Source organism: Drosophila eugracilis, unplaced genomic scaffold (genome assembly GCF_018153835.1).
Source record: "Drosophila eugracilis isolate 14026-0451.02 unplaced genomic scaffold, ASM1815383v1 contig_1873, whole genome shotgun sequence".
NCBI classification, from domain to species: domain Eukaryota; kingdom Metazoa; phylum Arthropoda; class Insecta; order Diptera; family Drosophilidae; genus Drosophila; species Drosophila eugracilis.
The window spans coordinates 230,447-342,884 of NW_024572725.1; the positions used below are offsets into that span (position 1 = coordinate 230,447).

The 112,438-nt window shown below is 41.6% G+C and overlaps 9 protein-coding genes and 1 long non-coding RNA gene across 13 annotated transcripts; 6 read left to right on the forward strand and 4 right to left on the reverse strand.

Annotated features, from left to right (window-relative positions):
• The first annotated feature begins 5,731 nt into the window (after positions 1-5,731).
• LOC108116113 lies at positions 5,732-6,499 on the forward strand. The gene has a single exon (XM_017227836.2). The coding sequence runs from the start codon at positions 5,732-5,734 to the stop codon at positions 6,497-6,499; it is 768 nt and encodes a 255-aa protein (XP_017083325.2).
• A 620-nt stretch (positions 6,500-7,119) lies between these two features.
• On the reverse strand, positions 7,120-73,973 carry LOC108116140 (hemicentin-2). The gene is made up of 8 exons (XM_017227870.2): positions 73,503-73,973; positions 44,836-45,591; positions 22,837-23,129; positions 19,913-19,983; positions 15,739-15,899; positions 10,891-11,099; positions 10,278-10,383; positions 7,120-9,892 (listed from the first exon to the last, which is right to left on the reverse strand). Exons 2-8 carry the CDS (start codon positions 44,954-44,956, stop codon positions 9,777-9,779), a joined length of 1,077 nt encoding a protein of 358 aa, XP_017083359.1. The 5' UTR covers positions 44,957-45,591; positions 73,503-73,973; the 3' UTR covers positions 7,120-9,776.
• On the forward strand, positions 26,605-27,698 carry LOC121529770. Its single transcript, XR_005993633.1, has 2 exons — positions 26,605-26,719; positions 26,783-27,698. It is a non-coding gene; the product is annotated as an uncharacterized LOC121529770 (long non-coding RNA).
• On the reverse strand, positions 36,958-39,082 carry LOC108116139. Its single transcript, XM_017227869.2, has 4 exons — positions 38,788-39,082; positions 37,708-38,305; positions 37,487-37,636; positions 36,958-37,432 (listed from the first exon to the last, which is right to left on the reverse strand). Exons 1-4 carry the CDS (start codon positions 38,861-38,863, stop codon positions 37,117-37,119), a joined length of 1,140 nt encoding a protein of 379 aa, XP_017083358.1. The 5' UTR covers positions 38,864-39,082; the 3' UTR covers positions 36,958-37,116.
• LOC108116142 lies at positions 60,431-61,877 on the forward strand. Its single transcript, XM_017227871.2, has 3 exons — positions 60,431-60,509; positions 60,569-60,595; positions 60,660-61,877. Exons 1-3 carry the CDS (start codon positions 60,502-60,504, stop codon positions 61,597-61,599), a joined length of 975 nt encoding a protein of 324 aa, XP_017083360.1. The 5' UTR covers positions 60,431-60,501; the 3' UTR covers positions 61,600-61,877.
• Positions 73,974-77,945: 3,972 nt separating the features above from the next.
• Positions 77,946-78,911, reverse strand: LOC108116126. The gene has a single exon (XM_017227850.2). It carries the CDS (start codon positions 78,843-78,845, stop codon positions 77,979-77,981), a length of 867 nt encoding a protein of 288 aa, XP_017083339.1. The 5' UTR covers positions 78,846-78,911; the 3' UTR covers positions 77,946-77,978.
• A 4,350-nt stretch (positions 78,912-83,261) lies between these two features.
• LOC108116133 (Golgi-associated plant pathogenesis-related protein 1-like) lies at positions 83,262-84,126 on the forward strand. 2 transcript variants are annotated; one of them, XM_041817733.1, is made up of 4 exons: positions 83,262-83,353; positions 83,412-83,540; positions 83,594-83,904; positions 83,957-84,126. In XM_041817733.1, the coding sequence occupies exons 1-4, from the start codon at positions 83,312-83,314 to the stop codon at positions 84,093-84,095; spliced, it is 621 nt and encodes a 206-aa protein (XP_041673667.1). In that variant the 5' UTR covers positions 83,262-83,311; the 3' UTR covers positions 84,096-84,126. The 2 variants fall into 2 exon arrangements, with proteins under 2 accessions (XP_041673667.1, XP_041673668.1); XM_041817734.1 differs by having other exon boundaries at positions 83,594-83,899.
• Positions 84,127-85,133: 1,007 nt separating this feature from the next.
• LOC108116131 (Golgi-associated plant pathogenesis-related protein 1-like) lies at positions 85,134-86,141 on the forward strand. Of its 3 annotated transcripts, none has more exons than XM_041817731.1 (4): positions 85,134-85,241; positions 85,297-85,425; positions 85,488-85,798; positions 85,852-86,141. In XM_041817731.1, the coding sequence occupies exons 1-4, from the start codon at positions 85,200-85,202 to the stop codon at positions 86,003-86,005; spliced, it is 636 nt and encodes a 211-aa protein (XP_041673665.1). In that variant the 5' UTR covers positions 85,134-85,199; the 3' UTR covers positions 86,006-86,141. The 3 variants fall into 3 exon arrangements, with proteins under 3 accessions (XP_041673665.1, XP_041673663.1, XP_041673664.1); XM_041817729.1 differs by having other exon boundaries at positions 85,152-85,241; positions 85,301-85,425; XM_041817730.1 differs by having other exon boundaries at positions 85,167-85,241; positions 85,307-85,425.
• Positions 86,142-87,938: 1,797 nt separating this feature from the next.
• LOC108116116 (Golgi-associated plant pathogenesis-related protein 1-like) lies at positions 87,939-88,779 on the forward strand. The gene is made up of 4 exons (XM_041817732.1): positions 87,939-88,010; positions 88,068-88,196; positions 88,250-88,554; positions 88,608-88,779. The coding sequence occupies exons 1-4, from the start codon at positions 87,969-87,971 to the stop codon at positions 88,690-88,692; spliced, it is 561 nt and encodes a 186-aa protein (XP_041673666.1). The 5' UTR covers positions 87,939-87,968; the 3' UTR covers positions 88,693-88,779.
• A 5,492-nt stretch (positions 88,780-94,271) lies between these two features.
• On the reverse strand, positions 94,272-95,228 carry LOC108116128. The gene is given in 4 exon segments (XM_017227853.2): positions 94,272-94,556; positions 94,559-94,610; positions 94,667-94,874; positions 94,930-95,228. Coding segments are annotated over 4 exon segments (618 nt in total). The 5' UTR covers positions 95,160-95,228; the 3' UTR covers positions 94,272-94,428.
• Positions 95,229-112,438: the final 17,210 nt, after the last annotated feature.

Consider the following 112,438-nt stretch of genomic DNA (forward strand, 5'->3'; position numbering starts at 1 on the left):
TCGGAGGCGGTGGCTGATGAGGGCGTGGCAAAGAGCAGGGAGCGGCTCGTGTAATCATGCAGCGACGACGACGACGACGACTACGACGACGGACGACCCCTTGAGTGCATTACAACAATTGAAATTGCCGGGGCTGCGACTCAGACTGCGAATGGGCCGCTGCTAATGTGGGCTTAGGAGGGATCAGTTATGGAAAAAAATCGCAAATAAAAAGGTAGTTAAATGGTTCTGTAAAGAGTGTATGTTATTAAAGATAGGTAAAGAAATTGTCAAATCTCGAAAAATGCATTAAAACGGCAATAGTTTTTGAAAAGTAACTAGAGTTTATCTTATAATGTTAAAAAGTATTAAGAAAACATTAAAAATATATTTAAAAATGATAATTAAGCTCGGTTATTAAGTCATGGTATTGTTTTTCATTTTTTGGTTTTCCTAGTTACTAGCCCATTGTCACCCGTTAACTGCAAACCAGGTTGAGGTTGATGATGGGTGGCTGGTTTAAGGTTGGAGGCCTGAGATGAGTTCTACTCGACCCGCTTGCTGGCGTTTTTGTGCGCATTCATCATTATTGTGGGCTCTTTCCTAAGTTGTGTTACCCGCACATCGCCCATCGCCCTACGCACGCCCATCCATTACATCGCCCTCGACAAGTGTGTCAGGTCCAAATGGCAGTCGGCGGTTGTTTGGCGGCGTACAAGTTCAAAATCAACTATTCTTGGCTGGGTTTTCGGGTCACACCAGGGAGCTGTACATTTTCCCAGGCTCAGAGCTTTAATCAAACTAAATTCCAAAACGAGTTTCAGTTAATTTCTGGCCGAAGTTATCGCTTTGTAAATGCAACAAATGGCTATAAATAAACTAAACCCATGACCCCATTAAAAAATCAGAACAAAACTCGAGTAAATAAACCAAACAACTTTAGCTGGCCAACGAGAAAGTTGAAAATAAACTACGACCGAACTGCACTCAACTTGTAATGAAGTTTCAATATACAAATCAATAAGGACCAACCAGGCTGGCCAGCCTCCTCAAGTCCAGGAGTCTTCTCCTGCAGACTGCTCACCGCCCGGAAAACACGAGCAAAAACAAAACAACTTGAACGTTGAGAGGCGGGCAACAATCTGTGTGAGATGCAGCACAGATAAGGCCCACTGATGCTTCGGTCAGTTGCAAACTTTTTAGACTCCTTACATCCCGTCTACAGGGTGGAAATCAGAAGGATGAGAGGTCTATGTCTATGGTTGGCATCGGCAGGAAAAGTTAATGATGTCACTTCCACTTTTACCCAGAGGCCGAAGACATCAACCTAACCGCCTTCGATGCGAGTTGAGGCAGACCGAAGTGGAACGTGTGAAAAATACGAAACTATTAAACTATCGCTGGGCACAAGGGCAGTGCCACAGAAACCGTTTAGACCACAAGGATGCTGCCACACCATGATTGCAAGGTTCATCCGATTGGGTACACGAAACCAAATTAAATTCCCACAACAATTTATTTATTTATTACTAGAATAGAATGTGTAAGATTGGATATAAAAATGGGAACTAAACAAAGGAAAAGAACTCAAATCACTTCAATTTTAAGTCAACATTTCCTCCATAAATTTAAATAATAAGCTGTTTTGTTATAATCAATGTTTTAATCAATCTTATCTTTACACAAAGTAAGAAATGATAATCTAATACTTAATACCTTAGAACATCTTGCCTGCCATGAAAAACCCAGATCGCCTTTGGTGCATTTCATTTCTCTAACCACAGTTAAGCAAATATTGCTGGTAACTGGCCGACCCTTTTGATGTAATTATAATCCCGCTCGAACATTTGGCTAATTCAAGGAGTTTAAATACGAAAACAATTACATCACTCAAACCGAAATGGGGCATAAGACTGAGAAGAAACACCAATAATCGCGCAACGCACTTAGCCAAATTTCAAGCAATTAAATCTTTAATTCGCGCTTAAAAGCTGTTTTACCCCACTCTTTACCCCCTCTAGCCATTTTCCCTATTTTCCGCGGGGGGTAGCTAACTAATTATAAAACGGATGCGCCGCGTTTTCCACCCTGAAGCCCCTCTTCTCTTTGCTTTCCTTTTTTTGGCTAGCGCTTTGTTTAAGGCCGCAAGTCCCAACCAGAAAAGGGACAGATAAATGCGACGGTCTGCTCCTAAAATAACAGTATTTTGCATAATTGTTGACCCAGAAAGTCCGAAAAGAAAGCAGCAACAAAACATGGGGAACAGCGGAACGATGCTGCAAAGAATGTAATTTCTTTTTCTTATTTTCCCCACCACTTTCCCCGGCATTTTCCCTCGGCGTCGCTGTGGGAACCGCCAGTGATTTGTAATTAGGAAACGGCCGCCAACTGTCGCCTTGGTTTTGGCCTGGCTCGGACGATGCCACGCCCCATTTGCACCGCAACGCAGGCAGTGGCAGAAGCAGCAGCAGCGGTGGCAGCGGCAGCGGCTGGAGGCATTAGCGAACGTTAAATACCCAAGTGCCATCTGCTAAGGGGAAAGCGGCTACAAAAAAAAGGTGACCGGGAAAATTAAATGAATGAAAAGTGCTAGAAGAAAAGTGTAAAGCAATGACGGCGACGCCTGGTGCCACCTTGTGGCTTCGTGGAAAATAAGGGGGGTTGGCGGGAAGCGTAAATGGGGAAAACTGCGGCCAAGATTCCAGCCATTTGTGTGCGTAGTTGGCGAAAGTTTATTAAACATTTAAATTCACTCATTTCGCTTTGGGACTGCTCCTTTCTTTTTCGGCTGGGGAAATGACCAAAAATTGAAATTATTTCATGTCCGGTGTCACCATTTTGGGCTTCCGTTTCGGGTTCCAGTCAGGGATTCGGTCTCCTCGGCTGGCCCTCCTTTAGTCCTTTTGCTTTAAAAATAAATCCATTGATGCAGAACTTTTGAAAGTTCGTTTTCAACGGAAATTTATAATTTTTGGGCCAGCGGCCTTGGCCGGTCCTTGTTTACTCATGTCCTGCATGCTTCCGCTTTTCCACTTTTCCATTTCTCTGCCTTTTGGGCCACCGGAAAAGACCTTTTCTTCTGCATAATTTCGGGAAATATGTTTGCAGCAGTTGGTAATATTTCGGAGAAAGTTTGTGGCCATGATTTACGTTGGGGAATTCCATATAAATCGTCGAGGGGTGGGGATTTCTTTTGAGTATTTTAGCACAAGCCGGAGTTGATTTAATTAGTTTTCCAGGGCTTTGAACAGCTTATAAATCAACCCAAAAAAAAACATATGTTGGTTCTTCTATTGCACTTTAAGTATAATTAAAAACTAGGTATAGAGGTATGAAAAAATCGATACAGTTTAATAAGAAATGTAGTTTATTTATCATTTGCATTCCCATAATCAAAATTTGGTTAACCTTACGATCGTTTTATATAAGTTTGTATTAGCAATTGTCTCGCCGTTTCTAACATCTTTGGATGGAGGACCACCCTTTAAAATTAACATTCCCTTTGTTAAAACAATAAGCTTAAATCAATGTCTATGGTCTAACTTATCTGGAATGCATAAATTAAAGTTTCTTATTTCTCAACCTCTCTAACTAATCGATCGTAAGCCTAAGATCAGCTCAAGATGACTGAAAGCACCTTAACAAATTTTGGCAAATGACCAACAACGCTGCGGAGGTCGAAGGAAACTCTCGATGAGAATACATCCTTGTCGGTAATAAAATCGCTTTTAAACATAATCCTTTGCCAGCGCAAATCCCATTCAAACCGCTTGGCTTTGCTTTGATTCCGAAAGCCCCGAAAACTTTTGCGCTCTCAAATTGAAAGGAGTTTTTGTTGTGCCGAATGTGTGTATGTATGATCGTGTGTGTGTGGGTGCTTGTGGCCAGGTTCTTTGGCATTAGCCAACCACCTTTGCTCCTTGAGCCACCTTTCAATGGCTCACCTTGCGTGGAGAGCACCCACAATGGGCATGCACATACACATACACCATCTCTGCACCATCATCCAGTCGCATTCAGGTGCACACTTATTAGAGGAAAAGCAGGTGAAACCCATCCTTGGGGCGGTGACGTTGCACTCGGAAGTCAGTCTGAGTTTGTGGGCCAGAAAATGGCAATAATGAAATCAAAATGTGAATGCCCTTTGCATTTCCTACTTACAGTTTGACCCTGTTACGAGCTTGGCTAAAAAGCAAAAGCAAAAGCTTCAGCTGAAAACTAAATCTGAGCCTGGTCAGCCTCCAGGCACTTCCTCCACACCCTGCCACGCCCCTCGCCACCCGTTGAATAGGCACTCATTAGTTCCCCTTCCGAGAATTGTGCGGCTTCGCCTGCTTTGGCTGCTGCATAAAATTTGCATTTGAATGCCGCGTTCGAAAGTTGAGACAAATCCTTGGCGGGCATTCCCGTTAAGCTGGCGCTGCTTTTGTGGGGATTCCTTTTGGCCAGTGGGTCAAAAGTTGTTCCAGAGCAGCTTATTCAAATTATCAGATTTTGGATATATGTAACATTACTTTTAAATTTCCCTTGGTAAATTCCCTAGCCTGCTTTGTCTTTAGTGATAAGTTGCAAAAGTTGAAAAGAAAATCGAGATTCGATTGTATTTACAGCATTATGGATGACTTTTTCAAATTAATAGATCAGATTAGTTGATATAAGGTTCAAATCAACGAAATTTTTTAAACAATAATTCGTATTTTTAATCAGACATAAATAGGAATAAAATTTTGTAATAAAAATCCTAATAAATTCCTATAAAATATTTGTATATTATTGATCAGCTTTCAACGCCAAACATATATCTACATATCTACTTGCCGATTTGCAACTTGTTTGTTTTTTTTGTTGAGAGTTTTTTATTAGCTAAATATGAATCTTAATATAGTAAATAGTCATTCCCTTTAGGATTTAAATCATTTAGTTTTCATAAATTAAAGGGCGTCAAATATCGTCTGATTATTTAAAACCTTTGCTTTACCTTTTTTTACATAACCATCATCACCGCTTACGGGTTATTTCCATTTAATTAATACCCTTAGCATCAGAGTCTGGCCCAGATTTCTTTTATTTTCCGATGCTCCCCACTTTGATTTAGTTGCCAGACACAATGAGGCAGTCAACAATTGTCGGGCCTCGGCTGTCCTAATGGAAATTCGCAAATACAGACCCTCAATCCTTTCAATCTCGCTTGTCCTTGATGTTTAGCCTGGAATTAGACAACCAGTCGACCTTGACCCCTTGACCCGCTGACCATTGTTATTCTCTTTGGGCTCTCTTTGGCTGGATTAATTTGATACTTTTGCACCCGCATATATCATTCTTCAATAGGCCAGCGTTGATTACATAGATATGTAGTTTAGAATTAACTTTTTAACAATTTAAAGACTGTTTTCTAAACTATTTATTAAATTTTCCTAATTTTTTCTTGCAAATTTCAATTAAGATCTGTTTGTAGGGTTTTATATTTGTAAATATAAACAATTGAGGGAGATGGTCCCACTAGAACTTATTAAATTGGCGGCAAAAGTTTTACAAACATCGGAAGATCGCCGTTCACATGAGCACGTTTAGTGTTATCGATAGTTGCAGCTTATTGGGTTATTCATCCCTGGCTTCTGCGCGTTTTTAATTGAATTCAATTTGTTACTAAAAGATTTAAAAAATTTCAATGGCTAAGTTATATTCGTATAATTATGATTTATTACAAATTACTGGGGATTCAATAGAATTCATCGATATTAATCAACAAGGAATGAAACTTGACGAGAGACAACTTATTATCGCGGGGGATAACACCGCCGACGACGTCTTTATAATCGAAGACAATATGTGCTCAGCTAAAGATTCCATCGAGAGTAAGCCTGAACAAGATTTCGCCGTCTTGATTGCTGCCATTGATACAATACAAAGTGATATTTCTGTTGATCCTGTGGGTAAGGAGTCCGAACCAATAGAAGTAACAGAAATAAAGTCTTCTGCTGGACAAGAGAACGTGGTGTACACCGAGCATCGTCTGATCCGCTTCCGAAACCAGAACATTGTGTTCCAGGCATACTCACCGCCCTCAATCCCTGGGTTGAATGCCTCTCATCTGCACCAAAACGTGCAGGACTGTTTTGGTTTCGACATGGTCGAAGTGGCCTGCAACCTGCTGAATTTGGCGGCTGCTCACATGGAGCCACCTGTTCATGTGGACGAGTTCACGCTGCGATCCATTGCCGATGGTTTGTCGGTATCCATGAAACACAAGGCCGACCCGGAGACTCCCCTGATCGGACGGGAGAGCATCGGTCGACTAGTGGCCGCTATTATCGTGGACAGGGAATCAGGAATCCTTTTGGCCTACGCCGTTGCCCAACTGGTGCCTCAGGCAATCACTGACGGCAAAACTGGAACTATGATGGGCATGATGCTTTATCAGGTTACTCGTGGCTTCGGCATCGACGACAACTACCGTCGCATCATCACCGAAAACACTGGAGCCGTTCTCTTGTTAGTGAACCAAATTCCAAAAGATTAGTTTCCTGGAAACCTATTTAAGAATATGGATCTTCTTCTATTTAAAGTTGAGCTCACTACAAAGAATCTTATCCAATAAGAAACTACGATTTCAATACTATTTAATTAGTTTATATTAGATTAATTTTAGATTTTAAAGCAATGAGCCTTACGTTTTGTTTTAGGATTTTACAAACAAAAATTACAAATATATTTATTTAAGTTTTAATAATTTCTAATTTGGTGTTTTATCAAATGTAATATCTTTATTTTTACATAACCCTTTCCTCTTATTAGGATAAGAAAAAGTACAACAATGATGTTCCCAGTTTTATAATTACTATGTAAAAAGAGAATCTGAAAAGAAAATTCACACAAAAAGAGATGGCAAACTTTATACATTTTTATATTTTACATTTTACCACAACCTTTTGAAAAGGTAAACTTTATTTTTTATGTTTTTATTACAATTACCTGACAGTTTTGAAAATAAAAGTTGGTGAACACTTTAAGCACCTTTCCTAATTAACCTAATTTTTTGATACACTATTATTGATTTTCTCATTTTATACTTACCATAAAAACAAAACATAAAACCTAAGAACTATCCAGATGCCAAGTCAACGAAAAGATCTCTTTAAGTTATTCAATTTTATTATTTTATTGTATGTAATGCAATAAATTTGTCAGTTAAAGTTTCACATAGTTCTTAGTTTCGTTTACATATGTATGTGTGTAAGTATTTCCATTCGTTATTAGTCGGTACTTAACAATAAACTTTGCTATATCATGAGTACACGTGAGTTCGAGTGTCTGTCTTTAAAAAGTAATGTCCACACCTCGCTTCGAAATCGGGACGTTAGGGGCGTGTAATGCGATTTATTTACAATTATTATTAATTTTATTTCTTAGGGGGAGGGGTGTTGATAATTACACGTATGGCGTCTATACCGTTAATCGAGTTGATGAAAAACACTTAAGAGCTTAGAAATGTATTTTGATTTCGATTTGTATAGTACTTGCTATGGTTCATATATGTACGCCGCTTAATTCTAACAAAGTTTCATTGTTCAACATTCACTTTTATAGGCTGTCCAATGGGGCTGCTTGTTGTTGGTGGCTTTTTGGAGGGAAAATAAAAGTGGAAATGAAAGTTGAGTAGGTGTGAGGGTGTGTAATAGGGTGGCTCAAAGGCGGTTAGCCGCAGACCGCGAGCATTTGATGCATGCAAGCCGGAATGTGTTAATTGTCCACACCCGTGAAAAGAATCCCAGTTAAATTAACCCTCTCCAGCCCCACTTTCCCGGCTGTAATATTGACCGCAGAAATTTATTCCCGTGGCTTTTTTCTCGCCCATCTGCTGAGCGTGTTTGCGTTGGCTCACAGCTGCTTGCGGTTAACTTGGCCCTGGATCAATTTGTTAAACGCTCAAAGGCGAGCGCATCATCAAGTATACGCAGGGTGTGACAAGCGGCGCCTTGGGACAATCGCACACATAATTAATGCCGCTTTGAGGGTATTGTTTGTGCGAGAGTGGGGGCATGTTATGTGTGTGTGTGTGTGTGTGGCCTGCACCTAATTGCAATTAAGTTGACGCTGCAGCCTCGATTTCCACGTAGGAGCTGAGACAACTTTAATTAATTTCAGGCGATTTTTATGGGATTTGCAATGGTTGGGGGAGTGTGTGTTCGGGTGTGTGTGTGTGTAATTAAAAAGGACGTTAAGTGGATAAATAAATACGAGGCGGGCCTGCGGGTTCGCGTTGCAATCGATGTTTACATTTTGTCCGTTTGATTTCGTTTTATTTATTTCTTGGCCGCCTTTGTCTCCTGCCTGCCTGCTATTTATTTATTTATTTTATATATTTATTTGTATCGTTTAAATGCAATTCATTAGTGTTTGGAATACGTCTCTCTGGTTGGATTCTGCCATTTATATTATTTGTATATTCAATTAATTTACATTTTTGTTGAACGATTTCGCAATAGAGTTATATACAGTTCGCGATTCAGTCCGCCCAATTCAATAAATTTACTTTCGTTATCAATTAAATTGTTTTTGTTTGCATTTCTGTTTTCTGTTTTCTGTTTTGTTGGATGTTGGATGTCCGTTGTCCGTAGTCCGTTGTCCGTTGTCCATTTCGATCAATGCACATGTATTTGCTATAATTTTTTGTTCCTTACGCAATTATTTACTTTATGAATTTGGTTTTTTGTCGCATGTTTCGAGCTTGTTCGTGAGATAAGAGCACATAAAATAGAGTTCCATAAATTGGCTATGCAAATGTTTGCGATGTCGCACACACATGTCGGAAAGTTCATATTTGTGGGTGTTCTGCTTACCAAAGATAATGTTAAATAAACTCCTTAAAAATCATACAGAACTTCTCCGACTCTCTGAATTTCCTGGGACGGCCTATTCGAAGGTATAACATTTTAGGTGAGTTTAATGGCAAAGGAAGTTGCATCTCTCGACAAGAAACAAGGTCAACAGAGGACGACACAGTCCGGTATTTGCTAAAAATAATAAATATTCAAAACTAACTGTCAGAGAGAGTGAGAGAGAGAGGGGGAGAAAGTGTGCGAAGAGTGCGGGAGATATGGCTAATTGAAAAGTTCAGCATGTCGCCACATAGGAAGGAGACTGCCAATGTTGTTCCAGACTCAAATTGCCATGCAAATTCGAGTTGAGTTTTTCCAAAAACGCATTCGTTTGATGGCAGGAATTTCCCGGAGTCCATCGCCCCTTCCTGGCTCGCTCATGCGACCCGAATGGATTCAGGATATCGATGCAATTTCACATCGGACTGCATAAATATTTACGGTTATGCGTTTATGCAAACTTACTCGGTATTTTCCACAAAACAGAGGCCCCGCAAGCATAACCAAATACGAAAATAAACCTAAACAAAAACCAAACAACAAATTCAGTTAGGAGACTGCCTAAGACTAGGGGCTTACTAACTAGTTCGCTTAGAGCCGTTAGAACTTACTATTAGCTGGGGTTCGGGATTCTCGAAACTGGCTGCGGTAATCTTGGGGATTACGGACTCATCCTCTATATGTATTGGTTATTAGTTAGTGGATAAAATCAACTAGCTTACAACATGCACTCGATTATTACGTTAAATCTCTCCATTCTCCTCTTTTCTTTCGTCTCGCTCTTTTGCTATTTGGGTCTATCAAATTAATTTGGTTTTATACTTTTTACGTTGGCAGAGTGTTGGGCTTCCCATCTTCTCACTTTCTAGTAGTTGCTGTGCTTCCGGCCATTCAGTTTGGCTTGGCGGCAGTGACTTGTCATGTGCGGTGGCCCACTCCGATGATGATGACGCCGAGTAGGAGGGCCAGGATGCTGAGGGCGTAGGCCCGGGTGGTGGCTGCCGATGAGGTGACCGCCGAGGCCGAAGATTCGCCTACGAAAATTCAAGGAAAATGTCATATATTGCGTTAATTTTTCTGCTCTGTTTGGAAAGATTATATAATAATACAGTTTAGATTGTTTATACATTTTGTTCTTTCATCTCTCATTTAAAGTATATCTTTAAATAATTGATAGTTTGTAATTTATCTTTGCTTAAGATTTGAAAATTAACAAATTGCCAAAAGATTCCACAAATTTTCTAGAACGGCAGATTACTTTTTTTCACCCTTTTTAGAATACAATTTAAATCAAATTTAAATTAATTTAAGTAAATTTCCTTTCCATATTTTCTTTTCTACAGTTAAAGCCAAACTGTTCGACTTAAATTCCTAGAGTATTGGCATTCTAGCGTGGATATTCCCAGCTCTGCAACTCACCATTTATTATGTTCAGCGTTACGGTCGCACTGCGGCTATTCGACGGGCTACATGTGTAATTGCCAGTATCGCGCTTCTTGGCCGACTCGATGATTAATGAGCCAATCTGCAGGAGAAGAAAAAACCAGGCCCATACAGTTGCAGACTCAAGTGCCCGGAGGAAAAGTTGGAAAAAGAAAAAGATAAACACAGGCAGTTTTCATTCGGACATGGACACACGTATTCCAAATATTGGGCATGTGCCGGAACTGACTTCTTGTGCTCGGTGGCAGGGGCAACAAAGTTATGGCCAGGCAATTAGGCCAAATGCGACAAAACCGAAACTTTTGTGAAACAATATTATAATATTTCTTGCTGGAACAGCGGCAGCCAAGAATTCATTGGAAATTGAGAGTAATTAAATTAAAATCAACAAGGGAGTTTTTTGTTCACGGCTAAGTGGAACAGGCCCTGGGTTACAGAGGCCGAAAATTGAAGTCTCTTTGGCATTATTTAATGTTTGAAGTTTTTATAATAAATAAATATATATTACTCCGATCCAAAGTACAGAAAATAACTTTGTTAAAAATCAATAAATTAATAAATGACTGCTAATTTTTCTCAGTGAACTTACCGTGCTCTGGCCATCGCCGGAGGCCTCCGGTAGGTTGGGATCCATTTGCGTGCGGTGGCGGCGGGAGTCGGCCGCCAGTTGCTCTGTGCCGTGGTACCACATGATGAACGTGGGTGGCTCCAAGGCGCCGCGCACGATGCAGCGTAGCACCACGTTGCTGCCCGCCTTCACGTAGCGGTCCGGTTCTCCCAGGATCTCCGTGCGGGGCACTGAAGGAGGCGAAAGAGACGAGAAGAATCAGAGGAGTGTACATAAGTGGAAGTGGCAAATTCGGCGCTCCAAAATTGTGTCATTTCGCTAATCTATAGAATTAACAGCTGCGAGTCACGTCGCACACGTAAATCTGGCTGTGGCAGAGCGGCACTCCGCCTCCGAAGAAAATCCACTTTTCAATTTTTCACTTACTGATTCCCAGCTACCAGCATGAACTACCCACCTCCCGACCCCGCAGTCGGGCTGATTTTTTGGCCAACAGACACGCACATGCATAACAAACTAAGGGTTGTGTCAAACAAAAATGGAAGAAGAAAAGCAGCCAAAGAAAAATCGAGGAAAAAAGGCGGTGAATAAAAAGCACATACAAACGAACAAGTTGGAAATGTTGGCGCATACATTTTCACACGACCTTCCCCGCCCGGGCATCGCCAGGCCCCCGGAAAAGTGGGAAAACTGGTCGTCTTCATTTGCCAGCGCAACGCGTGGAGCGACGTGAGCTTTGAAATTTGACAAAATCACGTATACGCCGAGTTTTCACTGCTGTTACACAAAAATGTGCAAAATGAGTGCGCCGAGAATTTACACAAAATACCCGACTATGCCCCAGAGTATCTGTGTGGGCTTCTAGTTGTAGTGTAGTAGTGCCGTACTAGTACAACACGCGCCACGTTTTGGTTTGACACCAAACTGTGTCAGCTTGTCAAAATCGTCATGTTGTTGCATGTTAGTTTTCCAGCTGCTTGACTGGAGATTCCGCGTCACAGCAGCAGCAGCAAAAAATATGAAAAAAAAGGTGGGGAAAAAGTATATACAACACATATATAGAGCCGCTGAAGCAGCAGCAAGTGCAATGTTATTAGCAACCGTTCTACTTTATCACCCACGCAACTCGACTCTGGGGATATCGCAGCCCGGTGAGAGAATAATTTTCCAGTCGGCGAATTGTGGCACGCATATGGCTCAAATTAAGTCGAGGGGGAGTGGGATTGGTGTAATTAAAAGAGGGACTTTTTAATTCACTTAATTTACTTCATCTACGGTAAATGTAAATGTAAATCCATTCAAGGAATTTGTATTAACTAAGAACTTTAAATAGTTACTATTTGAATAAAGTAATTTGAGAAATATAATAATCTTATTTATCATATGTGTTATACATTTCAAAATTGTTATTAATTTCTATTTAATTTGCACCCTTGGACTGCAAGATAAATGCAAGGATATTTTGTACTTTGATAGAAACCCAGTGCCGACGTCAGATGTAATTTAATTCCAATTAGGAAATTATATTTAAATTGAAATTTCTGATAAACCTCTGTCCCTAGCTATCTTTACCAGAATGACGAAATGAATCCAAATCGCATTGAAAACTTCAATTGAGAAGTAAATGTGGTATTATAAGGAGTCGGTTTCAAATTAGATTCATTAACAACATCGATTCACGAACTATTATGCTGGGTCTTTAGAGATTATTCTGAAAAGAAAAGAAGCTGAATGGAAACCGCAAAAACAGAAACCCCGAAAACTTTGCGAACAAACTAAAGTTGACCACACTTTCGGCTAATTCACCGAGCACACAGAGAGCAGCATCCCGGGGGGAGTGGAATTGGTTGAGAGTGTCAAGCGAATTGCACCAACTTAAATTAATTGAGTTTATGGCAAAATGCTTTTAGGGAAATTAGTTGAGGGGAGGTGAGCGAACATCACAGGGAACATTGTCACTTTTGATGGTGAGATAAAATGCGTTCCAAAATAAAAGAAGACGAGAATATATATATATAATAAAACCCAAAGAAAACCCCAAAATTGGCTTTGGCCATACGAGATTAGCAGCAAATTAAATAAGCAGACCGAGTCATCCAAGAATGAATACGAAATCAGGAATCGGGGAATGGAAAGCTCAGGCCGAGGAGATGAGATGAGCTGGGCAGAAGGCGAAAGCGAATCTCATAAAACCAAATCTAGTTTGTCGTTCAATGATGCAGAAAAAAATATATTCATTCGTTCATTCGGCATTCATGTGTGAGCGTGGCCACCACCACCAAGACACCATGGGTGTGAATGCCTTTTTTTTTGGCGCGAAAAGCTCTCCCATGGATTCTGATAATAATAAATATAAATCTGGCAAGTTACCCGGGCAAAGTTTAAAAGATTATTACACAAGTTTGCAGCTAAGCAGACTTGATGTTTTTCGGGGCATTAACAACGATTTGGCTCCATTGTGCTGCCCATTTCGGTGACCTAGAAACTTGAGTAAATGAACCAAAACCAAAGAAACTGACATTTTAACCAGCAACAAAGCAAACAAGAATCTCCTGCCCCAGAATCCACTCCCCCTGCCGCTGTTAACATAACAAATTGACCGAAAACTACGAGCCTATTACCCCAACTTTGGCTGTGCATCCGAATATGGGCCAGAAATCAAGCAGCAAGCAGCCTGAAAAGGCCAAACCCTCAACATAAAATCCATTGCCAAAGACTCGGAATCGAATTCATTCGAAGGTGGTGGTGGTGGGTCAAGGCGGCTGATTTGGGCAGTCGGCGTTGGGCAATGGGCGATGGGCGATGGGCAGTGGGTGGTGCAAAAATCGACAACATGCAAAGGGAGTTTTAGCCGTTTGCACAGACAAAACGATGCAATAAATACAAATTACATGGCAAAGGCACAAAATCAGCCAAGCAGCGCGACACCAAAAGAAGAGAGGCGATATAGGGTGGGCAAAAACTGGCAGGAAAAAACTGACACGAATAACTGCAAAGGGGTGGTCGAGAGGCGGGGGCGAATAGGTGCTGCCGATAATGGTTATGGCCAACTGAATTGGGAGAAAAGGAGCAAAGGAACCGGAAGGACCATGCACACCCAAATTCAACTTCAAACAAACAAAGGCCGATTGGACCACGGCAGGGAAATGGGGAATGGGAAATGGAAATGGCCATGGATGAAGGCCAAACGACTGCAAATAATGGTTCTGCCGAAAGAGATGGCAAAACGGGGCCAGAAAGAGACGGATCGTCGAATCCCCGCCGGGCATGAATAGAAATCCTTTATGCTTAAACTTGTCGTTAGATTAACGCAAATGTGGCCGCGCATACGAAATTCAGATAGTCGAATATTTTTTGGCTCCAGATGGATACCTGTTGGCTGCCACGCCCTACTTTCATTTCTGATTTTCTCCAAAAAAAAAAACACAAACAGAATTCGATCTTCAAAGATAAAGGATACTGTGGAGTTTGTTTCAAGGTTGAAATCAAAAAAAACTTTTAAAAATAGCAAATCCTAAAAGTGCAAATCCAGTTTTTCTTGAAGATAATAGTAAATTTGATTATTAAGTTTTTCTAGTTAACAAAGATTTTCTTTCAGTGCACACCCACACATGAGGCTTTGGCATATATGCGCAAGTGTTTAGCATACAAATTAGCTGAGCCGGAAATGCGAAAATCACTTTTTGGCAACACCATTATCCAGTCGATTGCCCTTGCCCTCCTTTTCCCAGCTCACCCCACCAGCTGGGCATGATGTGTCCCTTTTTTGCCAGCAGCTCCTTGGGCTGGATCTCCATAAAACCAAAGTGTTAGTTGGATAAAAGAAAATTCAATTTGTTGGCTTCAAATGCAAATTGACTTTTTACTTTCACTGCCTGGCGCTCTCCTTTTCGTTGCTATCTGAGCCGGGCTAAATTGACCTTAAATTGTCAAAGAATTTGAAATGATGGTGTTATTCCCGGCAAGAATTGTCTGTCCGTCCCAAGGGCGGTGTTTTTTCCTTGGCCGTGGCCTGGGATTCGGTGTAAAACAAAACCGCAAAACGGACAGATGGGCTGGCGAAGTTGCAACTGCAATCGTTTCAAATGAATGCATCCGTGTCATAGATAAAATCCGAAATCCAATACCAGTGGCCAAAAAATATTCGCACTGATTTCTGTGTCATAGCCCCAAGCAATGCGGTTGTTATTGTGTCGGCCAGATAAATAATGTGAGCCATAGGGCCAGGCAAATTTCATATCAATTACAGGGCCCAGAACATCCTCCGATGCCCTCGACTGACATTTACATTGTTCATTTGGCCTGCTGCTGCTGCTGCTAGCAGTAGTGGTGCTGCTGTTTCTTCCGGTATGCAAACATGAAATTTAATTAACTTTTTACTCAGTGCTCAGTGTGTGTGTGTGTGGCTGAGTGGCTGTGCATCTGTGAAACCAAAACGAAACCAGAACCCAGCACGTAAAAGTTTTCTCGTTAAAAAACTTGACCGACCGACCAAAGAAATTCTCCGTCCGTTGGTGCGAGTGTGTGCTTTCTGATATTCTTTATTTTATGTTTTTTTTTTTTTTTAGCATTTCAATGGCAATGGTCAGCAGCCGCAATTTGAATGCAATTTAGTGAGTAATTTGAAATGCAGCAGCCGCATGAAACATGCAAAGATCTCGGCCCATGTGTGGCCCTGCCCTTTGTGAGTGGACTGCAAAGTTTTCGCATTTACTGTCGCTTGACCTATGCCCTTTGCCCACAAGCCTCCAGCCGCCCGCCCGCAAATTATACGCTCCAACTCACTTAGGGCCCAGTGTCTGAGTGCGAACTCATATTCATAAGTCCTAGCATTTCATGTTCATGTTCACGGTCTTGGCCCTGACTTACCCACAACTTGCAGCTGGACACGCGCGCTCACTTTCGGCTCCGTGGAGACCTGGCACTCGTAGGACCCTGCATCCCGGGCCTGCACGTACTTGATCTGCAGGGTCCAGTACTTGTCCGGCTGCTTGATGGCCAGGAATCTCTGGTCGGCTATGAAGACGGCCCTGGAAAAAGGGTAACGAAATTTACATTAGTTAGTAAGGTGCTGGGACATATAATAAACTTGTCTGTATTATAAAAACACAGATTGCTTATAGTATTTATAGTATTATAGTATTAGATTCTTGGAGACCAGGTCAATATTTTAATATGGAAAACCATTGATAAATGGTTTATATTCTTCGTTCTTACACAGCAAAACCACGCACGGTAGCTAAAGCGAAGAATCTCTAATAAGATAGCCTTCGCCACTAAGCCACGCGTTTATTACCTGCTTTAAAACTCCAGGTGGCCAGGTGGATACCACAAGCCATTGGGACTGACTTTAAGCGCACATAGTACATACCAAGGGTGCAGCATAAATTCTAAACAAACGAACAATGGCGGCAGACCCACTTAGTCGAGTCCTCGCTAAGTCCGCTACTAATGGCCACTCAAAAGACACTCAAAGTTATTTAGTTGCGGCATTTAAGCGGCAACTAGAGAAAGAGACGGCAGCAGCAAGTGGGAAAGAGTTGACAACAAAGTTGCGTGTTTGGGGCAGGCAGCATGCAAATGTTTTCGTTGGGGCCAGAAAGGGGAGAGGTATATGAAGTCAGTAGTAAAATAAGTTGCGTTTAATGTCATTGTTGCGATATTTTTGTTCCTTCTTGCTAGTTGGGCCTCCGCATCCCTCTCGCCCCTCTGGGCACCCCTAAATTGTCCCCTGCACTTTGCCTAAAGTGCAAAAATGTTTCCGTCATTTGGCTAAAATGCAGCGGAATGCCCACGCCCACTGCACACATGCGTTGACATTGCTTATTATGTGCCCCAAAGCCTGGACCCTGCTCACCCTACCCCACTCTACCCCCCTTAGTAACAAGTTTTGATGCTAAACCCAGATTAGACCCTTGCGTTTTGCACTCGTAAAACTCGACATTTTATGACTTTTGCCATTTCCTCGGTGCCCCGTTTTTCCTCCCCAGCTAAACTGTACACCCCTGCTCTCTCTCTGGATTTCTTATCAAGATTTTGTGGTTACTTTATAATTTTCATTTCATTTTAAAGTTTTCCCAGCGCGCTCTTCTCATCCTTTTCCCTTATTTGCCATATACATTTTTGTACAACTCCTTTTGGCCGGTTCCCATTCTGTGGCTTTCTGCCGGTCTCTGCGCTCGTTTCTCAAGTACTGGGGAGTGACCCGATCCGGCATAAGTTTCCATCTTTCCATCTACAATTTATTGTTGTGGAAGGAAACTCTGTGCCGCTGTGAGCCGGTCCCTTTTGCCCTTCTGTGATATTAGCCACTCGTTTACTCCGCTCGGTTGGGTGCATGCAAAAAATATTCCTCAAGTGGGCTAATCAAATCCTTTCGGACTTTCCTTTTTGCCGACATGAAAAATATGATCTGTATTTTATTACCAACATGAATATTTAAATTTAATTATTTATATGAGTAAAGGGTAGAAAAAACTCCAACAAATATTTACTCTGCGTTGTTCTCATTAACATAAGATCGATTTTTTATGAGGAATTCTTGTAGGTATTAGGTTTGATCCGCGATATAAATAAGAACAGCTGAATGCTGATTTCAAAAGCTAAATAGAAACCAATCATATAATAATCAATTGCACTTATTCATTTTGATAAGCTCTTATAGTTTTCCTAAGCAACCGACACTAAGACTGTTTCCTTATATTCCATATGCGATATTAATAGGGACTCCCTAAATTACTCTCAAGGGAATGAGCTCCCCCAAAGGAGCACAATTTCCGTAGGGACTGTTTGTGAGTGCGGAAGGTGTCCTTTCGCAGGATAGGTGGTGCGGAGTCTTTCACTTTGACCTCAGACGTACGAGTATCTGCCATGATTTTCTCCCCTCGCCGGAGAGTTTCATTTCCTTTGCTTCGTTTATCGCATCAGAGCTTTTGCTGCAGCTTGTTGCGGTTGCCACTCGGAGAATCCCATTAAGAGGAAGCTCATCTCCTGCTGCACATGCAACTCCTGCCATGTGGCACACCGTGTGTGTGTGTATGTGCTCACAGATAAGAGATAACAAAGTAGCTGAGAAACACCTGGCTGGGTAATTACCTCGACCGCCGCCCAAGGACCCCTCATTTCTGGGCAAGTAATCCTTTGTGCGGTTCGAGAATGGGAATTGGGCGGGCGGCTATAAATTGAGGAAAGCATGTGTCCAGCGGCAAACAAAGGACGCCATTGCACGTGACATTTATATGATAGTGTAAACACATCATTTGCGCCATTATACAACACACTAGCAGTGTCGCTGGCTAAAAGTTTTTGAAATCTATTCCCATTATGTTTGATATGCCGGGGAACTGCTGGCGAAGGACAAACAGTTGGGGTTTTCTTTCTGAGCTGGCAAAAAGAAAACTTTCTAGATAAATGTGACAGAAGACACTGGAGCAGGAAAGAACTCGACGCACACAATCAACTGGCAGCGGAAGCATCGAATGCAGGAAGACCAACTTGGCCCGAAATGAGGCGTGGCATCTAGTGGGGGCACTGAGGATCTGAGGACACTCCTCTGGCAGCGGGCACTGCAGGAAGCAATCAGTAAGGACACTATCTCAGCTAAATTTCAATGCTCGCCGCCCAGCAATGTTTGCCTTCAGCCAGTCATTCATTCGTGCCCAGCCATTCATCCTGGCTAACACAGATACTCACATACACACCGTGGGCCATGGGCCATGGGCCATCGGCATTCCCATCTCCCCATACAGACACCAACATATGGGAGCCACTCCGCCAGGAGGACAAACAAGCTGGCTGTCTTATCTAATGTGAAAGGTTCATTGGTTTTACTTTTCTATCAAAGTAATAAGCTGGAAATGTTTGCCTGCCTCCCCCCGCATCTTCCAATGTCCTAAAAGGCAAACGTGGCTGAACCAGAGGAAGGCCAAGATGCACTGAGAAATTTGAGCTTGGTCATTCCATGTAAACCGTGGTTAAGTTATCTCTTCTTCATTACTATTCAGATGAAACATTTTCTTGAATTTTAGGTCCCTGGGACCATTTTTGATTTAATTCTCCGCGGAATAGTTTCAACCGCAAGAACCAAGTTTAAAATGAACCAAATCTATTTTAAAATTGTAATCCAAAGAAAAATACTCTGGATTTTTTGAAAGTGTAAAATGACAGACAGAGGGAAACAACAAGCCGAGTTAAAGACAGTTTGAAGTAAAGTTTGCTGCATTTGAAGAGGAGGGGGATGGAAAAATGCAATGAAATTGCACACTTGCGTTTCCGCTTGGTGTGTCATACAGGAAAAATAAGAAAAACAGGAAAAACTGGAGAAAGAACATATCCACCATCCTCAACTTCGAATCATTGATGACACACCTGCGCTCCTCTGGCTTCGGGACACGCAGATTGGAATTGAAAAGGCTCTTCGGAAGCTTCAAAGTTTGTGCTCCTAATTCATTTTGTTGTAAATTGTTTTCGTCTCAATTGAGTTTACAAAAATATCTGTGGAAATGGAATGGACAATCTCCATGGAGTTGTATCAAAAGGATGGAGAAATAAGTAAAAGTCTTTCAAAGTGGGGGTTAATCATACTCCAGGGCTAAAAGTTATCCTCAAGGCTTAACCAACCGTTCGTCGTCATACATTTTGCAACTCGTAATATTTTAATTGGCAAATATCATTAATGCTGTCTGCCATTCATTACTTTCCTACATATGCCCAAAATGTCTGAGACAGAGCCATCAGTAAATCACTAACATAATTGTATACTTAAATCTGTGCGTGCGTACGATTGCAAGAATAGCAGTTGAAATCGAGACAGATATCTATATATATATATATCAGTAATTACGCAAATATTTATGCTCATCTGTGAATTATTACGTTTATAGCACTTGTGCTGTCAATTACGTAAAATAACAGCCCTGCGTCCCCAAGGCAGCCGAGAATGTCCAGCAGAAGGCAGAAAATTGATTTGTAATTGTCAGCAGATACAGCAGAGGCTCTCTTCGAGCCTCGATTTCAAATGCCTGAAAATGAGTTTGTTAATTACCTGTCAACGGTCAAGATGTGTCCATCTCGCAGGCGAATCCAGGATACCGATTTGTTGCCCAGCTGTTTGACCTGTGAGAAAGATAAACAAATCAATTTAGTCTTGACAGTGAGGTTAAAAATATATTTAACTGTATTTCGATAAATTAAATAAAAATAAGTAAATATAATGAAATAGATAGGTAACTGAAGAATGCCATTAACAGATTTCCTAAATGCTTTTCCCCATCAGACACTGGAGTACCTTCGAGAGGGACCTCAACTGAGAACTGGCCCTGCGCTCCATTAGGAATAAGGAGATCCTCTGGTGATTAGACGATCTACATGGGCATTGCTCAACAAGTGGAAGAGAAATTTCAAAGTGCCGCCACACACACACGCGCTTACATTAAATTACTGCATCGAAATGCAGATGGGGAAGTGGGGGCTAGTGGCTGCCCACAGAAACTACATTGAAATGTAATTAAATACCGAAATGAACATGAAACCTCGGCCAGAGAGACAGATGGACAAACGCAGGGAGCCAACGAGGCTCAGGAGGCAGAGCAGAGGCATCCGCATGTTTCAGATATTATCGAAATGTGTCGTAGTTAGTAAATCTAAAATGCATTTATATTCGCACAAACACGGCAGCAGCAGCATCTCTGTTTGCACTGCAACGATTTTGTCCATTCAACACTTTGGTCCTGGTTTGGTTTAGTCTAGGACTAGGGTTTTGGTGGTAGGTGGGCCATAGTAGGCCTCCGACTCCAGCAGGGGATCCATTAAATGTTTAGGTCCTGTCACCGCCCTGTAATACCGTTGTAATGGTCTCATTAGGAGCTCGTTTCGTGTGTTGCATTTAATTGGGCATTGAGCATCGGCCTGGTCGCAGGTGGATTACTAATTTAGTTTTGTGGAAAATTCCATTTCCAAGATTACTCTTGATTGCAACGACATTAAGAATCAGTCTACAGTCTTCCTCCACCTTATTCTCCTGCAAACCATTTCATTGAAGTGCGCATTCTTTGGCCAGAACAAAAGTTAAGCTTCGACTATTACAAATAAGCTGCTGCTTGGAATATTTCAAATAAGCCAATTGCCCCGAAAGGATGTACTACTAGTCCACCTGCTGTCATCGAATGCCCGGACAAGTGAGGCCAATTTGAAAAGAAGCGGACCGAAGAGCAATCTTTGTCTGACTCCTGTCCCAGTACCCCAGTATCCCCGTATCCTTCGATGTCCCTCCTCTGGCTAAGAGGACTCACTCAACTGTGGCACTTAATGCAGCATTTGAACAGAGAATGGAATGAAAGGCTCCCGGAGAATGGAGAACGGAAAATGGCCAAAGGAGCATCGAGCAAACTGGGCGTGTCATCCTGGACGGGCATAAAGTGTAAAGCCAACGACGAGTAATTGACGAAAATTGAGATGCGAGCCTTATACTTTTCATTCCTGGATCGGGAACTGATGGCTGGTCTCGAGGTTGGATGCTGGGATGCGGAAGGCTGTGGGTGGCTTGAGGAGCTGTCTAGGCTGTCGTTTGCTGAACTCTGCGGAGGAGCACTTAATTGACCATGACAACAAGAAATTAACATTGCTCGGCTGGAAAATTACAGAACACAGGCCTCTCCCTCCCCCTCTCATGTATTAAATATTTCAGCCGCGATTAATGCGAAATTTTCCAATGCCTTGTTCTTTGCCAGGAATTTAAGTTCTGGGAATAAAATTCACTTCAAAGCTTTGGATGGATTGGATGAATTAGGCTTAAAATTTAAGGCTTGAAAATTATGAATCTTTTGTTAGTAGATCTTCCTAGCCTGCAGCTATATTCAGGGGTTTATATTTAACAGCTATTGATAACAATAATGTTAGTTCTGCCGGCAAACTAGGCATCTTCTGTTTATATTTCCAGTTAATCATCAAACAAATGGCCGAGGGATGGTCTAACGCTTTAATCCCTGGCTTAGAGTCTAAATTAAATAAATATTAAATAATTAGCCGGGACTTTCCATTGGCAAAGGAGTCACGTAACGTGTCTGACCTCGACACCAAAAACTTGGCACCGATTGCGATGCCATAAAACTAATTTGTTGAAATTTAATTTTCAGTTTTCGTTTATGCTAAATAAAATATTTACAACTTGTAAGCAAACAATTTGCCCGGCTGCGTGCCTCGGGCATTTTCCATTTCCACATCCTGCTGGCCATGGCTTCCCCCCCAGATCTTCATGTTGGCCTTTAAACACCTGCGCAAACAATGGAAAAGCGTGTGAGAAATCGCCTGAGAGAGTCTTGGCCACGTTTGTTTGGCATTTGTTTTTGAGCCTGGCGTTATATACACAGTCTGCGGTCACACCTCGTCTCCATCCTCATCCTCCACCCCGTCTCCGTCAGGACGTTTCGGCATCCACAAATATTTGCGCAATAAAATTTAATGTGTTTTCTATTAGGACCTCGTTCAGGTCACGCTGATGGGGGCAGACCCAACAACAATAATAGTAATAATTACAAATAAAAACACGCACGCACCTCCACTAAACGCACGCAACTTTGTTTACTAAGGTACAGGCGAAATTCCCTAGCTCGAACATGAACAGGTAAGCCATGAAGTAATGAATTCTAAAGGATGTCTGACACTTTTTTTAATTCTGGTAAATTTGTGAGATTTTGTTAATAAATATTTAAATTCTAAAAGAATTTGCATTTATAAAAGTAAAAACCAAACTTAAAGTTTTTAATGATATAAAATGAATAATTTTTTCAACAACTCTATATATCGTTTTCTTAACCAAGTTTGAGTTAGGGATGTTCGACTGTACTCGCAATCAAATGGGAAATAAAAGCTGGAATTATGAATTTATTTTTTTGCTAGTTTAGCTTGTTTAGCTTGGGAAAATTGAGACTGTTTGGAAGGAGATAGAATGGGAGTTGGAGGAGCACTTACCCGACAGGGCAGATACGCGTGTGTCCCGATCTGAGTGGTCACATTGGAGGTGGCATAGCCATCCAGATAGGGCTCCACGAGTCCCGATGTCGCCAACAGGGCGGATGCCTCCGGCAGAAGCGAGGACACTTGAGCCAAGCTGGAAAATGCGGTCGCCGATGATGGGTCGCTGCTCTCATCGGAACTGATGGCGGTGGAGGCTGCCGATGACGACGATGTCCCTGCCTCTCCTCCGGATCCAGATCCAGATCCATTCCCGCCTGCCGCCTCCGCCGAGGTCTGTGTGTGCGATGCTGAAATTGATTTGGGGGCAGCCCAAGAGAAACGGGAGAAAAAGTAAGAGAAAAGTGGATTTCTTGTTAATCGAAATGACAATTTTGGGCTTCGATTTCACCAGAGCACATGTCACGTACAGGGCGCTACTGATGCTGGTGTTTGTGTTCGGTTGGGTGGGGTTTTTGGGTGGTCTGTGTTAGCTGATTGGACATTAAAGCTGCAGGCAAACATCCAGCTTTAATTTGCATACATGTGTGTCAACATGGAAGCAGGGCCATAACATTTAAGTCGACGGTATAAAACATTTTTAGACTTTAAGTGTTTTAGGGAGTGTTACTGTACAGAAAGGTTTTTATTCTGTATTAGAAAATATTTGGCAATGTAAGCACATTAAGTACAGTCATAATTACTTGCTGATACATATTAACGTATTTGAAAAATCAAAAGCTATGAAAATAAATAAAATTCCCCAAAAAGTGCTTAAAGGAAAACATTCAACATTAATTTAAATGAAAATACCAAACATGTACCATGAAATTTTTATAATACTTTAGAAATTAGAGGTATTAGCTACGCTCCTTGTTTTACCCAGTTAATGGGGTTGAGTACTGCCATTTATGAATACTTCATAAGCCATTCCGCTGGCATACTTGTATATCTAAGATTTCCCCTCAATTTCACTCACTAAATTATTTCTGGCAACCGCTTTCACATGCCCCACAAAAGCGGCAGCAGCAGCAGCAGCAGCAGCGACAAGTTAACAACATTAAACGGGAACGTGGCAAATGAGTGCATGGCGTTTAAGCCAGATCCACACAAAACCGCCAAGTCAGGAGCAGGCAAAGAAGGAGGAGGTCTAACCGCACTGGCTGCCCAAATGGGTGGCGACCACCTCTGCAACTGATGGGCCATCCTGCGGCTTCCCTTCACATCCGAACTTCAGATACACACACACACCCTTGTCTGTTTGCCAAATGCCAGTTTTTCGGTTTCAAATGAATCAATGGCGTTTAAGTGGCTGCCGGGCGAAAGCGTCGCCATCATGATTTTAGCACCGCTGCAAAGTTTTTTAATGAATGCCGTTCATTAAAATTGATTGTTGTTTGGTGGGGCCATCAGACGACAATGCTGCTCCACGCCCTTGCCCCCCTTTGGGTGCAAATATTGTCCAACGTCCAAGGGACGCGGCAATGTTGATGAGTTGGCAGAATGCGGAAGGTCCGCTAAAACGCATGCTATTTGCTGAATTGCCAATTAACTGGCAATTTCGGCCAAAAGCAGACCCTTGCCTTCTCCACCCCGCCAAATCAATTGATTTTATCCGTCTGGGCCTTTATTTCTGCCCCACGACTGAACATCGTTTTCGGTATAATATTAATTTTTGGTGGGAGTTGTTTGGCAGCAAGAAAGTGGCTTTCGAGTTTTGACTTTGACATAATTGTGCCTGTCGCTGACAGTTTGATATTACTCTCGGACTGTAGAATGGAATCTCGAATTTCCCGCAAATCGATGGTTAAATATGATAGATGTGCGGCTGGGAGAAACTCTGAAAGGCAGTCGCATGGATACGTCACTTAAACTGAGGGTAAGTTTAAAATCAAATTCTTAAAAGAGAAGGCTGGAAATCACTGTTTTTTGAATTGTATATGGGAATCGAGCTTAGATTGGTTATGAGTATTTGGAATCTTATCTTATTTATAGAGAAAGTAGTCGAATCTTATAAGGTTTCTACTAGAAATCCCGATGGTGAATAAATTTGAAAAGTTTAGTACATGAAAAAGTGGAAAAATATTAAAAACTTTATTTTTGTATTAAATAATCCTTTCACTAGAAAAGTTAAAGTTAAAGTTTGTTGGTCATTTCCATCAAAGTTTCAAAACAGGAAAAAAGACTCCAATAGTTGACTATCGCTTAATGGAATGATAACCAATATATCAGGCCTGCAAAATGGAGTGACAAGGATACGTAAATCGTGCAAAAAGGTACCACCAGATCCGACATAACCAGGGCTGAATTTGTGCTCCAATTAAAACGACGAATGTAGCGTAAAATGATTTCGATTTTGACAACTTGCACGTCAATTTAATTGGTGCGAGCTCTTGATGGCCAAAAAGGTGCCACTGACAGTGACAGTGGCAGTGAGTTCCTGGCGTATGCATAGCTGAAATCAGCAATCATTTCATCTATGCCTATTTTTTTCCCTTCTGGATGGCATATCTGTCCTCCCCTGAGTTCTCTTTAACCCCCGATCCTCGGGACTGACAGGAGGGGCCAGAACCACGGCAACAGCAGGAAAAAAGGAAAATAGCCAGGGAGTTGGGTGGGAAATGGTGTGGAGCAGGGGAAGGGGCGATAGAGGGCGGTGGCGTAATTGACAAAAGGTTTCATGCATTCAATGCCACTACCAGGCTCTCGTTGTCGTCCTCTGACAAATACAGCGCCCAACTCGGCTCGACACTCCCAGCCAAGTTGTAGGACCCTGCCAGAAGGACATGCCCACCGGCAACCCACACCCAACACTCCCTCGCACTCACACACACAATCAGCGCAATCGACACGCAAAAATTGGATAGAAACGCGCTGAAAAGATCAAAGCCGTTCAATTGTCAGTGACGACAGCCGGAGAGGTTCCTCGGATGTGGATGTGAATGGGGCAGGGGATGGTGATGTGGGAGGAGCCTTTTTCGATGGGTGGTGATTTGTCAAAGCAGCACCCTCAAGGCTTCCGCCGCCCAGTTGCCGCCCAAATGTTTAGCTCAACTTTCACCAAATAAAACAGATGCCAGAAATTTGCTTAGTTTGCATTTCCACACGAAGCTGTTGATTAACGTGTGTGGCTGGAGGAGAGGGCGACTTCCAATCAGCAAAGCTGAGAACAAAAACGAAAACAAGGACAAACGCGAATGAAGTCGTTGGCCAGATTTATTAGTTTTTGTTTAAAGAATCGAAAAAACTGAAGTTATTATGTCGTATAAATTTAAACAACAAAAATGATAAATAAAATATATATATGCAGGCAGTCCTTCATTCGAATTTGTTGGACAATTTAGGTCAGATTTATGAATTAAATCTTATTTTTAATGTGCAGTGAAAAAATGTGACATGATATGGAAATTTGTTACTTTAACTCGTTTTGTTTTCTGGATTTTTGCATATTTAACATTCATATTTATATTCATTATGAAATGTGTTTTTTATACATGTCACTCTTAATGGATGCTTGGCAGTTTGTTTCGTGTTTTAAACTGTCCACAATGGGTATCTCAGTATGAAAGCGCAAGTACTCTTAAAGGCAATTTGTGTGGAAAGAATTAACAGAGATCAGTTTCATCCTAAATTCAGTTCAATAACAAATATTATTTTCAAGATTTCGTGATTAGGTCATTCTATTTCCTTCTTAATACTCCTTTTATCTACTTAAAACAATCAAAAGTTTCAAAACCTCTTTTAAAACATATATAAAATTGTGTTTTATTTAGAAACGGTTTTAAATTTTGCCTTACTACTCAAAAAAATGTCACTGAAACTCATTTTTTAGGGAAATATTCACACGAACATACACGAAACAAAATCCAACGTCGGGCAAGAGATCTCTGACGGGTTCAAGGTAAGTGTCGTGAACTTGGCCATTTTCCCACTGAACCACTTAACCCTCTTAACCCATTAACAGCACGAATCGAAGATGTGCAGCTCCTGCTGTGGATGCTGCTGCGCACCTTGTTGCAGCCCCTGTTGCAGCCCATGTTGCAGTCCTTGCAGCAATGACTGCGGCAGCTCCTGTTGCAGTCCTTGCTGCAGTCCCTGCTGCAGTCCTTGCTGCCCCCCCTGTTGCCAGCCGTGCTGCCAGCCGTGCTGCCAACCGTGTTGCCAACCGTGCTGCACGCCGTGCTGCAAGTGTTGCTGTTGCCAACCTTGCTGCACGCCGTGCTGCCCGCCCTGCTGCCCTCCCTGCTGCCCGCCCTGCTGCCCTCCGTGTTGCCAGCCCTGCTGCCCTCCTTGCTGTCCACCTTGCTGCCCTCCCTGTTGCAACTCATGCTGCTCCCCGTGCGGAGGGTCAAAGTGCAAGTGATCCACGGTAGCTAAATTGGAATCGGAGGCAATCGCAAATGTCACCACAAGTTCGTGGGGCTCGTTGGAGAACCGCCGAAACCCACCTGCCATCACCAGCTAAGGCAACCAAATACACGAAAAGTAAACAGCAGACCAAAGTTTTTAGACCCTCAAGGAATAAGGATATGAGCACGTGAGGGGACACCAAACATCTGCTCCCGGGGCCATGTTAATGAAGACACAGATTAGGCACGGAGGCGGCCCAGGTAAAAGTTGGTCAGCCCAAACTTATGCCAGTTTGTGCTGTGTAAACTTTTTGGCCTCTTCCGAAAATTAATTAAAATCAGTTTCAACTTGTGTGACACGAGCACTCCTCACACAAAAGAAATTACATTACAAGCCAAGATGAGTCAACTACATGGCAACGGAGTCGCTTCGAAAACTTCCAGGGGCAAATGTAATTACTCAGTGGGATTTCTTACGATTTGGGTATCCTTGAAGTTCCAATGAAATACAAGAAAATATGTTTCAGAAAACCTACATGGTTTTGGGATTACTCTTAATGCGGATCCAGTTACCTATTAGACTTTCATCTTTAGATCAAAAAGATAAACAGCTTTCCCTTCTAGAAACGCATCAATTAAAAAAAATATGAATATTTAATATGTTAGCCTCCACATTTTCAGAGCAACAAGTATTCGAGCTGGCAAATACTTTCAAAAACGATTCCTTGCCGGAAGTTATTTACACACAGATAGCGGCAGCTGGCACAACTTTGCATACTTTAATTAAACATTTTCCAGCACATTTGGGCTGGCAAAGTGGATTCTCGTTAAATGTCTCAGGACGTAGCCTGCAGTCCTGGGCGAGGAGTAAAAATAACTTGTGACAGTTGTTTAATCATTTCACTCGAAACGTTTTCAAGCCCTCTGGCCATAGCTTCCCCATCTCAGTAGTTGGTTTTCCTGGCCGATGTGAACTTAATTAGGGTTAATTAATACTAGAAAAACATGCAGAGACATATTGACAAAGGGCAGATTGGTTGGTGCTCAAGAAGTAGCCTGGCATTCGAGTATGTGGGATGAGTTGGGGTAGGTCCTTGGCTCAGAAAGGAGCTGGATCCGTGCGACAGGAAATGAGTTTTCAAAGGCCGGAAGGCAGCAATTATGGCAGTCGCTTTGTGTGGACTGTTAATTGGTCTGGGAATCGACGAGGCCCGGCGACTTTACGATATTTCATAAATTGCAATTTTACGATGCCCCCAAATTGAAACCAAATTGCAGGCTCAACCTTGAGATTTGCATATCCTGGTCGTCCTTTCCGATCTTATCCCAGAGCCATGTACCCAGCCCCGCATGTACTTCGCCTCACCCTTCGACTGTTTGTGTACTTTGTGAGTGTCGACGTCATGTAACGTGGCAAATCCAATTTGGCCACGCCCATGAGGCGGAAGGAGGAGTAAACTTACCCTCAGCCCTTGACTGCTCACTCAATCCCAATAAAGCAAAAGAAAATTTCTCTCAGAAGGAGAGGGAAAAAAGAACTGCCTTAGGCAAATTTGTTATTGGCCTGGTTCATGGAGCATTCTTTGAGGCGCAGCCAAAGAAATTGGATGAGCATGAGGGCGGGGACGAGGCCAGGTGCCAGTAGAGATTCATTCTGTATGCAGGTAAATATTTGCCCATAGATGACTCCGGGCTTAGTGAGGTGGCGTCCTTGCCCACAGCTTATGCGGATTTAATAAGGCTTCGAGGCCTTGAACTGCATTAGACGCTGCACAGATTTAATTAAATTCGATTTCAGATTGCAAACTGCAATCCGGCCAAAAACTGTATCAAAATGCGAAATCAAAGCCAATTTTATGATTGCACACTTAATGAAAGTCGGGAAATCTTGCTCGTATATATTTTATTTTTCCACCTCCCGGTGAACTATCAGTAAATATTTGATATGCGAGCTGGTGCCATTTTTAATTATGATTCAAATAAACATGTCGACCGATATTTGGTCTGCCCGCTGTAATAATATTTAGCCAGTTGTCCTGATTTTGACTGCGACGCACTTGTTTTAATGCATAAATAAATATTTGTGTTAAAATGAAAAACCGCAGGCCCAGCACACGAGCATCATTTGATGCCTGCATCCTGTTCTCTATATATTATATATGCTCTGTACTATATAAACTATTTGTGCTATTTGTACGTCCTGGAAAAAACTGACAGGCATTAGATGTCGCTTAATAAACCCTAATAGTCTGTGGTATCGTGTCGGAGTGTCTATCAAAAACACACTTTTTCGACCGCCCGCTCGCTTTCCGTTGTTCTCTTTTCCTATTTTCCTATATAACCATTTTTCCATCTATCAATTATGCACCGAGGTCTGCGCAGGGGAAGGGCAGGGAGACTCACAAATTCGCTTTTATATTATTATTTGCTTTGAAACGGAAAACTGTCAGAAATGACCGCAAATGTAAGCGGCGCTGGCTGGTGGAAAATACTTTTTGCGGCCGCTTCAGTTGCATTTATCGGTTTGACATTTCCAGCCTGCTAACTCGCCGGCAATAAAATGATATTTTATAAAATAGAATAGTTTGGTTGTTTTTCATCTTTCTAAATCAAATTTAGCTATGGTCTCGGATCCAAACTAATATTTTCTCGCTAAAGGAATACAATTTAATTGTTTCGATTATGCTTTTGACTTTTCAACCGTTCGCTCATTGATTTGTGCTCTTAGCACATCATTTTGAAATGGCTAATAAGTTGTGTGGCCTTTGAAAAATAATCCACGGTTTTAGATAATCTACTGACAGGGCACTTGAAAAAATATTAGTTAGTTTTCCCTGCTGCCTTAACGCCTAGATGAACATTTCTTATTTAGCTTGAAAAAACAATTTGCTTGTAAAGGTTTTAATTTGTCACGCAGTTAATTAATATTCTTTAATAATATTAAATTAGATTTAATAGTTAATGTGATTTAAATTGTAAACTTATCAGATTAGTAAATGGTAACTTTCATTGGACTTCCCCAAACCTTTGATATTTCATAATAAACATAAACACTGCCACTGTATATATAGTTTTCGATTTAGCTCCCAATTAGTCATATTAAAAACCTACACATGTACAAAGCTAACAGCGCTAATTCGCGGGAAAACAGCATTTTCAATTTGTTAAACAAAATCCCGCATAAAATATGGCAACCGAGTGTTCCCGTGACTTCGCTCGGATGGAGTCATTACAGGAGCGCATACCATCTGGCAATCCGGGATGGATTCAGGGGGAGTGGCAGTGGTAGTGGCAGTATGTGGGTCATGAAACAGCTTGATATCTTTACTGCGCTCTCTACCTGTGGCTATGGTTCATCCATCATTAGTTGGACACAAAAAAGAAGGATTTTACGACGTGGTAATGGCAGCATAAAGGACTCCACGGGAGTGAGTGTGTGTGTGCGTGGGAGTATTTTTTATGTTTTATGCCTTTTGAGCAAACAAGTTGGCGTATTTTTGAGCTAAGCTCGCAGACATAAACTGTCGGCTGCCCCTTCGCTTTCCCACAAACTAAGCCACAACTTCCGCAACGTGTCATTCGAGCCACCCACATCATTACGACCTCTACACACACACACACACACACAAACACACTCACACCCTCTGGCATACTCACTAACACACGTCCACGAGAGGACTACTGGCTGTACGTGCTAAGTTGTTATGGCGCTGCTCTACGTAACTCTCTGCTCTGTCGCATAACTTAGTTTTCCACGCTTAATACAGTTTTACGGGCGTACACTTTTCCCCACTTTTCTCGCCTGGCCCATGGAAATACTTTAAAACGCATAAAAATTCCGACACGTCGTAACCTCAGTGCTTTTAACAGCTTCTCCCTTGCTCATCGCGAACCACAGCCAGTGGCAGCGGCAGATCCTGAACCAGATGAGGAACGCAGCCCCAGAACCCCCCATAAGCATACATACATATATAAAACCAAACCCAGAGTCAGCAATCAACTGCACTTCCCAGGGACTCTCGCTTTGTTGCAAGTCATGCACATCAAGTGAAGTTCCTGCCGCTTGTTGTTCTTGCTGTACGCGGTACATCAGTAAAACAAGGGTATACTGGAATCTAGTCTATATAGCATATCTATATCTTACTAAACTGTCTTTTAAACATCGATTGCAATATTTGTGAGGCACATTCACTTCATTCTGCTAATAAATGATTCCTCAATTTAAGTAGAATATCCCTATTTTATATCATAAGTGTATTTAATTCCATGAAAAGAATGGTCCATTTCCAGAAATAACTATCGAATTGAGTAGATTCAAATCTCCTTTGCCTGTGCATTTCAGTGTCACCAAAAAGTGTTTAGTAAACACAACGAAATTAGAGATAATTCTCCCAACACTTTGATGGAAATATTTTCATTAAAAGTGCACTCTCTCTTCTCATATCTGCATGATAAAAACTGACTTCTTTTAAAACCTACCTATTTGCGATGTGAAACTGAAAATACCACACCAAAACCACCTTACAATACCTTTATAACTACTAAAAGTAACATATTTTATTGTGGTCTAGTCATTTAGTACCAAGTATTAACCAGTCGGCAACCCAGATTTCAGATCCCCAACTTGTTGTTTCTAGCGTGAAGTTGTTGTCTAGCGGACGCGGTTGCTCCGTCTGTTCCGCTGCAGTTAACCTGCAAAGTAGCGCAATTTGTTGATAGCAGGTTAAATTTCATTTGCCCGCACACTTTTTTCCATATACTCGTATTTCGTTGCATGTTTTGCTCCTTTTTTGTAAGCCCTAATGATGTTGCCAGTGCAAAAAGGCCGTGGAGGGATGAGGGGGAAAATAAGATGCATGTGAAAAAATGTGGCGCATCCTAAACACGTTTTGCATGAGGAATAAACGTAATTGTTTTTTCTGTGTCGCCGTCATCCGTTTGAAAAAGGTGCGAGCGAAAATGATGCTGAATTAAATTTTAAATTGAATTGCTGCCGAGGGAGTCATAAATATTACAATTTTTTACACGCCGAGAGACATTTTGCAACATGGCCTATGCTTATGATATAAAAATATGTGATATTTTTTGATTTTATTTTATTTAATCGTGTTATTAAAAATAAGTTTTAAACTAAAAATTAATTTAAGTAAAAGCAATTCAAATGATATTTAATGAAGTCATTCAAGTGAACTGCTAAATATTTCAGGTATTTGCTATTAAAATTCAAATTAAAACACTCCCAAGAGGCAGGCAAATATTTTGCGTCCAAGAATTTTAATGGCCAGCAAAATTCATTAGCTTCATGGCAGCTAAACTAACCAGGCAATATAAACTTTTGCGCAATTATATCAATTTGAATACCCTGCCGCCCGAACTCTCTCTTTCTGTGGCCTTAACTGGCGTTGACATTAATATCACTTTGGCCCAATCTGTCCAATTTACCAATAAAACTCTTGAATCTCGGCTCGAAGTGCTTTAAACTGCAATGGGCCAGGTAAAAGTGAGTGAGTATTTGAGTGTGTGTGTTGTTCCTCTGCTGTGATGTGTGTTTGTGTTTGTGCGGTTGTGCTTGTGCCTTTTAACTTTTGCATAAAAACAACGAACGCAGCCGGCAGCAGTTAGTGGATGGATGGATGCAGGATGCAGGATGCAGGCCAGAGACCAGATCCCAGCCAAGGATGCAACTTTCAGCTGCTAAACGAAAATATAAAACACTTAACTCGACTGCAGGGGCGACAGTGCCTCTGCCTCTGGCTCAACTGCACCATGGTGATGGCGACTGGCGACTGGCAACAATTTGATGGCACTATGCAGTGGGGCAGAGGAAGCTTTGGACCCCGTTGGGCTGGGCCAACAAACCCAGACACGGCCATCCCCTGGCTGTAAATTTAGGTCACTTTTTGGCAGCCAACAACAGTGAACCGGAAGTGCAGAAAATTTGGCCTAAAAATAACATTTTTGTGTGTGCAGTTCACTGGCGTAAAGTTTTACGGACTCGATTACGATTACGATTATGGGGGCACTTTAATGAAAAAATTAACCCAATGAGTTTCTTGTCCGTTGCCAAGTATACTCGTAGAGTTGCAAAGGAGAGAATACTAAGTGAAATTTTCAGGAGGTGAAAGGAAAACACCTCGATTTTGAAAGCCATTTGTAAGACACCTAACTTCTGGATTAAATTAGAAATATCTTTGGCTGTTATTGGTTGGAAACAATATAAAAGGTTTGAAATGAAGCCTGTGAGCTCTTAAATAGTATTTGTTTAATAGTTTGGATAGATAACTGAGCTTAGATTCTTTAAAAGGCAAAGGGGAGTAAACTCTTTCTTTTAAGATACTTAAGACAAAATATTTGAAATTTTATTATAAAATGTTTTACATTTGTGGTATGTATATCACATTTACATCAAGACCTTTCTTTTTATTGAGTAGCTACCACAGTTGCCCCACTGTGCCTGCGTCATGGGTTCGGTTTAGTGGGGCATTGAAAGCGCGGCTTACAATGACCGACCACCAACCGGCAGGAAGGGACGAAGTGAGAGGGATTCACGTGGCTTTAATAAATAACAGCTGAAGTTTAAATTGCCGTTAGCATAAATTATGAGCAGTTAGAGACGTTGCCTGCATTCAGTGAGCGACGCCTTTTTGGCTGCGAAACTTCTTTCACCATCTCACTTCCCTTTCCCATCTCCCTCGCTCCCACAGCTTTTTTGGCCGACATCCTGCTGAATGGAGGAACTGGTGCCCCTCTTTATGCATTCGACTATGCATAAAATATATATATATATATATATGTAGATGTATTTTTGGGCCAGCCAAAAAACACAAGATGAAAAGTTAGCGGCGCAAAGTGAGATTTCAATTTGGCTGGCTCGCGTTTTATGGCGGGGAGGAGGAAACATTGCCGGACTCATAAAGCATTTCCGGCACTCATGAATCGGTTGGGGCCCTCGAGGCTTTTGTCCCCAGCTCCTAGAGCCAGCTCCTGACTGCCTCGATATTGTGATGTTTGGAGCTAAAGTTGTTTGCTTTCTTTTCGCCCGAAAGCCGAAAGCCTTAGAAAATGGAACGCCGTCTGGTGGCTTCCTGCTTCCTGCATCCATTACATCCACCTTCAAGAATACACTGAAGAAATTGGCCAAACAATGTTGCTGGCCAAAAAAATGAACATATATTTTATATTACCAAGGAGTAGAAGTCTAAGAGAAGTCAATATCAGTATAATAAAAATATTTGATACCACTTTTTCTCTGCAGCTTGAATTCTTTTGGGATTTTCGTTGATGGCCTTCCGCATAGAAATTGGTTTCCGTGTAAAAGAAAGCCCAGTCTCCAGCTGTGGAGCTCATTCGCTGCATACTTTCCGTTTGCCCGGTTTTGTCTCACTTTCCCAGCAGCGAGTACACATTACATTTCCCTCGCAATTGTTTGGCAGCGAATAAAAGAAAACCCGAGCCATACAACCCATATCCATGGCCAGAGCCCGAGTCCTAGCCAAAGCCGGGGTCCAAAGTGGGTATGTTTGCTGCGGGCCCGTGAGGAAGTGAGTGGGTTCCATGGATTCTATGGAATGCAACGACCATGACAGGGCACATGGCTCAGCATGGGTTAAGGCATTCGAGTCAAGGGGATGGCTGGCATACTTGTGTGTGCATTCCGCCAAAAACATTTGAATGCCAAGTATTCAAAGCAACCAAAACAGCGCTGACTGCAGGGATATATCAGCCATCTATCATTCAACGTTTCAAGCCCGACACAATCGAATGAATGGCAAACACTTAATTTAATGAATATTGAACCAGTTATACTATCAACGAGATTTAGTTGAATGACAAAGCGGAGACCCAAATGGAATTCTATACGAATGCATCCAGTCCACAATCTGCACATATCCTGTGTAAAGTGTCAACAGGCTAACAGGATATAGAATGTGAAAGAAAAACAACATAATGGGTCAGTTTTAAGAGGAGATTTTGTTACACTAATCGGGAAGGTTAATACGATGATCGTCGATTTTACTCATACTTTAAAGGGGCAAGGTTTTTAATATTTGTGATGAGATTTAATGTACGGCTCTGCCGATTTGTTTTAATATTTGGGAACTATTTCCGTGTATTCTTAAAGGTAGTGAAATATGAAAGATTTGCATTTCGTATTATGATTAAGTACCTTCAGTTTCATACTATCAACAGTCATAAACTTACACACCTTGCAATCATCTTTAGTAGACCTTTAGTTAGAGTATAGGCAAGGCAAATGTAAATCCGCGGATGGCCTCTGTTTCGATTGCAATCATCGGCAGGAACAGTGGCACAATAAATATAACAATTGAAACGGCAAATACCCTGAATACAGATTCCTATATATGCACGAAATGAAAATCTCTAATAAAAAAAGACATTTCCATTACTGCGATTAAATCGTCAGGACAAAGCACACTCACATAGATACATACACACAGATAGACAGATATAGATAGGGAATAGCAGGATATAGAGGTGGAAAGCAATTCTGCTGCGGTCTTTGCCGAGTTGTAAGGATGAGTCCTGTGATAGGATTTCAGTTGCCTGCCATTATTTCAATTGTTGTTGTTTATATTCATTGGATTCTTTACTTCTCTCTCTCTCTCTCTCCCACACTTTGTTACTGCCTTTATATATCTTTCTGTCTCTTTCATTCTGTGCAGCATTATTATGAGCGTTTTATGTGCATTGTACAATCGGCCTGAAGGTTGACCATAAAATATTTTCCACCGCCCATCCGATGATATCAATTTTTACGGCTGACAATATTAGCCCGACATAATTATCAATCTTTATGTGCCGAACTGAAATGGTCAGCAATAAAATGCCAAACGTAGATCGTCGATAACGAATGTCCTCGGCCGCAGAAAGGATGTCCTCCTGGCGCAGAAAATGTTGTAACACATGTGTGCACGTGCTGATAAAATTAGCAATTCGAAACCATTTGTGCGGGTGGTGTGGTTTTCGGGGGGGCGGAAGGAAACCTGATATTAGCAGCAGATATATTCATGTCGACTGTTGTCGGGCGTAAAGTCATAGCGCAGCCAACGGGGCGGATGAGTGTTGCCGCCGCCAACGGGGCGGTTGAGTGCCGCTGCACCCGGGCGGGCCTTTGGCTGTTTGCGGTCTATCCCACCTCATGGTTAGGACAGCTCCCCGTTTTTCCTTTCCTTTCTCCATTCCCCTTACCCCTTACCACTCCCACCGCCCACACAGCGCGTGTCGAAGCATCTCAGTCGGAAAATGGGTGACAATTCATGACAGGGCATGAGCAGTGCGCGTAATTTGCATATACGGTCGGTCGTTCGTTCGTTGGTTTCGTTTCGATTCGATGGTCGAATGCCTGGTTGCCCAGATGGCCCGCTCTTTACATTTTATTTTCATTTTTTTTTGCCCTTTCACCATGAGCCACAAAATTCCCTGGCGTATTGGGCAGGCAGTTTTTGGCATTGACTTGACTGCACTTAGCCCCATGGCATTACAAAATGTGCCTCCCATCCTGGCTGCATATTGTGATAAAATCCCCCTTTTCTATGCATTTTCCACACCGAAAACGACCGAAAAAAAGGGTTGCTAAAATGGAAAACTCTCTCTCACACATTTTAAATGCAAATGACACTCCATGGAGAGCAGATAGTAGAGAATGGAGCTGTCTTTGTGGCTTGCCAGGCCGGCAGATTAAAAGCGAAATTAGTTTTTCCTCTAATAAGCCAATCCAGCTTGGGCCAAAGCAGTTGGTGGCAGGATGAATTTCAATTTAGACGGAATGTTAGATTTGGTTTTTGTATTTGATAGATAAGACCACCGAATATCTCTTTTTGTATGCTAATAGCCCAAAGGTTGGGCTACTTAACAATCTAATTTGAATTTTGGTACTATTATCAAGATGGACTGACAATTTGGATATTTGTCTAAATTTGTACAGGGATTATTTCTTGCTTCGCTTGTTCTTCCTGCGCATGTGCTTCTTCCACTTCCTCCAGTATTTCTGGATCTTTCTGGCTGCGCGATTCATGGCGAATATGAGGACGCGATGCTGCCGATGTCTGGCCTCCTCCTCCTCCCGTTTCACCACGATCTGCTTATAGACCCTCTCAACCTTTCGGAATCCCACCATATATTCGTCGAGGGCCTTCTTGCACTGCTTGTGCTCGTCGGTGAGCTGCATGTTCTCGATCATCTTCTCTCCAATGGTGTGATCGTACTTTTTGATAATGGCCTGAAGTTGCAGGATCAGCTTGTTTCTGAGGGATTCGAGGTATTGGTTGAAAAGAAAATCTCTCTGGACTACGACTCACTTTTCCTCGCGGAACACCTTCTCCTGTTTCAAATAGGTGTTGGTCGCCGTCGTATAGTTCTTGCGAGTCTTTTCTAGCTTTTCTTCCAAGTCGACTTGCCGCTCTAGGCTGGATTTTTTAGTGGCCTTGACCAAGCGAGTGCAACGATCTCTGGGAGATGGGGAGTATTATATGGATGGACCTATCTTTTCCAATGACTGACACAATATTATGCCACTTACATTTCCTTCTGGATACGCTCATTCTTCTCACGCTTCTTCTTCATGAGGATGTTCTCGTAGTCCTGGAGGTAGGCCTCATTGGCATCTATCCGCGCCGCGGTGGCTAACTTTTGATCTTGGATCTTCTTGCGCAGCTCCTCCACCTGCACTTTCACCATCTCGTTCTGCTTGTACGCAGCATGCAGTTGGCGTTCCAGTGAGATGGCGTCAGTGGATGTCTTGTACAAGCGGTCCTTTGCCAGATCATAGAGCATCTGGAAGGCTATTAGCAGCTTCTTTTCATCAACACTCATGTGGTTGCAGTAGCTGGGGAAGAGGTGGTACATCTTGCTGTTCCGCTGGAAGAAGTCGATGATCTGGATAATGCCGTGGTCCATCAGCGGTGGACGCTTCTCCCGCAAAATGAACTCCCTGCGACGAACAAAGGACTCCACCAGGTGAACGGCTTTCTCGTACTTGGTGCCATTCAGAACCATTGCCAGGTGCTTGGGATGATTGAGCAGCTTCGGTAGGATCAGCGAGATCTTCACCCGTTCAATGGCCTCGGTCAGGACATTCAGAACACAGCCAATTTGAACCATTCGCACGTTGGCGAACTCTGAGTTCGGGAGAGTGTTGATTATACATTAAATATCGAGGATTTGTATTTATCTTTTTGTTCATATCCAGAACGGATAACGCGGATAACCCAAGGTAACATCACCTTTCAATCATTTCTAATTTTTTTATATAAGACACAATAATATTTAAAACATTCAGAGAAACTTTTCAAACTTTATAAATGATATTACAAACGAGCTTGGAAACTCTTTAAAACTTTCTTAAGCTAAGAATTATTTTCAAATGTCTCAGACTTAAAAAGTTGTTAGCCTCATGGCATACAAGGTTAACTTATCAATACTCTTTTGTTTAAATCTAGGCTAGGTTCCTGACTCTGATTTATGTTAAGGAACAGATTCCACATTTCCCCCAATTAAACCTCACAACAGACAGAACTTAAATGGAAAAATCAAGAAAACCACAAATTTTATGTTTTAAAGAGTAGACAGTAGTCTGTAAAGAATTTTTCTAAAATCTCACCATGCTGGGCCAGCAAGATGTCGTTCTTCTTATCCTCCGGCATAGCCTTGCCCCGCATCATCTCTGTCATACTCATCTTGGTGTAGTTGGTTCTTAACTAGTCTCTTGTGGGTAATTCATTTATTTTTTATTTATTTTTTTTCTAAAAATGGAGAGCTGCACCAGCAGCATTCACTGAGAGGTGCTTGTTTTTATTTGATTTAAACTTTTTAATATTTTTTTGTTTGTTATTCTTTGACAGCTGTGTCTATGTGTTTCGGTGTGGATTTGTTTCTGCTGTGAACCAAAAATCGGGGCTGAAGTTTGATAGAAGCTAGCTAGGTTACCCTGATCCCCTGAACGATGTCGCCAATTTATGTACACAAATTCCCATATTTACAAAAGCGGATCCCCGACACATCTATCTGCTGTTGAATTCGCTCCGCTGAGCTGCAAACTTGCTCAAGTGGAAGCTCTTGTTTGGACCCGAATCAAGTTGACATTACATGGCGTGTTTCAGTCGCGGACTGCGGACTGCGGACTGCGGACTGCGGACTACGGACCAAGTTTCTAAACAAATGCCCCGGAATTTGTGACTACAAATGCAGCGCTTCCTGCTCGATGTTGGATGCACTTTTTTGCAGCTCTTTGTGCTCTCCTCTGTTCCGCTGTGTTGCCAAAAATTTATGGCTAACAATATTTTTGCCTGGCAAAAGACGCACACAGCTCACAGCAAATGGCAAACAACTTGCAGCGAGTCACAGGCGAGGCACCTAAATAAACCAATTCGTGGGGAGGGCCTATGAGCTTTCCAGTGGCGGGTTTTAGGGGAGTATCCAGGGGCGTAGAACAGATCTGGGGCGTAATTTGTATGCACCATGCGTACAGCCTCCGACTCCGCCTCTGAATCAGAATCCGAATCGGGCAGTATGCGCCAGTGAACTCTTTCGGCTTTATCTTTTTTCCCGAGTTGTTTGTGTTTTGAATTCCCTGTTTGAGACTGGATAATCCAGAATTTTCAAATATCAAAAGGAAGAATATGAAAGTAAATATTGATAAATCTGGATCAATCTCTTTCGAGATGCACAATTTTGTCCGACTAATGTTTATGACTTCTCCTTGACTACTGGATATTTTTAAAGGGTATATTCGTTTCGTCGGTTGGGAAAACTTCTAGCAGCTTTCATTTTTTGTGTCGCATTTTCTATAGCCGTTGTGTTGGTGTGCGCTTATTGCATTTGTCTCGATTCGTTTGGCTCGCACAAAAACAAATTGCCGGAAGTATGCAAATGTATGATGCAGCTTATCAGATATTGTTTGAGAGCCTGCACTCGTAGTCTGCTGGGTGGATAAGGGGATAAGGGGTAGTCAGGGTGGGGCGGTGGCTCGTTTTTGGGGCGTGGCATTTGGGACGGTGCTCATTTGCCTTGCAAAAGGCGGGCCTCCAGTGAGCAACCAGCAAACAAGAGCCAAGCGACAGCAAATAACTTTCAGAGACTCTTGCACCCCCCGAAAACAGAAAACAAATAAAAAACCAGACAAGTATCGGGAATTGAACTGTCAGCTGCAGCTGCACGTCGGGGAAATCGAAATTGAATTACATTTGCACTTTATGCTAAAGATCCGTCAGATGACAGCGCCACCAATCGAGGCAGATAAAAACTAATTAAAATGTTTTGCAACAATTTAGAGGGAAGCCCACTTCCGGGATGTCTTTTAATTAAATGGTGAATGGTGATCAGAAATACAGAATTTGGAATGAAAGTTAATGATTCTATTGATTATCTTGATTATCATTCTGAAAGATTCAAACTTGTCTTATATTGAACATGCCACATTTTCATATTACGATGTAAGTTCCATGTTTCGGCAGTTATGAGGTTTTCTGTTCAGGTTTCACTTGTTTGTTCTTTCCTGCTGATCTCTGGTCTTTTTCGGTTCAAATTAATACATTGGCGAGTGGCACTCGATGTCATTTATCAACTCCCAACTTTCTGACATTTATGCTCTGTGACAACCAGGTCCAGGACGACAATCACTGGACTCCAGCATTGGGCCCGGCAAAGTTTCTTTCGACAGATGACACATTTTCCTTCGGCTCTCCTACATGACTACTTGATATTTCCATATTTCTTTAGACACACTGGACTGGCCTCACACCCACCCTCCTTCTCCTTCTCCTTCGAAAAAAAGAACAAGAAACAACCCCCTATTGATAAATGATGCTGATGGATTTTTATTGCCCCGGTCTTCTTGGATGGACAAGGGAAGAAAGCTGGACCAGGGGTTTTCAAGGGGGAGGGCTTTTGGGCCACATGTATGCACGAGTATGACACGCTGTTGGCCGGCTGCTTATCAACGGTTTAGCGCGGCTTGTGTGTCTGACAGGTGAATAAAAGCAGCTGTCAACACTTTTTTATCCCTGTCTTTGCAAGGTGTGTGTTGGTCTGTGGGTGTGTGGGCGAACATTGGGGTCCATTAATATTGATATAGAATATATTGATTTTGGGTCTTGTTTTTTTGCTGCCAAGGCGCATGTGAGCCGAAAGATTAATGCTTCTGCTAGGATGCCAAGCAACTATTTGAATAAGCTTTCCGGGGGAAATCTGGAAGGCCTGAGTCCTTGGAACCGACAATTAGCTTTCGGCCATTTATGGCCAAGTAGAGCACTTGGCAATGATTTGGCTGGCTGGTAAGCATATTAAATATAAATTGCCTGGCCATCCATCAAAATGCTCAAAGGAAAAGTCAGACGTTGCGGGGGAATCGGGGCGGGGTAGTCAGATGGCAAATTGAGAAACAACTTCAATGCCAATTGGCCAAATCCGAAAGCATTTTATGGCCACAAAATCAATTCAATGGCTCAACAAGATGCTCAGTTTATGTCGGCAGGGAGAAGGTGGGCGTGGCTGCTGCACTTCTCGCCTTCTGTCGGTTGAAAATTTTATGTTTAATTTATTGATACACTCAGCTTGCAATAAAAATTGATGGCAAAAACACATTTACACACACTCCGGATGGGGTGAGAGAGGGGGGCGTTGGCCATAATTTTTCATTTCATTGTTTTGTTTCGCAACAGTCGTGGGAAAATACGCCGCGGATAAACCCGAAACAAAAAGCTGGCAAAGTAGCAAGCAGCAGGCAACGAAAAAACACAAGGAGAGCAAAAGAAAATCGAGGGAAAATTCTTTTCTATGCGAGAGGAAAATTCATGAAAATGCCCGACGGAACTGGAAGCGAATTTTTGTGATATTTATTTGCTGGGCCAGGGAAAAAAGTGGAAAAAGTGGCAAAGAAACCAAGTTGCGAGAACTGCAATAAAACCAAGCAGACAAAACAGACGGAAATGAAAGCAGAGAAATAATGTCCCCGGCTCCAGTTTCAGTTTCAGCTTCAGTTCGGTTCGGCTTCAGTTTCAGTTTCCAAGAAAAGCTGAAAGGAAAGTGAAAAGTTGCCCGAAAAGAGCGAGCAACTAAGCCGAAACGAAAATGAAACCAAAACCAGAACTGAAGGCGCAGCACTGTTGATTTTATTTTTATTGCCATAATTTATATATGCACAGATCCAACGCTGCGTATACGCAACGCAATTCTTGGCAGCTGCACATTATGCCAAGGCCTTGATAGTACTTATGTTGTGGCCATGGATTTATTTCACTTTAAGGCAAATCGAGGCAAAGCGAGAGCGGACAGCTGCAAATCATTTTTAAATGCTTACAAATTTCCAACACAATTTACAACTTAAATAAATTTACTGCCGGCGACTGTGGGAAGTACAGAAAAAGTTATGAAAAATGTGGAGAAGCAGAAAGCAAAGCACAGCAAATGGAAAATAAATCAATCTTACACTCAAAGTTGGCCAGTGGATGGGCGGGTGGATGATGAACAGCCACATCTCTCCATCCAGAGACCGGAAAATTCAATAAAGTTTAAGAATGTTGAAAATATTATAGCATACCTGCAGGCAACTGCAGATGCAGCTGTGTATGTTTTTGTGCAGAAGAAATTCTAATATTTGTATAGTTGGCAAACTTGTACATGGAATTCCCGCAGAACGTTAATGGCTTCACTAGCCAACCTCCCTACCCAATCCCAGTTCTTCCGCACCTCCTTCAGTCGTTTTTCCAACTTTTTTTCCACTTTCCACTGCCTGCACCGTTGCCTGATCATTTACAATTCAACATTTTGCAGCACCAGTGAATTATGCTTTTTCATGTTGGCCTTTCCCCCAGTTTCCCGCTGCTGCTCGTTTTCCAACCGTTTCCGGGCATTCGCGGTCTATGGCCCATTTGTGTGTTTTGAGGCTTTGGGCGACGGCAATAAGTACGCTAATAGCTTCTTATGACAGCAATGAGGCGAAATCATGCGAAAATTCAATTGCACGACTTTTCCGGCTACGGAAAGCGGCGAGAAAGTGGGTTAGGTAAAGAAAAAAAAGCATATCCAATTTGTAAGCTTAGCCTGTCTTTATCAATTGATTTTTACTCTTGAAGTTTATGCATTTTTGTGGGTTTTAATCCTTGTAACCTTTAGAGAATCTATACTAAATCATTGAAAAATAGCAATTATTTTGAATAATCTTCGGGTAACTTACTTTGGGAAAATGCCGAATATAATATCTACTATAAATTGAGTTTAAACTGGTAAAACCGATGAAGATTGCAAAACAAAGAGGCCACTAAATCAAAAATGGTTTATTTATGAATAAAAAGGCAATCTGTGGTCGTTTTAGCGATTGCTTTTTGCACAGAAATAACCAAAAGTTCTGTCGATAAATGAAAATGAAAATAAATGCAATAAATTTTAAACGCAACCAATAAGGCCAATCAGCTGGTCTTACTAATTGATTCCAAACTCTCTAACTGAAGCTGAATAAAATTGACTCGGTTAGAAAATAAAATACTCCTTTTGCCGTAAAAACCAATCAGCAGAGAATTCAATTTCTATGAAAAAAATCATCACCAGCATAAATCGTGTATATTTTTTTGGCCAGACTCTCGATTGTCTTTCATTAAAATATGTTGCATGGTAAATCGGTGAATGTCAAACGCAAGAGCCATGTCACATAGACTGACGCTCCAACTTAATAGGAGTCCATAGCTTTTCCACTAAGGTAAAACCCAGCTAAGTGAGTTGAATTGTTTTGACATTGAGTGGGCAAAAAAGAACCGACAATTGAAACAAATTAAAGGTTGATGGGGTGCGAGTGGACTGAATCCACTGTTGTCGGCGTGTTAACAAAACCACTTTATGCAGTTCATTGAAATTACCCCCTTTATTCCATTTTTTCTCCCAACCTCAACCATCTTTTTACACTTTTTACTGCTCCTCCAGAGCAATTAACACGTACACACACAGCCACACCCGACCAGGATCATAATTGTTGTCGCTGGCAACTGGAGAGCCAGAAAACAACGGCAATGGCAACAGCGCCAGCGATTGTAAATTCGAAAATTGGACGAGGTGGCTGGAAGGTGAAGAACGCAACTGGGGAACATCTGTTTCAGCCAGGCACTCATTCATTTTTAATGCATGCAACTGCAATTGAGCTGCCTCCGGCTGAAAAGCAAATGTCAAACAGCTCTCCGCCGCACACAGGCCACTCCTTCGCCTTGTTGGGTCACTGAGAGGAAATGTTACAAGCTTTGTTATCAATTTACTTACTGCATAACATAAGATTTTAACTACTTTTCTTTAGTCAATAATAACTGAAGTTAATAATTATATAAATGTAAATAAATAGATTTGATGTGATAGAATAAGGATGACTTTCTTACTTGGTTACTTTTAAAGTACTTGTGATGTATACTTTTATAACCTAACTAACGTTTATTGGCAATAGCAAGTCTAAAACAGATTGTAATATGAAAGGTAGTTTGGAATTTACTTTATATGCTTTCTTTCAGTGCACCTGTCACTGTTTTTGAGGACACGCCTTTGACATTGCGCAAGGAGCCATGGAAATTGTCAAGGATATTGGGCCATCGAAACACTAATTGATTATGCCTCGATTCGTTTGAATGTCGCGAGATGACGCAAGGTTCTGGGGCTAAACATAATGGGCACTTACCGATTGTGAGACAGAGGATGCTACCGAGGAGGAGCTGGGCTAGCTGGGCGCCCTGTAGGGGCCGCGTTCTCGTTTCGAGAGTTTGCATTTCGGATCGACTGCGACTTTTCCAGGAGCGCATCCCCTCCCGCGAGGGAGCGAGAGCGTTAGTGTTCAGTTGCGCGGAAATAGTGCAGAGCTCGGCACTTTCACTGGCACTTTCCAGTGGAGGATCTGCGGGGAACTGTGGTCGCGGGAGCTACTGCTCCAGCAGCGATTTGCAAACGCATTTAACACCTCCTGGAAAACTGCGGAACTGCTGAACTGCCAACGCGGCGTATACGCAACGTGTGCCAACGTTCGAGATTTTCCTTGGGAAAAAAAGCTACCCCGCGACTTTATGCAAACGTTCACAATTTTACTTTCGAGTGACTCCGCTGACAGTTTGTCAAATAATAGTTTTTCGTCTTTTATTGTTCGGCACGGTATCAACTGTGTGTTTTATGGCCAACTTTATTGCCCGAGAATCGCGTTGCTGTCCATAATTTGTTTAATATTTCTTTCCGACTCGGTTCTTTACGGCTTTAGTGCTTCGGTGCTTCAACAGTGATTTGCTCTCTTTGGACCATCAATAACCATTGGCTCTGGGCCATGTTCACTGTTTTGCCGATCCTGGGAGCACAGCAACATCTGTCTCCGGGTCTAAGTATCCCAGTGGCCCTTTGATTCTGATTGGATTTTGGTCGTTTTCCGTTTCCGTTTGTTTAGCGCATTTATCTGAAATGAAACAAAAGGCAATCGGGGTTTTTAATGTTCCGTTAATAGAGAATCGATTTATTTTAGACTGCTAAATGCCAAGTGATTTACTGTAGGTCCTTTGTGCAGGATGTGTGTGGCGTGTGTGTGTGTGTTTGCAGGGCCCTGCAGGGGCCACAGGGCTAACAAACACAAACACTCACACACGGATATGTGTGCATGTGGCTAGTATTGTTATTGTAGATAATTGCTTTTGGCCAGCTCGGTTCGGAATTCGTGTTTAGTTTAGCGCTCAATTAATTATCTCAAGTTTCGCCATTTGCCGGCTTATTTTGCCTGGAATTGGCCTCCGGCCACATGGCTCCGCAATTTGTATTCAATGCGCCAAATTACTCCTCTCGAGCATCTCAAACAGTTGTCAATTAATTTAGCCCCTCCCTGCCGGAACACAACTCCTCATCTACTGGGAAATTTCATTTAAATTAGCTGGACTTTCGCACAAAGATAAATATTAGCATTTGGATTGGAGGCATGAAAATCATTCTATCATTTTACAGGCACAATTATAGCTGTTATTGTAAATAATATATTTTGATTTAAAATTATGCAAACACAATTAAGAATGGAGTTTAATTAAAAGCAAATTCCTTTTTATGCCACGGCGAGGATATAATATTAAAGCCGTTTTCGGCACTTTGTCCAAAACTGAAAACTGACAGTTTATGACCCTTACGTCAAACGGACTGTATTTAGTTATCAAAGAAAGTATCAAAGAAAGTAATTTCAGGCATTGGGGAGAATATAAAGAAACTTAATATAGTTTTTTGCAAAGTATACTTTTCCTAATAACGGCCTCATTACTTCAACATATACGGTTTCCACAACTTTTCTAAGGCTTACTTGATGACAAACAGAACTCATTTAAGTCCACTCAATTTCATTCGTTCTCTGCAACTTCCGTTCGCTTTAAGAACTCTACGCTGCTAGAAACTATCGCCTATACCTCTCTTGGATTTACTTGGGTAATTTTTCATAGAATTTTTCGTGTCGGCAGCAGCTGGTGCCGCCAAAGTGGCACACGACTGACGCTCTTTGGGGCGCTCGCAAAAAACAGAAAAAGACAAACACAAATTTATCTTCATAATTTTCCACACGTTACTGGCAACTCATCTGCATAAGCACGCACACTCACTCGCACTCCTCACATACACATACACACACACACACACACACACTGATACACATGCACATGTGATGCATGCAACGCTGCAAAATGTCACCGAAAGTGAAAGGCGGAGGCAGTAATGCTGAAAGTACACTCCAGTCCCCCCTCGCTCTGCCAAAACCCTTCGCCAAATGTAGGCCACTGGCACCAGAATGTTGACTTTAACGTTGCCGGCGCAAGTGAAATTTATGCAAGTGACGGCTACTCAGGGGAGAGAAGGGTAACAAAGGGGGGAGTGACAGAAAATAGGGGCTTTTCATCTCGGCAGCCGACTTTAAAGGCTTTCCAAAGGTCGAGTGGTGCGTTCGTAATATTTTTTCGGTTAAACCCTCTGGCTGCAAGATTTATGCGGGTGGTCGTTGCTGCGGGCCCCGTAATTAAAAAGTTTGTCTAAACAATTCTCTAATTAAATATTATTCGTCTGAATCGAGAATTGTTGTTGAAACTCTTTTGGCTCTTTTCCAGCCGGCGTGTGAATATTAATGACTTGACATTTCGGTTAAACTTTGCGAGTGGGTAAACTTGCCCACAAATGTTGCTCAATTTCGGTCGAGGGTTTTCCGTTTCCCCTTGAGCTGGCTGTGTTGACTAAACGAAATGCTATTAAAACACCTCCCCTTGCGTGGAGTCAACCCTTTAATGGCTTAATGACGAAACCACGAAGTACATAGTTGAGCGGCCAAATTGAGCAGCACTCACTTATTCCAAACGAATGGAGTCCAATACTCCACATCTGCCCTGCAAGTCAGCGAAAGTGACGAGGGTGTGGTGTAGTAATTGAAATTAAATGGCATTTGAAACTTTATTTAGCTGGCAGTTTGTCAACTCATTAGCCCATTGATCGACTCAAGTTTTCAATTATTGTAATTGCTGCAATCCAATTTAAGTTCGGGCGGTATTCAAAGTCGCTTCAGCGGCTAACTAGCTATGGAAACTAAATTTGCTATCCAGCCAGTAAGCCAGCATACTACATACTACATCATTCTTTTCGCTGCGCCATCCATTTCGGAGTCCCGGGGGAAATTTATCTAAATGTTGTTTCAAAACTTCAACTTGCTCGCTCTCTCTCTCTCTCTGCCCTTGTCCCTGTCTCCGGTTCTGTCCCTTTCTTGCTGGCACTTTTTTCGCACTCTCTCAGAATCAGTTTTGCCATAGCAGCTCTGGTTTTGGCCCTTTACCCAACGAACTTGTCACAACTAAAGACATTACACAACAGATTACGTATACGCCGGGTGGGTGCTGAAACAAGAGGTGATTGGGCAAAGTTCGCATTAAAGTGTGCCTCCTCCTAGTTGCGAGCAGATTTACAGCAGCAAATTTTTATGTTATTGCCTAGCGTGTGTTTGGGATGGTGGGTGGAGAATTTTGGCGTGCTGAAACTTTCCACCCCCGGCTGCTGAATTAATGTCTGTGGCCCCCAGCAGGCGGCATCCCCTTTCATTTGCCGAGATGTTTATCCTTACATCTATAAAAACACATTCTGCGCACAGCCATACACACATGTACGCCACTGTCCAGGCCCCCGGCCCCACTGATGTAGTCTAGTCAAAATAGTTTCTATATGTGTGTTTTCCCGGCTGTCTGTCGTCCTGTCATCGAGTCTGAGTAGAGCTCCACTTCGCCGCTCTGCTGTTGCTTTTAAAAGCTTAAGCTGGGCAAACACTTTCCCACATTCTTAATGAGTGCTTGCCTGGTTGCTTTACGCTCCACTTCGGGAACTCGAAATTTCGTTGGCCATTGTCAGACGAAAAACAAGGCTGGAATTCAGCCAGGAGCCCAAGATGTTGCCCTTAAGTGTAGGCTCTATTTATTGTGTGACTTGTAACCGGTGCAGAAGATTTTCACTTCGCAGGGAAAACAAAGTAGGCATTGAAAGCAAACTGTACAATGATGCACTTTATTCATTGTAAAAGAACTCCAAGTTCTTTATTAAATGTTAAAGTTTTTAACAACTTTTATTAGAAATTTGTCTACTAAACTTAAGAGATTCTATCAATCCGACTTAATTTCTTTGCATCTTGACTTCGGTGGATAACCTAACTTTTTTAAGGCCATAACTTTAGTTTCAAGGTTTGTTCATAAAACTTCATTAGTAATAAATCTTCGATGGCTATCTTTGCTTTTCCGCTGCCATAACTTAAGTATTGATTAAAGGCAGAGTAGAAGTCCAGCTAACCGCAGAACCTGGTAAGCTGGGGAAAAGCTAAGAAAGGACTTTTTATGTGTTTTTTACACACACCCACTAGCAGCATTTTCGACCACTGGAAGTCATTTCTGCTTTGTTTTGCAGCCAAAATAATATCTGAAGGGTCACTCAAGCACATACAACCGACACGGGTAGAAACGGAAACTATTACGACGGGCAGCGAAAAGTCTATAAAAGCAAATGCTGCCTTCTACAGCGCCTTGAGATCCCCATGCCACCCAGAGGCCACCCAAATGGAGGAAAGGCTATATAGACCGGGGCACGGAAGGCGGAAAATAAAGTCGACTATAAAAATCACAGGTTTATATACATTTTTTGAGGGCGGCCAGTTGCTGGTGTCGTTATTTTTGTTGCTGCAGTGTTTGCTCTACATCGCAGTTCAAAGTTGTTTTTCGAAGCACTTTTCCCCGCTTTAAACAGCGATTGACCGGCTGCCTTTTCCGAAAAACTTCCGATTTGGAGAGGAGTGAAACAGCCAGGGAGGTCCCAACGATTACGTCAGCCGAGAGTTTGGCATCTTGTCACTGGAAAGTTAATCAGGAAAAGTGGCAAAGCCAGTTTCTGGCTTAATCTTCAATTGAAACTTTGGACGTTCCCCGAAATGTGCTTAACGATCAGCGGGAGTAAGCAAAATTATAAATATGGAAAAGCGAAAAGTTCAAGAATTTCCCCAACAATTTCTTTCACCCTAAACCAAAGGTCTTGGCTCGTGGGATCTAAGATGGCTATCCATAAATCAGTTCTCACACACACACACACGACTGCCATAAACTTTGATCTGTTAATAAATTGCACGTACTTAATCATCCCAGGTAGGAAGAAGGAAGAAACTTTCGGGATATGAACTCGTACATAAGTTGGAAAAATATCCGCCTCATTTATTCATATGCCAATCTGGGAGAAACTTAAGCAAACAGTCGGAGCCAAGAGTTATTACAGCCGACTTGGTAAAAATTAAATTTATTGCCCATACGCCGCGTGGGCCGACTGGCCTTTGAGTGTCCCCAGAGTTTTAAAGTCGATCCCGGCCTGTTTTGTGCCCACTCATGGACACCGAGGCCCAAACGCAATTAACACACACTGGCACAAGCCACTTAGCGAAGTGTGGGCAAAAGCTAATCGCTTCAGCGGCCAAAACTCGATGCCCGCCCGTGGCACCCAGTTTGCATTCCGGCCCAAATTGGGTAAACTAATCAATGCAAGTGCATTTGCACTTGGCGGCTGCATTAAATTTAATGCCAGTTTTTAGCTGGCAAAATGTACGCCCGCCTGCACATTACTTTGCTCATTTGTGTGCTCAACCTGTACGGTATAGGAATAGGTGATGCGGTGTGGCAAGTATCCGAGCCATGTTTGCCCAGATGCAACTAAGCTCTGTTTGCCTGTTTACCCTGGCAGGGCAAATAGAGATCAAGTCAACTGCGGCAACAACAATGGCAGTGGCATTTGCAATGGCTCGTTAAGCCAATAGCAACGACATTGTGTGCCGACGCAGCAAATTTTCGCATTAATAAATCTTTTGTTTGCTAATAAATTTCTAAACAGCAAACGTCTCTCTTTCGCTAGCAGTTCAGTTCGAAGCTTGTTTATTTATATGCTTGCTTGGCATCCATGAGAACCAACAGTTTTGCTTCCGTCACCTGAAACTCGAGCAAATTTTGCTGATTTAGTTTGAGTTTGAGCTGCCGTCTAATGTCGAATTTAATTTCAAGCCCAAGCCCATTTCATGGCCTTAGCCCACATCTAATCAGTCGATTCCCTGGATATTCCAATTACCAGAATCAAGTTACTTTGCGATATACTCTTCTTGTGTTTCGGAGAAATTTGAATAGCTGTCCGTCAAACCTCTGGTGTCTGGTGTAATTGCCACATGTGAGAGCAACAGGATATTTACATGCAAATCAACCTGGCAACCTGGCACTTCAAGGCTATGCCTACTATATTTGTGGGTGGGTGGGCGAAAAAGTTCAATCATGTAAATGGTTCGTCAACGAAATTGGGGCGGCAAGGGTAAATCTCGGCACACGCAGGCCCTTTTGGAGAGGGAATTACAGTCCATCAAAATAACTACGTTTGTCCTTGACCTCAGCTGGAGGACATGTGTCAACCGACTCACGGAGCACGTGCAATTCCAGCCTAGCAGAATCCCCCAAAAAACCCAAGAACTTGATTTGTATTAAAGGTGAAGGGAAAAGCTTGTCTGACTTGTTATTGGCATATGAAATATTTATTATCCGTTGACCTTTTCTAATGACGTATGTCAGTAATACTGATAAGTGTATCATTTCGATGAAAACTTTAATCAAAAAAGAACCCAAGTTATTATATCTTTCTGTTAAAAGAAGTATTCAAAAATGGTACAATGACTGTGCAAAAGTTATGCTCTTAAATAATATTTTTAAAATTATACATATATAATATCATTTTCAGAAAAGTTTATCACATATTTTTCTATGATTTTCTGTATCTCTTAAGATTATTAAATTACAAATTATGTTCTTAACTTTAAATCCGTTGAACTTTTTAGTTTACCTTAAGGTACTACCTTGTCTACACTCATTTATTGCGAAGTGGAATCAAATCAATTGACCAGCCTTTGGGCTGAAACAAATCCCAATCGAAATTTGTGTCAATTTAGTGGACGGGAATTTGTGTTGTGTATGCATATTTACGCAGATGTATCCTTACGGGTTGAATGTGGGTTTCGTCATCGTGTGTGCTTAGTCACATATATTTTTGAATATTTCATGACGCAACCGAGCGCGTTGTCATTGCTGTTTAGCCCTCGTCACTAGCCCCCACCTGCCCGCCTCACCGCACTTAGCTCTTCATTTCCCACCCTAACCCAATAAGTTTGGGACAGGCACTTTGTTGTAGAAAATAAAAGTTTAGCTTTTCACACGTGCGCCATTCGCCTCATTTTTTGTTTCGACGTCCCAGCTGTCAACTCTTTACACAAATTATTAAAACATTTTCCCACGAGTGTCAACACTTTCGGCGGTCGTCATTTTGGGTCGCCAGGGAGTCGCCGGATAGATAAGGGGAGTGGCTGCGAGGGGGAATGGCAGTCTCAACTGGCAGGACCGCAATGAGACCTCTTTAATATTTAAGGCAAGTTGAAAAATGCAGAAGACAAAGGGATAAGCCCGGCGCAGGGCGCAAAGGTTCAACCGTTTCGCGGTTAAGTGTGACAATATTTTATGGTGAGTGTTAAGGGTGCTCCAGGGGTGGCCAAATCTCTTCCGCCGATGGAATGTATATAACCCCGGCGGATTAACCGAGGAGAGGGTGTAATAAAAGTTAAAGACTACCAACTGCCAAAAGGGGGCAGTGGTGTGTGTGTGTGTGTGTATTTAGGTCGCTCCTGGGGGCAGACGGCTTCATTAAGATAAACCAATAGCTGCTAAATTGTTAACATTAGGCATACATAATGAATTACGGCACAGGGCCTCCGGAAAATTGAAGTAAGCTACCCACGAAAGCGGAGCTCCAAGTACAAGGAGCTGCGAGTCCCGGTTATCTATGAGTCGGTGGGCTTGTCTGCTGTTTAGTCATTCGTTTCGCTTGTTAACAATTTCTTTGAACCAGACAGGCGACAGCAGCGGGGACTTAGGCATTTCCCTCAGCTCGGCTCAGCTGCACCTTTTCTGCTTTTCTTCTATTCCACCCGAAGGTTGAGTGCGGATGACTGGCAGATTCCCTCTGCCATCGCAGGACGGGTATTCATAATTTAATGCCAACTTACACGACACTTGGCGTCATTTCGCATCGTTTAGCTCAATTTTCGAAGCGCTTTCACAAACAGGTTTTTAATGAATTTGTCTCGCTTTATCAGGGCCTGAATACCTGCTGGATTGGCAGGTTGGCTTCTCGTTCAACCTAATTTTGTGGATGGAAATTCAAGGCATTGCTTGTCATCTTATTTAATTTTGAATGGGTTTCATTTTCAGGTTTGGAAAATGAATAGTTTGACATGAAATAGGAGACAACGAAGGAAATATTACAATAAATAATTATTTTTAATAAATATTTAATTGGTTTTTGGGATGCATGATTTCGAGGAAAATCAAATAGCACGACGACAGCTTAAAGTAATGTGCTTTTAATTTAAAGAAACTCAAATCAAGATCCTGCAAGGTGGCAGTCATCTTCTGCTCAAAAAGGGAAACCTCAGGAATCTGGCGGAAGTAAGAATGGGTAATAGCATGGCTTGCATCTCCCATTTCTTGCGGTGTACGAGTCCTGGGCTTCGTCTTGTTTTGTCGTCGCATGTTCATTTGCAGTTTTCGGTTTCCCTTGTCTGGGCCGCCTTCAACTTTGCCTCCTTGTGGCCTCCAGAGGTCATGTGCCCTCGCCTCCGCCCTGGACCGACCCGCTCCCCATTCCCTTTCCCCTTCCTTATCACCTTCCCCTTCCTTTCGCTTTCACTTTGTCTCCGCTTAGACAATTTGTGGGGTTTGGCCCCGGGCCTGGGCTTTCCATCCCCGGCCACCTTCCGCTTTTCCTTTGGCCAGGCAGCTCGGCTGTTTTGTTGCCTGACTTTTTACATAATTTTGTCGCTCGGCTGGCTTTGTCCTCCTTTCGGCTGCTGGCCTAACCGCCCACTTTTCGCAGCCCCAAAGCCCACTGTCATCCTGTTTGTGTTATCCTATGTGTTATTTTCATTGTTGTTGGCGGCATTCTGTGAATTCGTTGTGGCCATTTCAGCTTGTAATTCACTTAAAACCGCACACAATGACAAAATGTAGCATTTGTTTCTGCCTCGGCATCCCTGCGAGCCAAAAACAGAGGCTTTAAATTATGTTATTAAATTTGTTTACCAAGAAATTTGTAGACTCATCCCCGCCCACCACTCCCTCCATCAAGTTTGATAAAGTTTCCTTCGCCTTCGCAGGCACTTGACGCACAAATCCGATGGCATCTCCGGCACACATAGTTCTGTCCCATTTTAATTAAAGCCAAGTTTCCAGTAAGTCCCCAGCCTAATCGAATTGGCAAGTTGGAGAGGAGCTGCTTGGCTGGCTGGCTGGCTTGTCGGCAGTGCCACGCCCCCGCAGGGATGTTAATACCTTAATCCACCCTGAAATCCCGAGCACGCGTTCCGGTGGCGATGATTTCGCTTGATTGCTTCGATTGTTCGCAATTTGCCTTGGCTCTTCGCGACTAAGGGCTCCTAAAAACTTGAAACGCGATTCGACTGGAATGGAATGGAAAAATAACATGGAAACTCACGGCTCGGTTGAACTTTAATTGGCAGGGACTACGAGCCCGAAAAATGTCTCATTTTTGCGCGACATGAAAGCGTCGCATTATTTAATAAAAAACTTGCTCCTCGTGAGCCAGCCTGCCTGGGGAACAATGCCTGTTCGTAGAATGGAGAATGGAGGCTCTGAAACGAGGCTCGCGGCGCTATTAAATATTGACGCGCCACACAAAGGCGGCTAAATGCCACAAAAGAACTCATAATGGCGACTTTGTGCCACTCTAATGCCATTTTATGTGCTTTATTAAGGCCCAGAGAAGTGAGGAAGGGGCCCGAGGTGCCGGGAGACATTCATTTAAGGCGATTCCCCAAGTTGAACAACATCAAACGCAAATTTGTGTCAGGTGAAGCATTAAAATTACCAATTACCGCACAATACCAACTCATTTGCCCACAAAGAAGGCATTAACAGCGGCCAAAGTGCTACACTACACTGGGCTTAGGAAATCTCAATTAGGATTAGGCAAACTAGTTATTTCAATTATGCGAAGACGAATGCGGAAAGTCGACTTAATCAAACTCAAGTGGCGAGAAATTTGTATTTAGGAGGGAATACTATATCGCATAGCCAGAACTCAGCTATTGTTACTCCAACTTTAATAATGAATATATGTTTCTCAGACAGAGTTGTGTTTCTTCTTCGTTTTCATGCTCTTAAAGCTCACTCTGAGAAGGTGAGTTCCCACAAATCTCGTATCTAAAAGCTGAATAAAGAAGGACTATAAAACAGGAGGAACCCCAGCCCGCCCGAAACAGATCCCGAAAAAGCGTCAAGAAAAGCCAACTTTATGACTCACTCTAACCCCAACTTCCAGTTTCTCCTTCAGCACCTCGACCTCGATCTCAACCCCACGGAAAGTTTGCCGGCGACCCCAGCATCCTGGGGCAGGACTATAGATACGGATGTATGGACATTATGGTGCGTACGGTCAATTTATTACGTTCGCGCTTTAGCTGCTCATGCATGGCTGCACATTAAAAACCAGATTTAATTAACTTGGGCCAAACTTTTATTAATATTGAACGCGTTTATGAGGGGGTTGGAGGGGGAGGGGCGGACCCAGCTGCCATTCGGCCGTCGATGATGGGGAGAGGAAAAGGAAAAGGGCGTTAAATGCGCTAAGCAAGTTTAAGCCGTAATAATAAAAAGTAGCGCACAAGAAAATAAATAAATAAAAGACATACCATCAGCACGCATTACGTACACAATTTACTTTATTGCATAAACTGATTATAGTTTTAATGCCGCACTGGGCGAGACTGGGAAAGCCCGGGCCACAGGCTGCAAAACCGGTGGGAGTTCCGGGGGCAGCCTCGACTACGCTCGACATTCAGGCTGGCGGCGGGCAGGAAAACTTTAATATCCTGACGTTATTATCATTATTAAACTGTGAATGGCATAATAAACGAACAGGGTAACCACAGCGAGTCGCGCGCAGCGCACATTCCCAAGTTTCCTCAAGTACAATGGACTGTGATGGTGAAAAGTCCTGATAATTCCAGGGAAAATTGAATAATGTCCTGGGTTTTTTCTGAGTAATGCTTACTTTGCATTAAAAACTAAGTAAAGATTACCATGTACTCTTACAATGTATTATAGAGGGTTCTAATCTTATGGATAGTGCATTAAAAAGACAAAATTATAAGATTATTGGAATAAGAATTAAAGATAACCTGGAAGCTGAAAAGTTTTCTTCTATGCCTTACTACTTATATTTAAAAGAATCCTCTTATTTTTTGCAAATTACAAATATTTTCTTAGATTTTTCCCTTTCATTATGGAAGTAAAACTGAATTCTTTAATGCATTTTCCACAGTGCCTTAAGTGCGGCGGCAAAATGTTGTGTTTACCGTCAACATCCGACTGAAGTGCACCAGCTCTGGGCCCAAAGACAATACGCCCTGTTATCGATGTGCGGCTTGGAGTTATGGTCGCGTAATAATCTATTGAGATGCGTTTTATTGCGCATACGCCGCGTGCCCCAGCCAAAGCAGTCGTAAGCACTTCCATGGCCCTGGGCTGCTCTTAAGATCCACATGCAATGCATTAAGAGCCCCTATGGCTTTCGTTCAATGGCGGAATGATTTGGGGGATGGTGAAAGCCAAGCCAGTTCAAGCCCAGCCAGACCGGGCGAATGGACTGAACTGGGAAACTGTTGCTAATTTTCGAATTGCAGACGGGATTGCAAAGTCTGAGCTGGCGGCGCTATGAAATAAAGTGAAGGCAACTTTTGGCCACGGCTCCTTCTGCATTGATTTCGCTTCGCAGCTCATTTCGCTGGGCCAACATGTGGGACGGTCACTAATTAGTCGTTAATGATGCATTTCCCCAGATTGCATGTCCCGATTATTTCGTTTCAGTTCGTTTGGCTTGGGTTACCCGCAGAGCACGCACATACTTTCCGAGTTAATCTTGTATCTGGAATCCCGGCAGACACGCAATATTGAAGCCCTGCGGAAAGTCAACAGCGAGCGGCTGATGAAAAATCTTCTTACTCACGCCATGAGTCGGAGTTTTCCCGGTCCGTGATTCCTTTATCCTTATTTACCTGTAAGAAGATAACAGCAATGGGCGCCAGGGATTGAAGGGTGGCAGGGGCGGCTGAAAAATTTGTACTTGGCATTTCAATTTGCTTTGCATATAATTATTATTGTATTACGCATACGCCCCATGGGCCACGTATCCTCACTCAAACAGGGAATTATGCTGGGCGTGCACGATATGAGTAGAACTTTCCCAACTTCAGTCAACGAATTTCCATGTGAGTACACAGGGAAAAATTTGCATAAATCCAGGAACAATATTTGCATTGCTCAACTTCCCGTTCCCGTTCCCCATTTTTCTGCAGCATTTAAGCCATTAATTTGCATTCATGAAATATTGCCCGATCCAGATTTTAATTTCCCACCAAAAATATGTTCCTTCAACCATCAGACCACCAGAGCAGTCGGGCAGAAGGTTTCCTTAGAATTTTCATCGGCTTTCCTTTAGCTTTGGTTTGGGCCATAAGCTGATTGGGAAAGCCACTTCGCCACGTTCGAGTGGCTCGTGTGCGGTGCTTTAAATTTAAAAATATATCAGAGGAAAAAGTCATCAATTCGTGAACAATTTATTGCGCGTCATTTTTGATTATTCACCGAGAATTCCCGCCTGACCGAGGAAATTGACATCTGGACTTGGCTGTCATTAATTTGCTTCGTTAATGTGAAAGCAAACAATGTGAAAATGGCGCGGAGTCATTATTTTACATTGTAATTAAAATTATGCCACTCCATACACACATACACACAAGTATTCTCGATAATGCTTATGCAGGACTCAATTTGTTGTTACATAATTACAAGAAATAACACCGCGGGCCATTATGAGTGCAAACAAAGGCCACAATTAAAATCATTAATGTGCCGCCATAAAAAGTACAAAGTCAATGGGATTTGCACTAAAATCACTTCCACTAATTAATGCCAAATCCTGAATTATCCCCAAGATGTTATCGGGCTGTCATTCACTTGGAAATTCGACTCATTCCTCACACCCTCACCCCCAACTTAGAAGAAGTTATAAATGTATCTTTCGCCAGGATCTATGCACCTGTCCGTGAAACTCATTCGTTGCTCAGTGAACACCGAGCTAATTGATTACAACAAATTCAATTCGTGTTTAATTAAATTAAAATTTTGATTTTATCGCAACGCATTCTGGCCCGCAGCATATGTTAATGCCCAAGAGGGGCTGCGGCCGGCCTTAAATGGAAATTTAAATGGAATCGCAGCCGAAAGGCGGAAGTGGAGCGGCTGGCTGTGCAATTACCCCACCTAATTAATGATCTGCTGGGCCGCAAGTACGTGCTTGATTAAAATTTGTGTGTAGCTAACGCATTAATTAAAGTTTCATAAGAGAGGCAACAACAACAACAACAACAACAGCAGTAAGGACAACGGGGAAAAAGAAGGCGAAACAAGGACTCCTATTTAAATATTTATTCCTGTCATTTGTATTGTGGAAGAGAGCGACCCCGAAACCTGGAGACAGAAATTACCTTAGCACACAAATTGCATTTGCGTGTCAACCGCAGTGCGTCAAAAGGGGCGGCAAAGTCCTGGGGGCGGGCTTAAGTTTGGCTGTGAATGCCTATGTGAGTGCGAGTGCGAGTGTGTCTCTGGAACATGCGAAGCGTGCGTAAGTCGGCAACATGTAAACGCGTATTAATTAAGCCAAAACAAAGCGCCGCCGCTCAAGAACCAGACGAAATGCGAAGACGACGGCGACGCCGGCGAGCACGACGAGGACATGCAAAAGGAGTGGCACGTGGGCGGCGGCGATGGTGGTGGCGATGGCAGGAGGCGGGACAAGTCGTCCTGCGAGTCAAGAGCTTGTTCACTGCCATTTCCCCCTGTCAAGGCCTCAATGTGTCCGCAGAAAATGGAAATGTCCTTATAATACGCCAGACGTGGTACATTTAATTTCTTTTTTGTGTGTGCGGCTTTCTTTGACTGATTCTTTTGATTCCATTTATATATTTTAATTACACAACCATCTCACATACTTTTCTCGCATATCTCTCTGTAGTTAACAGGCGTTTCATTTAAATAGTCCCTTAATGAACAAGCTAAACTCCCCCACCTTGACTTGTCCCCACCTGTGAGTCGTTGAATAGTCCTCAAAGTCCTCAGCTTGCCGGCGACACTTTTCCGGCATTGTCACACCTGTCAACAGCAGTCGGTCCGAGCTGCCACAAACGTCAATCCCCGCTTTAAATGACTGCTAGTGGAGTTGGATTCGAAAACATTTGCATCTGCTCCGAACCAATTAGGACAAGATACGCTCAAGCACTCGAAGAAAATGTGCCTTAATTTTGAAAACTTTGAAACATTTCTTAGAAGGTTAGAAGTCTTTTCCCAACACATTTAAAATCCATCTTCGAGTATTTTGTTCTCAGCTCAGAAAATAATATCTAACAAGAAGAAACCTTATAAGGGAAGTGCTTGAATGTAAATTAGTAACTCATCATAAAATCATTTACAACACAAGTTTTAAACATGACCTCAAACTACCTTCTTGCCTTTATAGTTTCATTTTGAAATACATCAGGAAGTTTTCTATTTATTTTTTTTTACTTTAGAGAGTTATGATTTTCTGCTAAATGAGAACCGGCTTTCTACCAACAAAACATTTTTCGGTTGAGTGCATTTGACAGCCCGAAAATGGGCTGTCATGGGGGCTTCCAATTGAATTTTCGTGCCCACTTTAATTGCAATTCGTGTTAATTTCGCCGGCGAAACTTGGGTTAACAACCACTTGAGGCGGCCAGCTGCCACTTCATCGGTCATTATGGTCAGCCATAAACAAATCAGCAAACAAAGTGGCCACCACCTGCCACATGCCACCTGCCGCCTGCCGCTCGCCGCTTGCCGCCTTTCGACGGCCACGTCGCCACTTTGCACACCCACTTTTCGCACAAATTGCACGTTGGGCGCCACGAAAAAGTTGCGACCCCAAGGAAAAGGAAGCGGAAAAGAAAGGAAAAGCCGAGGTGAAGAAAGTGAAGGAAACAAAGGAGAGAGCAAAAAGAAAATCATTCATTATCATGTCACGTCAATCGAAAAACAATCTAATGACTGCACATGATTTCTATCTCAAATAGGTTGGACAGGCCAGACAGGAGGCTGGAAAAGGGGGGAAAACAAACCGGAAAATAGCCCCACATACGCAACGAGCTCACTCACTCGCTCACGATGGCCCACAGAAGTGGTTGAAAAGTTTGCGGCCAAACGTTTATTATGCATTAGCCATGCTTAAACGGTTAAATCAACTGTAAATCTCTCTGCCCACAATAAGGTCGTAGGAGGCGGCCTTCGATGGGCGGTCAACTGCACAAGTCAAGTGTGAACTGTGTGTGTGGCTGAGTGTGATTTGATAAATCACTGCGATACTAGGTTGGTGGGCATGGGAGTGGTCATAATCGGAAACTAAGATACCATGGCAGGCGGGCTTTTCCAGTTGATTAGGGAGTAAGAGTTGCCTAGGATAAGGTTTCCATTTCATCAAGATTTTAAGTTTTTTGAGGATTTGTATGGATAGCTATAAGTTACTGGTTTCTTCAATGGATTTAAAACTGGTTCTTGATCAAATAAACTTAATCCAGAAAACATAGAAGGGGCTTATCGAGATAAGTCAAATTTGCTAGCATAAAATACATAGTTTTCTATAGTTTCGTGTATTTGAATTTTGTATAATGTTCAAGTAAGTTGACCATTTTGCTCTCACATTTAATATTTAAATTAAATTAAATCCCTTTTTAGCCCCAATTACAGTCGAAGACCCACAAAGTAAGTATCTCCGTTTAACCCACTAAATTTAGGTTACTTAACATTTTCCTTTGAAATTGAACAGTATTAGCCTTGAGGAGGCTACGAAATTCATCTACCAATACCCTTCGCTGCCGACTCCTCTGATCGATTATGACTTCATCTATGATCTGGTCTGCAAGAAACCCAGGGATGTGAGTCTCCCTTTGGTCCTCGAAGTAGAGACAGAGCCAAAGTCCAAGGACAGTGCTCCTGAGAAGCCAAGGAAGGTACCGAGGCTCTCTTACCATTCGCGGTCGAGCTCGATGAGTGAGGAGGAGGCGGAACCGGAAGAGGAGACAAGATATAAATGGAACTCACCCCGTCTGATGATCCTCTGCGAGGATGGAGATATCAACTGCGCCATGCACTACCTCATTGAGTCCCTTCACGATCCTTTCGCCTGCAATGCGGTGGCCACTCTTTTCTTGCAGGAATCCATCCTGGAGGAATTTGTGGATCGAATGAAGGATCGCTTGGAGCCCCTCAGTACTGATATCACCGGCCATCCTGTTTATATTAAGACACTGGAAAGACTGGAGAAACTGCAGGCTAAGACCATTGTGGGGAATCCCAAGACAGTTCCGTCAAATGCTACTCCTGTACTGGTCTACGATCTTTGCCATCGCTACCTGGCCGATGGTCCTACGGGGGTCATAACAATCCACACCTTTCGAACCATGAAGGAGGCCATTGAGCTGCAGGCCAAGGAGCCACTCGCCTTCACCTCCGTCTGTATTTGGAACGAGAAACTGGGAGCCGCCTACGAACTGGTGGCCCGGTTGAGTCCCCTAATCTTCCTGCTGAACTGCTTCTTCGTGGATCTGAATCAGATGAGTCTGCCTTTCGTATGCAACTTTAGTTCTGTAAAAATAATCGATGGCTACCACTACGAGTCGCTGACCTTCAAGGGAAACCGAAAGATCGTCGTGTATCCCGTTGGCACCATCTGGGCGAAACTGGCCCGCGAGGCCCACCACTTCTGATCTCTCCCATTGGGAGACGCACTTAAATTCAAACCCTTTGGTTGGCAGCTAATTTAAATTACTAGTCATTGATCTGGGGGGCACGGACTAATTGACTTTCCGGCCGGGCAACTCAATTACCAATTTAATTGCTCAAACAAGTCGGCCCATCCCAGGGGCGTTGGTTTATCGTTTTCTGGGGAAACTCAACAGGCCTTTTCCCCCGGGATAATCAATGGAAATTTTGAGTGACTTGTATTGTAAAATTAAAAATTCCTTCTGCGAAGTAATTCACCTAACGTGCCAATAATTTCAAAAATTTACTTTGCCCCATTGCCGCCACCTCCCCTAATTTCACCCCGCCCGATCTCCACAAGAGCAAAACAAAGGCAACAAAGGAGGTTCGTGTTGGCAACAATATGTTGAGGCAGCCAGGTGAGTGGGGCGGTTGGTGGTTGGTTGGGTGGTTGGATGGCAAGTGGAATTCCGAAAATGCCATAATTACTCCACTTGCTGCCTGCTCGGAGATGGACGTGGCAGGGAGTGGTGGCAAAGTGGGGACTGGGCGGTCATATTAGTGGCACATTTCGGCTTGTTGGTTGGCCAAATAATACGGGAATGACTTTGGGCCAAAACGGGGGCTGGGCAACTTTATAATGTACTTCCGTTTGCTTTCATTCACATGGCAGCGGAATATCAAAATATTTGACATTTGCATAAATAACACGAGCAACGGCGCAGATCTCGGGCAAGTTGAAAGGCAAATACGGCTCGTATTTACCGCCCAACCCAACCCCCAAAGAGACCCCCACAAACCACACACATATCATGCCTGGAATTGGGCAAATTTAAAAAACCAGCACATACCATAGCCGGGGAGCAGGCTGGAGCTGGAATGGAAGCGGAGGAAAATATGCAACACAGGCAGCGAAAACAAAACCGTGGAATTTCTGCCCACCAGAGTCCGGACTCCTGGCTATGGACTCCCGGACTCCCGGACTCCGAACTCTGGCGGATGGGTGAGTCCGGTGGCTATGGGCAAATAAGATTTGCGTGGAATTCGGCCGAATTCAGCCAGCTGCGAGGGCTCTGCCCCGATGTGGCATAGTATAGCATGTCGGCGAAGCACGGTCTGCTCACTAAATAAACAAATTCATAAACAAACAAGTGCGAAAAATATGGGCTTTGCTTAGGCCCCCGTTTGATACCCTGATGGAGCCATTCCAACGAATTGTTCAATATTGGAGGAAAATTTGTGGATTGAACAAAAATATGAAATATGACAATGGGAACGTTTTCTGCTGAGTTAGGATTTTAGGGTCCCAATCTTAGCATTGTGATTTGGAAATCGATTTCAAGGAGTCTGAATTAACAGAAATATATATCTTAAAATATGATATAACAGAAATTACTTCGTAAGTGAATCTCTTGAAAAATTCGCAGCTAATAACCAAAACTTAACTATCATAGATTTAACCTAAATAATTTACTATAAAGTTTATAAATGCCTAAGAATTTAACGATTTAAATATGACGTGCCTTCTATTACACCTTAGAATCAACCTTTACTCCCAGGCTTACACTACTCCATGTTAGGGCATATCGAACACAGCGAAAAAGAAACCAAATACGGAAAAACCCCAGTGCGAAATGAAGTTTATTTATCCAGCGAATGGGCAAAAATTAGACGCGGCTGCATGGAAATTGCCAATTAGGAAATCCTTTATTTTATGAATTTTTCGCCAGAGTGCCGATTTCATTTTCTTCATGTTGGCCCGTTCGCTCCGGCTGGGTTTGAAATGCAAATAAATGACTTCACCTCCGCTCCCGGTTCCATCTCACGGCGTTGAAGCCCCATTTAGGGCCAGAGCGTGTGTGTGTGTGGCAGTTGAGTTGGGCAAGTGGGTAGAGTGGGCGAGGAGTTCCATTTTTCACGCTTTTATTTGGCATTTTATTTTGGTAACGTATTTAATTTCATTGCCGGGTTTTTGCCGGCGGTAATTTCGACCATATGAATGGAAATGAATTCTGTTGAGTGGAAGGTTAACTTCGGCAACTTGTGATGTATACAATTTAAATGGATTATTATGGGGGAATTGTGAGTGGTGTTTTTATGGAATTATCCCTGTTAAAAGTGGCAACTTCTCCGTCAATTGCTGGAATCAGAGATTTGATGAGTTCCTAAGAGGCTTGCTGTTCCTGCTCAAATATCAAAATAAACTCCTCTGTATGTTGTTTTTGGGGGAACTTCCCACACAGAAAAAGCAATAACCGACTGGCCAGGATCAAATGCGGATATCTCTTGAAAAATAAATCCACAAGCGATAAATTTTGGCGTCCGGAAACTCACAAGGTTGGCCTGGAAACCGTTCACTTCACCTTCATTCGAATTTCGACCGTTGGTAATTGCAAAGGTGAGGGCTACAAAAAGAAAAATACCTGGGCAAACAACGCGAAACAAAACAACACAAAACGAAACAAAACAAAAAAATAAACGAAAACCCAAAGAAAAGCCGAAAAAGCCATGGCGAGCAGAGTGGAAATCTCAGCTAAGTTGAAAGATTACATCCTGTGTGGATGGGACGTGGGTTTCCGAACCTTAACTAAAAGTCAATTCCCAAATCAGCATAGCCAAATGACTGCGAAAGTAGCTTATTTCAATCGAACGTTTTGCGGGGGGATCTGTTTAAATTGTGAAAATCCTTTTATTTTAACGACTTTAAACTTTGCCATTGTCTGGCTGCCTTCCACTTTTCCGTTTGCTCCTTTTTTGGCCCGATTGTTTGGCATTGTTTCATGCAAGTTTGATTTTCAAATCAACTGCAGGTTGCCTCCACCTTAATCCTGTCCCTGGTCCCTTGTCCTGAGTCCCCACTTAGTTGTTGTTGTTTCTATTTGGCTACTGACCTCGTTGTTGTTGTTATTGCTTCGCCCCATTCAGTTGTCAAAATAAAAACCTGGCAACCTGTTGCTACGGAGGATTACTCGTGCGTTGAATGCCCCCATCTCGAAATGTCCTGGCTCTGCCCCGTGCCCAAGTGTGCCACGTATAGAGGAAAACTTTTCGCTTTGATATTTGATTTCTGTGCTGGCCTGCAATGGCAGGAATCAGCCAAACGGAAAAAGGTTCAAATTACCGCGAGTTTTTAGCCGTTTTCCGTCGCCAACATTTTTGTTCTTCTGTTTTCCGTTGTGACGTTTCTCTTTCGTTTTTTTTTTATCTTTGTTGTCGTTTTTCGTTTTCGTGTTGTTTAGTGTTGTGTGCACTTTACTTTTCGGCTTTGACTTTTATGCCATGCTGGTCTAAGTTTCGACCCAATCAGGATCTGCAAGGACTCTAAGCCACTCTGGTGGTGAAGTGGGGATTGGAAGTTTTGACAAATATGCCGGAAAGCAGAGGCCATTCAGCAAGTTCATACCAATAGGATTACGGCCGGAATATCGGAAGGGCACATGGGAAAATACCACGAGAGTTTGTTTTAAAGTTTTTCTTTTTCGTAAAAGAAAAACACCTGGGATAGGTGAAATGGCTGCGAAATCGATTTAGGAAAAATATATATTTAAAAATAATAGTTTTTCTAATCTGTTTCTATTGAAGAGTGTTGAGGAACCACATAACTAATTATAATTTGGTATATTTATTAGCATGTAAGATATTTCTTCTTGAGATGGTCTGGTCTCACGAATTTTGGCTTGCTCGCTCTCGCTCTCTCGCTCTACTCCTGACCACGGAGCAGTCGACATTAATAAACCGTAAATTATTATTGTGAAGTAATTGAGCATTTTTCTATCTACCGAATTCGAAAAATTGTCTTACAAACCATTTAGGATGATCTTTTCACCATCAATCAGTCTGCAAAATATGTCTGTTAAATGTCAAATATAATATTCTATAAAATATTGGAAATATTTTCTCCTGATTCTTCAGCTTTTAAAATTCAGAACTTATTTAAATCGCACATCGATGTGCTGTCTTCCCTGTTTTTAATATTTAATGAGAAGCACAGACACTCCCTTCAACAATATTCCTTTTTAAAAACCGCACAGCTCTTTAACATCCGCTCAATATCGATTTAATTAATTTGAGAAACGTCGGGGCTGATTAAATATTAAGGGAACCAACGTATTTATGCATGTCGACTGTCGAATGGCGAATGGGGAATGTGGAAGTGAGTGCCAGGCCCTTTTGAGGGATCCTGGGGATCCTGCGGTTGGCTGTATCGCCTGACAGCCATTAGGAATATTGATTTCCATATCGCAACATTAACCAACGTCAGAAGGCAACAAAAGTCGCATTTCCGAGCTGCAAAAAAGGAAAGTACAGGCGGGATACAGGATACCAGCACTCACACACACATCCAAATGCGCTGACGTAATGTGAAAATTATGCGTTGTAATTTGCGCCATCAGAAGGAAACGGAAAGGCGGAAGACGACGCACTCAAACAAACAGGGGAAGAGGATGAGGATGCGGAAGTAGAAGGGAATGGGATGGGAATGGGACAAGGACAGGGCGTCGAGAAAAAAAGAAAGGAAAACAAACGCAGAAAAACACGCAGGATATTCCTAAGAAGAAGAAGACATAGGCGGGCTGAAACACACACACAGACACATTTACATATGCTTAGCTGAGTGTGTGTTGGTGTGTGTATGCAGATGTGGACATGAAAAATTGGAACACTTTAGCAGTCAAAGCTGATTCACAGCTCCTATCTCCCCAGCCCACAAGCTTTCCCTGTTGCTGTTGTCCTTGCTGTTTTTTGGCACTTTTTCACCATCGTCCTCTTCATCTTTCTGCTTTTTTTCTTCTCACTTTTTTTTTGTTTGCAGCCCAAGAGGAAGTTGTAAAAATAAAACATAGCACGTTCACAAGTCCCCAGAAACACCCGATAGAATGCCACGATTAGATGGGTTGCGACCTAGGAATACCCGCTAAATGGAAACCGTAATAAGTATCTGCTAGGCACGAGCTGTTGCTCGAAGAACCATATCTTTAAAGTTAATAGGTAAGATATTATCAGTATATCTAGTACTTAAAAAATTTTAAATATTCAGCCATGTAGAAAAATGTAATCAACAAATTTAAGCCAAAGTGAAAGTCATTGTTGAATAATTACGTTAGATGAGAGGATGAAAAAAGAAAAAGGTTCTATACAGGCTGATAGGAGTCAAAATATTTATAAAGTAAATAAAACAATGTATGAAAAAATGTTGAAAAACCATTTTATAGATCACCCTTTAAATGAAAAATATACTGGAAAGAGAAAACTATCTCCAGAAGCATGACAAGCAAACTCAGCTAGTTCGATTTTGATTTTCCGAGTGTGGTTTGCATGTTATACCAATCGTCGCAGCAGCACATCCCTCCCTTTTCCTCGTAAAACAAAGAGATAGGAGGGAAAGCTGGGATGGGAACAGCTCTGAAGGCAAAGAAAAATAACTACATGAAAATTTGTGGTCGCTGAAGAATGTGGCAGGCGAAACCCAACGGAGCCAACGAGGGAGGAGCTCAAATTTGCGGGCACTAAACGTGGCATGTGGCGAACTCAGCATCAGCATCAGCATCTCAGAATCCCCGTTTCCCAGCATCCCAACAACCAACCGAACTTCCCAAGCTTCCAGTTCTGTTTCCCAGCTCCATTGGCATCCAACCTGCGTGTGTAAATGCTGCGAAATAAATTTGTGTCGCTTGCAGCGTTGGCAAAAAAGAAATGGAAATAAAAATGTGTAACAACGGCAAGAACAAGCAAAGCCTCATAAATGTTTACACCTTGTCTGGGTGGGAAATTCTGGCTCAGGTGGGTGGCATTGGGTGGTGGATGTTCGCCGCACACACAAAACGTGTCAATGACGCAGGTGGACGGGGGTGGTAGGTGCCGCTGATAAACGTCGTTCTAATAATGATAATGGCTGACGTTGCATCCTGTTGCACAGTGGAGCGGAAAGGTGCGGCCTCTAAGGAGCTAATGAACTCTGCATGTGGCACTTTGCGACCATAGTGAACTCAGCTTCCTGTCCCCCCCAGTTTAAACATCAAATGCGGCTATTAAGCAGTTGGACGAAACAAGCTGTTCTACTTTAAGAGTTCTTTGATATATTTTAAAGATTATATAAGGTTTTGCTAGGTTTTCATTAGGACTAAGCTGTGTTAATAAGTGCATTATCTGAATATTAAAAGGAGTAAAATACAATCCAATGTATGATATTCATTATTTCTAGGATAGCTTCTTAGATCTTAACTAAACTTCCTTCTACCGCATGTAATTTACCCACTGTGCCATACGTTTGACTCATTGTTTTTCCCGCCCAGCCATGTTTCCCTCAACTTTTTGCTATTTTATGCTGTGCAGATACAATGGACAGCTAGAGACATTTAAAATTTTCGTCGAGCTGAGTACATAATTTGTTTAATGGTGATTTATTGTCTGGCTGCTGGCGCCTCGCTCTAACAAATGGTAAAAATTTGCAAATTCTTTTCCTTGGTTCCTTTTTTTCGGTGGGATAAATGTGCATTATTCTTTATGGCCCACATTCATACACTCAGTGTGTGTGTGTGTGTGTGTGCTAGATTTTCCTTTAACTTGGCTCAGCTTTTTGTGCTGCCAGTTTCCAATTGGCTCGCTTCTGCCTCGTTTGCCACAACTTTGGCTAATTTTTTAAAGTTTTTTACTGTTCAGGTTTTGGGATAATGTATCCATTCGAGCAGCGCACATTTTGCAGCACTTTTCCGGTTGCATATATTTAATTAAAATAGTTTTTGCTGCCATTTAATGAGCTTAACTAATTTCCAGTTTGGTTCGACAGTTAAATATGTTGCAACTTTTTATGCCCTAGGGAATTGCGGTGGGACGACGACGGCGACCTAATGAGCATGGGTAATTAATGTTAAAATTTAAATGACGCATATTTTCCATAATCAGGGCAAAAATGTTGCGAATAGAATTTATGGCTAGTCTAAACATTTTTCAAATAATTCTTTGGACTAAAAGTGAGTTTTAAATTGAATTTACAACCCTCGTACATATTCGTAATGCTGGCTTGGCTCTTGACTTGTTATCAAGAAAAACAAATAAATAAATTACGCCGAAAGCCGGGCAGATTGGATTGAAATTTGTTTGGATTCTGGGCGGGATCAGGGCCGCAATTAAAGCAAAGGCAACAGCTTGAAAATGAATATTCGGCAGCGCGGTGTCGGAGCGAACAGAAAATGAAATTAATATTAAACAATGCGTGACATTTTTTGCAACAAAGCGGAGCCTCGCAGGATATATGGAACAAACAACCGCACCTCGTTAAACTTGTATGCCGAAATGGCTGCGGTGTGTGTGTGTGTGTGCGGCCAAAACAAACAGCCAACAAGGAGCCGTTTCGCAAAAGTTAAACAAGCAAACATGCCACAAAAATATATGCAGCAAAAGAAGCACAACAAACCGAAACAAAAAGAAAACCCCACAGAATATTAAAAATTCAATTCGGCCAAAGCCTTGGGATAGACTTTGTTTTAGATTTGATTAAGAGAAAAACCGAATGTGGTGCCACATGAGGCATGGAAAAATGTGAATTATATACCTCGCGGCTAATTATAACCTTTGAATATGAATATTAATCAAGGCCACATACGCCAAGCCGACCGACCAGCCAGCACTAAATGTGTGACAAATGAAATATTTAAATAAATTTCAGACCCGCAAACATTTTGACATTTTTCGCACTGACAAAGTGCCGCAAAAAGTTGCAAATTGTGGTTATTGTGGGCACAACACAAAAGCTCCAAAAAGACGAATAATTTCAGGCGAAACGAGCGCCCAACTCGATGACTTGCATTGGGGAATGCGTTAAAGTTTTAAATTCAGAAAAAAAAAGTTGTTACCCAACACGAGTGTTCGGAAAAACTTTCGCATCATTATCGTCACGTCGATGATGATGATGACAAACATCGGGGGACAGCGGGTGGTCGGTCCTTTTTTGCAGCATTTGAAACGGAAGTGATTTCATCAAATATTCATATTAACTAATTGGATTTGATGCCAGTTTGCATATTTTGCGTGTGTCCTTCGCAGCGGATATTGCCCGTCGAGCTCATCAGGCCGTCCTTCCGCTCGGGCCATCGTAATTTAATACACACTGTTTATTTTAAATTAAAAATGTATTTACCCACATTTGACATGTCAGCGAAGGACGCGCCCATCGAAAGCCATCGAAGTGTGTTTTCCGGCAGTTTTCTCTCACGGTATTGCTTACCTAAAAATAACAGAAGTATATGAAAATAGGTTAAAAAGGACCCGATACTAGGTGGCCAAAATCAACGTATAAAACGTGCTGGGAACAAGGTTGAGTCTAGCTAAATTCGGCACGTAAACTAATGTTATTCTGTACTCCAGAAAGGCAAGTTAAAACTAGCAAGATATTAACAAAACTCAAGAATAACTTTTCATATTTCAAGAGGCAGCTCAAAGGCCTGTGTGTTCCTAATCAAAATACTACACCTGCCACCCCTTCTGGTTCCATAAACTTACGAAGAGAAACGAACTTTAATTCCAGGCTTTTCATTAGCATTCACGGCGGGCAACGGCTTCCCAGCTGAAGCGATGAATAAAATAACAAACAGGGCGAGCGGCAAAGAAAAATAAACCTCCAAAAGGCGGGCCGGGAAAAACAAGGCGAAAATGTGTCAGTTAAAGTGGCGTATACACAACATGTGGGCGAAAGCAATGAACTCCGCGGAAAAACTTGGCTCAGCTCTTGACTCAACTCTTTTGGGCCAACACTTTGCCCCTTTTCCATTACTTGCACGCGCCAAAAAAAAAGAAGCGAAGGAAACGTGGCAAATATTACAAAATATTAAAAAAAGAAAACTGGGGGAAAATAAAGAAAACTCTGCTGGGCTGCCAGTGGCAGGAAAAACCGAAGAGGATGAAGGAACTAGTGGCGAGTGGTGGGGCAGCAAAAAGAGCTACAAAATAGCATAGAAAATTAATAATCGCGCAATTTTTGCGCCAGTAAACAATGAGAAAGTCTTGGCTCGTTAGTTTCCTCATTATTCTGAATTTTCAACTTGCTCTATCTCCCTCCACGAGAATTTTGCCCGCTTTTCTTTGTGCCCTGTCCCTTGCAGTTCCAGTCGAAATCCCTGAAAAGGACAAAACGCAACGCGCCACTGAAAATGGAACGCCGGCAAACGAGCCTTGTGGGTTTGGTCTCCGAAATGGGTTTTTCACTGGGCTGGCTGAGACAACTGTCTGACAAGATGAAGAACGCGATTTTACCGGAAAAATAATAATGAAAAATGCGATTTAATATCATTTTTCATAACAACAAATTTCGCCAGACTCTCCTCTCAGCGCTCTCTTTCCCCTTCAAGTGGAGTGCAAATGAAGTGTTGCAGCTAGAAAAAGTTCATGGAACCCTAATGGATTTCAGTTTTGTCATATTTTCGTGCTAGGAAATTTGCGAGGAAAAAAGTCTCTTGGATCTAGGAAATTAACGAGGATGAAATCTCGGTGATAGGTTGGTGAAATCTTGGGTGAGACATTTTAAAGGCCCTTAATAAATGATTTTTTGGTGAGGCCATGACTTGGATCTACGATAAGTTATATTCCATCAGGAATTTAATAATAGAAGAATTAATTAAAAAATTAACATATTTACGATTAACTGAACTTTAAACACTTTCTGAATCTTCATTAAAATCTTAAGAATCGAAGATTAACAGGAATTAAGTTTCTCGGAATTTTAAAAGTTTTCAGGTTTTTCCAGGTCAATGTAGTCGACTATATTATGACTTAAAAGTAGATTTTTCAATGAACAGCTAACATATATTAAGATATGAGAAATCTTTAAGGACTTAAAGATTGCTAATAATAATTATAAAATGTAATTCCAGATGAAAATACCTAATAACCATCAAGTAACAGCCTTCGAACACCTCTTAAAACCTCTTTATGCACCTCACAAAGGACCTTTAACAACAGATGGCCACGTTTATTTAATCAGACAACCTATTGTCGAGCCCGCAGTAAAAGGACGAGTAAAACGAACTTAAGAGGCAGTCATGCAAATGATACCAAACTGATGGAGTCAGCCGCAATTCCCATTGAAGCTGCTGACCAGCGGAGTACAACCGAAAACAGGGAAACAAAATCAAATTACAAGGGGGCAAAAAAGGAAAAGCGTCGGGAAACGGGAGAAGGGGCGGGCGACCAACAAGTTTTCCTGGGTGTCGACTCGAATTCGCATTGGAGGCGAAACGACAACTAAATTATTAATGCAGAATGAACTTGAAGCGAGAGCAGCTCGGCGAGCGGCAAACCAGAAAATATGGCCAGTGAAAAGTTGAGAGAAATATATGTAGGGCATGTGAAAGTGGGTATATGGGCGAATGCAAATGACATTAACTTGGTTTGCAGGGCAAGGACAAGGCCAGAGGAGCTCCTCAAAAACCAAAAAATAAAAAATAAAGAAAGAGGGGAAGTATTATAATACGTGGACAAATTGCGAACAGGACAGCACGACCGCTGCTTTCCTCTTTGTTCTTTTTGCTGTCATCTCATTTTGCATTTTAAATCAACATTTGTTTTTTAGTCACATTCCCCGTCGCTTTCTCATGTTTTTTTTATTTTGATATGCATTAAAAACTTTTCAACTTATTTATATAATTTTTCATGGGAATTTCACCTTTTGAAGTTTGGATATGAAATGCGTAATGATTTTTTCATTGCTGTTAAATAAACAATTGAGTGTGGGGTGGGTCGTGGAGTTGAGTTCCCAAACTTTTCCAACTGGGAATGATACCCCGACCTGGGTTCGAGAACCCCTCATTTATTATATACTCAGCTCAGGATGGGAGGCACCCAAAGCCACTTGCGTGTATGGGACTAATCAAATTCTGTCATTTAATTTGGCCAACTTTCAGGGCTTAAAGGTTAAATGTTGCTAATGCGAAGGGGGCCTTGGAAGCCATTGGGGTGACCATTAGCCGTTTAATTTATGGTCGACCGCACTCTCTTTACAGCCAAATATTCGCATAAATCTTTGGCAAATTTGATGCGAAAGTGATCCCTTCACTTGTATGTAATTATCCTTTCCCGTATTAAAAACCTTTTGAAGTAGTTTAGGTTATGTCTGTGAGGTAGTTCTTCTAACTTATAATTTTCTAGCCACTACTATAAACGAGGGTTTATAAGGCATGTACAGGGTGGCCCATGTAGCGTTTGCTTTTGAACTATGATTTTAACTTTGACATTTCGAATGTCATTGCGGTTTACGAAATGGTCAAGTATACGCTCGAAGAAAATTAGAAAATATTGATATTTTTATAGCGATTTTAAGCGTTATTCTTAACGTTAATTTAAGCATTAATCTTGATTTTCTTTTAATTTTAAATTTTGTTTCTTTTTAACTCAAAATATTTACGCCCCTTAATTTTATAGTTCAACACACGTGTTCTGTGTAATTTAATCGGATGAAATAAACATTTAACTAAGCAACAGTAAGTGCTATTTTTTTGTTGATATGCTAAATACATAGAATATGAAACCATTCTTAATTAATCCTATTATCAACCTTAAATCAGACTTTCAGGAACATCATAATTTCCTTACACTTAACAACCAATTCAATAACGAACTTCAAATTAATTTACAAGAAGCATATCCAACTATCTACCCATAAAAAGTATAAACCCATTTGGAATCCCACTCCTGTCCCTCAAATAACCAATTTATATTCAATTATCAATATTCCGGCTGGGCTAACTGCATTGGTCTAGCATCCGCATAGTTATGTCCTCGTGGCCCGTAAGCTGCTTAACTATTTTAATTTTCAACGTGATAGGGTCATTTTTTGCCGTTTCATATCAACGGGCATATGCTGAGGAGGCGAACGGAAAGTGCAGGGGGAATTCGGAGGTATATGGAATTGGCTCACCTTTGTGCGATTTTTCAATAAATTCCCGGGCTTTGTTCGGCGGCCTCAGAAAAAGATATCCAAAACACGTGACAGATTTGCTTGGATTACATACGCATTACACACACACAGACACAACCTCACTACCACACAAAGCGACCGCACTACACACTACCATCCAGAGTGTGTGTGAGAATATCTGTGGATTAACTTCAAAGGAGCGGCACAATTCAATGATGGTTTTTGTTGTTATTATTATTTGTGTTGATATCCCTGAGGATGCACTGCAAGAACGTTGCCTAGAACGCGCCTTAAATCAAGCATACGCCTGGGCGGCACACAAATCAAGCATACGCCACCGGGAGTCACAACAAATAAGCACGACGCACGAGAGTCACGGCTGGTCACAGCGAATCGCAGTCACAGTCACAGTTTTGGGTCACACCTGATGGCAGCAACGGTACACACTGAGCGGTAAACACAACTGAAGCCCACGACAACGGCATTCGAAGTGGCGACGGGTGATTTCAGCAGTCACGACGACCCCGCAAAAGCTCGGCCAACTCGCGGGAAAAGCCGAGCTAGCCACCTCGGAAAATCACCATGTAAGCCAACTAAGAGACGTGGTGCTCTCTTTTCAAAGAGAGTCCTTTGGGTGCGACTGCCGACGGACATGCGCACTGCGAGATTCACCAATGGCTCTTCCAGTGCCTTACTTTATCCCATGGATACGTCCCAAAAACAAACAGCAACAGCTGTTCCGCGAGGCGGCGAGGACCCAAAAAAGCTGTCCTCGTTGTTGTCGGCTTTTCTGTGACGCACTCTCCCGATACTCTCCGATTTCTGGCTATATGTGTGTGGCGTGTCTTAGGTCAGAAACGTCGGCATCCGAAAGAGGGTAATGGGATGATGGGCAATGGGATGAGGTGGATGTGGTGTGCTGTAGGAGAACCTTTGCCGGTGTTGGCAGAATTTTTAATTATGATAAATGCCCATTCATAAAAATGAGTGGCATACATTTGCGTTGCGTGTTTATTTTTATATTTCGTATATATTCGGTAAATTCTGCATAATTATTATTGCCATTATTATTTCTCCTTTTTTTTATATATCTCCACTGTCTTCTCCGCTCTCTTTCTGTTGGGTTTATTTTTGTTTTGCTGTCAGTAATTTGTTAGCTCCATCTTTGATGGCTTCTCCCCTTCTGTTTGCACTTGACAGGCCAAGATTTATGCGACTGCAGTTGGTGGTGATTGCTGGGGAATTGGCAAGTGCGATGGTAAGTGGTGAGCGGTAAGTGGTAACGAATAAGGAGTAAGGAGCAAGGGATGGCCGCCCGATGATCGACTGCCGGCTGCAGGTGTTGATGGCCCAGATGTGCCTCAATCACCATCAGCGTCAGTTAATAAAATCACAGCACGAAGTTTGATGAATTGTTGCGATTTTGCCACTGACGTCTCTGAGGCCAAACCGTTTATCCGACTATTAAACTAAAATGGGTCTACGATTAGAAAGGCTATTGTGCGGCTAAGAAGGGCTTGGGTCAGCATTAAAGACAACATCTTTTCGAATAATTAACTTGCATAAGAAAGAAAGATTTTCCTAATGATTATCAAGTAGCTTTCTGTTACCATAAGCATGATTGCCAAATGAAGTGAGTCAAGTGGACTATAGAACACCTTCATATTCTTTTGAATATATTTTTACATTTTCTGTTCTTATATTGCCATGGCAAGCCTCCTTTTAAAGGTCTTCAGAGATGGTACTCAGTAAAGCGAGAGATGCTGTGCCTATAACCCATTGTTGCCAACAGCATAGAAGGATGGAAGGTCCGAAAGAACTCATCTCAATGCAATGTCCGACCACTCGACGAAAACCAAATTGACCAAAGTTAATTTAACCACCGTAAACAAGCCGGGACTCAAGTGCTGGGGCACTTGAAATGCTTCGCTGGGCATCGGGAAGAGAATAAGGTGCAAAAAAGCACAGATCGGGGATGGGAATTGAGGGAGGGCGGTTCTTGCAACATACGTAAACGTACTGTAGTGAAAATCAATTGAAGCGCCAACAAACGCTTCAATCAATTTTACTTTGGCAAACATTGAGTGCAAAATAAATCACAGCACCGACTCGAGACGATGGTGGATGCTTCTCCCCGAGTTCCTGGACTTTAGAATCCCGAAACGAGGAATGGGAATGTGGTGGGTATAGCGTACACCCACCCACCCAGCTCATCCTTGTGTTTATCTTATTTATGCAAAGCTGTGGCAAACACCAACAATAACAAGCCCAGGATGTGCGGCGAAGGCAGCTAAAAAATGAATGAATTCAATGAAATGTGGGTAAAAAAGCTATGGGAAAAGCAAAGTTGCAACGAGAGAGGGAGCCAGCGAGAGAGAGGAAGAGTGCAGAAATTGCAACAAACCGATTGGCAATGTGCGAGTGGGCTTGGGTGGGGACATCATGCTTCTTGGAGGCACATCAAACATCTCAAACGGAATGAATAATTTATAGACGCAAAAGAAAGAATGAAGGGAGCTCCCGTCGCGTAAGCCAACTGCACTGAGTTTCGTGCAAATAAGCATGGGCGTAGACAAGGGGTTTTTTTAGGTCACCTTCCACTTTAACCTTTTAATATATTATAAAACCGATTGTTTAATCTAACAATCTTGTAAGGTATAAGAGAAATATTGGCTACTTAAGGTGCACCCCTTGAAAGTGGCTTGAGGGCGCCCTGCCAGCGATTACAGCTCTCAAGGAGCTACGCATTAGTTGGCACACACATTCTATTCATGGATTTCAATGCGACTGACAAAATAAAAAGGCAATGCAGAATGTAAATGGCAACCTGAAGTGCTCGGGATACCTTTGCATTTATTTTCATTTTTCGCACCAGGACTCGCAGTGAGGCATGCAGCATAATTCCCGCAAAAGGAAGTTTCCTTCGAGGCACACGGCAGCCAAGTGTCTGCAATGCACTTGCCGCATTTTACATTCACGTGGAGAGTCAGTTCTGTATGCCGATTGTCGTTCAGCCAGCATACCAAATGCGATTATCACGTTATCAAATTTGCTGTATTCCACTCGTCAGCCATCTCATAACATCCATCCCGGCTGCGTCCGCGGCAAAAGGAAAGTTTAAATAAACGACTGCACAAAACTTTGCTAATCTGACGGAAAACAAGTAAGAGCCACACAGAATGCCGGGATGAAAAACTCAGACAGCGCAGTTGACTTTGATGCTCTGGTTAGACCGCACTGAAATTCGTCAATTTTTGAAATGCCACCGAAGAAATCAAGGCGAAACAACTGACTCGTGGTAAATATTAATTTAACTTTGCGCATTAGCCGAGCAATGACACTTGACTGCGGAGAACCTGTGGCAGCACATTGCGATAGACAGCTCGCCCACAAATGTTGCTGGGAAGGGCCACCCACCTCCCAGGGGGTAAACCTCAGTTATTTGTCTATTTGCCTATGCGAAATTTGATGCGCTGTCTACTTGTCTGTTTGGTAGTGTCTCTGCTGCTCTCTAGTCCTCATTATCGTAAATTTTTATGCTAAATACATTTCGTTGTCGGACCCAAAAGTACAAACAAACACCGAAACCGAAAGCGACAAAAGAAATCAGGCATTTCCACAGTCACGAAAACTGGATACTCTACTAATGGGCAACTAACTCAGAAGTAGTAATACATTTGTTGAGACAAAAACTTCTGTTTACAAACCTAATCATTATTATAAATAAAACAAAGCAAAAACTGAATTTAGATTGTAACAAATAGTTAAAAAGCTTAAAACGACCCAAGTCTTTGCCTACTAAATTACATCAAAGCAGAGGTACACAATACAAGGGCAATAGAAAATATGCTCTCCTCACGTTAAAGGACAACAGAGTACCACCATTTGTGGCAGCTGCCGCCATGTAGATGCTACTTCTCCGATGGCCAACATAATCAAGGGAACTCGCATATGGAGGCGAACCTGTGAGTCCTGACAAATTGAACAATTTAAAGAGGGATTTGTGGGTTTATTGTGAGCCGGGCTCGGAATCGCAGGCGACAGGCGGTCCTGCGGTTGTTTAAGAGTTTTCGAAAAGCGGTCAGAACAAGACTTCTTTGTGTTGGAAAGAATGTATCGCTTTCTGAAATTTCCTATCTGTTCCTAACTATGTGTTTAAAGTAATTTTGATATTTCTAATAACCTAAACATTTCAATGATCAAGATTTTCTTTTAACTCAAAATGTTTGTAAGTTTTAAGTTTAAAGTTTTGTAAGTTTATAAAAATCAAAAATAAATCAATTTGTTTAGCAACCTATACAGCACCCATATCCACCAAACTTTTTAGAGATAGGAAAAATGGAAAATCAATGGAGGTAATACAAAAAATATTTTATATATGAACTTACGAATATTTTAACAGCATCCTAGAAAAGGGAACTTCATTTAAATGCAAAGTGAAAGTTTTAGATTTTACTTATCAAACTAACTCAAATTTTATTCTGTTTCAAATAGTTCATTTTTTTTGTCACTAATCACGCCTAACATATGATTCCTTAAACAGTCCGAGGCCCTTCCTAGAACCCGAATCACATTGAAGGCTTTGTCCTTGAACGGGTTGTATTCACTTCTAATTATTTGTCTTTTAAAGTCCGTTTTAATCCAGCTTGTCCTCCTATCGATATATTGATAAAATTCCCTGCCACTGTACTTTTCGTTTTCCAGGAACCGAAACCTTTGAAGGCACAGTCCTTCGTGCTTCTCGAATTGGAGTTTGTAAAAGTCCAGCTCCTGGATGCCTCTGAGCAGCTCATCCACGAGCTTCTTGTTTCTGCAGTATTCGTTCCAGATGAATTTGGTGGCCAAATGGACTGACTTTCGGACGGGTAGCAGCAGAGTGATCTGATTTTTCAGTTTGATATTTGAAACCCTTAGCTTGAGGATATCAGGATGGATTGGAGAAGGAATCCCCAAAAGTATATGTTCTTGATCGCAGACATCGATGCTTGGACATTCCGGTACATTGGTGCCAAGTAGGTTATTGAGTTGACTAACTCGCCGTTTCATTCGACTAACCTCTTCGAAAATGTCCTCAAACTCCAAAAGACCATCCTCAAATGTACCCTCCAATGATTCCTCAATGGTCAAAGGTTCTTGTAAATCTTCAAAGTGATTACAATGGAACACTTTTGCCGGCTTGGGCTGGCTGTAAATCGGTAGCACTTTTGATTTGGTTTCCTCCTTAGGGATTGGCCCTTCTGACTCCTTTTTAGTGTACGGTATTCCAGGTGGGACCTGGCATGGGGAAATCTTGAACTGCATCCCCTTGACTGGGTAACTTGATAAAACTTTAGCTGGATCCATTGAAACCAACTAAGCAGTAACTGGCAACTAAGAAACATCTAACAAAAAGATTATATACACTTTAGTGTTTCAACCAAAATCTCAATGAAAACTGTTTGAAGGAAAAATGTAAGCTGTAAATTCCTAATGTTTGTCTATAGGTTTAAAGTTGAACATAGAATGATGAATATAATAACGTAAGGAGTGACTTTTTATTGTTATTTATTATATTTTAACGAAAAAATATCAAAATAATAAGACTTACTAAAAGATTTTTCTCGCTAAATTGTGTTTATTTAGCTTAACTTTATGTCTAAACTGTTACAACATATCAGGAGAAGAAATTTCGGATTTCATATTCACAAAATATATGAATAAGTTTTGTTTTTGTACCATTTTTCTTCCCTTACTTATTTCTTTTTTAAATTCATTTTCATGAGAAATGGAAAGAATTCACAAAAGTTTAAAGGCAATCTGCGGTTCACAAAGGACGACATTAGCACACGCATTCAGGCAGCAGCCTCGTTAAACCCTTAGCTGAAAAAAAGAAACTAGCTCATGTCGAGCAAACATACACTCGGAGAAAAAGCTGAGAACAAGGCTCTAAGTATAAACCTTTTTAATATAAAAATTAAAGAACATTTTGTGCTTTTGAAACGATAAATTATATTAACTATTAAAATCTTTTTATATTTTATTAAACGAAATTAATTAATAACTATTATGTTACCAAAATTTGTTTTTATATATTGTTGATAATAAGAAGTAAAAAATATATTTTCGAATGTAAGAGAGGCATGTGTAGAGAGGCACTGGAGGAATCCAAGCACTTCTTCATGAGAAAACTTAATCCATACAACAAACAAGCTTGATGTGAACTTTAAATTACTAAAATGAAGACAAAAAATGGCATAAAAGATGATGGGCAAAATGTGTAAAGTACAAACTTTAAGTTGTGGAAAAATATAAAAAAATCCGTAATAATGTTCTCCAAATTGTCAGCGGTGGAAAACATGTTAGATAGTTCAAAGAGTCCGAGAAATTAATACCAACTTACGATTGGATTGTTTAACTGGACTATCCGCTGCGTTGGGTTGAAATAGTACAAAGAAACCGCTTTCCATTGCATTGAATGACAGCGGAAAATGAAGTAAAATCTAATTAAAAACCTTTGCCCGATGCTGAACCATGCGAAAATCACAATTGTCAGCGTAAATTCACGCACACCTGCTCACAAAATTCAGGAGCACACACAAACACATTCGCACAGACAGATGGACAAGCACCGCCGGTTTCCCATATACAAACAAACAGGGAAGGGGATTCCCATTCCGAACCCATGAGAACCTGAAGCCTGCCAGGTGAAAAACAGACGTCGGCTGTCCAACTCACCAAATGCGGAATCTGGCGAAAACAGAGAAAAACTTTTGGCCAGACAAAAAAGGCAAGGCAAGCTTTCCTAGGTTTTAGGAGCTATCCAATAATTAGTGATGCCAAATTTTCCGATTCTAGAATACATAATCTTAGGATATCTGGTTACATTACCCTATTTATTTGAGGTTTTTTTCGAAGAATTTCTTCCTTATTAAAGATAGTTAGCTAGTCAGATTCAGTATCTAAGGTATGTAGTAGTTAACAAGCAACAATAAAATAACCTTAAATCCACCCATATTTATTCAAATTGATCCAAAACAGGAAACAGACATCTCTGATTGGTAGGGATGATGCCATGGGGCGTTAGGGGCAGATAACCTCCAGGAGCGAATGAAACGCGCTGTTGCACACGAAAAATAACAAGCTGCGTTGGTCAATTCATCGAATGTCGGTCAGGGCTGCCACCAGAGAGAAAGTGGATTGGGCGGAGGAAAAACAGGAGCCTGGAGCTCGTAGCTCGTAGCCTGAAACACGGAGGACGGTTAGCTCACCTAGACTGGAGTGGTCAATGCATGGGGCGCCATCAAAGTTTCGCACCCAGGCATTTGACCATCATTGTTCAGAGAGCCGGTTTGGCCAGTGTTTGCCCTGTTCGAATTAAAAGAAATTAGTTTAGTTATGCCAATGTCCCCGGGGTTACGCTATTGAGTTATCGGCATTGTGCGAATGGGGCAGCCTGGGGAGCGGCGGCAGGAGACAACTCGGATGGATAAATTGCATTTATTATGCAAGTTTTTCCTTCCAATTTGTGAGTGTGTATGTGTGTGTTTGTCCTCCTTCTTCCAAGCCTTTATCGTGGTGAAATTTTCACAAAAATGCGGGAATTTGCGTGTTGCTCTTGTGATGTCGGTTAACCATTATGTGGCATGAATATGCCATTTCCATTTTAATGCCACGCCTGGCAACGGTTCAACTCGTTGGCTCGTTGCCGACTGTTTTGCATTTATTCCCAGCCAAATATAGTTCGTGCGGAATGCGCTCAAATTGTGATTGAGTTGTGGTATGAAAAAGTTATAGATACATTTGTACTACATAGTTAGTATTATTAACATGCTGAAGCTATCAGTGAGATCTGCTTATACGATACATTCATATTTGAACTATTAAACTTTAGTGTAAGAAGACACTTCTAAGACTTCCAAACTAGGTCAAAACCAGATAGCTTTTTAGTTATCCTTTTTTTGATCTCAACCCTTTCTTTTCAACCTCTCTTAACAATGTCCTTTAACCACTTAACATTGACAAAACCTCTATTTATTATGAAATTAAGGGACTAGGAAATATAAAAATATGAGTATAGTTTCTTTAAGTAGAAGAGGGCTGATTCCATTATCCAGAAATTGTCATTTTCTAGCAACACTTTTGCTTGGTTTTCTACTAGCAATGACGAACCAGCCGCCAAAATTGATAGTGGAAATATGTACGCTGAATGGGATATTTAAGCGCGCCTATCAAACACGAACACAATAAATCTTCGTCACGGCCCAAATTGACATTTTACAGCCAAAAACCAGTAACCAAAGCCGCGCGAAGGACAAAGTAGTAGGTTCCACAACCCGTGTTCCAGTTGTTTTTCTTTCCCTTTTTTTTGTTGCTGCGGCTGCCGCTGTTTCCAAAGCCACTGATATTGTTGTCAACAATGATGGCCCAAAGCATCAGCCACATGTGTGGGAACAACAGCTCATCCCGCGCCAAAGTGCCCTCACACATGCCAGCCAAAGCCAAACCTTTATTGCCGCAGCTCCATGGAGCAAAAATGGGAGCCAGAGGACCAACGGCGAGAATTTAATATCTGGCACAGGGCTTGCGGATAGGGGGCGTGGCTCTATTAGAGTTGGTTGCCGCTGACGATCTGAACTCATCGCATTATCCTTTGTCCTGGTGGCGGTTACTAGCTCAAAATAATTGCACTCTGCACCGCCAATAAGCCAGCCAGCTCGTTTGTATGGAGGGAAAACAAAGTTCACATAATCACACATCGCGTAGAAAGGTTAAGTTTATTTTGAAAATCCCAGATTAAAAAATTACATTTTTAATTATAACGTATGAAACAAACTACAAGAAAATAATATTTTTAATGTCTTAAAAGGTTTTTGAAGTACTTAAGCGTTGTTTATAAATAAAAAGCCTAAAACTTTAGCTTTTAAAATCTAAAATCGAACTCAAACAAATTATGAAAATCAACCAACAATTAGTAATTTTCTCTAGCAGTTTCATCTAAATATTGTAAATACAACTTTGTGTGCGATTAACTACAATTTTTCCGAGTGCTCTTGGGAGTCATCTGTCAGTCGGTGCCCTAATGCCAAAAGCATTAAACCTCCGACCAGCTGTCAACAGAACACAAAAATTGCCGTGGCTGGCACCAGAATTTCAAGGAAAATAGATCGAATTTAGTTAACGACGACTATTTACATACAACATTAGTAATTACAGTTTTGCTATGCTTAGAAAATCTACTTTAAGTTATCTTATATCTTTTATATTTCCAGAACATTTTAATCTCATGTGTAGAACTAATAATTTATTAGGTGTAGTAAAAAGTCATCGTTTGTTAAGGTTTAAAGGAAACTTTCCGATCCAGAAAGTTATATGTTCTTCATCAGGATCAATAGCCGAGTCGGCATAGCAATGTCTGTCTGTCTGTATGAACGCTAAGATTTCAGGAACTATAAGGCTTAGAAGGTTGAATTGATAAAGTTTCTAGAGATGTTATCGCTGCTCTTCATGTGGTCATGACCACTCCAACTTCCACAGTCCGCGATAAGCTGTGATGTTCATAATATTACTGCTAATGTTTTTTTTAGAACTTGAATAATATTTTTTTATCAATACCCATCAATCTACCAATAACTTTGAAAGTTGTAGACGAAATGATTTTTGGCTATTATTATTTATTTATTTATTGTGATAATTATTTAAAAACTGGCTAGCACAGAAAGGAGTATCTTATGGTATAAACTGATCACATGTACTCTGTAAAAATTAAGTAATTTGATACTCCGAAAATCTTGTCAAGGTATTTACAGCTCACCTATTTACAAAAATGAAGCATGAACTTTAGGAACATATTAAAGGTTTTGGTTTTTTGTTTGGTAAAAATTCAAATGCGTGGTTTTCAAAGCAGAATTTATCGATTAACCACCTTTGCAGCTGGTCGAGATAGCCACTTTCCTTAGTGTTGACCATTTGAATGAGCACAATCGGTTGAGAAGAAAACACGGATGTCCGGATTTGAAACTTGATGACAACCTCTCAAACGAGTGCCAAGCTCATGCAAAAGTATGTTTTGACCTTTCAAATTATCCGAATTTCCCTCTGAACACCTTAAACAGACATTAGCCGAAAAGCGAGATTTGGAACATTTTGGAAATAGTGCAAAAGATGGAGAAAACATTTGTATACGCTCGGAAAAACCTTTGCGATGCGTTCAGGATTGGTACGCTGAGATGGTGAAATATAACTTTAAGAAGCCAGGTTATGGCCGGCATACTCGCCATTTTACCGCTCTAATTTGGAGGAGTTCGGAGACCATGGGTTACGGTCAAGCCCAAGATAAAACCGGGCTATACTGGGTAGTAGCAAAATATTATCCAGTAGGCAATATCAAGGAGGAGTTCGAGAGAAATGTTCCGAAGCCGGTCGAGTACTTGATTTTAAACCATTTTAAGACCCATCTTAATTAAAATTAATTTCAGTGGGTTTGAAGATGAATTTAGTGGTGTGATAGGGAGAGACTCAGAAGATAGCGCCAAAAGCTCAAGTCCTCAGTTTCAAAGTAACGCATTTCCCATGTTATGTGCCTACATGCTGTCCTTGTGTCTAGTAAATTTTTAGTTTATTCTGTAATAAAACCTTTTTTTACTTAAAGATAGCTCCATAAAACAAGAATAGGTTTTACCTAAAAGTTATAATTATTATAAGAGGTGGAAATCTGCTTAACGACAGGGCAACTGCATTTTCCAACGCCAGTAAGCCAGAAACCTATTTTTATGCAACTAGCTAAACTAGCTGTGGATATGGTCAATATGTTTATGATTATGTTTATTTCGGATATATATAAAGGTAAATTAAAGAAACAAAGGTTTTGTATTAAACTTCACGACTTCCGCACTCTATGGATGACACTTGCTCTCTTCAATATTCGCAATCGACTGACTTCAACTTTAATTAGTAAGGATCAATTTCTATTAGGAAGAGGGTGATGGGTATAGACATTCTTTGATGAAAAGAGACAGTTCTATATGGCGTTTTGGCTGATGGAAAAAAGCTACAAGGTTGTGGAATTCCGAAAAGTGTGTCCCCATATGAAATTAAATAGGCTGCTTAATACCTTAATATACCCATATCCCACATAACAATATATAAAATACTACATATAGAACAAAATATAAAATTTTTTATTTATAAAACAATAAATGAGTAAAGTCTCTATAATTAGTCTTTTTCGTGGCTCCAAATTTGTAGGCCTTTAGATCGAATTAAGTTAACGGACCTTTTATAAAGTTTTCATCCTTAATAATTACTTTTAATTTAAAAAACAATTTAAAAAGTTTTATTAATCGTCACAAATCCGTATTGAATTTGGGTTAACTTTTTTAAAGAAGGAATAAGATCAAGCGCTATATTTTATTGATCAGGATCAATAGCAGGCTCGATCTCGTCTGTACGTCCTTCTGTTCTCCTGAACGTATAGCCAGTACTAACAGTACTACCAAGTCCCAACTGCAGACTTGAAAAATTCCTTTTCGGAGCATGAATAATTTAAAAGCTACCCAAACTAAAGCCCAAATTCTTTAAGGCCCCAAAAGTCTTACTAAACTAACTAAAATCTAAATATAATCATTTTGTGTTTGGCTTAGAAAGTAAAGTGAAGTAATTTGAAGCTCGGAAAAACTTGCCAAAATATTAAACGTGTAAATTTATTTATGAAAATTAAACATGGGTTCGGTGAGGATATTATATGTTTTGGCTGTTTGTTGGGTAAAATATCAAATTTGTGATTGTTAATCAGAATTTATCCATTAACCAAACCTAGTTAGTCGCAGTAGAGGCGGGCCCTAAGGAGAACCATTTGAAAAAGCATAATGAGTTGAGAAGAAGGCACGGCTCCCCGGATCTGATATTAGATGACAAACTCTCGGCTCAATGCGAAGCTTATGCAAAAGTATGTCTTGGCCTTTTCAATTTTCGTATTTCATATTCTTACTGTCTGACTGTCCTAAACAGATATTAGCCAAAAAACGACAGTTGATTCATTCAACTGACGCCAAAAAATATGGTGAAAACTTGTGTATGCGATCGTCAAAGCCAATGCGATGCGATCAGATGTGGTACGATGAGATCGCGTTATACGACTATGATAACCCAGGCTTTTCCATGAGTACTGGGCATTTCACCGCTCTAGTTTGGAAGAATACAAAAATATTCGGTTACGGCCAAGCCCAAGATAAACATGGGTTCTACTGGGTGGTAGCTAGGTATTATCCTCCCGGCAATTATAGAGGAGAGTATGAGGAAAATGTTCCAAGGCCGCTCTAGTACTTTATTTATAATCATATCTTAAATTAATTCTAATTATATTTCATCTCAGCGGAAAGGTAGACTATGGTACTGGAGGGTCGGCCCTGAGAATTTCCAGCTCTGCTACTCAACAAAGTCAAGTAAACACGATTCTCAAATCATTTTCCTGGTGGCGGTACTTCATAAATATCGTTAAGCAGTTTTTGTGCCTGCACTGGTTGTAAATTTGTCTTTTCAAACAAACCATTTTGCTTTTGAATGTCTTTGTGCAGTTTTGGCAAAACTATGCTAACTCAGTTTTGCCCAATCTGCACAAAGAAATCAAATTTTGCCTGTAATTGATTATAACTAAATCTTTTGTAATTTTAAAATATGGTTGTTTTATTTTTTCTTTTATTATTCCATTTAGAACAGAATATTCAAAAAAGTTCAAAGGTTCAGACAGCGTTACAAAAACAAAACTTTCACGGAGCTCCGAAACTCTCAAAAGAACGACTCTTAACGTTCTTCTTTCGCACACAAAAACATATCTATAAGTATTTATGTATATTTAAGGGCTTCCTACGTGAGGACACTCTGAACACACTTCTTACGATAAACATGTTAAAATCTTTCAACAGGTGATTTCTTAAATTTCGTTCTATAAGTGTAATTGTTTTGGTTAAAGTAATGCTACACATAAAGCACATAAGTACAGAAAATACCAACTAAATATATACAAATTTTCCCTGATAAATCTATTATCGTAAAGTGCAACAGCCAACACTGTAAAACTCGAATTAAAATAAATTTTAATAATATACTGACTTCCATCATGAAATATGCATTTGTCATTTTCTTCAGCATAAAAATCGTATAAAAGGACTGATCTCGGGTACTATGTATAAGATATATATAATGCTATAATGCTATGGGGATGTTTCTCTGCTTCAGGTGTTGGTCCACTATATTGGATACAGGGTAATATCTGTGGTACAGACTACTTAAACATAATGATGAACAATATGTTAACACATGCCGAAGATGAAATGCCTTTGAAGTGGGAAATTATTAAGGATAACGATCCCAAACACACATCGTAGCTTGCTAAAAAGGGGATCCAGGACAATAAAGTCGACGTTATAGATTGGCCAGCTCAGTCACCCGACTTAAACCGTATTGGGCATTTGTGGGGAATTCTTTAAAAAGTGGTTTTCAGCCAAAAAATAAGGAGCATTTGTGGGAGAAAGTCCAGGAGGAGTGGTACTCCATTAAGGCAGCAATATGCTCCAATCCTGTGGAGTCCATGACTCGTAGGTGTGCCGGAATTTTTGAAAAACCATGGTAACGCAACAAAATATTAAACCTGAAAACATTTCATGGTTAATTTTGCTAAGCTAGTCAATTTGATTGACGATTAGTCAGTTCGTTTCTATTTTTATTTCCAAGTCAAAAACATCAAATTTACCTCAAATATAATTTTTTAGCTAAATGAATAAAGTTAAATGCATTTTTGTTTTTTAGTATGTAAGATAGATGTATATAAATAAAAAAAAAATTAAAATATCCAGTCATAACCACGTTCCTTATTAAAAATACGTATTTAAACCCAAAGTGAAAATTCGTTTCTATTATTTTATCCATCACTGTACATATATCACTGTATGTCGTGACACGATGATTTGATTTGAATTTAACGGTCGTTGTGAGCCTCTCGTTTCTATTTCTCGTTTCTAGCAGGTTGTATCGTCTCTAGTTGTTTCTTATTTCTGTACATTCTGATGTTATGCTGGTACGAGTACGAGTAGATAACTTTAACGAATTGTAAAGAGTAAGTGAGGCAGAGCTATCTAATGCTATACTTGGTCCCTTGAGTTGTTTAGTAAGTGAGAGTAAATGGGATAACGATAGTGAAGCAGCCGGATTGCGCAAATGAATTTCTCGACACAAAAATGGAATAGAAGGACAAGAAAAAGAACAGTTATTCAGAAAGAAATCTCAAGGGAGCTCGTTTTGTACATTAAGCTATTTCTAAGGGCAAAGATGTTTTAGAAGCCTATAAATTCTAGAATTTTTTATCACCGTTAAAAAATATTTTTACAAATCTGGTCATACTAATGTCGTAACTTCAAAATATTTACAGCAACCTCATTCTTTGTAAAATTTGTCAAGATATTTCTGACTTTTATCTATGTATAATACTGAAAAATGGGTTTGGTGAACATATTAATAATTTTGGCTATTAGTTGGGTAAAATATCAAATTTGTGGATTTAAAAGCAGAATTTATCCATAAATCTACTTTTAGCTAGTTGCGGTACAAGCTGGCGTAAGGGAGGACCACTTAAAGGAGCACAATCGGTTAAGAAGTAGGCACGGCTGTCCGCCTCTTCAATTAGATGACAAACTCTCAGACGATTGCGAAGCTTATGCAAAAGTGGGTATTTACCTTTTAAATTCTTCATACTTCACTCTTAACCTGTCAAACAGGTATTAGCCACAAGCCAAAAGTTGGAACATTCAGATGCCGCCGGGAAATATGGTGAGAACTTGTGTATGCGATCGGAAGAACCTTTGCAATGCGACCAGATGTGGTACGATGAAATCGAGTTTTACGACTTTAAAAACCCAGGGTTTAGCATGGAGACTGGCCATTTCACAGCTTTAGTTTGGAAGAATTCAAAGACAATGGGTTACGGTGAAGCCAAAGATTCGCAAGGACGTTACTGGGTGGTAGTGAGATACTATCCGGCGGGCAATGTTAATGGGCAGTTCGACAAAAATGTTCCCCCAAGGTGCTATGATTTTCACCACATTCTAACCCTTTTTTAATTATATTTCATTTCAGAGAGGGTGACAAGGCAGGAGTCTCTTGTACTCAAGTGCAAGTCAATACCATTCTTATTTTGATTTCCCTGTACCTGTACCTCTAGTTATGGTCAATATCGTTATGCATTCCTTGGGCCTGCATTAGTAACAAAATTTAAGTTCACCAATTAAAAAATAATTTTATATTTAAATTTAAATTTGTTGGGTAAAAAATTCAATTCATTTTGGCTTTCAAAACTTGGCTGACCAAACTAGGTCGCATTAGCCCAATCAAAGGCCTGGCACAGATAGCGGCACTATAATTAAGTGCATATATATTTTTTAGCAAGTTTATTTAGTATTGCATCGATATATGAAAAAAGTCGGCAATTCACTGCGGACTGGTAGCATGAAGTTTTTTTTTTGATAATTTCAAAAGATTCAGACAGCGTTTGGTAACAAAGTATCTCGAAGCTCCTCTATACTCAAAACTAAGAAATACCAACTTCTTGCGAGATCGTCAGCGTGGAGAGTTTATATATTTTCTAGATATTAATTTAGCTTAATACTTAAATGCATGTTTAAAAGCTTTTAAATTATTGATTCATTTACTAGTTAAATAAAATCTAGGTTTCAAATTGTGACAAAAATCTGCTTGACAAGGCAGCACTGCTTTAGTCTCAGAATAATTTGAATCCGTACGATAAGGACATTCAATTCTATCCATAGGTGTGAGCTGTCTGCGCCTTTTGTATACCTTTTTCTTTCCGTATGCATTTTAATCTTTTTGGCAATCAGCATCAAGCCAACTGGAGTCCCCATTGGCCATGCCACTGTCAACAAAGTGCCGGGAAAGATCCAGATATGTTCCCGCTTTTCTTGGTTTGTCATTTAACATTTGGCTTGGTACTAGATGAGTTAGAGGGTATACACGAGTTACTAGAAATAAAACTAAACAGTAACAACTTCAAGATGATTTCCCGTTTAACCCATACTATATGCTACATTTCATAGTTCTTGTTAATGGATAAACATTGTTTCTAGGGGTATCTCAATGTCGGATCCATCGACTACACACTCTTGTCTTGCTTTGTTTCCCTACATGTCTGTTCCCTGGAGGTAGTCGGTGTCTGGGGCCTGGCAGCTGCCGGGAGCACATTAAATCCTTAAGCACTCATTATTATTCAATCAGATATGGAGTCGAATGCCTTTTTGCCTGGCTCTCACTTAGCCGGCTTTCCGGCTGACTGCGCCGTGCGCGGGCCCACCTAATGACATTCAAATTGCTTCCCCGTCAAATCTCCCGTCGGTTTCAATTGTAACACCTTCAACAAAAATTAATGGAATTATAGATCACGGCGCCCAGGGATGCAGCCTCCCCAGATATTACATTGACGACGGGTAGAGTAGGACAGTTTCAATTTTTTCACACAGCTTCGATTTCCATTTTTGTGGCTAACATATTGGTTTCACAATAAAACAAAAGATTCTTTAATCACTAACAAGAACTAACTTAAAGGAATCTTAAATATTTAAAGAACATTTATTAGACTTTTTATATAATAAATACGACTGCCTTAAAGCTGAAGCTGAACTATAGACCATCATGCATTTATGAAATGTTCGCCATTCTCACTTAATTTGAGTTTGGGTTCGACGGAGAAGGAGACCAGAGTTGTCAACTATTTATAACTTGAACTTGGTCGTAAAATTTATGTGGATCGTAAAGGCCGAAAGTTTGAGCACCGCACTGAGTAAATGTTGTGAAATCAAATTTACACACAAACCATCCCTAATGACCCTGTCCACAAACGGAAAGGAAACCCGCGAACGGAGGCGCCACTCCGGAAAAGGACGAAGTCAAGACGCGGAAGGTTTTGTCTGGATGGCAGGACTCCATTCCGCGGGACTGGAAATTGTTTAATTTCGCCCTCGCTTAATTATCAGCAGTGTGCCGGGTGCTTAAATTATAATGGCGCTGACCTAATTGAGTAATAATTAAAATTAAGTGCATGCTAAATTGTTATTAATTATAAAGTGCACGCGAAGATGCCACCAACTTGCATCGAGGTCGTGCTGAGGGACACTTAAAAAGGGGGCAGCATAGTTTGTTGCAAGTTGCTAGTGTCACCAATTGGCGGACTGCGTGCTGAAAGTTACTGTCCTACCAGACAAATTACAAATGCAACTCAAATTGGGGGAGTTCTTGGCCATAACTGCTGGCTGGGAAAACTGTAAGGCGTGGCTTTAAGTTTTAAATATTTTGGCAAAAAAAGGAAATAACTCTGGAAGGATTATCTATTATTACGAAAAGGAAAATATTGCTTTTAAATTTTTGTTATTGAATGATAAAGAAGTGATTTTCATTCAGTAAATCATTATCATAGTATGTCATGTTTTCCCTTTTGTGATAACAGAGAGATAGATTTATGTTTTAATATTAAATACCAACGACTAATGGCTGTGCCCAGAAATTAAATGCGGCAGTTGCAACTAATGCAGCAACACCCCCACTCTGATAAAAGAACTTCAACAGCTGCAGTGACACATTTCAATATAAATTATTGTCAATGGGAGTGCATAAAATGTGGCATGGAGCTGGAACATGAAAACACCGAACAACAAATAGAGGCAGTCCTAAAAACAAAGGGAAGCCCCGGAGAATCGCGTTATTCATCGTTAAAGCAACTGCGGGCTAGAGCGATGACGACAGCGAAAGCGACGGCGGCGGACGGCGAGATGGATGTATGGGGCGTATGCGCAATGCGATATGCAACAAATTGCTAAACAAATCAAATTTATTGCCAGAGCTGCGCGCACAGCAGCATTTGCAGTACGCATGTAGAGCATCGCCGAGATAGCAGAAATTAATATGAGTCCGCGCCCCTCGTTTGGCTATCAGCGTTGGAATAACTTCATTTGGAGCCGGGGACTGGTCTGGTCTGGTCAATGGTCGTTGGTCGTTGGTCCATGGTCCTTGGTCCTTTTGTATCTGGTTGGCTTGCCCCAGCTCCTGTTTCATTCTTTCGGTTAAACTGCATTTTTGCCGGCGCAGACTGCATGCATAACAACATGGCGGTCGCTCTGGCCGGAAGTCCGACTTGTGCGGCGTTAAATTTATGCCAGAATGCGGCTGGACAGCGCTGCAGTTGCAGTTGCCGCTGCATATCCTTTTCATCCTGAAGCCGCTGCTTTCCCACATCGGTACAATGGGTTAAATGAGACGGACAAGATGAAATCAGCGGATGTGTAAGCTTTACCTTTGCAAGTCGATGTGTAACGCGATTCCAACAATTAGTCTGACTTCTATACTATTCTTTCTTAAACAAATATAGTTTACGGGACCTGCTTAAGAACCAACCTTACTACAAATATTTAATATTCCCACAAACTTTAAGCATGTTGTGATAAATCTGTTTTTGCATTAACTTTAAAAAGTTTAACAAGCTTTAACCATGCCTGATTTCTCCGACTGTCCTTCTACCAAAAAGGACTTCATTTTGACGGAGTCCTGCCCATTGTCGCCGCTCGAGCGGTTATCCTAGTTGTTGATTTTTATTTTCTCAATTAGGAAGCTGTTTTTATTATTGCTGTGTGCTGCGTACAGTTAAACAAACTAAACATGGGTGGCAAACATGACCACGCCTTCTGGCGGTAGGGAGGGAATGGGGGGCGGCAGACACTTATTCATCAGGCGGAAGTTTGCTTGCCTTTCCCATTGTTGTTGCAACCAAAGTTGTTGCTTGTTGTTGCTGCTGGTGCTGCAGACTTGTTAGTTGTTCGTGGGTGTTTGCCGCTCATGCAAATTGCATAAGTAACGAATACGAGGGAAAAGCCTGGCGAGAAGAGCAGAAAAAGATGGCCAAGGCGAAAAAGCAGAAAGTAAAAAGTAAAAAAGTAAAAACCAACAACGAAAATAGTGGCAAACAAAGTTGCTTTCGCCAAACTCCCCCGTACACTCGTATATTTTTTGAATTTATATTTAACTGTATTACAAGGAAAACGGCTCCCACAGCCCATCCACACTGCCGTACTCCTTCCCCATTTACATGACCATCCCATTCCAGAAAGCCAAAGCCAGCCAACGGAATCGGAAGTTATAGTTATGCCGCTCGCGCGGACGCATTCTGCAAATATATTTTTGCCAGGAACAACAGCAACAAAAGTTTATTTAAAACTTTTGCGGTTAAGCTTGTTACTTGCCAGCTACTTTTCCGAACGCCCTTCTGCCCCAAAATGCTAACTCGTTTAGCTCAAGAGTTCCGCCCTAGAAAATTTTCGAGCTGCACTTTTCAGTTTCCAGCTTTAGCTTCCACAGTTCCTACAGTTTGCACAGTTGCCACAGGGCCGGTCATAAACATTGTCGAGCAGCACGTGTAGCCCATCGGAGGCCATAAAAATTATACAGACTTTGGCTTTGACTCCGCCATTAATGTCGAGAGGTGTCCGACCCCGGGCGCTGCTCAATCTCGTCTTAATCAGCCGGCAGATTAACCAACTTTATGCAGCTGCTTAAATTTTCAGCATTCTATTTGCTACCCCTGGTGTTGGCATCATAAAAATTTTCAATTTCATTTGCTTGGCACAAAGAACAGGAGCTAGTAGTAGCAGAAGCAGCAGGAGCTGGAGGATCTGGAGGCGACATAGCAAGGAGCAGTGGCAAGTGCAGGATGCTGCTGGCATATCGATGACGGCCACCTCTTCCCCGGAAACAGGGGATCTTTCCCCCGGACTCGTGACTCGGGACTCGGACTGCTCGCCCCGACAGACCGGGCCAATAAAAGTGTCGAAGGCTGCCTGACAAAGCGCCGGCCTGCTTTGTATTTATGATGAGCCATCCGTGCCAAAGTCCCTCGTCGTGCCAATCCCGTGCCTCCTGCGGGTCACACAGTCCTCTGCTGTCCGAGCTCCCTTCCTCCAGAGGGAAACAGGATTGCACTGCTTATAGGTGATGACATATCTGAAATCTAGCTATCTAGCTCTAGTTTAATGATAATAAAGAAAATATTTAAAATTTTTATAAGCTATTTTTGACTGTAGGTTCCAGCTACTTCTTAGCTATTTCCTGTTGGCATCCTTTTCTAATCGCCAGCTGTCATCACTGATGCCCAGAGCATGTCCTGCAGTTAGAGTTCGTGCGGGTCACAGTGGGATGCCTGCCATGGGAATTGGAAGCAGAGGAGCTCCTGCCTCGCCATTGATGGAATTCCAATAAATCCTCCTCTCAGCTGGCTCCTCTTTTCTCTAGTGTGTGTAAGTGTGTGTGTGTGTGTTTTAACCGCTGCAGTAGCAGCAGCTCTTAGTGCCATATTTTTGTTGGGCATTTGAATTTTGAGCTTTTGTGGGCTGGTGTCTTCTTGCCCGTCTCCATGGGAAATAAATTATGGCTTAATTTAATTTGAGGTGCCTGCTCGGTCACCGCCTGCAACTGTGGCGAAATCTGTCTGTGGTTGCTGGATTTATATGCATGCGAGTGCGGAGGCCTTAGATTAGTTGCCAATTCGCTTCGGTCCTTTGGTGATGCATGGCAAAAGCAGATTTCCGGAAAAAAATCGGCATCCTTTTGTCCAGGGATGCATGATTGCAGTGGTTGGTTAACAAAATGGTGAAAAACAAGGGTAAGTTAAAACCTATATCTTCGTGAAAGATCAATATTTTCCAGTTTCAAATATTACCGATACCAAAATAAGTTTTCGCTCTTCTATTCTGATTTAATCTTCTCATTTATTTCTTACTAACTAAGAAACGTTAGTAGACTCAAAAATTCACAATTTAGTTTTCTGTTTGCTATTAGCATGCTTCTTCATAAATTCGTATTTCATATTTAGATAATTGACCTATACTTTCGCTGGAAAGTTCACTTAGGTATTAAGAAGAGTGGTCCTGAGGGCAACCGACATGGCTCGTTTCCTGGCCACATCCGCTTGGGCGTAGGTCCCGACGATGTACACCAAGCGGGTGAGGCCGTTTGTTAGTGAGCACGAGTTTTGTTTTCGATGACATCAGACTCTAGGATGTATCTCTTGAGGGAATTGGCCAGCAGCTAAAATGGAAATAGTTTTATTTTATTCAAGCCTATTAATTATTACGAAAACTAACCTTCATGTACTTTGCATCAATGCCATTCTTCAGATGAGAAGGCAGATTTTCATCCAAAGCCAGGCGAAAGGCTAAATTGTCATCCAAAGTTTGGACCAGCTTTAGCATGAGCTTCATCATAGCCATGGCATGTCCATGCAACTTACTCAAATTAATTTTTCCATCTCGCCTAAAGAAGTTGATGAGGTCCTCGTGCATAGTAAGGAAGCTAAGTCGCACAAATCAGGCCTATAAGGATATTACTGTATATCAGAAATAGCTACTTGTAGAAGTTCTCCTTGCCAATCCGTCGCTGAAAGGGCTCAACCAGACGCCAGGCATTGCGCAGAGCTGCCTTTTCCACCATTGTGAACTTGTTTTCATCCCGCTTGTAGCTAAGATCTTGTTCAGGAAGGGGCTTCGGATAAACTGGCAGGTCCACATAACGGAGGTGCTCTTCGCCACTCACGACCGACTGTTTGGCTTGGCTAATTTGGCTCATTTTTGAATCCATTTTTCTAAGAGCACCTCTGAAATGTTTGTTGTGTATCTACGAACTTAAATCAACTCAGACAGAATTTAAAAAGCATTAGAAAGATTGCTAGGTTAACAGGAAAAGAAAGCATAATAAGTGTAACTATGTAACTGTAAAACATAATGGTGTTCTAGAGACATATGTACATATTTTCTTACACGAAAGTATTTAATATTTTAGAATTCGAAGAATAAAAATAGCAATCATTAAACTATCTTCTTAGATTTATTTCTAAGTGTTAATCAACTAAGAGTTTTTAATTTTAAATCAAACCAAATCAACTCAGCAACCAAAGCAATGCCGAATGCAAGAAGTACAGCTTAACAACAAAAGCTTCGAGCTACAGCACTTCTACAAAAGCTCCCAAAGGCGCATGCGCTACAAAATAACAGTAAAGCGCATGCGAAACTGGGGGAACCAAAACAAAATAGAAACTGCTGATAAACCCGCCGATGCTCATCCTTCTTTGTCTTTGGCTGCTTGCCGCAGTGCTTGGCCCAACACTAAGCTTAGTAGTTACATATTTTGTTAAATGAAGAATGCTTTGCTGTCTTGCCTTTTATTTTATTATGAACAAAATCTACTTAAGGTAAGGCTTTCTTATAATTGCCAATGATTAAAAGTTCTTATAAGACAATTGTAATAAAATTCAAATCCTAATAAACATTTTAGGACAAAATCTTGATCATTAAATATATTTTCCTTTATTATAAAGTAATAATATTAAATTTAGAGTACATTACGCAACTGAACGCTAAGCGCGTTTCAGAACCAAGATCCTATTTTTCGATTCATTAACAACTTTCACCCCAACTTTCCCCTGCTTTTCACTCCCTTTTTGGGTGCAATAATTAATGTGGAGCTTGTTTAAAAATACGTAAGCGTAGCTGGAAAGTAATCCAAAAATAAAGATATGAAAGCGAAAGTTGGAAGTTGGAAGTTGAGCAGCGGCAGCAACAAACAAACAAGCAAACAACGCATCAGCGCAAACAGCATGAAAAGCGCGTGGGGTGAAAAACTTTTTCGGTGGAAATTTTCTCATTAAGCGCAATGCAGTTTGCCACTCCCTCCGCCCATGTACCCCTTTCGCCCTACTGGCTAACCGGAAATGCATCAGTGTCAGTTTCGCTGGCTGCGCAATTTCGTTAAGAAGTGCGCAAAGTTGTTAAATTTTACGATATAATTGCGAAACTATTAAAAATTACGTCGCCTTTCGTTGGGCGCGAGTTGCAGTTGCTGTCGTTGTTGGAGTTGCTGCTGCAGTTGCGGATGTTGCTCCTGCTGCCGCTGGTGGTGTTGATGTTGCTGCTGCGGCTGCCACAAGCAGCATTGCCGCAAAGTTTTAAGTATCGAAATGGAGGGCTTAATGGTGTCCCCATACTGACACAGGGAAAAAAACGAAATAATATTCATATTTATAAATTAAATGTCAACAAATTTGATATCTTTTGAGATCTGAATAAATTGTATTTCATTGATTCTTGAATCATAATAAATTAATTGCAATTAAGTTAGTTCCTCAATGGGATTAAGAATAAAAATGAATAGCTGTTTGGTAGTAGGCCCTAGAATGAAATCAGCTTAACACTTCCATAAACCACTCTCACTTTAACATAAAGAAAACCTATATCAGAAACTATTATTTATCGAAAGTCACAGAAAAGTTAAACGAATATCATTAAATAATGATAACAAATATTTATTATTATTATTCATCTCAAAAATTATGCACAAAATAGTTTTCCGTGCACTTCAGCAGTGACAGACCGCGTATCTACTTTGGCACATTGGCAAAATATGCTGCCTACCCCGTTGTCCCAAGCCAGCGTACTCATCGTCAATTTTTCCGCACTTTGTGACCCTCGTAAATATAATTTGAGCAAAAGAGTTTATTAAAGTTGCAATTGATAGGGGGAGAAGTGGTACTTGGAAGCCGGAAGGGGGAGCCAGCCACTCGCGTAATAAAATGACAAAATGAAATGGTTAAATTAATGTGCAGCGTAATCAACGTTCGCCTGCTAACGAGAACATGAGGAAAAAGTTGAAATCTCTGGCCCGACAGTCAAGACAAATTAACTTAATTACTCCAAACTGACTGGGAGGCTGGCAAATGTTCCTCTCTCCCCTTCTGGATATCTCCGAACTCAGAGCCCAGCACACAGTCACCCACGCAAAGGTGAAAGTTTCATATGGCACTCAAGGAATGGTAGGTTGCCATCGGGGAAATGGGAATGAAATTATACAAATGATTTAAGCAGAATATTTCTGTAAATTTGTTGGATGTTCCTACTAATTTTATTGCAAGAGTATTTTGCACTCAAGTTTCTAGTTAGTAGAACTGAAAAGTGAAAGTTTTGCCTTTGAAAGAGCGTAGGTTAAGTAAACTGATTCAGGTTGATTCAGCATTTACTTAGCACATTTCACTAGGAGGCCATTTTCAATATTATTAAATACTGAATTTATTTTGTTAATAATGCTTTCACCATAAAAAGATGATTTAATCCCAAATAAGTACTGTAATAATGCAAAATATCGTTCATTTTACGAATAAATTGGTTGAACTCTGTACTAAGTTCAAGTCCTGCGTATGTTTAACACAATTCGAGATAAAATATCATTATTCCACTTTTCCGCCCACACAAAAACAAACACATTGATATTCGCCTCTTAATTTGCTTGTACTCATGTTCATTTGAAATATTTCAATAGATTGCAATTGATATAAAAACCCCGTCTGCGGTTAAATTGTACGGCATGGTAGATAAACAATAATTACGCACATTTAAACACACGCAAATTAACTTGAACGCATACTTGTGTATGACCAACTGTGTGTTCAGTTGGCTGGATGTTTGGATGCTGGATGGCAGGATGGCAGGATGGCAGGATGGGTGGCTAGCAGGATGGTCGGTTGCCCAGTCAGACGGTTGTTGGTCTGTTCTGGTCATTACAGATTTATCGCAACATAATGTAGGTGTGCACGATTTATGCACAGTTTGCTGAGAGCGACAACAGTAACGATGCCAACAAATCACAGTCGGCAGTAACAACAATAACGATGATATGGCACGGGCATCAAGAAGCGCAGTTCAAGCCGCAGTGGCAGCCCACAACCCAGCAAAATGCCCCCAGCCATCAGGAGGCAACAACGTCAGACCGGAGGTCCTGTGCATGTGAGGCTGCTGATTGCCACCTATATGGGTACACTCAGGAAAAAACTGTATACTTGCACTGTACTAGAAAGGTAAATCACACCTTTAAGTTACAAGTAAATGGAACCTAAACTTTTTCTGTGTGTATTTTACGCGACGATTTGAAGCTATCTACTGGGAGCTCTGGCGAAATCCTGACTCCTGGCCGGAGTGCTCTTTGGAACACGTCGCTAAATGTGTGTCGCAGTGGGTGGAGTGTGTATGTGTTGGGGGTCAGGCCTATGCCGAACCGGAAACGCCCCACAAATCGTGGCCTAATGATTGGGCTTTTATTAAATTAATTGTTGATAACAGGTGCCCAGCGGAAATGCGTCACGAATGGTTCGCCTCAGGCCTCAGCTTACATTCGTTAACCCTTCACCAGCCAATCCTCAACTGGTGGTCACGGTGGCTCCATCGGTGGTTCACTTCTCACCAACGCTAATTTAAAACCCAACCATTGATGGCTGGGTGTGAATCGAAGCTCCAAATCGATCTCTCAGCCATTAACGCTGGAAAATTCTGAGATTTTTGTTTGGCCGATTTCTCGGCAATTTCACGCCACATGCGATTCAATATGGCCAGACCGAGCCTGGAAACCATCGACATTCACATGCCACACAATGGGATAATTAAAATGCTGGGCTGTGGCAGTGGCAGCGGCCGGGGCAGAGATGCATGCTTAACCCCATGTGACGACCTGGAGACAGGGACAGGGACAGAGACAGAGACGGAGGAGCGGTCAGGGTTTGGTGTCCCAGTGTCATTACAATGCAATTATCAGTTACAATAAAAACGGCCACAACTCAAAAATTTAATTGAAGCCCACGCACGGGGGCGTAATTGTTAACTTTCATTACGTAATATCCGTAACGGGCCCCAGATCCGAATCCGACTCCGCCGGATCCATACTGAAACTCGGACCCGTACAGCAGCCTTGGCCTCTTGGGGGATTATAAGGGCGGGAAAAGTGGCGGCAAAAAGCTGAAAAATTGCAATGCTTTCATTACGCATCCCGTTGCATGCATTTTCGCTGGACGTCCCGCTGCTCTCTTTATCTCCGCACTTTACCCTCCCACTCGACGGGCAATTACGCCAGCCAGCACGCATATATCAATTAATTACTTTTATGATTCCATAAAACCGAATCGGACCGGCACCCGGGACTCCCGGGACAGCCCACTTGGCCCAGCCGGCGTAATGACAGATGCAAATATTTGGCCAATCCGCGGCTCGAATCGTGTGGGTCGATAAATTGGCCAAAAGTCAAAAGTCAGCCAGGTGCAAATGGATTCGGAAAGAGGAAATGTAGGAAAGTCACATTAAGGATTCTGTTACATAATTTAAATTTATTTAATGGAAATCAAAGTGATGAAATAATAGATTAACCAGAAGTATATACCTAGTAGGGATATTCTTTAAAATTAAAAAAAGTGAAAGTGATTAAATATGGGAAATAAGATTCACCTGAAACTCCTTTTTCCCCCGTATTTCAGCATTCTAATATCTTCACCTACTTTTCATAAACACACTCCAGAGAGAATCTGTTATAGGAACGGAAGGTGTGGATCCAGATATATATGTTCGATGCATGAATATTAATGTAAGGCAGCGGGAGGGCTTTCACTTCAGACCCGGTCAAAGGAACTCTCATTTTTAATGTATTCCCTCGCACGACTTTCATTTGTTTTCACTTTCGTTTCCATCATGGAAATGATCCAAACGGGCGGAAAATATCCTCCACTCCACTCGGTTGAAGGAGTAAAAGAAGCCCGGGGCGAGGATTTCAAGGGATTTCTGCCTTCTTTTCTTGGACTTTAGTGCAATTTCCTTGCACTTGCAACAGCTAACAGCTAACAGCTAACAGCTTTCAAGTGGCCACGTTTTGTTTGTTTGTTAGTTCGGTAAATTGAAGTGGCCCATTGATGGCTGGCCATTTGCCATTTGCCCTTTGCCATTTTCCGTTTGATATTTGATTTAATTCGGACCCACATCAAGCTAACAACATTTTTTGTTAATTGAATTCGGAGAATTGACTTTCGAGTGCTTATGAAAATTGTCAATTTTATTTGAACCATTTCAAAGAAATTCAATTATTATTGGATTTACACCTAAGATGTATTGATGCTGTGCGTGTGTGTGTGTGTCCGTCTGTTTGCCTTACATTGCTATTTGTAATTATTTTTGTAATTCATCAGGGCAAAGTGCTCTTGCTGTGCACTGTTTGTGCTTCCCCTGGCAATGCCCAATCGAAATTTAATTAAAATTTAAGCCCTGAGAGGGCAGACCTTTGTCTGGCAATTGCAAACGCTTAAATAATAATTACGGCCAAATCAAGGAATAAAATCATATCTAAGTGAGCAAATCCTTATTTCATTTGGCCAGCACTTGTTGTTGCTAGCTAAATAACGTATCCAATTAACAGCGTGTTGATGGGTCTAAATTCCTGGTTTTGCATGGGGAATCTCTTTACGTGCTACATCCGTCTATGATTTCCCTTCTCCTGATCCTGTTCCTCAGCTCTCCAGCTCCCCAGCTGCTCCGTAATGAACAGCACGGAATAAATAAATATATAAATTCTTCAAGATTATAAATTTTATGCAGTTGTAAACAATTTCAGACATGCGACCGCAGGCAGGGTGGGTATCTCAAGCGGGGCAACGGGCAGGGGCAGGGGCAGGGGCAGGGAATAAGGATTGGGATGGACTTTCCATGGAAAAAGAGGCGGATGTGCCACAGTTGCATAAAATTGCATACGGAAAACTGAACCACCGCAACTTCTGGGCCAACGTCGATGGCTGCGACGACGTTGTGGCTGCGGAAGAGTGGAGCAGCTGCGGAATGAGTGGTGCAGGGCAGAGTGGGTGGTGGGTAGTCGGTTCGAGGCAGACGAGTGGGTGGCTAAGGGCTGCATGCATCCTTGGCGGACATTTCGGTTGCGAGGCACGTTTTAAAGGCTTGATTTATGCGCACTAACTTGGATTTTACAGCCCCCTCTCGCAATGCCCTCTCCGCCACCGAACTCGTTTCATCTGCGGCGGCTGCCACTTTTCTCTGTGTGTTCCTTTCTTTTTTTTTTTTGTGTCGCTTGGAAAGGATTATTTAGAGTCAGCGGCGGCTTGCAAGCGTCTCAACGATAAGGACGCAGGACGAACGACAATGGCTAGGACAACGATTTTGCGTTGGCAGAGGGGCTTGGGGACTGCGAGGAGGATGGTCGTCGTCTGATGACGACAAAAGCGCTGCGATCATCGCCGCAAGACAACTGTGAGGGATGAAAAATGGAAATGACGCTATAGTCCTGGACGAAAACGAGTTTTAGCCACAAACTCATACCCGGTTCTAAATGGAATGAAATCGAGCGAAAAATTATCTCAGAAGATTAATAATAAAATCGTTGAAATAAAAGAATTTCTCAAAAAGAAAACTAACATTTTCAATGGAATTTCATAGAGTAATAAATGTTTGAAGCAACTCTTCGTTTTTGTGGGTTCAAAAGTAATTTGAAATTGATATTGGCAGGCAGGCTAGTCTTGTCTCTCTTTCAAAAAGTGTTTGTTCTTTGGATGTTCTCTCTAAACTAAACTCATTCGAAGAATCTTTAACAAAGTCCGCACAAGCTTGAAAGTATGGCCTTCGACTGAACACATTATAATGAGATTTATTTTAAACAAAACGAAGTCTTCAAAGATATCTTCCTAGTCAGTGATTTTTTGGGGACTATCTCTTAACTAAAACTACCTATTATAGTTCTTAACACTAGACAGCATTCGAATACTGCTAAAACTGTAAAGACATCAGCAATTACGTTAACCTTATCCCACTGTGCAACTTTACAACGGAAGCTGGAAATGTGTGTGTGTAGTGCTCCGTCGGTCTCCTTCGTAAAATATCAGCCACTTTCGCCGCAAATAAAGCTGTCCACCCAACCGAATGGCTAACGTAGATGGGTTCCCCTACGACGTGGCAGCCACATCCCCGAAAAGCGGCTAAGGAGACATCATAAAGTGCACCTCGACGACAAGGCAACACAGCAACAGAACGCAGCGAGATTTCCGAATAGGAGTGCGTTGCCCTTATAAATTTCGGCATTTAATGTGCACCTCCGCTGCATTCGCTTCGATAAATAATTCCGGAAACATTCCTTGGCCGTTGGCATCCGGAGAGTGTGTGTGTGTCTGTGTGTGGGAGCCAAATGCCAAATGAACATCCGCTTTGCTCTGCTAGATTTTACCATTGTTGCCAGAAATTTCAGCAGCTCTTTGGAGAGGATGGGCACCTTCCTGGGAAGCTGCTAACCAAATTCCGAATAGAGTCACAGTTGCATGAAAAAAGTAACCACATGCAAGCATAAATGGCACTTGAAGAAAAGCTGTTTTCAATCTTTATCGATTTCATAACCCATTTACTTTACTTTAAGGATGAAAAAGAATTTATGAGTTTACTTTGAAAGATAAATAAGGTAAATTTCTTCAAAAAACAAATACTTAAACAATAGTTTAGTAAAGCCATGAAATTGTGCTACCTGCGAAGATGCAAACACAAACATTTTTATTCTCTTTTCTTTCCTGATAATTCCATTTGACTCCCAAAATGTGTACGCAAGAAGCTGTAAGTGTTTGGTCCTCCAACTTACCTTCTCCCTTTCCTTTATGGAATTTATGGGAAAAGCTAGCAAACTAATATAGCTCAGAGCTGAGATGAACCTGTCCAGCCAGAGAGAGCTGGCCAAAAGGGAAATTTCGCTTTCGGAAAACGCCCCAGGGCATTTTGCCGCAACTCCTCACTCAGACACTTCCTCTGCGCAAAATATGAAAATTAATTAAAACTTTGGCAAGACACGCACACGGTGAAAAAGAGGCAACAACGACGAAACAGGCAAACAAACAAACAAACAAACAGACAAAGCCAAAAGACACAAGCTGAGTTTGAGGGGGAAAAAGAAAAACTGAGGAAAATTATGATGACCATGATGATGAAGCCAAAGGTGAGGAAGTGGGCAGGGCAAGAATGTGGACTTAGGTCTCTGGATCCCAGGAACAGGTTCCAGGAGCTTTCCAATGGGGTCAGCGCGTGCGACAGACGTTGCTGCTATTAATCCATCCACACTCAGACACACGCACTGAAATGGGCACAGGACGGGCACAAGTTCATAACGCGAATATAAAAACGCTGCAGGATATCGCTACAACAGACAATTTCCGGGCAACTTAAACTTGAAGACGTCCCCCAGATCCTCTGCCCACGCATCCGGTTTTGTTTGCCAAGTTTCTGCCTCGCTGAACTTCAATGCTTTTGGTCATGCCCAGGCACAGTCAGAGCCAGCGCCATCTTCCATAGTATATGCCTGCTCCCAATGGACGCCGCGTTGCGTGCACCGAAAAACGCAAAAAAAGTGGGTGGGAAAAATTAAATTATTAAAACATCACCGGATGTCCATTGAGTAAAGAAGCAGAAGGCTCAAAGGAATCTGTCGCAGCTGTTAACAAAGTTGTCCAGCTGAACGGCCTCTCAAGCGACCAACTCGCCGGGATAAGCACTGGAAAAGTGGAATCGGGCCAAAATGCAAGCCAAGCTTAATTTCCGGCCCTACAGATAGGGATCGATGGGGATCTTTGTGATTCGAATAATAAAATAATCAAAAGAAGCTACTCAGATGATCAGGCTTAAGACTGATATCCTCTTACTTATAGGGACATTCTGTTCATGTTCAATAAAATTTTAAAACCCATCAAAGCAGATTATAAAACCAATTCAAACTCGAGTTTATTTTGTTTACATATATTCATAAACCTATTAAATAAGTGATTGTCGATAAGCGAAGTAAAATAGTCAACACATCTAGTTGGCACAGCTCCAACTCAAGTAATATTTTTCACCCACCCTCAAATATGCCAATTGAAAAGTATTCTTCAGGTAGTACGTCGGTTTAGCAGTTCAATTGTTAATTTGCATAATCGATGCCAACTTAAATAATTCATATGCCACTGCAGCATTGATAGCTCGGCAACAATAAATACGCAAAATGGGCAAACAGTTTGAGGAGAGAAAATGGAAAAAGGAGCAACCACAACGACTTTTCAGCGGCAACAGATTGTTCGGGCGTTTAATGCATCTTCACCGTAAATTCAGGTGTGGGTTCCGATATGCCGAGCAAATATGCCGGAGCTGGGGATATGTATGTATGGGTGTGAATATATATTCTCCGGATCCTCCAGCTCCTTGTGGTCGCTGAGAAAACACAGATGGGACACACACTTAGCCCAGCAGCCATTTCACTGGGATTATGGCATCTACAGCTGGCACCGGCACAGGGTTACAGAGCTACGACAAATACATGGCCATTTCTTTAAAGTTCAATTCCGCAGTTTATTTCAATAGGCAAAAGAGTAAGGTAAAGCTATGTGAATGTATCAAGAACATAGATTGTGTAACTTTGGAAATTCTTTTGACTTCCCTCAGAATGTATAATATACTTTATTTCAGAAGAGAAGGCATGTTTATCATAGATTTTGTTTTATTTTTAATCCACACACTCTGCCACCCAAAAAAGTACGCTACGAAAATGCAACATTCGTCGATGTTATCAAGTAAAAGTGGTTTATGCTTTGTTTGTTTAGAATTCTCACACACACAGACCCACAGAAGAGAGAGAGAGGCTAACCACATCCAGAAATTCTTGCCAGGCACATTCGAAGCCATTCTTTGAAAGTTATGTAAACTTTATTGCGGAAGACAAGGGCCGGGCCCACAGAAGGAGAAGAAGAGTCCTGGCCAAGTGAACAGGTAACTATTAAATAGCCTGTCATCCCACACATACACGACATAGTTGCATGCATAAGCGGCTGGACATGTGTGTGTGCGTCCTGTGGTATCCCTTCAGTGGGGCAGGAGTGCAATAAAGAAATGACAACAGCAGAAGAACAGCAAAAGCTCTTTGTATGCAAATGCAACTCATGTCGGATCTGGATCCACTTACAAGTGCCCCTGCCCCTGCCCCTGCACCACCTGTTCCCCCCACTTGGGTCACCCCGACCAACCATTTTCCAATGCAGTTCTATGCTGATTTTTTCCCGCCACTCGAGTACTCGAAAAGGCGGGCCAGACCACTCCAGCTGGATGACCACAGAAATTAAATGAAATCTTTTCTTTATGTTTTGCCCGGAGCCTACGGGTAAGTGCTCTCCTGGCCCCGGGACTTTGTATGTGGCCGTTGTTTATTTGTTGATTCTCACAGTTTATTGTTATTTGCTTTATTTATAGTTTCCCTTCAATATCCCCGCTTAAAAGGCAATGTGGTGCGAAAAATACAATGAAATATAAGCAAACTTTGGCTCAAAACAAAGTTTGCGGCTGCTTAAAAAGCGCTGGAATAGGAAAATGCTTTAAAAGGGGTAGATTTTCTTTTAAACGAGGGAGCTTGGTTTTATAGAAGTTTTGGTTGGTCTATAAAAGATATTCAGACATAAAGTCGTGACTTTTTATCGATAAAAGTCTAGTCTTTGATTGTTATGAATTTAAATATTTGGAATTTTCCAGATTAAGGCCATAATGTCAGTCATTCAATGATCAGTAACGGAAGATATGTTGATGCAAGTTTGAAGAACAGGGTATGGGAGTGTTGCAAACCCCATAAGTTTAAGGATATTTAGCCAGTCTTAAGAACCATTTCGACTGTTCCACCTGCCTTTTGGTAACACGGACTTGGACACTCACATAGCCACACACGCAGGAGTCGGGTCCTGGCACTTGGCTGCTCTTCATGGCTGATTTATGCGCTGCGAGTGCAGCGGCAGGCAAAAGTGCTGCCTGCTTCAAGGTACCAGAACGCTCGGCAAAGTGGCTGGCCACTCCCCTTTCTTTGGTGTGGAGGCCCCAGCCTAAGTGGTTTATACTCGGCGAGATTTTGCCCGAAATACCTATAAATTTTAACTCGTTCGTTGTCTAAGTGGGCAAATACAACTTGCCGCATTCTCATCCGCATCCGCATCTGCAGCCACATCCACATCCACATCCACATCCACATCCACATCGACATTCGGCATTTTTAGCCAACATCCTTCTTCCCTGCCTTTGCTACAACTTGCAGCACTTGTGAAAAGTTTGCGAAATTGTTGTCTAAAAAGTTTCTCCTGCGGTTTCATGTTTTTTTTCTTGTATTTTTCAGTGGTCTTGCGTTAAGCTTAACGCACAAATTATTTGCTCAAGTTGGCCTTGCTGCACTTTTGGCCATGGGAAAGGGCGAAGAAAAGAAAATGTTAAAGGCCCAAGGAGTGCTAAAATATTTAGAGCCCGGTTACCTGGGAAAAGCAAACCTTTTAAATGAATTGGGAATTGTGTTTAACCGAAAGGGCAGAATTAATTTATGCGCCATCAAAAAGGGAATCTGCTGTCCTGGGTCCTGGTCCTTCACCCATTGCGGTTGAGGACCTGAAAGCAGAAGCTGGAAAAAAAAATCTGACCACATAATCCCTTGTAATTATGCCCAAATCGCTTAATTTTGCAAATCCACCGCGATAATTAACTAAAAGTGTCATTAAGTTTTAAGCAGAAATAAGCAACAATGTGCGACTCGAGTTGGGACTCGAACTCTGTGAAGGAAGGACTCGATGGCGATGGCGATGGCGATGGTGATGGCAGTGGCGACTTTGTCAACAATAACAAGCAACGTAATTACGCTGGATCCAAGACTGGACCCAAAGCCGCCACAAAAACAAAGCAAGCGACAGAGAGCGAAAGAGAAATTAAGCAAAACATAAAGAGGATACGGCCAAAGCCTCGGACAATGGCGACAGGCGATGGCGACAAGGACGCCCGAAAAGGGACACCTAAGAAGATGAAGATGAAGTGATCCGAATAAAAGATACCTTGTGATTTTGCAGTCTATACGCTTCCTTTAAGCGACTTCCGTTAAAAAAAAAACTAAAATATAAAAACATACGAAAAGACTCAACAACTTGTTTTACTTTAGGATATTGATGATGTTTTTTATATAAAGTTCTTTCTTTTTTATATTGATTAATTTCTGTGATTTTAGAACCCACCTCTAGAGCATAGCATACCCTTTATTGCCCCTATTACCCTGTCAAGGGAGAGGGCGGGACGGAACGACTTACACTAAACATCCATTTGGGTATAAGCCGGCGAGGCGGAAGCCGCACAAAGCGTGCCACCATTTGCGCCCAGCTGGGATGCACAGTCGCGTATCCGCAGGATGCAGACTCACAGGACTCGCAGTGCAGGCGGACCGATGACCACGCTAAGTGCAGGTTTACACAGGCCAATGATTGTGCGCCCGGCGATTGCGTTGGCGATCCTTATTACAGACCGCGCTAATTCCCATTTGAGATTGTCGCCCCTGCTCAACAAGCTCGCCTTCACCCTTATCCCCATCCTGCTGGCTGGAAAAGCGCATCGGAAAAAGTGTGGGCGTGGGTGAAAGGAGCTTTCCCAGAAGGCAAGTGAAACAACAGCGGAAGCTGAGAACAGCTAAACACGGAAGCAAAGTGAGTTGGTGAAAAAATAGCTGGAATTGCCGTCTTTGTTTGTCGTCCTGCCGGATTTCTGGAGCGGGTGAGGAAAGGATGAGGAATGGCGGAAACAAACATGGGAAGCAATCAACTGAATTTTACAGTGCATTGGAAGACACACTACCCGGGGCATGTATCATTGAACCAAGGCATGGCTTGGGGTAATAAATAAAGTCAACCGATGTTTGCCACTAGGAAAGGTGACTTAATGAGGGGAAGTGTAAAGAGTGTTTAAAAGTTATAAAATAAATAATACTTAAGTCTTTCTCAAATATTAAATGCATAATAAAAGTAATAACATAATTATATATTCCTTAATTGACCAAATATTATCAATAAATTTCCTTGATAGATGGGAAGGAAGTTTAATATTAAGCTTGGATTTAGTAGCAGATCCAAGAAGGTTTAAGATTAGAACTAAAAACTTGCCCATATTGATTTGTTTCCCTTATATGGTGACTTCTTTTACAGAGATAAAGATATAACCATAAAGACATAATCTTAACACACATTCAAAGATAAATGACCCACAAAAAGCAAAGAAAAACATAGCGTATATAATAGTTACTTTCGCAGGAAGTATAAAACTCGCATTTAGTGAAACATTTACGATTTCGCCTCTCTGAAGGCCCAGCTTGCTCCATTGCCATGGATACTTTGCAGCACTTTCGGGACAGCTTAGGGAAGCCATTAAACTTACTTAAAGCATTTTGAAAAGCTAACAAACGTCAACGTCAGTGGCAGCCTCGGAGCTGCAATGCCAGTAGGAGACCAAATCCAAGAATCCAGAGCCCAAGTCCGAGTCGGGGCTGTCAGAGCGGGGCAAAAGTTGCAGTGCCGTGCAGTGCAGTGCAGAGAGAAGGACTGTAAATAAGTAACAAGGATATCCAATTATTCCTTCACCACAGCCCACTGGCTGGCAAAGTAGCTGAAGTGCCGAGGAGAAGGATTCTACGAGGAAGAGTACATAAGTACATAAATGCCCGGGTCTTCAGCAAGGAGCAACGATTAAAATGCTCGGGTCCTGGCCCAAAGGCTTTCATAAATTTGCACATAATAAAACGAAATCTTTGCCTAAACTTGGCCTATTAATGTTGGTACACCACACGCACCCACACACATGTCGGGTTACTCTGCGATAGACAGAAAAGGGACTCAGACAGAGACGGACAAAGTTTATATTCAATTCCCAGGCTAAAATGCGAAAATGCCTAGAAATCCATTTACGTAAATTCTCTATTTAGCATGCATTCGGGGCATTTTCATTGTTTTTTATACTCTTTTTTTTTTTGTTGTATCCTCCAGGCTCCTCTTTTTTTCCCCTTTCTGTCATCAAATTTCAAAGCTAAGCTGTAGTTTATTTTGATGGGTTTTCACCCTGGCACCCAGCCTGCTCCTTCGGCTGACCCATTTGTGTGTCCTGCGGCACTGTCTTTGGTTACAGCCACATCGCTCCTTTTTTTTTTGTTTTTTGTTTTTTCCAGTCGAATATTATCGAATTTCGATTGTCTTAGAGGGACCAAGAGTTTCGGCTCGAAGGCCCCAAATAAAAAGGGAGCAAAAAATGAAATTATGCGCATTGAGTTGTTGGCCAGACCCAAAACAAAGATGATGCCCAGATATATAGACATATATATATCTATCTATATATATATATAAAGAGAGATGCTTGGGTGTGGGCTGGAAGATTTGTTTATAGCTTTGCATAAAAACAAAACCCGGAACTGGGTCCCTGAGCTCGATAGTTTGTGGTCCTGGGTACACACACCGTATCAATATTGGGAAAGGTAACGCATTTCCTGAAATTTATTTTCGGGGATTAAAGTTTTACTTGCATTTGCAAGTTGAATCCACAGCGAAGTGTTTCCTCCATTGGCTTTCGGGTCATTACTTGACTTCTTGTCCTGGAGTTTGCCAACAACTTCAAGTCAGCTTAAAACTTGAGAACTGGCTCTCGCACACACACACACAGAGACTCATTTATGGATAAGTCCCCGGTGTATGTGGGTGTGTGTGTGTGTGTGGGTGTTGCCACTGTAACTATGTCATTGCGGTTTCCTTAATTCATTTTGTTTGTAGGCGGCGCGACATTGTCACTGTCATCGTCATCGCCATGCTCATCGTCATTGTCAGTAAAAACCGCAGTCCACTGAGTGCAGAGACACCGCCGGCGAGAGAGAGGGAATACAGTCAGCGAAAGAGATAGCTACATAGACAGAGAACTAGTCACATCAGGAAAAAGTAAGCCTTAAAAGGCTCTACTAAGATCTTTATCTTAAGTAATAAAAAAACTTAAATATTTGTGATTAATTACCCATCTAACTTATTATCAAAACGAATTAGAAATTCAAAAAGAAACCTATTTTTTCCAGTGTACCCTGTGATGAGCCAGACGAGAAGCCTTCTCCAGCTGTTGTTCTCGGCGTTGTTTTTAGTTGAATGGCAGCGCTAAGCGGATTAACGCTGTTATTTTAAGTTCAACAAACGAAACGAAGAATAAATTAATGAGTTTTCACTGTGGTCGAGCAGACGGCATTCGGCCCACCAAATGGGTTTAACAGCAGAAAGCCAAAAGCCCAAACGCACACACAGGAGCTAGGGAACTTCCCTTCCATTCCATTCCCTTACCCAAAATGTGGGTTCATGGACCAAGTTTCCAACCATTAAGCTCACTCTCCAAAAACTGTAATCTGTTCCGTGTTGCTTTGTATTTGAAATACCCTCGAAAAAGGTGTTACTAGTTCGGGTTGTAAGAATCTTTATTCTAGATTACTAACTAGAATTTTTCGCACTAAATATTTCTTAGATAAGCTAGCTGTCTTTTTATTCCACTTAAATAAAAATAGAAAGCCTTTAAATCATGACAACCTGAATTAAAAATGTCAAGACTATAGAAATTAACAAGAACATATACTGGTGTAAGAAACAGAAAAATCCTGCAACAGATTTTGTGTTAATGAACAAATTTGCTATGTCCGTTAAAAATATTGAAAACTTATTTATAGTTAACTTAAATATTTAATGCTTAAATCATAAAGAGCTAATCCATTTCCGCAAAACTAGGTTACTTACTTCCAAGTTAGGGTGAGCAAAGATGCGTTTTCAAAAACCGTAACTGACCCCCTTGTTTGTCCTTACACATTTTTGTGTTCGTTCAAGGGGTAATTTTCCTCCATTTTTCTCCCCTTTGTATTTGCTTTTGTATTTGTAATTGTTATAGTTTTCGCATTGATTGTTCAACTGTGTGTGTGTGTGTGTGCCGGACACTGAAATTGTAATTAGTTCGAAATTTATGCGGACCCACTTCCGCATTTCTCCCATCGAGGATCACGTCCGTATGCGAAGCTTTATTTTTTATGTTCGCGTTGCCGACCACGTCCTGGCAATTATTATTGGTGAGCATGGGTTTCGTTTTGTTTTTGTTTTTCCCTTTGTTTGCTCTCCTTTTTTTTATGAAAATTCTATGAATTTCCAATCCCAAATCGGATTATGGCATTAGCCGGACTCAGTGCGCTGAGAGCCATCGCGTAAAAAAACAGCAACTGCAAAAGAAACACGAGAAAAGCAAACTTTCGGAGGGCTGAAGGTCGAGGCTTGGCCATAAAAATGTGCTGGTCATGCTGTGAACAAGGAGAAAACCGCCAATATTTTGAACTTTTATCATAATGATATGCAACTTAGCCGCCAACCGAGAGATACACACAGCCATTTGGCCCGGTTCGATGTCAAGTGCACAAAAGTTGGCGTTGGCAAAAAACGAGAAAGATGGCTAAATTGAGCTGCGATGCAATTAAGCAGTTTCCGGCAAATTGCCATCCAATATTTCTGGCCAGGACAAGACGGTGCTCCACTAAGAGCCCCTCCTCTTCGCTGTACGCCATTCACTATCGCCAGGATCCTGCCGGGATGCATCCGCCAGCTCATCCGCTCCGAGCTTTGACGAGCACAGCCAAGCGGAAAATGGAAAGCGCTCAAAAGTCCTCCTCCTTTGACGGCTCCTGACTGTGAGCTGCACTCAGATGTTAGCCCTACTTAGCCGCTCCTAAGTTGCTCTGACATTTTTGTATCGCATTGCAAAATTCACCACAAATTAGGGCGGGTAATTAGCCAAAGTTCTGAGCACTGGTAATTGATTCGGGGAAGTTGTGCTGGTTGGCCAATGAAATTGATAATTGGGAGATTGAATGCAGTGATTATAGCCGAACTTTAAGCTTCGGGGCAACAAGCAAGAAAGTTCTTACAACAGCGTGTCTGATTTATTGGCAATTAGCTAAAAAGTTGCGTAATTACTAGAGGTTTTTGGGTATGTCTAACACGATCAAGTTAAGAGTTTAGTATTATTTTTTGTACTATTCATGTGATATGTAGATCTGGGCTAAGACTTTCTAAAACTGATAACAGGAAAAGGTTTTTAACTTCTACACTCAAATAAGCAGCCAAACTAACAGTAACATTAACTTATTTCAATTAAGAACGTTTTTAACTCTCCTATTACTAACCTTAAACCTTAAATTAAACTTAAAAACCCAGCACCTTC

Excerpts from the sequence above, each read along its gene's own strand:
- LOC108116116 (XM_041817732.1), top strand. The coding sequence starts at position 87,969 with ATGGGTTTGGTGAACATATTAATAATTTTGGCTATTAGTTGG. Across the intron at positions 88,011-88,067 it reads TAATTTTGGCTATTAGTTGG|CTAGTTGCGGTACAAGCTGG; the intron begins GTAAAATATCAA and ends ATCTACTTTTAG. Across the intron at positions 88,555-88,607 it reads GACAAAAATGTTCCCCCAAG|AGAGGGTGACAAGGCAGGAG; the intron begins GTGCTATGATTT and ends ATTTCATTTCAG.
- LOC108116133 (XM_041817733.1), top strand. The coding sequence starts at position 83,312 with ATGAACTTTAGGAACATATTAAAGGTTTTGGTTTTTTGTTTG. Across the intron at positions 83,354-83,411 it reads AGGTTTTGGTTTTTTGTTTG|CTGGTCGAGATAGCCACTTT; the intron begins GTAAAAATTCAA and ends CCACCTTTGCAG. Across the intron at positions 83,541-83,593 it reads AGTGCCAAGCTCATGCAAAA|ACATTAGCCGAAAAGCGAGA; the intron begins GTATGTTTTGAC and ends CACCTTAAACAG.
- LOC108116126 (XM_017227850.2), bottom strand. The coding sequence starts at position 78,845 with ATGGATCCAGCTAAAGTTTTATCAAGTTACCCAGTCAAGGGGATGCAG.
- LOC108116142 (XM_017227871.2), top strand. Across the intron at positions 60,596-60,659 it reads TACAGTCGAAGACCCACAAA|TATTAGCCTTGAGGAGGCTA; the intron begins GTAAGTATCTCC and ends GAAATTGAACAG.
- LOC108116139 (XM_017227869.2), bottom strand. The coding sequence starts at position 38,863 with ATGAGTATGACAGAGATGATGCGGGGCAAGGCTATGCCGGAGGATAAG. Across the intron at positions 38,306-38,787 it reads CATCTTGCTGGCCCAGCATG|AGTTCGCCAACGTGCGAATG; the intron begins GTGAGATTTTAG and ends TCCCGAACTCAG. Across the intron at positions 37,433-37,486 it reads AAGGTGTTCCGCGAGGAAAA|AAACAAGCTGATCCTGCAAC; the intron begins GTGAGTCGTAGT and ends CGAATCCCTCAG.
- LOC108116140 (XM_017227870.2), bottom strand. The coding sequence starts at position 44,956 with ATGCGCTCCTGGAAAAGTCGCAGTCGATCCGAAATGCAAACTCTCGAA. Across the intron at positions 23,130-44,835 it reads CATCCTCTGTCTCACAATCG|CATCGCACACACAGACCTCG; the intron begins GTAAGTGCCCAT and ends AATCAATTTCAG. Across the intron at positions 15,900-19,912 it reads CACATCTTGACCGTTGACAG|GGCCGTCTTCATAGCCGACC; the intron begins GTAATTAACAAA and ends CCCTTTTTCCAG.
- LOC108116131 (XM_041817729.1), top strand. The coding sequence starts at position 85,187 with ATGAAAATTAAACATGGGTTCGGTGAGGATATTATATGTTTTGGCTGT. Across the intron at positions 85,242-85,300 it reads ATGTTTTGGCTGTTTGTTGG|TCGCAGTAGAGGCGGGCCCT; the intron begins GTAAAATATCAA and ends AAACCTAGTTAG. Across the intron at positions 85,799-85,851 it reads AATGTTCCAAGGCCGCTCTA|CGGAAAGGTAGACTATGGTA; the intron begins GTACTTTATTTA and ends ATTTCATCTCAG.
- LOC108116113 (XM_017227836.2), top strand. The coding sequence starts at position 5,732 with ATGAAACTTGACGAGAGACAACTTATTATCGCGGGGGATAACACCGCC.